This window comes from Hemiscyllium ocellatum, chromosome 1, assembly GCF_020745735.1.
Source record: "Hemiscyllium ocellatum isolate sHemOce1 chromosome 1, sHemOce1.pat.X.cur, whole genome shotgun sequence".
Taxonomy (NCBI): Eukaryota; Metazoa; Chordata; class Chondrichthyes; order Orectolobiformes; family Hemiscylliidae; genus Hemiscyllium; species Hemiscyllium ocellatum.
The window spans coordinates 105229892-105351787 of NC_083401.1; the positions used below are offsets into that span (position 1 = coordinate 105229892).

General features: G+C 40.2%; 1 protein-coding gene across 4 annotated transcripts; it reads right to left on the minus strand.

Annotated features, from left to right (window-relative positions):
• Positions 1-13322: 13322 nt before the first annotated feature.
• On the minus strand, positions 13323-110779 carry n4bp2 (NEDD4 binding protein 2). Of its 4 annotated transcripts, XM_060824677.1 has the most exons (16): positions 110489-110779; positions 104249-105755; positions 93271-93395; positions 89861-89949; positions 69383-69459; positions 60669-60821; positions 57477-59770; positions 47693-47778; positions 45504-45549; positions 42151-42416; positions 36087-36208; positions 27670-27796; positions 26497-26685; positions 17179-17347; positions 15631-15754; positions 13323-14004 (listed from the first exon to the last, which is right to left on the minus strand). In XM_060824677.1, exons 1-16 carry the CDS (start codon positions 110748-110750, stop codon positions 13959-13961), a joined length of 5682 nt encoding a protein of 1893 aa, XP_060680660.1. In that variant the 5' UTR covers positions 110751-110779; the 3' UTR covers positions 13323-13958. The 4 variants fall into 4 exon arrangements, 3 of the variants coding, with proteins under 3 accessions (XP_060680660.1, XP_060680670.1, XP_060680684.1); XM_060824687.1 differs by lacking the exon at positions 13323-14004 and having other exon boundaries at positions 15666-15754; positions 17179-17247; XM_060824701.1 differs by lacking the exons at positions 13323-14004; positions 15631-15754; positions 17179-17347 and having other exon boundaries at positions 26600-26685; positions 27670-27740.
• Positions 110780-121896: the final 11117 nt, after the last annotated feature.

The following is a 121896-nucleotide window of genomic DNA, read 5'->3' on the forward strand; positions in this document are numbered from 1 at the left end:
TTGAACTCCTTGCCACAGAGGGCTGTGGGAGCAGAGTCCTTGTATATATTTAAGGCTGAGATAGATAGATGCTTAATCGGTGAGGGAATCAAGGGTTATGGGTAAAGGACAGGAAAGTGGACTTGAGGAGTGTTGAATTAGCCATGATCCTAATGAGTGACAGATCAGCTTTGAGGGGCCAAATGGCCGCATTTGCTGACATCAATGCATGCGTACTATGCCGCAATTTGAATTGTGCATTGCTGGATTTCAGGAGGATGTGGCAGGAGTGGGGGAAGAGAGTTGAAATGGGAGGTGAAGAGAATTGGGGAGGGTGGGATAAAGTCAGTCGAGGGGAGGTAAAGGATCAAAACGCGTGGTGCTAGAAAAGCACAGTCAGTCAGGCAGCATCTGAGGAGCAGATAAGCTCTTCATCAGGAATGTGGGTGCGGGGACCCTAAGGGGGCTGAGAGATAAATGGGAACGGGGTGGGGCTGGGGAAAAGGTAACCAGGAATGCGATAGGTAGATGAAGGTGGGGGTTGGTGGTGATAAGTCGCAGTGGAGGGTGGAGCGGATAGGTGGGAAGGAAGATGGACAAGTAGGACAGTTCAATAGAGCAGTGCCAAGTTTGAGGGTTGGATCGGAGATAACATGGGGGTAGGGGAGATGAGGAAACTGATGAAATCAACATTGATCCTGTGTCGTTGGAGGGTCCCAAGGTGGAAGATGAGGTGTTCTTCCTCCAGTCGTCAGGTGGCTAGGATTTGGCGATGGGGGAGGACCAGGGCTTGCGGTGTGGGAGGGAGAGTTGAAGTGGTCAGCTACAGGGTGGTGGGGTTGCTTAGTATGTGTCCCCCAGAGATGTTCTCTGAAATGTTCCGCAAGTTGGTGTTCTGTCTTCCCAATGTAGAGGAGACCACATCGACAGCAACGTACACTGTAGGTGAAGTGTTTGGATGTGCCGGAAAATCTCTGCCGGATGTGGAAGGCTCCTTTGGGGCCTTGGATGGAGGTAAGGTATGGGGACAGGGTTTACACCTCTTGCAGTGGCAAGGGAAGGTGCCAGGAGTGGAGGGTGGGTTGGTGGGGGGGGGCGTGGACCTAACGAGGGAGTCGCAGAGGGAACGGTCTCTGCGGAATGCTGAAAGGGGCGGGGAGAGAAATATATCTCTGGTGATAGGGTGTGATTGTAGGTGGTGGAAATAGCAGAGGATGATGCACTGTATCCAGAGATTGGTAGGGTGGAAGGTGAGGACCAGGGGTGTTCTATCCATGTTGCAGTTAGAGGGGTGGAATTCAAAGGTGGAGGTACGGGAAGTGGAGGAGATGTGCTGGAGGACATTGTTGACCACATAAGAGGGGAAATTGCAATCCTTGAAGTAGGAGGCCATCTGGGATGTTCGGGAGTAGAATCAATTCTCCTGGGAGCAGATGCAATGGAGGCAGGGGGATTGGGAGAAAGGGATAGCTTTTTTATGGGAGGAGGGCTGGTGGGAGAAGGTATAGTCCAGGTAGCTGTGGGAGTTGGTGGGTTTGAAGTAGACGTCCGTGTTGAATCAGTCACTGAAAATGGAGATGGAGAGGTCCAGGAAGGGGAGGGAGGTGTCCGATATGGTCCAGGTGAACTTGAGGTCAGGGTGGAAGGTGTTTGTGAAGTTGATGAACTGTTCAACATCCATGTTGGAGTATGAAGTTGCGCCAATACAGTCATCAATGTAGTGGAGGAAAAGGTGGGGAATAGTGCCAGTATAACTGTGGAAGATGGACTGTTCCAATGAAGAGGCAGGCATAGCTGGGGTCCATGCGGGTGCCCATGCCTACCCCTTTGGTCTGAATGAAGTGGGATGATTCAAAGGAGATGTTGAGGGTGAAGATTAGTTCAGTCAATCAAATGAGTGAGTCAGTGGAAGGGTACTGGTTGGGTCGACAGGAGAGGAAGAAACAGAGGGCTTGAAGGCCTTCATCATAATGGATGGATGTGTACAGGGACTGGATGTCTATGGTGAAGGTGAGGCATTGGGAGCTGGGGAACCAAAAGTCACAGAGGAGGTGGAGGGCATGGAGTGTCCCAAATGTACGAGGGGAGATCCTGGACCAAGGAGAACAGGATGCTGTCATGGTATGCGGAGATAAGTTTGGTGGGGCAGGAGGTGATGGGTCGACTGGGGTAGCCAGGTTTGTGAAATTTGGGTAAGAAGTAGAACTGGGCAGTGCAGGGATCATGAACTATGAGATTGGAGGCAGTGTCCTCTACATTGGGGAGACTGGGTGCCAACTTGCAGAACGTTTCAGAGAACATCTCTGGGACATACACACTAAACAGCCCCTCTGCCCTGTGGCTGACCGCTTCAATGCACCCTCCCCCTCCATCAAGGACATGCGAATCCTGGGTGTCTCCCACCGTGAAATCCTAGCCACCTGACAACTGGAGGAAGAACACCTTATCTTCTGCCTTTGGACACTCCAACCAGATGGAATTAATGTCGATTTCACCAATTTCCTCACCTCCCCTACCCTGACGTTATCCAAGATCCAACCCTCCTACTCAGCACCACTCTCTTGAACTGTCCTACCTGTCCCTCTTCCTTCCCATCTATTCGCTCCACCCTCCGCTCTAATCTACAATCATCACCCCCACCTGCATCTACCCATCACATTCCTCGTCACCTTTCCCAGCTCTGCCCTCCTCCAATTTATCTCTCAGCTCCCTTGAGACCCACCCCTCCCCACAATCCTGATGAAGAGCTTATGCTCGAACTGTTGACTGTCCTGCTTCTCGGTTGCTGCCTGACCGGCTGTGCTTTTCCAGTGCCATGCTTTTTAACTCTGATCTTCAGCATTTGCAGCCATTACTTTCTCCAAGGCGAGGTATAGACAGTCACGGTGGGGGTGGAGCAGAGGCAGGGAGATCAGGAGGACCCTGGACGTGGGATGAATGGGGGGAGATCAGGAGCCAGGAGAGAACTAGAGGGGAGGTTTGGGGTTTGGGGAGAGAATGTGGTGTGGTGGGGGGTGCAGGACAAAGAGACCCAAGAAAAGAGAGCCCAGGAATGGGATAATGTAGAAGGTAAATGGAGGGGTAGAGGTCCTCCTGGCTCTTGGTGTCTCCTTGTCACCCCTTCAAAATTGTGCACACTTCCTTGCACATATGATGTAATGTGCAAATGGCATCAGTGTCTGGAACCGTGCATGCCCCAATTAGCACTCATGTGTAGATGCCAGCAAACACTGCCTGTCTCTTTTCCCAGGGTAACAACCCCATCTTCTCCATCTAGCCAGGTAAATGAGGTCCATCAACATTGGAACTATTCTTGTCAATCTGTTCTGCATCATCGCTAAATGCCTTAACATTCTTCCTAAAATGTGACACAATACTCAAATTGAAGCAGAACTAGAGTTTTGTAAAGGTTCCTGATTTGTAATCTGTGCACATATCTATAATGTTCAGTATTCTTTCCCACCAAAGTTAATGATGTGGCCATATATTGCCAGGACCATCTGCTTCTGCACACTTTTAGAATTGTATAATTTAGTTTACATTACCTTTCCTTGGAACTTCACACTTCTCTGCATTAAGTGCCATCTGCCATATATCCATCTATCCCTAGCTTATAAAGTCATTGAGTCATACAGCACGAGTTGGACCGAAAGGTATGCAGACCAGATATCCTAAACTGATCTAGTCCCATTTGCCAGAATTTAGCCTATATCCTTCTAAATCCTTCTTGTTCACATACCCAACTGGATGCCTTTAAATGTTGTAATTGTACCCACCTCCACCAGCAGTTCACTACTCTCTGTGTGGAAAAGTTGCCCCTCAGGTCTTTTTTAAATCTGTTCCTTCTCACCTTAAACCTGTGCCCTCTAGTTTTGGACTCCTCTACCCTGGGGGGAAAAAAAAACCTTGGCTATTCACCCTATCCATGACCGTCATTATTTTATAAACTTTTATAAGGTCACCGCTCAGCCTTTGACATTCTAGTGAAAACAGCCGCAGCCTATTCTGCATCTCCCTAAAGCTCTCCAATCCTGGCAACATCCTTGTAAATCTTTTCTGAACACTTTCATGTTTAACATCATCTTTCCAAGCAATGAGACCAGAATTGAATGCAGTATTCTAAAAATGACCTTGTTGGAAGTCTATCAATATTCTCCTCAGTTCACATTTGTCTCGTCTGAGAATTCTGAATTTCTACTCTTGATACTGAGTGCAGATCATCAGCACAGATCAAGATAAAAAGTGATACTCGTACTGATTTCTGGGAAGCCTATTATATCGCTTCCTCCAGTCCCACAAACAACGCATCATGATTCTTTCTGACTCAGCCAATTTCCTATCCATGATGCCATCATCCCCTTATTCTACTTGCTGTAGTTTTGCTGACAAATCTATTTACAGGACTCTTTATGAAAAAAAATGTTTGGAAGTCCATTAATATCACAGTAACTGCATTATCCTCATCAAACCTTTAAATCTTAGCAAAAATACCTCAACAAAATCAGTTAAATGTTCACCTTGCATGACATAAAGAAGCGACTGAATATTAGCTGAAGCTTAGAGGCTTGAGTAAATGGGACATCAGTGAGGACAGCATTCAGTAATTGTGAACATAAAGAAGGTAGAGACGAAGATTGCTGCAGCACACTCTGTCCAGGTGATAACAGCAAACAGTGGAAGGCATAGGATACTACAAAGCCTATGGACCTGGACAACAGTAATAGTACTGGAGAGTTATGCTCCAGAATTAGCCATGTACCTACCCTAGCCAAGCTATTACAATACAGAGACAACACTTGTATCTGTCTGACAGAGCCAAACTTTGTCTTGTGCACAAAAAAATGGGAGGATTTCAGGAAAAACAACAGGAGGGGGAGTGAGAGGAAAGAATCATTTGGCGTCCCCTTGAAGAGAACACTAGCTCAGCGAGGTAACTGAGTTTTCCCACTTTATTCCGAGACTTGACGAGGCAGAGGTACAAGCATTTGTTTATGTTTCACGCAGTTAGCACAGCAGTCAAAGTGACCAGTCCAACATACACCCTTATTATTGCAGAACAAGCTTTCAGGGAAAGCTCACAAAATTTACTCTGTTGTACCTCAAGAATGCACCACTAATTATGAGGTGGTAAAACAACTATCTGGGTGTAGTAGTTAAGTGTCAAAGCCATAACATCAGAAATTACATACCCTCAGGGAACAACCTGACCATAGGTAGACATAGCTAGAATTTGAAAGCCTTTAAATAGCTGGTTTCTGACCATTCCTACAAGCACTTCAAACAGGATCCACTTCAAAAATTAGTTGTGAAATAATTCTCAAGGTTTTTAGAAACACCATCTCCTTCCCAATAAGAATATCAGCAGAGAAACAGAGAGGGCCTAGGCCCAGGCTGGTTGCCACCTTGACTGATGATTATGAGCTGATTCACCAACCTATGTTCCAGAAGAAACCCTCCTCTGCTGAACCCCAACCAAATGGGGAGAGTGACAGGAAACTGGGTATCCAAGGGAGTCGTACAACAGGGCAGTGAATCCTTCTGCTAATTAAACCAACAACCGAGAAAAGCTCACCTCATAGTCTGTTAAAGTAGGAGTGACAGAGAACTCACAATTTCCACTATTTAAAGAAAAATAATAACAATTTATTTATTCCTTCAGTTTAAAAGTGAACATTAAACAGCTATTCACAACTGTAAGCCCTCCTTTCTCTTAACTGCTTGTTATCTGCCTCCAACTCTATAACAATATACTGTTCCAATAAAAGTTGTATTAAAATTACAACTTAATTTCAAAACCACACAACGGCTGTCATCTCAGGTGTACTCTTTCTTTCAACTGAAATCTCCCTCGGTTATCTTCTGTATTTTACTGCAAAGATGTTTCATAGGAAAAAGGTACCTTTGATGGAGAATCTTTTGAATAGCAGTCTCTCTTGATGGCAGTTGTTATCTGTCTAACTTTCTAAATGTCTGCTTTTTTATACCTCTACTGTCGGATAGTCTCATTGGTTTGAGGTGGACAAAAACAAATTCAAACTCAATTGGGTTTTAGTATCCTGGGGCATAATTTAAACTGATTTGACAACCATTCAAATTTAACCAAACTGCAACCAAGACTCAGGCATTTGTTTCAGAGCCAAATGTTACATATTTTCAATTTCCAGTACACTGAGACTGCTAGCTAATCATATGACAGGTGCTTGTAAGCTCTTAGTGCAAAACAGCCTCCACACTCTCTTAATGGTACAGTACACACCTTCAACTTAATAACAGGAGTGAAGGAAATGCTGGGGCCTTCCTTAAGCCAGAAAACATGGTGTTGAGACAAAATGTGAGGACAAAAAGCCCAGTGTGTTTCAACTATCAAAAGGTAGGGCACATCCAGGCTAAAAACTGGAGGCTACAAGAAAACCTGATGGCACAGAGAAGCCAGGCTATACCGCCCTTGCCTACATGATGGTGAATATGGGAAAGCCCCTCTCTTAAGGCAACATTCTGATCAGCCAGGCCCAGGTTCAGGAGATGATTATTTAAAGGCTGGAGCACCAACTCAGAGCCGAGCAGCAGTAACTAGAGCTCCCAGTTGTTGTATGCACAAGACAGACTGCTCTGCTTTGACTACAAAAGTTAATGTAGTGACCACAGGAAATTCCTACCCGATACCTGGCTGGAAGACTGCATAAATAAGTTAGGTAAAGCAGCCTTTATTACCAAGATAGATTTATTAAAAAGATGCTAGCAGGTTCCCATGACCGCCCACATAAAGGAAATCTCTGCCTTTGTAACTCCAAAATGGGTCTACTCATGTTGAATCATACAATCCAGACTCCAAAATGCCCTTGCCATCTTGCAAAGGCCAGTGAAAGAAATATATGAACTGTTTCGAGAGGCCATTCCAAATATATCACTGCAATTGTATTGCTGACAGACCTAGTATAGGATGAAAGCAAAATATTATGGACTGAGTAATGCCAATAGTGACATTTTTGAAAATTTGAAGGCTATTTTAATAAATGAACCTGCGACTGCAGTTCCAAACTTTAACCAAGTATTTTGAAAAGCCATAGTGTGCGACATCAGGTAGTCACTGTCCTCTTTCAGGGAGGTGAATTGGAATAAATACACCAATTGAGTGCTTCTTCATAAAAATACAAATAAGCATCAGATATGGTACTCCAAAGTAGGGAAGTAAACTCATGAGTTATTACTGGCTTTCAAACACTTCCAGATACCGATCAAAAATAGGTACAGAGTGACCATAGTCACCATCATGACCATGATGCATTAACGTTTATGGAAAAACTTAAGACCCAGATCATTAGGTTATTCTACTGGGTTCGCTCCTTCAACAATACTTCTCAAAAATATACCCAAGTTACCAGAAATTGAATATGAGTGTAGATCTCGCTGTCAGAACTGAGAGAGACCTGGATGGAACTGAAGTGATAGAACTGACCAAGGTTAGGGGAATGAATGGTGAATCTCTGTTGTTTTATTTATTATTTCCTTCCTTACGAGTAAATCACATTTCATTACTCATGCAAGTGTCATAATCATATGTCATAACTCTGGATCGCCTATGCACGTATTGAATATTAATTGCAATATTTCTTTTAAAAAGGTCATATAATCAAACAGAAAAAAAGATCTGCTGGAAATCAGCAATTGCTGGAAAAACTCAGGATGCCTGGCAGCATCCGTGGAGAGAAAGCAGAGTTAATGTTTTGGTTAATGTTTTGAAAGAGAATGAAAAAGGTAAAACTAAACCTGAAAACCAAAAGGTACCCCAAAAACTAAGATGCAGACTTAAAACAAATGTCAAGAATCATTCTTAGAAAAAGAAAATTACTTTATGTTCTTGTGGTGCTTCATGTCACCAGAATGAAATTCCACCTGTTGATTGTTCTCAAACTTAAAAGTTGGAATGGGTACAAATTGACTCGCAAATAAACAAGCATAAACATGAAATATAAACACCTTTATTCAAAATTTGTAAAATACATCATGTTCTGAGAAAAATAAATTCAAATATAACTCGTCTGATAGATTTAAAAGATTGTAAAACTTCAAACAATGAGTTAAATATTAAATAAATTAAAACTTTTACCAGCAGCTTTTTTAATGCATTGTTAAAAAATACATTGTGTAAATTCTGTAATATTTGGTCCTTATGGCTAGTGTGGAAGATTAATGTGATTACGTGATTTTTGTAATGAAATAATAAGATGAAGTTATAAAAGTCAAATGAACTAAGTTTTGTTGTCAGAAATAATCAGTAGTCTGGTAAAAGAAATTCACATGGTCTAAAATATCCAAATACATACTGAACATTAATTTCAGAGTACCCTGTCCAAGATTGACCTTGGATCAATAATGGGCATAATTTGCACGTTAGTCATGATTGTGGTTTGATCTCAACCCATAAATTCAGTGAAAAGCATTTACATATTGTTGTCACACCCCAAATGTCTGAAACCTGTCAGTAACCTTTAAGTTCACTATTAATGTTAAAAATAAGTCAAGACAATTTTTTTAACATGCAATTATATAAGCAATTTTTGACAGTATAATTTTGTCTTCAAACAAATTTGATAAAGTGAAATAGAAACAATAATCCAATAATTAATAGAATCTGGGGTGTATATGCTGATCTGCCACTTGAACATATTAATGCAAAATTAATGAGAATTCTTGCCGGACCATATCATTCTGGTTTGAGTTCACAGTATAAGGTCGCATTTTAAAAAGTGTTCGAGCAGTCTAGAGGACTATATAGGCTCTTAAATATAACTTTCAATATTTTTAATGTGAGGAAAAAGCATATGTTTTTTCTACATTAAAACTGATCTGACTGAGAAGGGAGCTCTCTTAATGAACCCAAGATTCTTATTCCTAATCTCTTATCTGCTTGAGAAGATTACCAAGCATAATGGCTATGCTTTACTAATATGTAAGAAATCCAGCTTTTTACATTCCTCTGGTTAAGTCATGGAAAATTAGCTGATACTAACTTTTGCAACTGAATGGAAAGTGCACAAAAACTTTAGCTTGGAGCAGTATTGTTATCAGAATAAAAAACATCGATTGCAAAGGGATCAAAGATAAATCGCATACACAGAAAAACAGAAACTGCTGGAGAAACTCAACAGGTCTGCCACCATCTGTGGGGAGAAGGCAGAGTTAACATTTGGGGTCCAACAACCCAATGGTTTTGGTTAATTATCTTTCAAAAAAGACCAGAGGAAAAAAACTTTCCATAATGATTTGGAATAGGTAAAATATTTAACTGGAGATTCATCAGCAACCATTCTTTATGTATGTACTGCGACATACAAAAGTGTTATTCTATCACATATTATATATTAGGCACACAAAATAAAAATGTCAAACAAAAAAGCAGATGCAAGAAATCCTAAATATAGAAAATGCTTGTTATAAATGATGATCTCCATAACTCTCTCCACAGATGCTGCTTCAGTGTTTCCGTCATTTTTTGCTTATATTAGTAAATATTTATTTTATTGAAGAACAACATGTAATTAAAGGAAAAAAAAACAAGGAAAAAACACAGAGTGGAGAATCTGCCAGAATTAAACATTCTCTTCAAAGGGCTACAGAGAAAGACTGGAAAACAAGTGTTTCACAATAAATACACTGAAGGGATTCTCCTAACTTGTGTGCTCAATGTCATTCTGTGAAAAATGCAAAGTTAGTTTACATTTTTCTAAATAACCCAGAAAGATTAACAAGAATAAACAGTTGAGGAACTGATCTTGTTGCCATTCCTCTTTATAATAACCACATTCTTATATCTGCATCTAGCTTTATTAAAATCCATCAAATAAACCTTAGTAATGGATAACCTGATTTTGTCAGAAACATACATAACACATACACAGATCCATCTTTTTGGTATACATAATTATTTAATATAAATTGACTGAGTACTAAGTGCCTTTATAACCTTGTAAATATGGTTGATCCTTATGTCTGTTAAACTTGTGAAGATAAAATAGCAACTACCTCCTTTCATTAAACTGTCCACTTTTTAAAAATTCCATTATTCTTTGACAAGATATGCACATCACCAACAAGGCCAGTACTTAATCCCCATCCCTAATTATCTTTGAACTGAATGGCTTGCTAGCCTATTTCAGAGGACAGCTAACAATCAATCATATTGTTATGTGCCTGGACTTGCATATAGACCAAACCAAGTAAAGGACATTCGTGAACCAGATGGGATTTTACAACAACTGACAATGATTTCATGGTCACCACTGAGACTAGCTTTATATTTGAAATATTTTAACAAATTAGTAATTGAATTTAAATTCCATCAGTTTCCATTAGTGGGATTTGAACTCATATACTTAGTATTTTAGCCTGGCCCTCTGTATTACTGATGAGAGAACGTTTCTGATATACTGTCTTGTTCAACAATTAAACATCTGCATAGTTAACATGATAGAAATTTAAAACCTTATTTAAGCATTTCGTCATTGTTGTGTACATACAGTTTGTACTACACTTCAAATAACATTTTGTCTAAAAACACTTTCACAAGTTTAGTTATGACCGAGGATACAGTATATTTTAGCTTGAATATAGAGTGCTAAAATATTGCTTTATGCTTAATTCCTTACAAAGTTATCAATCTTAGCCATAAAGCACATGGATCCATGGGGGAAGAAGAATAAGAGAGAGAATCTCTAAGATTCATATGGAGCATAAAACTCAAGTACAGGCTGAAACACAATGTATATCTTGGGAAGTAAGCTACAAAAGTACTAAAATTTCAATTGTCTGAGCTGGACATACATATTTAGGAATGGACAAGTGTGTACTGCTTTCAGTTTGCTGAACAATAAAGCAAACTACTTACCTGAAGAACAAGTTTATACATAAGCTCAAACCCACTGCTAATTTCAAGAATAACCTTTAAATTATTTCCAAAATATTCTCCCTCTGTTCATTATCAGCAATGCACAGGATTCCAACAAAAAAATGTTGCTTCATCAGTGTGGGAATCCCTGAAAAGCCTTTCTTCTATGTTTAAAGGTATATAATTTACATATTTAAAAGATCAACCTGAACTGCTAATATTTAAACATAATTGCATCATTGTAAATTATGTCAGAGAAAAGTCAGCGATTAAACAAAATGCACCATTTTAAAGTAATTACAAGTTTAATAAAACTGCAAAAAAACTATTTATTTCTAGCTAGCTTGTAGAATTATAAGATTAACAATGACGTCTTTGTTACATGTTCCATGGTGCGCACATCATTTCTATTTCAACAAAATGCAAGTCTATAGCATTGCTACAGCAGGAGACTACTGAAAACTTGCTGAATTAAAAAAACATTGAAGATAGGTTTTAAATAATCTTTAGTGATTAAAGTGTTTTAAAAAGTGATGGATCTCCATAAAAAAAATGTACAAATCCATCGAGAAGATTTAAAATAGTAATTCATAGGATTCCTGATGAAGGGTTTATGCCCGAAACGTCAAATTTCCTATTCCTTGGATGCTGCCTAACCTGCTGTGCATTAACCAGCAACACATTTTCAGCTAAAATAGCACTAAGCCAATGTATACAAGTATTTTCAATTAGAAAATACTTTCTGCATGGGAACTTTACATATTTTTATAACAAAATAGCAGTAAGGGAATTTTACTTACTGAAAAGAATTACAGAGCATAGCAGCATTACACCCAATGCAAATTCTCAACACCTTTTCCCACCTTTATTATACTAAACTTAAAAATGCGTGAATCTTTACTGCTTTAAAACAATAATAAATACCAGGTACAGTGAAGAACTTTATTAGTTAAAATTTATGTGTCACATTTGCAAACACAAATTTTGTGCAAAGGGCTACAAAATTACAAATTCAATTTTATTTCTTAAAAAGGACTTATTTTGTTGTGGTTCTGTTCACCGAGCTGGAAGTTTTTGTTGCAAACGTTTCGTCCCCTGGCTAGGCGACATCATCAGTGCTCTGGAGCCTCCTGCGAAGCGCTTCTTTGATGTTTCTTCCGGTATTTATAGTGGTCTGTCCTTGCCGCTTCCGGGTGTCAGTTTCAGCTGTCCGCTGTAGTGGTTGGTATATTGGGTCCAGGTCGATGTGTCTGTTGATGGAATTTGTGGATGAATGCCATGCCTCTAGGAATTCCCTGGCTGTTCTCTGTCTGGCTTGCCCTATGATAGTAGTGTTTTCCCAGTCGAATTCATGTTGCTTGTTGTCTGCGTGTGTGGCTACTAGGGATAGCTGGTCGTGTCGTTTCGTGGCTAGTTGATGTTCATGTATGAGGATTGTTAGCTGTCTTCCTGTTTGTCCTATATAGTGTTTTGTGCAGTCCTTGCATGGTATTTTGTAAACTACATTAGTTTTGCTCATGTTGGGTATCGGGTCCTTTGTTCTAGTGAGTTGTTGTCTGAGCGTGGCTGTTGGTTTGTGTGCCGTTATGAGTCCTAAGGGTCGCAGTAGTCTGGCTGTCAGTTCTGAAACGCTCCTGATGTATGGTAGTGTGGCTAGTCCTTTTGGTTGTGGCATGTCCTCGTTCCGTGGTCTGTCTCTTAGGCATCTGTTGATAAAGTTGCGTGGGTATCCGTTTTTGGCGAATACCTTGTATAGGTGTTCCTCTTCCTCTTTAGTTCAGTACACCAGAACTGCAAAAAGAGGAAGAGGAACACCTATACAAGGTATTCGCCAAAAACGGATACCTGCGCAACTTTATCAACAGATGCCTAAGAGACAGACCACGGAACGAGGACATGCCACAACCAAAAGGACTAGCCACACTACCATACATCAGGAGCGTTTCAGAACTGACAGCCAGACTACTGTGACCCTTAGGACTCATAACAGCACACAAACCAACAGCCACGCTCAGACAACAACTCACTAGAACAAAGGACCCGATACCCAACATGAGCAAAACTAATGTAGTTTACAAAATACCATGCAAGGACTGCACAAAACACTATATAGGACAAACAGGAAGACAGCTAACAATCCACATACATGAACATCAACTAGCCACGAAACGACACGACCAGCTATCCCTAGTAGCCACACACGCAGACAACAAGCAACATGAATTCGACTGGGAAAACACTACTATCGTAGGGCAAGCCAGACAGAGAACAGCCAGGGAATTCCTAGAGGCATGGCATTCATCCACAAACTCCATCAACAAACACATCGACCTGGACCCAATATACCAACCACTACAGCGGACAGCTGAAACCGACACCCAGAAGCGGCAAGGATAGACCACTATAAATACCGGAAGAAACATCAAAGAAGCGCTTCGCAGGGGGCTCCAGAGCACTGATGATGTCGCCTAGCCGGGGACGAAACGTTTGCAACAAAAACTTCCAGCTCGGTGAACAGAACCACAACAACGAGCACCCGAGCTACAAATCTTCGCACAAACCTTGAAGGACTTATTTTACTCCGTCTCACTAATAGTTCTAGTATCCCACAAATTTTACTTTATACCGACTAAAGATAATCTTTCTGAAATTCAAGGGATGGCAAGGAGAAATCCTTTCAACTGTAGCATGTAGGTGGAGTAATCAATGAAACAAATTTTAGCAGTCTTGATGTTTCAGAATGGACAGTTCCTAACCTGTACTGATATTTCAAAATACTACAAAGAGAAACTAAAGGATTAGGACAATTATTTAAAAGAAATTTTAAAAAGGTTCAATCTTATGATGAGTATACTTATCAGAACAACATTTCAGGTTAAAATATGCCTTACCCCAGTACAAGTCAAATAGACATACTTCAACATACCATAATAAAAGTTTCATTGTATTCAATGCTGCTGGAAATCCCTGAGTGTTGCCACTTAAAAAGAAAGCACCACATGCTTAAATGCTTGTTTTGATGCAGTAACAATAAAACCACGAGATAGTTGCATACTTTCAGAATTGGGAAGGATTTTTCTCGTCAAATCATTCTTTAATTCAACTTGATTTTCACAACACCTTGCTGTAGCTCGGTGAATCTAAAACAAAACAAGCACGGATTGAATCAATTCAGTTGCCATTTGTAGCATTTTTTGCCACAGTGTCAGAAGATTGCAGAGTTTAAATTCCACCCCAGAGACTTGAGTATAATGAACTTGGCTGATACTCCAGTGCAGTATAAAGGAAATATCGCACTGTCAGAGGGGTTATCTTTTAAATGTTAAAAACAAAGGCCTTGTCTGCTGTCTCAGGTGGATGTAAAAGCATGTGATGCAATTTTGATTGAGAGTTGTCCTCAGTAACACAGCCAATATTTATCCCTTAATCAACATTTTAAAAGACAACCTGATCATTACTGCAATGGTCTTTGTGCAAGTTTGCTAGACACAAATTCTCACCTACATTTTATGCTTTAACCTTACTTAATTCGTTATATGATGCTTTGGAATGTCCAAAGTTGTGAGGTGTCATTTAAATGTAAGACTTTTTTTTAAATAGTACTCCCATTAATTGTTGCATTTAATAGCTGAAAATGCTATACTTTAAATAATTAAGATCATATTCAAATTAATGCATTCGACTAAGCACTTGAATTGCATCATAACAACAGACATTAATCCAAAAATGCAAGACTACATTTCCAAACATTTTCGATTAACCATCTTTGCTGAAAGCTCAAGTGGTTTATTTTCTTATTAGTATGTTTGCAATAGATTCCACTACCCCTGCCACCAAGAATAGTCACAAACAAGACCATTTGGTCAACAGCCAAAAGTCACTCATTGTGGGGATGTGGGTACAAGATTGGAGAGTGTTATATAGCTGTGAAGGAATTTAAAGAGGATAAGCTTAAACTATCATGTGCATAGGGTAAACAAACAATGTAGGTTATTAAGTTCAAGGGTAGCAGGTAATTAGATTTAGAATAGTTCAGTAATTGGACTGCTGCATTTTGGAAAGTTAAAGTTTTTGGAGGAAGGAACATGAGAAGCCAGTGGGGAAAACACTGGAGATGACAAAGCATGATTAAGGATTTCAGTGACAAAGAAGCTGCGATTGAAAAAATGTTGTGATGGTTGAAAGAAGTTGTATTGTGATTTATAGGAAGTGGAGTAGTATTAAACACCAAGTTATTGCACGGTTTGGTTCAATGTTTGTGAATGACTTGGGAAGAAGAGGAGAAGAGAGTTCCTAGGAGAAGCTGAAAACAATGTCTTCTCCATAATCACTCCAAGGATAAAGTATTCCCACTATCAGAGTGTTATCCTGCAATCTTTGCTTCTCTTAACAAAAAGAACTGATTCAGCATTGTATTATTCTCTTCCGTGCTTTGCAACAATGCATTTTGAGAAATTGAGACCACACAAATTTTTAAATGAAAATATTAAATATAATTTATTTAAAATCAGCATGATTGTTCCTGCGTACCCTTTTTTCATAAATAGGAGTCTAATCCAAATAGATTTATGAGAAGTGGTGTTGGCACATTGAAGGACAGAAACAATAAGTTGCTGCTTCAAAGAAGGACTTTTTTATTCTTATTGTTTTGGCAGAAAATAGAAAATATGAAATTTAAAACAGTTGACAGTGAGTAGGTCAACTAAAACATTACTCTTATCTGTTTTAACTTTCATTCTCTAAGAAGCTATATAGCCTAAACATACCTGAAGTTGTGGGTTTTGAGGTAGTCAATAACAGCTGGTTTAATACGTGCTACTCCTCCTTGGCTATGGCTTCCCCTTCCGGTTATGACAGTCAGGTAAGATTTACCACCTTTTTGTTGGTATTCTGAAATAAACAATTGTAAAAGTTGAAGCAGGTCTTGTCACTTCATGAATTAAGAAATGCATAAACAATGGCCTTCAAGCATTCTAATGGTCTTTTCTTGTTAAGTGTTACACAAGCTAGGCTCTCAGACAGATGGGTTTACCTAAAATCCTATTAATCAACTCATTTGATTTAAGTTATTTCCAGAAACAACAATAAGATAAACATGAAGATATTCAATTTAATCTAATCAGCAGTCATGATAATGCTAAAATTTTACCATCTCAAATTTCTATGTCAACCTTAATTCAATATTAGCACTCTCACTTTTAAGTCAGAAAGGATTAAGCCTTATTCCAGAGTTGCGAACACATGACATAGATCAATACTTAAGTGCAGTACTGAGGAAGTGCTGTTTTGTTAGAGATGCCATCTGTTGCAGGAGATAGTAAACTAAAGTCACATCCGGTATCTTGAGTTAATATTGCATATCCTATGAACAAATAGAATCCTCAAATAATGCCACTAAAATAAATTACCTGACCAATTGTTTTTGCCTGTCTGAGAGATTTGATATGCACAATTAGCAGCATTTCCGTAAATTACACTAGCAACTAGAATGTGAAAAAACCTCACTGGCTGTGAAATGCTTTGGAACTTTAATGCTATACAAATGCAGGCTTTATTCTTTTATGTATTAGTAACTGCATCACTATTCTTTATTATGTACACAGCTGATTTTAAAAATCCATTCTATCATCATAACAGCCGAAAATCCATCAAAACTCTATATTTCTACAGCCATTTTTGGACATTGTAGTCATTGTAAATTGTGAGTTGCCTTTTATTTTTGTAACCGTTTGTATTATTTTGAATCCTGTTTCTTACATTAAGTATACTTTCACAAGTATTTGAACGTAATAAATCAGTGCATGAGTTAGTCAAATTGTTCTTCAAGCATGCTTCATCACTCAAGAATTTTTTTTACTGTAGAGAGGCTGCGCCATTAAGTATAATCAAGGTTGAGATGTACAGATTATTAATCAACAAAGAATCAAGAGGTTAAAGGAAAAGGCAGGAAATTGGAAGTGAGCATTATCAGATTAGCTACGATTTCATTGATTAGTAGAGCAGAGTCAATGGGCCGAATGCCTAACTTCTGCTCCAAATCCTTTTGGTCTTATGACTGCAGCTGATTTTTAGCTTAACGTTACAACCTTTAAATACCCAAATAACCTTTGATTCCTAATTGGAGCAATTAAACTAGAGGACACACGAGAGGCCAGGAGTAGATGAGCAACAGCCCATGTTATAACATCTTGCCACCATTTGAATTAGAGATGTGCCATATTATAGACATATAGTAAGCAAAGCAACTTTCTTTATCTTTCCAGGGGTTGATTCCTTTAATTTCTTTGATGATATACATTATATGAGTGACTTACCATCGATCTTCTCAAATAGCACTTTTTCCAGGTGGTACTGGGCTTCTTCTACATGAAGGCCATGCAGATCTAAAACATTTTGAGGAAGTAAAGACACATTCACTTGCTTCAAAATTTTTACAGCAGCTCTGTGGTTGGCTTGTTTCATCTTTTCGCCATGAAGGTGACCCTTTAAAAATAGTGGTTGCATTAAAGCACAAAGTATTACATTGCAAACAGTTAAACTAACAAATTTCTGGCCAAGTAAAATAGTGCTTTTTAGCATCAAAAGGTTAATGTAATTCTAGTAAATGTAGTATGGTTTTCAAGACATTCTCACTGCTCTGAACTATCTGGACGTGCTCTGTACACCAGTACAAACCTTATTCTGGTTATGAGCAACTTGCACATCATAATAATTTGTATTCAAAGCACACTGAACTGAAGTTTCACTTCAGGGACAGGAAGCATCTATTTGGACTGTTTCTGATTCCAAATGTGCCCGTTCCAATAATGTAGGATTATGTTTCCAATCATTTCAGTTTATCAGATTTTCTGAAAGTTCAAATGATTTCTTTTTATAATCAGTAAAATCATAAAAACATTATCCCTTACATTTTTCTTCCCAATAATGGCCAGTGCAAGACCAAGTTCTAAACTCATTCCTAAAGGGGTAAAAAAAGCCAGGATTTTAAATGGGACACCTCTCAATTAATACAGAGACAGGTTCCTTATACAGTTAAGAGTGGCAAATGGTGTTTTTTTAAAATTCATTCACAGGATGAGAGTTGTCCTGAGGCAATTAAAAGTCAACCATGTGCTGTGGGTCTAGAGTCACATGTAGGCCAGACCAGGTAAGGATGGCCGTTTCTTTCCCTAGAAAACATGAGTGAATCAACTGGGATGTTTCCCGACAATTGACAATGGATTCATAGCTATCATTAGATTCTTATTCCAGATTTTCATTGAATTCAAATTCTATCATCTGCTATGATGGTATTTGAACCCAGCTCCCCAGAATTAACAGTCCAGTGATAAATACCACCAGACCCCATTGCCTCACCAAGCTAGATTCTATCAGAGACATTCCAATTGCAGCAAGTTGCAGTAAAAAGGAGTAGTTAACGATGTTTAAATATGAAAGTACTACCTCATCAACTTTTTGAAAAATTCAAATTGAAACCAGAGAAAGCAGCCATACTAATGCTGTGGGGTTAGAGGGGGAGATTTCTTTACAGAGTGACCTTTGGCTATATTTGCACACAAGGAGGGAACTCCAATAAGCCTAGTTGGAGTGTTGATATCCCAGCCTAGAATTGACTGCATGCTCCAGGCATTAAACTAAATCCTCTCCCATCCCGTCATGTCAGGACACCAGAAGCCAGCTGGAAAATCCCAGTTAGCCTCCTTAAACTACTGTTACATAGGCTCTTAATGACTTTGCTTGACAGCCTATCTGAAGGAAACAGGCAGCCCTTCCAGGGCCTGAATCTGCCTTCAAAAGGCTGGTGCTGGAAAATCATGCAAAACACCGTGCAAGGACTGTAACAAACACTACATTGGACAAACAGGCAGAAAACTAGCTACCAGGATATACGAACATCAACTAGCCACGAAACGACATGACCCTCTCTCATTAGTATCCTTACATACAGATGAGGAAGGACAGTACTCGACTGGGACAACACATCCATCCTAGGACTAGCCAAACAGAGACACACGAGAATTCCTAGAAGCATGGCATTCCAACCGGAACTCTATCAACAAACACATTGACTTGGACCTGATTTACCACCCATTGAGAAAAAGAACAGGAAATTACATCATGATAGGAAATGACATCACCAACCCAAAGAAACCCAAACATATCAATAGAAAGCAGGAATCATCAGCAGTGCTTCGTCCAGAGGTCACTGAAGATGTTACTTAGTATGGTGACAAAACATCTGAAAATGAACCTTCCAGCTCTGCGAGCAAACCTATATCCAGAACCTCAATCTGAGGCACAAATCTTCTCAAAACTCGCAATTCACTTGATCTATCCTGCCTGTACCTGACATATGCTTTTTTTTAAAAACAAACCCTCAATTTCATTAGTCATCCAGCATTCCTTATACCTACCAAACTTTCCTTTCACCGTGGCAGGACTATACTTTCTCTGGACTCTCGTTATCATTTTTCTGAAGGCTTCCCATTTTCCTGCTGTCCCTTTACCTGCGAACATCTGCCCCCAGTTAACTTTTGAAAGTTCTTGCCTAATACTGTCATAATTGGCCTTTCTCCAATTTAGAACTTTTAGATCTGGTCTCTCCTTTTCTATCACTATTTTAAAACTAATAGAATTACGGTCACTGGCCCCAATCTGCTCCTGCCCTGCCCTGCCTTATTTCCCAAGAGTAGGCCAAGTTTTGCACCTTCCCTAGTAGGTACATCCACATATTGAATTAGAAAATTTTCTTGTATACACACTTAACAAATTCCTCTTTGTCTTAACCCTTAACAGTCTCAGTCTATGTTTGGAAAGTTAAAATCCCCTACCATAACCACTCTATTATTCTTACAGATAGCTGAGATCTCCTTACAAATTTGTTTCTCAATTTCCCTCTGACTATTAGGGGGGGGGGTCTACAATACAATTTTAATAAGGTGATCATCGTTTTCTTATCATTTTGTCTTGAATGATATTTCCAACTGTTATGTTAAATTTCAATTTAGCATTGTCGTGCATTATTGGCGTGATATGATGGGGCTTCAGTGACTTAAGGGCTGTCATAATGAATTGAGTGCCACCATGGACATTCATTTGCATGAGAGAACTATGAATCTTTTTCAAAAAATTCTGAAGCAAATTTGGTTAGCACTGCTGCTTCACAGCGCCAGAGACCTGGGTTCAATTCCCGACTCAGGCGACTGACTGTGTGGAGTTTGCACGTTCTCCCCGTGTCTGCGTGGGTTTCCTCCGGGTGCTCCGGTTTCCTCCCACAGTCCAAAGATGTGCAGGTCAGGTAAATTGGCCATGCTAAATTGCCCATAGTGTTAGGTAAAGGGGTAGGGGTCTGGGTGGGTTGCGCTTCGGCGGGTCGGTGTGGACTTGTTGGGCTGAAGGGTCTGTTTCCACACTAAGTAATCTAATCTAATCTTCAAGAATATTCAAATCAACAGGTCACTTTTTGGAGGGAAACAACAGCAACCAGGAGTGTACATTTTATGGTAGAAAAACCTCATTTCTGGACTGTCCAAACTTATTTGAACTTTGGAGTCCTAGCTTTACATTAAAATGGCTCTGTCTCACCTAAAGTCTGTTTGAGAGAGACACTTGTTACTGTAATGTACATTGTAAAATTGATTTCCTTGTGCCAGAGCTTGTTGGCATGAAAAATTCAAGCTGCACAGTACTGAGCCTTCAGGAGGCTGACTAATTTCCTAATTAATTTGGGAACTCCAAGTCTGCTCTCATTCATTTCTTCAGTGGGTGAGGGGGGGGGTCAGGCCATTTTAAAGCCAGTGAGAGTGCCTTGCATCAAGGCAGTAATCACTCAAAGCCAGTTTTAATGCAATACTTCAGTGAAATTCTTAAAGAAGAGGTTAACCAACTTATGGTGATTGTCGAAAATATGAGAATGCCATTCAGGTAGATTACAAACACAGAATTCAACAGGAAAATGCAGAAGTGAAATTAAAGCAGAGGAGCCTGTGCATAAATCTCCCAACTCAGCTCACTAAGCCTCCAAACAGCACCTAACCCATAGGTGGCAAAGTTTGCAGATTGCACATTGAGGTATCAGCCATCTCAGCGCTGAAAATGTGTTGCTGGAAAAGCGCAGCAGGTCAGGCAGCAGGAGAATCGACGTTTCGGGCATCAGCCATCTCAGAACCAATTAACTGGAGCTGAAACAAGGCATTGCCAAACTAGAAGGACTGGTTAAGAAAGAGACTACTGAGTAGAATACAGTGAGAACTAACCTTTTGGATGCAGAACTGGCTCAAAGATAGAAGAAAGAGGTGGTAGTGGAGGGTTGCTTTTCAGACTGGAGGCCTGTCACCAGTGGTGTGGCACAAGGATTGGTGCTGGGTCCACTGCTTTTCATCATTTATATAAATGATTTGAACATAGGAGGTAAATTTGCAGATGACACCAAAATTGGAGGTTAGTAGACAGTGAAGCTAGTTACCTCAGCGTACAACAGGATGGGCTAATGGGCTGAGGAGTAGCAGACGGACTTTAATTTAAATAAATGTGAGGTGCTGCATTTTGGAAAGGCAAATCAGGGCAGGACTTATACACTTAAATGGTAAGGTCCTGGGGAGTGTTGCTGAACAAAGAGATCTTGGAGTGCAGGTTTATAGTTCCGTGAAGATGGAGAGGATAGTGACAAAGGTCTTTGGTATACTTGCCTTTATTGATTTGTTGCATGGAGTATAGAAGTTCGGAGGTAATATTGCAGCTGTAGAGGACTACTGAATACTGGATGCATTTCTGGTCTCCCTGAAAGGGTTCAATAAAGGTTTACAAGGATGTTGCTAGGGCTGGTAGGTTTGAGCTATATGGAGAGGCTGAATTGGCTGGGGCCATTTTCTTTGGAGCATTGGAGGCTGATGGGTGACCGTAAAGAGGTTTATAACATCATGATGGACATGGATAGGGTAAATAGACAAGGTCTTTTCCGCAGGGTGGGACAGTCCAAAACTAGAAGACATAGGTTTCAGGGGAGGTGGGGGGGCAGGGAAATTAAAAAGGAACTTAAGGGGCAAACTTTTCATGCAGAGGGTGGTACGTGTATGGAATGAGCTGCCAGAGAAAATGATGGAGATTGATACAATCACAACATTAGGAATAGGAAGGGTTTAGCGGGATATGTCCCAAGTTGCAGAAAATGGGACTAGATTTATTTAGGATATCTGTTTGGCTGGACGAGTTGAATTGAAAGATCTGTTTCCGTACTCTGCGTTTCTATGACTCTATGAGTGTTATCCGAAACAAAAACAGAAATTGCTGGAGTAACTCAGCAAGTTGACACCGTGAATGGAGAAAAGGCAGAGGCAATGTTTCAGTTCCAGTGACTCTTTCAGAACAGTTTCAGGCCCAAAATATTGACGGATTTCAATCCACAGATACTGACAGATCTGTTGAGTTATTCCAGCAACTTCTGTTTTTCTGCACATTTCCAGCATCAGCAGTTCTTTTGTTGAGTATTATTGGATTTGGATTTAAACTATTTAATTTATATTTGATGACTATTTGTGCATTATTTCAACTAGAAATACAGAGTGGTGCACATGCACTACATCGTATTCCAACTTTTATATTATTTTTTTTCCAGATAAGAAATGTTCAAAGGAAGCAAAGTAACTCTTGTTTTGCCTCAATTCCCAAAGGAAATTGTGTGCTAAAAGTTCCTATTTTTGACAAAGTATTTTTATTAGGGAAATTCATGGTTGGTGGTTCTGATGAAGGGCTAATGCCCGAAATGTCGATTCTCTTGCTCCTTGGATGCTGCCTGACCTACTGTGCTTTTCCAGCACCACATACTTAACCCTGGTGGTCTATTTCAGCTTTTTCCATGTAATGGTCTGCTCTTCTGCTCATTCATTATACAACTGACCTCTGTGGCACCTTCTCATGCAATTGTGTGGAATGAACAGTTCCTCTGGAGCTTAAGTTCCAACTCCATAGCACTTTCCAAGCTGCAAGCCAGAAATTAGCCCTCACACTATGGCCCTACACCACTGAAATTCAGCAAATGATGCAGGGCACCCAGGACTCTATTTTGCAAACAGAGGGCTGGAGGTGCTAATCATCATGGTGGTTGAGAAAAAGGCCTATGCTGTTTCTTCCAGACTGCCAAAGGAAACCATGTCACCAGAAGCAGATGGCCTGAACCAAGATAGCAGCCCAGGTCAATACAGTGTCCCATGTTATAAGAAATGCCTAGCACCTGTTTTAAAAGAAATACTCAGCATGCTCAAAAGTTAGTGAGCTCCTGCATTCCACTAAGATAAGTGCCACCATCTTCTCTCTGCCTCTACTGCTCACTCTGTCACTCTACACATTTCTCAGCATGACCCATGAACTGTCACTTCTACTCCTATAAAAGCATGTCCCTGCTCTCTTGCTTCCTACTCATTCCTTGGGGAGACCTCACCAGCTCTCTTGATCTTCTTTCACTTTTAAATTCTCTCCCATCCACTTCCACTGTACTCAATCCCCCTCTTTAATCACTGTGGAAACAGTCTCTCACAGTCAGGCTGAGGGGGCTATGACTGGCAACAAAGTGATGGACATGAGGCTTCATACCCTGTATGAGGGAAAAATGCAGGAACTGACCAGAGAAAAAGGCGAATGTTCTTGTGAGGATACCGAAGCATCTAGAGGCAAACATCCATGTAGGCTTCATTGTGCTGTGCAGCCGTCCCCAGAACACAAGTGCAGTGATGAAACTCACTTTTATTCTGAATAGAATTTTAACACCTTTTCACAATTAATTTCCTCTCTTCTCTTACGCATACTAGTGGGATGCAGTGAACAGTAACAAAAAGAAGGCCAGCATCACCTACTCAGATCAGCTTCCAACTGTGAAGAGGAAGCCACTTAACTTTCACAGGATGCATCAGTTAGGCGTTGAAGCTGCACTCTCCAGCAGCTGTGACTGAATTCCCTACCTAGATTACATTCAGAAGCACAATCACCCTCATATAGAGCAGCATGGTGGCTCAGCAGTTAGCACTGCTGCCTCACAGCATCAGGGACCTGGGTTCGATTCAACCCTTGGACAACTGTGTGGAATTTGCACATGATAAATTGAGATAGGATAGGATAGATGTGTCTGGTTGGATGCTGTTTGGAGGGTGGGTGTGGACTCAATGAGCCGAGTGGCCTGCTTCCATACTGTAGGGATTCTATATCTATTATTGCAACTGTTCAAGGAAGAAAATCCTCAGATTGCACAGAGCTGGTAGCCTGTAAGATATGGCTGAAGAACATGTGCTAAAAAAACAATGCAAGCCCAAAAGTTGCGATCCTAAAAATTACCATAAAGAAATCAGCTAAGAACACTTGGAAGCATCATTTGTGTGTATCCATACATGTATGTTTAGAAGTGTGTGTAGAAGTATGCAAGTCGTAAGTGTTTGCAAGCTCTGAACTGAAATCCTAAAGTGAAAGTTTAGATTACTGTGCAGGTAGTTCTGAAAGCAGACATAATAAAAATGGTGGTTTGGCAATGCTGAATTGTGTTCACAAAGAGTGAAAGACGGCAGTGACTATGAAGCATGCAGGAAAAGTGTTGTGCATCTAGAAGAAGGTCCAGTGAAGTAAGCACAAGCTGTAGTGCCAGATAATCACCCTGACCTTCATGTGGTAAATTGATGCCAAACTCATTTGTCAATGGGAAGGGAGAGAGGGTGAGAGAAAGAATCAGAAGCTGTTTAGGCATAAGGCAAGATAAGTTACAAGTGGGAAGCAAATGCATAAAAATAAGGTATGCACCACTTGTTAGTAAGGTTCAGAACTCAATATATAAACAATAAGGGAAGAACCACAAGTCTTTTTCTTGAAGTTAGCAATCTGATTTTTTTTTCTTGTCATATTTTTCCAACTTTCTCACCATTGCCCATGCTATTCTAGACATGGGAAAATTCCATCCTATGATTCACTTAAAATTATGGTTTTTGGAACAAAACTACAACTAAAACTACAAACTACTACAAGTGAGGAATTGTTATAGTTGAACTTCAGTAAGAAGGAAATAAATTATGTTGTGAAGGTAACATCTTTCTTCACAGATGGATGTTAAAGTTCCCAGTGCAAGTTTCAAAAGCTTGGCAAACTCTTTTGATGCAAAGGCCATCTGATCCCTCAACCAACAAAACCAAAAGAAAACTGATTATTTGTCAGTGATGTTTAGAGAATCTCATATGGATTTCTACATGTTAACTAGTGATAATAATGCAGATGTATGTTACTGTTTGTAAAGTGTTTGAGATAACCTGAGGTCATGAATAGTGATATAAAAGTAGCATTTTCTTCTTCCTTTCAATACATGGAATGGATTTACTAATAGAGTACTGGCTGCAAAAGTCCTGGAACTCATAATTAGATTTAGCCAGGAATTTTAAACTCATTTTAGCTGAATGAAGATGGGCATAATTAATCTTGCATATTTATAATGTGGCTTTGTAACCTAACTGCTTCAGATGAATACTTACTGTAATTTACTTAGGTGTAGACATCAAATCAGAACTATATCTAGTTCACCTCTGAAAGCCACAAGTCAGCACAGGTAAGCTATTTGATTAATCAAAGAATACGAAAAACCTATACAACATATTTTTCTTCTCCAGAATTGAAAAAGAAAAATAAAAGTCTTCTTCATGCCCAACCTTTCTACCGTTTCTTACGGAAAACTTGATAGAGTCATAGATATATACAGCATGGAAACAGATTCGTTGGTCCAACTCGCCCATGCCGACCAGATATCCTTACCTAATCTAGTCCCATTTGCCAGCACTTGGTCTATATCCCTCTAAATCCTTCCTATTCACATACATTTAAAAGGCATCTGAACGCGTAACCTAACAACTTAAATTAGACTGAGATTTTAAAATGCTTTGACTACAATAATTCAATTATTTTCTTGAGAATGAATCTAACAGACTATCATGAATAAAATTATATTCAAATCAAATGTATGTATATTTAGTGTGCCATAATAACAATCAGTAATGCCAGGGGTGAAGATGATCATATTAATCATATATTCAATAAATGCAATTTATCAGTGATATCAAAAGAAGTATCTGGCACATTAATTTCACAGTTTGGTGTTGTTCAGCCAGCACTGCGGATGGACAATAAATACTGACCTAGCCAGTGATGCCCTCATCCTGAGAGTGAATAAAAAAGTTCTTTGCAACAGTGATGCATTTTTCAAATCTCACACATTGCAGCAAGGGAAGAATACAAATTTAGCAGATGGCATATCCACAATGAATGTGTATCAGTTTTCTTATTGATATATAATTTGTAAAACAGTATAAATAAGAAAAACCTGGAGGATTACATTCAAAACAATATAATGCAACACCTGTGCTTTTTTATCCATTACCACAGAAAGACAAATTTCCTGTGGCTTTCCATTTTCCCTCCAAAGATGTCTGTCATTGAGGTTTTCATTCACCCAACAAGTCTCCAATAAGATGGCATTTGTGTGCGCTGAATCCGTTCACTTGCAAAGATGTAGGTGTTATTGTCTGTTTGATTTGTAGTTGCACAAATGAGAAAATGTCAGAATCAGCTATTTACTCAGCAACTTGATCACTGCTACATTTTAGCGCCCTTACCTGCTGTGCATAAAATGTGGCTACTGGCTTCATGCCCCTTCGATAAGCTTCTGCTGCCTTACTGAAGCATTCCTGCTGCTTGCGACGATGCAAAACTGCTTCAGCTCGAAAGTCTTCATAATTTGGGAATTCTGCATCCTGGAATGTACGCTCATTGTCCATTTCCTTAAAATCCTTGTTCACCATGTCCTGAAACAGAAATAAATGGCATACAAAATTATATTAATAGTGATAATTGTGAAAGCAACATTAATTTCTCCAACTGGAAAGCAATCCTGCTGAACATTCTCAGCAAAATTTAGACAGAATGCAAGACATCCACACAGCCAAGATACTGAGTATTGTAAATTGAAATGTGCAGATGTTTATAGATTATTCCTCCAGCAGCTTGTTGAATTGTTCTCATCACCAGTCTCTATTGACTGGTAAATAACACAAACCACAAGCATCTGTTGTAACATGACTCTTTTAAAAAAAAGACACTTACAGCTAAAGTATAAAAGAATGCATTTCCAATATCTATCCCTACAATGATTTAGAAAAATGTTTAATTATCTGAATCCAATCCAGATCGCAAAAGCTCTTGTTTTTGTGACAATTTTACAGGATCCAATTCCAATGGTGAGAGAATACACATGTAATCCTTTGTAACTGAAAAAGCTCTGCACATCTTATATCTGTTCCAATTTAAAATAAGTTGCACTGTTAAACAACACTTGGTACAGTAAATCCTCTGTATCTGTGAAATCACAGTATCTGTGATTTTTAATCCATTTTAAAACAAGCTCCGCCCTCATGAATTTCATAATTCACAGGAATTTTCAGGAATGGAACTCTTGCAGATGTGGGGGAATAACTGTATTTAATAAAGGCCACAAAGCAAATATTGTGAAAACACTGGTAAAGAGGGAACAAGAAAAAAAATTACATAAGCATGAAACCTAAATATTGGAATTAAACATCAAGATTGAATACTGTCTTCATTTTGATCATAAATTCATTGTACTTCCCTCTCACAGACACACAGTGAGGAACAATGCAATAATGCCTACTGCTTTACAGATACAATATTCTGAATATTATTTATGTTGAAACAAAAGGGTGAATAATTTTCAATAATTGTATCCTCTGTAGCCTTTAAGTGTTTTAAAGAAGTTTCAGTACATGGTTTACCTTCTTGTTTCGACCCACAGTTGGTTCATTTTGATGGACGCTTTCAAGAACTGCAATGGTTTTTGTTGACTCTGCATTGCAATCAAATACTGACTTCAAAAAATGTTCTGTCTGCTCAAATGAATAGCTAAAATGAAAAAAAAATGTATGAGAATTATAGAAAAAACAATTATCATTTATTCTGCATCTTTAATGCAGAACCTTTCGAGGTTCTTCACAGATGTGTCATCAAACCTGAAAATGGTACAAGATCATCTAAGATGTGAGATACATGAGTAGGATAATACTGCTGGAGAGGATACATGCTCAAGTTTAGAAAGTTGAATGGATGGGATGCCAGTCAGGAGAGCATTCAAATTTTTTTTTAAAAAAGTGTAGGTGAAAATTAATGCAGCAGATCCATTCCACATGATATTAACAAACTGAAGGCACTGGATATTGTAAAGCTATAGCCCCAGATAACATTCAAGCAATAATACTAAAGCATTGTACCCTAGAATTTCCACATTTCTGTTACTGTACAACTGTATACTGGCATCTACCCAACCATGTGAAAAATTGCCTAACTCTGTCTTTGCACAAAAACATAAGGCAAATTCAACCAGGCCAAAAACCATCCATCAACCTACTTTCAATCACAGTAAAATGATAGGCAGGATCACTAAAAGTGCTACCAGGCAGCACTCACCTAGCAATAACCTGCTTAACGGTACTCAGTTTGGATTCTGTTAGAGCCATTCACCTCCTTACCTCATTATTGCCTTGGTTAAAACACGGACAGAACAGCAGATTCCAAAGGTGAAGAAAAAAATGACTGCTCTTGACATCATGGACACACTCAACTGAGTGTGGCACCAAAGGACCCTTGCAAAACCAGTATTAATGGGAATCAAAGGAAAAACTTAAACTGGTTGGAGTCATACCTAGCTGAAACAAAATCAATTGTGGTTGTTGGAGGTCTGCCATCTCATTTCCAGGGAATCTCTGCAGGAGTTCCTCAGGGTTGTATCCTAAAGATCAATCATCTTCAGCTGCTTGATGAATGATGTTCCCTCCATCATAAGGTCAAAATTGGGGATGTTCATTGAAGATTTCACGGTATTGAGCACCATTTGTCACTCCACAGATACAGAAGTAATCCATGTCCAGTAGCAGCAAGATCTGGACAATATTCAGATTTGGTTTGACAATTAGCAACATCCTCAGAGTTACCACTGACCAGAAACCGAACCATATAAATTCTGTGGCTACAAGAGCTGGTCAGAGGCTAGGAATCTTGCAGTGAGTACATTATAGCCGGACTCCTCCTAAACTGTCCATTAGATCATAACGCATAGAAACAGAAGTTGAACCATTCAGTCCAACGGGAATGTTCCACCGTTTAGTGAGATCATGGTTAATCTGACAATCGTCAACTCTACTTTCCCATCTTTACTCCTAATCCTCAATTTCCTTACTAATTAAAAATGTCTACCTCAGGCTTGAAAATACTTAAGGACCCAACCTCAACAGCCCTTGATAGTAACGAATTTCAAAGATTAATATCCTCCAAGAACAAATTCGTCATTATGCTTGTTTTACATGGGCGATCCCTTACCCTCAGATTATGCCCTCTGGTTGTAAACTCTCCCACAAGGGGAAACAACTTCTGTTTCTACCATGTTTCCTAAGAATCTTAATGTTTCAATAAGGTCACCACTCATTCTTCTGAACTCCAAAGAGTACAGGGGAAACATGCTCAACCTGTACTCTGGGATTCTGGGTAATTCAAGATGGAGAACAGGAAAACAGTTCTGGCTGTAACAGCTGCTCCTCTTTTGAGGTATTTTAAGTGTTGGAGGTGATTTCCTCAAATTCCAGGAGCAGCAATTACTGTTTTATATGCTGTTGCATTGGTTTTGAATTTTAGAGAAAAAAAAAGCCAAAACAACAGCACTTTTAAAAGGGAGAAGAACTGATAAAGGAAGCACATGGTGAGGCCAGTGCAGGAAAGAGAGAGAGAGAGAGAGAGCGCGAACAAGTGAGCGCACGAGAGAGAAAGAGAGCGCGAGAGGGGGAGAGAGCAAGAAAGAAACCCACATTGCTAACTGAGAGTTAGCAGTTAATGCCTTTGCATTGGATTGGATAGGTGGAAAGGAAGATAGGCAGGTAGGACAGATCACGAGGACAGTGCTGAGCTGGAAGATTGGAGCTGGGGTGAGGTGGGGAAAGGGGAAATGAGGAAACTGGTGAAGTCCACATTGATGCCCTAGGGTTGAAGTGTTCCGAGGCGGAAAATGAGGCGTTCTTCCTCCAGGTGTCGGGTGGTGAGGGAGCGGCAGTGGAGGAGGCCCAGGACCTGAATGTCCTCAGCAGAATGGGAGGGGGAGTTGACATGTTGGGCCACAGGGCGGTGGGATTGATTGGTGCTGGTGTCCCGTAGATGTTTCCTGAAGCACTCTGCGAGGAGGCGTCTAGTCTCTCCAATGTAGAGGAGACCACATCAGGAGCAACGGATACAATAAATGACATTAACGGATGTGCAGATGAAATTTTGATGGACGTGGAAGGCTCCTTTTGGGCCTTGAACGGTTGGGGGGGTGGGCGCAGGTTTTGCAATTCCTGCGGTGGCAGGGGAGGGTGCCAGGAAGGGAGGGTGGGTTGTTGGGGGGCGTGGACCTGACCAGGTAGTCACGGAGGGAATGGTCTTTGCGGAAAGTGGAAATGGGTGGGGAGGGAAATATATCCCTGATGGTGGGGTCCATTTGGAGATGGTGGAAATGTCATCAGATGATGTGGTTTATGAGAAGGTTGGTAGGGTGAAAGGGGAGCACCAAGGGGTTTCTGTCCTTGTTACAGTTGGAGGGGTGGGGTTTGAGGGCAGAGGGGCGGGAGGTGGACGAGATGCGTTGGAGGGCATCTTTAATCTTCTGTAGCTATCCCCATTTCAAACAAGTATGTCTTTTAGGAAAATGTAGGGGGTGATGGATTCTCAAGGGAACTTGGCATGGACAGCCAGGTTTCTTGTATTGAGACTGGATCTAATGCAATGATAGGTATGTCAGGTTCCAAGCGATCAATTGTCTTAGGGGACTCTCCAGTCCAAGGTACAGACAGACGTTTCTGTGGCCAGCAGCGAAAAATCAGAATGGTGTGTTGCTTCCTGGTGCCAGGATCAAGGATGTCTCAGAGAGTGCAGAGTTTTCTCAAGGGGGAGAGGGGCCAGCAGAAGGTCATTCTTCACATTGGAACCAACGACCTAGGAAGGGAAAAGGTTGAGATTCTGAAGGGAGATTACAGAGAGTTAGGCAGGAATTAAAAAAAAAGAGGTCCTTGAGAGTAGTAATATCTGGATTACTCCCGGTGCTAAGAGCTATTGAGGGCAGGAATAGGAGGATACAGCAGATGAATGCATGGCTGAGGAGCTGGTATATGGGAGAAGGATTCACATTTTTGGATCATTGGAAGTTGTTTTGGGGTAGGAGTGACCTGTATAAGAAGGACAGATTGCCCCTAAATTGGAAGGGGACTAATATACTGGCAGGGAGCTTTGCTAGAGCTGCTTGGGAGTAAGTTTGCAGATGACACCAAAATTGGAGGTGTAATGGACAGTGAAGAAAGTTATCTCAGATTACAAGGGGATCTTGATTAGACGGGCCAATGAGTTGAGAAGTGGCAGATGGAGTTTAATTTAGATAAATGTGAAGTGTTGCAATTTGGGAAAGCAAATCTTAGCAAGACTTATACACTTAATGATAAAGGTCCTAGGGAGTGTTGCTGAACAAAGAGACCTTGAAGTGCAGGTTCATAGGTCTTTGTAAGTGGAGTCGCAGGTAGATAGGATTGTGAAGAAGGCGTTTGGTATGCTTTTATTGGTCAAAATACTGAGTACAGGAGTTGGGAGGTCATGTTGCAGCTGTACAGGACATTGGTTAGGCCACTGTTGAAATATTGCGTGCGATTCTGGTCTCCTTCCTATCGGAAAGATGTTGTGAAACTTGAAAGGGTTCATAGGAGATTTATAAGGATGTTGCCAGGGTTGGAGGATTTGCGCTATCGGGACCAGTTGAATAGGCTGGGGCTGTTTTCCCTGGAGTGTCGGAGACTGAGAGGTGACCTTATAGAGGTTTACAGAATCATGAGGGGCATGGATAGGGTAAATAGACAAAGTCGTTTCTCTGGAGTGGGGGGAGTCCAGAAGTAGAGGACATAGGTTTAGGGTGAGAGGGGAAAGATATAAAAGAGACCTAAGGGGCAACTTCTTCCATGCAGGGGGTGGTACGTTTATGGAATGAGCTGCCAGAGGATGTAGTGGAGGCTGGTACAATTGCAACATTTAAAAGGCATCTGGACGGGCATATGAATAGGAAGAGTTTGGAGGGATATGGGCCAGGTGCTGGCAGGTGGGATTAGATTGGGTTGGAATATCTGGTCAGCATGGATGAGTTGGACTGAAGGGTCTGTTTCTGAGCAGTACATCTCTAGGACTCTATGACTTATAAGACAACCCCTCTGGAATCAACCTAGTGAACCTTCTATCAACAGCCTCCAATGCAAGCATATCTTTCTTTAGATCGGGGACTAAGCTTTAGCAAGATTTCCCTACTTTAATATTCCATTCCCTTTGAAATAAAGGCCAAAATTCCATTTGCCTTCCCTCTTATTTGCTAAACTTGTAAGCCCGAATCCCTCTGTGATATAACTTTCTGCACTCTTTTTCCATTTAAATAATACCAAAGTGCAGAACCTCACATTTATCATATTCTCTACACAAACTACAGGGCAAATTCAAATGTGATAGAATACTCCTCACTTGCCTGGAGGAGTGAGGCTTCAATAACTCTCAAGCAGCTTGACACCATACAGGATAAGCAGCCCACTTGTTGGCAGCATGCCCACAAACATTTACTTCCTTGCACCAATGATACACATTGGCAGTAGTGTTCCAGTAGCAATCCACAAGATGCACTACAGCAATTCACCAAAGTTCCTTACACAGCACCTTCCAAACTCATGACCATTATCATCTAGAAAAGTAAGCATACAGGAACACCATCACTTATAAGTTTCCCTCCAAGCTACTCATCATCCCTACTTGGAAATATATCTGTGTTCCTTCAGTGTTGGTGAGTGGAAATTCTGGAATGCCCAGTCTCCACTAAATAAACTGCAGCAGTTGAAAAAGGCAGCTCTGGGGCAACTAGAGATGGGTAAAAATAGTTGGCCAAGCCACCAGAGCCCTCACTCCAGTAATGAATAGCTAACAAAAATGGATTGAGATGAAACAGATAAATGGTGTTAATGGTAGATTTAGACTTTCTTTCTAAAAGAAATGTTAAGAGGTCTGAAGCCCAGCTCATCATCAAATATATGCTGTGGAAATCCAAAAATTGATTTGGAGGAAATGGATGTCAAACATGGGGACAATGAAGGGTAGAATGATTGAACTGGGTGTTTTGGTGTCCAGTTGGAAACAGACCTCCTATTTGCAGATCACGTTACCAAAATATAGCATGTAAATGAAGAGGAAGAGATCCCTGTTATCTACCAAGATCGTGAGGAGAGTCAAAAAGAAAAGCTATTTTTAGAACTGATGCATAAACAATGAACCAAGCAAACTTGAAACAAGGAAGAAGACAGTCATGGTAGCAGGTTGCTTTTCAGACTGGAGGCCTGTCGCCAATGGTGTTGGGTCCTCTTTTGTTTGTCATTTATATGTATGATTAGGATGAGAATATATAAGACATGGTTAATAAGTTTGCGAAGACACCAAAATTGGTGGCATAGTTGACATTGAAGAAGGTTTTCTAAGATTACAAAGGGAGCTTGATGAAATGGGTCAATGGGCTGAAAAATGGCAGATGGAGTTCAATCTAAATAAATGCAAGGTATTGCAAACAAGGATAGGGCTTATACAATTAATGGCATGGCCTTGAGTAGTGTTGTAGAACAGAGGGATCTAAGGGTGCAGGTAGGAGGATCTGAAACCTGAATATAGGATGAGGTAACCAGTCATTGTCAGGAACAACTGCTTAACAGATGTTCTTAATAACTTAGGTAGAAATAAAAATGTCTTATCAATGCAAAAATATAACAAAATGACTTCCAGGCTGCAAATTGAAAATTCTGCTAAAAGCTGCATAAAATGGCTTTTAATTCTGATATAACTGCATAATTGACTAACCACAGTCTGCTTCAATAGAGATTAGCAGACAATGCTCCCCTTACAGCATAGAAATAACTAGACCAGATAAGACATTACTGACCATCCTAACTGACCTTCAAATGCAGGTCCAAAGACTCGGTTAGTGAGATAATGAAGGCCTTAGTGTGGAAAATAAAATTGGTTCCTAGGAAATATCATTGGACCAAGTAACTGTCAAATAAAGCCATATTGTATATTGATTGGTAATTGTCTGAATGTACTATGTGATCAAGGCCTGTACCTTTCTTTAGGAAAAGTATAAAAATGGTGTTTGTTTTAAGCCATGTCTGCAGCTCCTCTGGGGAACATGGAAGTGTTTAACCTCTGTGTTTCTGGATGATCTGTGCCCGGCTATATGAATAAATAAAGAGTGAAATCTTAAAGAACCAGACCGATTGAGAGTAATTATTGACTGATCGTGGAACAAAGAGACCCCGCCAGGGTTCCAGATCTTCAGGTACATAATTCTTTGAAGTATGTGTTACATATGAACAAGGTGGTATAAAAGGCATTTGGCATGATTGCCTTCATTGCTTAGTCCTTCAAGTATAGGTGTTAGGACATTATGTTCAAGTTGTACAGGACACTGGTGAGGCCTCTTCTGGAATACTATGTCCAGTTCTGGTTGCCCAGTTATAGGAAGGGTATTATCAAGCTGGAGAAGGTTCAGAAAAGACTTACCAGGATGTTATCAGGTACGGAAGATTTGAGTTATAAAGAAAGGCTGGACCTTTTCTCATGGAGTGTGGGAGATTGAGAGGCAACCTGATTGTGATTTATAAAATAATGAGAGATATAGATTGAGTTAATAGTAGTTGTCTAAGATGGGGAATTTCAACCCTGGGGGGCACATTTTTAAGGTAAGAGGAGAGAGATTTAATAAAAGAAATGAGGCTTTTTTTTTTACACAGAGGGTAGTTCACATGTAGAACGAGCTTCCTAACAAAGTGGTGGATGTGGGTACAGTTACAATGTTTAAAAGACATTTGAATAGATACATGCAGAGGAAAGGTTTGGAGGAATATGGACCAGGTGCAGGCGGGTGGGACTAGTCTAGTTTGGGATTATGTTCAGCATGGACTGGTTAGACTGAAGGATTTGTTTCCATGCTGTATGACTCTATGACTTTAAATGTGTTAAAGTCAACAGGGAGGTCAAAGATGAGGAGATGGAATTACATATCAGTCACAAAGAATGTATTTTCTAACTTTGGAAAGGGCTGTTTCAATGTTGAGGCACGAGTAAAAACTCAAATTAGACACTCAGATAGACAGGTAAGAGGCATGTGCATGTATTTTGGAGAAACCATATTTAAAGGTTTTGGAGAAGAAAGCAGATTGAATATAGAAGAGGAGTTCAGACAGGACATGAGAAAAAGGAATTCATAGGCAATAGGGAAAAAGGAGTAGAGATGGAACCTGAAAACACTTGCCACACACAACATATATATCAATCTCATGCTATTTTAAAACGGCATTGGGGGAAACCCCAAATGCTAATCCTCCACCTTTTAGCACAAACACAAAAATGAAGCTTCCAGTCAGAAAATCCTTTATCAGTCAAATATTAATGGAACTTCTGAATTCAGAAGAAAGCTTTTCACTCTTTTTCAATGCAATCTAAATTAAAAATATTCTGGTCAAGGGTCAAAGTATGTCAACTATAGATTGGGTATCTTTAAGAGAAAATTGCAAAGTAAACATAAGACAATTTGCATATAATTTTAAAAATTACACAACACCAGGTTATAGTCCAACAGGTTTAATTGGAAGCACTAGCTTTCGGAGCACTGCTCCTTCATCAGGTGAAGGCTAGTGCTTCCAATTAAACCTGTTGGACTACAACCTGGTGTTGTGTGATTTTTAACTTTGTACACCACAGACCAACACTGGCATCTCCAAATCATGCATTTAATTTGCTTACATCGCAAAGCTAAAAACACTCAACTGTTAACTGTTCTAAGCTATCATAGAATATAATATGTGGTGCTAAGTATTAACACTAAGTTTGGTATTGCAATACCATACAGATTGTTACATTTTCAAAACTAGCTTTTCAAGCTTTGGGAGATAAAGAAAATGGGTTTGAAATAATGTAAAGCTCTAGTTAAAGAACGTTGAATGAATCAGAGATTTTGAATGTTTAAAATTTTCTAAAGATGTAATCTAACATAATAACATTTGAAAAATAACAATTATAGGAAATGCTGTATGAAATTTTGATTAAAACTCACTTGTTGTCTTTATACATATCCATGATGAAGTGTTTATCAATGCCCGGAAACATCTCTAGGAGGCGTTTTTCCTTTAACTTTGTTGCACAGTCTTTTGAGGATAAGTGGGATCTCATAATGGACTACAAGAAATAAAAAACAAATAAAGTTAGGATAGGTTTAACAACAATTAATTTTATGTTCATTTGATACACTTCACCAGTATTACAAGTTTGAATGAAGAGTAGAATCCTGCAGTAAATTAATTATCAAAAGTGTTGGTACGGATTGCCCTTCTATGTTGCACCATAAACAAGTGAATGCCACTCTGCTACTTTGGTTTCATTATTCATTCATGTTGAAGTGGACCAGCACTTATTACTCATCCCTAACTACCCTCAAGGAGGTGATGGTGACCTGATGACACTGAAACAACTGCAAAAAGACCAGCAGTGATGTTGGGAACCGCTTCAGGAGATCAAGATGGATCACCCACTCAGTGCAACTGTTTGAAGATTACTGCAAATGCTTATCTTTTACACTGATGTGCTGGGCTCCTTCATCACTGAGAGTGAAGATGTTTGTGAAGTCTTGCCTTGAACTGTTTCATTGTCCACCACCATTCATGATTGGATGTGGTAGGATTACAGAAATTAGATCTGTAGTTTGTGGAATCACTTAGCTCTGATGATCACTTGCAGTCTGCACTGTTGAGCATGCAAGTAGTGCTGTTTCATTGCTTCAACAAGCTGACACAGAAAATAAGAGCAGCAGTACACCATTCAGCTCTTCAAGCCCACTCTGCTACTTGTTATGATTATTGCTGATCATCCAATTCAAAGGTCTGGTCCCACTTTTACCCTCATATGCTTTGATCCCTTTAACCCCAAGTGTCATATCTAACTCCTTCTTGAAATCATACAATAGTTTGGCCTCAACTGCTTTCTGTGCTTTCACAGGCTCACCACTCTCTGGGTGATGACATTACTCCTCATTTCAATCCTAAATGAATTACCTTGTTTCCTTAAACTGTGACCCCTGCTTCTGGACTTCTCACTATTGGGAACAAGATTCCTAAATCCACCCAGTCTAGCCCTGTTCAAATTTTATAGGTTTCTATTGCTCCCTCATTCTTCTGAACTCCAGCAATAATCCAAACCAATTCAAACCCTCTTCATATGTCACTCCCACCATACCAGGAATCAGTCAGGTACTTCCATAGTAAGGATATTCTTCCTCAGAAAAGGAGACCAGAACTGCAGACCTCATTTTCAGTGTGCCCTCTTGCACTCTTCAGTGAAACCGAGTTGATGTATTATTGTGCATTGTGGCAATCAGCAGGTTGTTTCCTTTCCCTTGACCTACTACCCTAAGAATTCTTATGATCAGAATCAATGCTGAGGACTCCCAGGGCAATCATTATCCAATTATATAGCGCCAGCTCTGCTGGGTTTGTCCTGGCATTCCCTGAGACGTGTGTGATGTATGTTTCTCAGAGTATGAGACACCCTGTAGGCTAGTCCAGGGAAGGATAGCAATTTTTTTTAATCTTCCTGTCACCTGAACTGGAGAGAGTTTTAGTTATGAAGAGATTTCGGATAAATTGGGATAGTTTTCCTTGAAGCAGAGGAGAGCGAGGAGGGACAAATTGAGATGTGCTACAGAAATTCACTGAACCTCAAGACATATAGACAGAGTACATGGTGATAAACGTTTCCCCTTGATGAAAAAAATCAATGAATGGGGGCATAGATTTAAGGTAACGGGTAAGAGGTTTAAAGCAGATGTGAGGAATTTTTTTTCACCAAGAGGTTGGTGGGAATCTAGAACTCGCTGCCTGCAAGGGAGGTAGAGGCAGAAACCCTTATTACACTTAGGAAGAATTTAGATGTACACTTGCGATGCCAAAGGCATACAAGGCTATAGGTCAAATGCTGGAAAGTGAGATTAGAACAGTTAGGTAGTTGTTTTTGCCTGGCGATGACTCAATGGATCAAAGGACATTTTTCTGCATGTAGATCTCTACTACTAAAGATCATGAGTGAACTAGGTGGGTTGTTTTGACAATTACAAGTTTCATAGTCATCATTAGACTTATAATTACAGATTTTTGCAGAATTTCACCAACTGTCATGGTGAGATGCAAACCCAGGTCCCAGAACATTACTTGGGTGTCTGCATTACTAATCCAGTTACAATACACTAACACCATTGGCTCTCCTATATACATGATAAATTACTGAGAATAAAATATCTAATGACTCTTACATCATTCTTAATTTGTTTTTATTCAGTAGTAAAAAATATCAATTGCTCATATACAGTTTGGGTAGATCTGTACCTTTGCTCAAACTTGGATGGCAGCTACTATACAACAAATTTCTTGCACTGCTGTTCCTGACAAGGCAGAAGTTCTAATGTTTGAAGGGCACATGGTTACAGAAATGTGACAGGTACGGTGGCACTTTTCTACTTGAAGCATTTTGAGTCATAGAGATGTACAGCACAGAAACAGATCCTTCAGTCCAGCTCGTCCATGCCGACCAGATATCCCAACCTAATCTAGTCCCACTTGCCAGCACCCAGCCTATATCCCTCCAAACCCTTCCTATTCCCATACCCAGCCAGATGCCTTTTAAATGTTGCAATTGTACACCAGCCTCCACCACTTCTTCTGGCAGCTCATTCCATAGCCCCAGCCTATTCAATCTTTCCCCATAGCTCAAATCCTCCAACCTTGGCAACATCCTTGTAAATCTCTTCTTGGGGTGAAATTTGTAAGAGATCCCAGTGGTGACAGGAATTTTTTTGTATTTATCACATTTAAATCAAAAAGATCTCAGTAGATCATGAAAATATTTGGTAAGATGGAAATATATTAAGACTGCACCAAATAATTATTGCCCTTTATTATAAAAAGCTACATCATGAACAGGTACAGTCAGTATAACGCAGTAGTTCCCTTCTCGTGCAATCCCATGTTATAAGAAAATCGCGTAATATCAGCACGATTTAAAATAATGGGGCCAGAATCGTATTATAACCAATACATGCTTTAAAAGGTTGCACTTTAGAAACAGTGTCCCCAATTGGTCAATCATGTTACCGCAAATTCACATTAATGAAACGTCCATTATAGCACAATAACCTGTACTAACTAAGGAGACATGTTGCTCCCCCTCTCAAGATAATATGGAGAGATTTAAATCTAACAAATGAATCCTGTAGGAGGCACAATAAATGTGAACTTAATTTAAATACAGAGATTGTGTTGGCAGTGTCAGACATAGCAATTTTAGGCAATTGGCCATTTCAGAGGTGAGAGAGACAGAGACTAAAGTGGGTCTGGACCAATACCTGAAAGTGGAAAGCCGGAAAGACTAGGGAGAGTGTTTATACCATTCAATGCACAAAGTACCCAAATGCTGATAATGTGTTCATGTAGTCATGTCAACCTGAACACTGACGCTGTAAAGTGCCAGGCAAGTGTAAACAGCATATTGTGCAGCATGGAATTTAAATTTAAAAGTCTTTAATGCATGAAAATCTGAAAAATGAAAAGCAAAAGTAACTATGAGACCTAGCCAGTCTTCCACCGATCATAGCTATAGTGGAACAGCTTAAATGGATTAAGTGGTGAGCTTTGTTGTGCATATTTCTAGCACAACAGCTCAGGCATTGTCAACACCCATAGCTTTTCCCTGTACTCGGTGCACATAGCTACTTCTTAACATCGAGCGGAGTGAACTAAATTGGCTTGAAAATGATTCCTGGACTGGAAAGAGGAAACAGTACAACTGCTAACTCAGAAAACCAAAAGAACTGCGGATGCAATATAAATCAGAAACCAAAACAGAAATTGCTGGAAAAGCTCAGCAGACCAGCAACATCTGTGAAGAGAAATCATTGTGAGTTAACATTGCAGGTCTGGTGATTTCACAGATGCTGCCAGACCTGCTGAGCATTTCCAGCAATTTGTTTTGGTTTCTGCTAACTCAAAACCTTGCTTAAAAACATCTGGAAATATTTCAATTTGGTCTCTTACATTTTTGGTCAGGATAGTAATGCTTGGGAGAGTAAAGACCATGAAAGGCATAAGGTTACTTGTGTAACTATCCTGTGGCATTGCTTTCTTGAAAACATTTGAGTGTGAAAGTCCAAAGATGAAACACTGCCATTTAGGAAATAATGCAAAAATCAACAATATTCTTCTCAAGTAAGAAGTCACATGATGCCAGGTTATAGTCCAACAAGTTTTTTTTTGAAATCACAAGCTTTCACAGTGCTGCTCCTCCGTCAGGTGACTTCACCTAAATTATAACCTGGCGTTGTGTGATGTCTGACCCAGTCCAACACCAGCATCTCCACATCATAGTTTCTCAAGTACAATTGAGAAAGTATCTAAGGATGCAGTTATGTGGAATATTAAAAAATATGGCCCTCATTCTTACAATGAATGTGCATGTAAATGTTTTCACTGACATAGCAGCTTTACGTCTTAGGCCACTATGCTGGTTCCAGAATAATGTTGGCAGTTTTCCCTCTTGGAAAAACATTTTCGTTGGTTTTATGTTATATTTTGATTTGTTTTAAAAGTTGTCCAGCTTTAAAAGTGTCAAGTATCAAGCTTTGATGTGAAGCCTCTGGTACATTTGTTCATGAGTGCTTGTTCTAAAGTGACTTTGTACACTGGTTCTAAAAATTTAGTTCTTGCGAAAACCAAGAATCCCTAATGCACTGAGTACTAATGCCAAACTGCTATTGAAACCTGGTCACAGCACAGTCTTATTGCTAAGTCATACTGGTAAGTTCAATTACTGCCGTGAAGACTTTGATACTGATAGCTGCTTATACATCAGCTTTGCCAGTAAATGCTTGGTAACATTCAAAAGTGAGAACCCAGGTGAATATCGAGTATTAATATATGTTAGTTATATGCATTTTATGTACCAACGATGACCACACTGACAATCATATTTAGATGATTAAAGGTTTTAAACTAAAACTGATATCAATGTTCTTGCGTAAATGCAGTGAACCTGTAAATACAGTGCTAATCAAAACTCTGGCTTGTGCCCTATTTCTGAGAAAATTAGACAAGCACATTGGAAACACAATTGGTAATTAAACACAGATAAATCTACACGGAACATCGATTCTAATCTGCTTCCACAAAAACATGCTGAAAAATGCAAATTGAATACATTAACCTACAACACAAATATCAAAAATATGTTCATATTTTATCAAATATCAAATGGCACTGAGTCATTGTCCTGAATGGTTCAGTACAAATACAATATGACTTACAGCTGAAAAAAGATGAACGAGCAGAGATTCTTACAAAAACTGCTTGTCAACATTGCCCATCTGATACTTAAGCAACATCACTTGCCACCAACCTTGAACAAAGATGTCTTCAAATATCTATATCTCTGCATCTTGGACTTCCCCTTTCCCAAAATTACCATGCTACTATGTTCAAGGGGATCTGCTAGTGCCCAACAAGTGATGTCAATAAGCAGATGGAACAGTTAATCAGCTTTCTCAGTCTGTATTCTCAGTCAGCATATCAGAATGTGAACTGCATGATCCTTTTATAAAGAATAAAATAATACATGTGTATTTTCCAAACATTCATGGTAGAGTTGAAACATAAAACTAAACTCTCAAAGAAAATCTTACAAATATGCTTTGATCAAAATAAAGAAATGTGGCATTCCACAAAATATAAAATTAATTGATCAGGGCCAGAGATTCATCAGTAGCAATTATACATCCTACATGTTATTCAACAAGATATAACTTTTTCAAGTAGTTTTGCAGTGAGTGAGACGAGTAACATAAAACAGCAAGTTTTCATCTGTTCAGTATTTCTCATTGAAATCTGTGGAAATTTCAATAATACATCCTATGAAGAAGCATACAATCACTAACAACTCCTGAATTTCCACATTTAACTATATATCTCAAGGGAGTCCAGAAGTTGCCAGATTCCAAGGGGTAATGATATCAAATGGTGACAATTTCACCATGTTTACTCCCCCAAAATCCAGACTTTACAAGCATGCAGATTTATACACACCTGGTCATGTTTTGTCTGAAAGTCCATCTCCTCTGACATGATATCCCTCAATGACACGCTAGGAACCTGAGTATTCCAGTGGTCCATAAATGGAAAGCCTTCCATTAGATCCCTCTTGACAGTCAATGCAGTTGATACAGGGATTGTTTTCTTTCCATCCTTTCTCTTTGACCTTTTTGTATCACATTTCAAAGTAAAAGCACCCTCCTCTTCCTCTTTCACAGAATCTTCAAAGTCCCACTTGAAATTCTCAGGTAAGTTGCCATCTGAAAAAATGGAATGTTGTATTTTTGTAGCTTCTAATCCATATTAAAAATACAATAAAATGGAATTCCAAAATTCAATATAAAGGATGTGACCTGGGACTTCTGCTAATTAAATTCTGATATAAAACAAAAGACACACACCCGTGTCACTCCACAAATAAGTATCTGATCTTTGCTCTGCCGCTGCTATAATAACAGACACTTTCTCATAACTAGAGCATGTTATCAGAGTCATAGAGATGTACAGCACAGGATCTCTTAGGTCCAACACATCCATGCTGACCAGATATCCTAATTTAATCTAGTCTAATTTGCCAGCAGTTGGCTCATATCCCTCTAAACTCTTCCTATTCACATACCCATCCAGATGCTTCTTAAATGTTGTAATTGTACCAGCATCCACCTCTTCTGCTGGCAGCTCATTCTATACACACACCACCCTCTGCGTGAATAAGTTGCCCCTTAGGTCCCTTGTAAAATTTTTTCCCTCTCGCCTTAAACCTATGCCCTCTAATTTTGGACTTCCTTTCCATGGGAAAAAGATGTTGGCTCTTCACCCCATCTGGGCCCCACAATTTTACAAACCTCCATAGGTCACCCCTCAGTTTCTAATTTCCAAGAAAAACAGTCCTTGCCTTTTTCTGCCTCTCCCTCTAGCTGAAACCCTCCAACCATGGCACTATCCTTGTAAATCTTTTCTGAACCCTTTCAAGTTTCACAACATCCCTCCTATAGCAGAGAGACCAGAATTGAATGCAGTATTCCAAAACAGGCCTAAACTATGTTCTGTACAGCTGAAACATGGCCTCCGAACTCTTATACACTATGCACAGACCAATAAAGGCAAGTGTACCAGATGCCTTCCTCACTACCCTTTCTACCTATGACTCCACTTTCAAGGAACTATGAACTTGCACCCTAAGGTCTCTTTGTTCAGCAATACTCCCCAGGACCTTACCATTAAGTGTATAAGTCCTGACCTGATTTGCCTTATCAAAACGCAGAACCTCAGATGTATCTAATTGATCAGATGCCACTTCCATCCAATATCATCCAAACTTTTCTTTGTAATGAATTTCACTGCAGGAGCTGTGCTGTGGGACAAACTAAAGAAGCTATGACTGGAGTTGAACATTTTCAGATCAGCAGAAAACAACCTTGCTCCTGAGCTTTAGTTGAAGAACATTCCAAAAATTACTAACGATCATTGGGTGGTGACGGTTTCCTTGTAATGTCTGTAGGAATGTGATGATTGATCACAAACAAATATGACTAGACTAGTGTGATGTTAAGATGTGCAAATATATATTTTAAAGTATATTTATATATTATATATTTACATTTTATATTTAGGTATATTTATATATTAATATAATTTATTTTTGAATTTGGATTTTTCAATTTTAGCTAATGGCATATGGGTTTCCTGATGATGCCACCTTCCACAAAGAATGTGACCTGGGACTGTTGCTGGTGTAGAAAAAAAGCCCCAGAAATGTCCTCTGTATTCCTCAACCGAAAATTTCCCACCGCCATGGTTGACAAGGCTCTCAGACATGCCTCATCCATTCCCCACACTTCTGCACTCACCCCTTCTCTTCCCTCCCACAACACCAATAAGGCCCTTCTATCTTCACTTTCCAGCTCACCAGCATCCCCATCCAAAGGATTTTAAGCCAACATTTCTGCCACCACCAGTGGTATGCCACCTTCAGGTATATACCTTTCTTTCCCTTGACAACCTTCTGCAAGGACCATTCCCTCTGGAATATCCTCTTCCACTCCCACCACCTCCCCACAACCCCTTCCCATTCAATCACAGGTGTAACACCTGCCCATTTATTTCCTCCCTCTCACTATCCAAGGTTCCAGAAACATCTTCCAGGTAAAGTAGTGATTTATCTACACTTTACTCAATCCAGCCTACTGGATTCACTGCTAAAAATGTGGTCTCCTCTACAGTGGGCCGACCAAATGCAGACTGAGTGGCTGCTTTGCAGAATATCTATGTTGTGTCTGCAAATACTACCTCCAGATTCTGGTTGACTACCATTTCAACACACCACGAGTTACCTGGCCAACATCTCTGCCTCGGGTTTGCTGCAGTGGTCCAGCAAAGCTTAGCATAAGCTAGAAAAATAGCATCTCATTTTCCACTTGGGGACCCTGCAACCTTCAGAACTCAACACTATGGTCAATAATTTTAGGGCTTGACCACCTTCTCCCTGTCCTTCCCCCCACTTCCAGACACCAGATCTTGTCATCACACGGATTGTTTTCACTACAGCCAACCCATTTCACCTACTAAGGGTCCCCAATAGCAGCATTTCTTTCTCTCCGACTTAGCATTATCCATTCCTTTGTCTGCCCGACTACTCTTCTCCTCTCCGTGCGCCCATCCACCTGATACTTACTCTTTCCCCTACCCCGACACCGTCTTCAGCTATTTACTAATCTTTTCCTAGCTCCAGTCAGTTCTGAAGAAGCGTTACTGGACGTGAAATGTTGGCTCTGCTTTCTCTTCACAGATGCTCCATGACCTGCTGGGTTTTTCCAGTAATTTCTGTTTCGGATTTCCAGCGTCCACAGTTCTTTTCGTTTTGTTTAGTAACGAAAAGTACTTCAACAAAATCATTGCATGTGTGGTATCAGTTGCAAAACCTGCCTCACATGGTTGGTCTCTTCAGCGCCATATAAAGCTCCCCCACCCGCAATAGATTTGATTTGCTGCATGTCCACCTTCATTTGTGGATGGTAGGATGACAAGGAACAGCACATCCATTCAAGACCAAAAAGGGAGGAATGAGGGCTCCCGAAGTCATTACTGTGTTAGTTTCTGCATAAGTTATTAGCCATTTTTCTAATGCAGAAGTTAACCAGATCTATTGAATTCACTTTCACAACTTCCATATTTAAATTTGAAGTTACAAGCAGAGATGATAGCCCAAGTCTCAAAGCCAATACATCATCTTTTCTTATCAATTTTACTTATTGTATGCCCTTCATATTCAAAATTTTATAAGAATTATAATCACTTATCAACAAAGTGATTTGAGTTTTTAGTACAGGAATTAACAATATTATTACCTTCCAAAAGAAGCTGGTATGATAGAGATTCTTGTTTCTTTCTTTCCTGGAAAAAAGAATTGGTTACAGCCAAGCAAGGTAAACTGGTTGAACAATTATTTACAAAGATAACGTAATACTTTCAAAATCATATATTATACAACTACGCAATGTTATGGGTCGGCATGAAATGAGAATATAAGACAACATGAAATAGCAGCATGCATAGGCCATTTAGCCTCTCAAGTCTGCTTCATAATTTAATAAGATCAATGCTGACACTCTGCCCAACTTCACTTCCCACACAAACCCCATATCCCTTTACTTTCATCACATTTTACATCCTTTGCAGTAGGCAATGGCACTGAAATGGTAGTAATTTCATCAGACAATTTATCTTGAACGCTGAATATGAAACACACCAAAGGGATGAAATTTGAATTCAGTAAGAATATGGCATTAAAAGTTAGCCTACTGGCAATTGTTGCAAAAACCTGTCCAGCTCACTAATGTCCAAAAGAGAAGAGAATTTGCCATTACCTGGTCTGGCTTACACGCGGGCCCACAACAATGTGTCTGAATTCTAACTGGCTTCTGGACAATCGGGGTGGGCAATAAATTCTGACTTAGCCAGCAACACCCAAATTCCATGAATTAATTTTTAAAAATGCTTGGTCTTATCAATGCCTTCAATGGCTTTCACCTTATTTTTTCAGAAAAAGTGCTGAGATACTTCATCTAACCGTTTTAGTTGCAAAAACTTTAAGATTTAGTGTTGAAAACTATTTCTTTGAAGAAAAATCAACAAAAGAGCAAGAAACAGATTTCAGAATTTAATCACTTCTACACACCATTCCAAGTTGCGTGAAGTGGCAAATCATTGCAGCAAAATTGAATCTGCTCTACTGGTTCAGACTGGAGGCCAGCAGCCAGTGGTGTGCCACAACAATCAGTTTTGGGTCTGGTGCTTTTCGTCATTTACATGAGTGATTTGGATGTGAATATAGAAGGCATGATCAGTAAGTTTGCAGATGGCACCAAAATTGATGATGTAGTGGACACTGAAGAAGATTATCTCAGAGTAAAACAGGACCTTGATCAGATAGGCCAATATGCCAAGGAGTAATTGATGGGAGTTTGATTTAGATAAATGTGAGATGTTGCAGCTTGGTAAGGCAAACCATGGCAGGACATATACAGTTAATGGGAGATCCTTGGTGAATGGACAGAGTGGTGAATAACGTGCTTGCCCTTGTTGGTCAGAACATTGAATATAGGAGTTGGGATGTCATGTTGTACCTGTAAAGGACATTGGTGAGACCACTTTCAGAATACTGCGCACAATTCTGATCGCCCTTCTATAGGAAAGATTTTATTAAACTTGAGAGGGTGCAGAAAAGATTAAGAAGGAGGCTGAATAGGCTGGGGTTTTTCTTCCTGCAGCATCAGAAGCTGAAGGGTGACCTGATAGAGGTTTATAAAATTGTGAGGAATTGGATAGGGTGCACAGCCAAGGTTGTTTGGACGTGGGAGAGTCCAAAACTATAGGGAATTGGTTTAAAATGAGAGGGGAGAGATTTAAAAAGGACGTAAGGGGTAAGCTTTTTATGCAGAGTGTGCGGTGTGTATGGAACAAACTGCTAGAGGGAGTGGTGGAGGTGGGTACAATTACAACATTTAAAAGGCATTTGGATGGCTACATTAATAAGAAGAGTTTAGAGGAATACGGGCCAAATGCTGGGAAATGGGACTCGGTCTGATTGGCATGTCTGGTCAGTGCAGACGAGTTGATCCAAAGAGTCTGTTTCCGTGTTGCATGACTCTCCTCAGGGCATCGATTCACAAAATGGTAACCCCCATGCAGCTTTACAACTGTTGTTATCCTTTTCTTTAATTACAAAACACATCAAATTTTTTTTTAAAGACGGTTGGCATATAATCTTAATGTTAATGAAAATAGTTCTGCAATTTCTAAATGAAACTTATAAAAACTAAACCTTTAAGATATAAATCTACTTAACAAAGGAATTATGATTACCATAACAGGAACAAAAAGATGTTCTTATTAGACAATAACTCAGATCCACTATAGTAGCTTGCCACATATATGCCCAGAATATTCCACATGGAAAGACCAATCACAATAAAAAATAAATAACATGCATAAGACTCCAGATAAGGTTATGATAGACAAGAAAAACTGTACAAACCAATACAGTCTCCTTCCACTTCTGATGGATAACTTTTGCCAAATTCAGATCCAGCTGGACAACACAATCCTCTGGAGTCAAATAATCTGAGGAAACAATCATGGTCATTTTTCACTAAATGATAAGAAATAACTTCAGATGACCATTGCATATTTGGTTTCATTTTGGGAAGAATACAGAGCATTTTAAAAACAGGATTTTACGCCTCTATATCATTTTTGAAATTTAAATTTTCTCTCTGTCCCTTAAATGGCTTTCTGAAATTTAGGCAAACAATCAAGGAAACACATCGCAGATTACAAACAAATCTCTTCAGGGTGTTGCAATTAACCAGATTGTTCCATAGTTTGCTAAGACCTTCATATATTTTTGATATGCTTTTTAAGTGCAAAATTAATACAACTTCTGCATAAATATCTGACTTTGTACAATTATGGACTTGCCTTACAAGTGAAAGTGAGGGTATCTGATTGAGAAACTGATAAATAACTTTAAGGTAAGTGCAATTCAATCAAGTTCAGAGTTAATTATAATTAAAGTTAATAACGTCAGATGCTTTACAAGAGCTGGTCGTGGAAGAAACCTGAGCAATTAACAATCCATCTGTAATGGAGCCAGGGAGTCCGGCGACAGGGACTGACATTCATTCAAAATATAAATTATTCATATGGGCTAATAAATCAAAGAGTATGTTGAAGGTAAAATATCTGCTTTGTATTATAGTCAAATCACCCCAGACCATGCCGCTTTGTGACAGTGATTCAGTGTAGAGTTTTGGGTAGAAGTTGGTTTTATTTAATTTATTCTATGTCTCTTCAGTTTGGATTTTACCAAGGAAAAGCAGGCTGGGAGATTGCTCTGGTTTGTAACTAGGTGAAGCTAGCTACTCAACAGCCTTCTGGCACAGAGTCAGCTTGAAAACTTAACTTGGGAAAACTATAGGTGCTAATCTGCACTATGACTATGACGATGCATATCCAATACCCGGCCAAGGAGTTGAAGAGTCCATAGTTGTGAAATTTTTACAGAAAATTGGAGGATGGTTTCATCAAAAGGTAATGGAAGAATCCACATGAAATGTGTATCTTGAGGAAAAGTTGGAATATTAAGGAGAATACTATATTCAATCCAGGAAAATTAGTGAACTTGAAATGTTGTAAAATTCAGGAATATTTGAGTGAACTAAAGTGTAGAACTAATTTTACAGCATAAGTATTTATAGGCTATTGTATTAACAATGCTTACTTTACATAATCTTTTTCAATACACAGTAATTGTTATTGTTTAAAAATTTGAAATCTTGTGGTGTGGCTCCGACAGTTAATTGCTGAATGCTCAGAATTCTTCTTTAAACATCAGCAATCCCTAACAAGTTCATTAACACTTCCTATAATCATTAGGTTTGATACATTGAGGAATAAATTTCTCAGAATAAGTAGAAGTTTTCATAACGCAAACAAACATGATCAGATAATCTTTACAGCGATGTGGCTGAATTATGATAAGGACTGAGTCCTGAATATTCAGAGGGATGAGACATTCAAGAATAGGAGATTCCTGATGAAGAGCTTTTGCCCGAAACATCGATTTTCCTGCTCCTCACATGCAACCTGACCTGCTGTGCTTTTCCAGCACCACACTCTCGATTCAAGAACAGGAAGCAAGGTTAACTTGGAAAGATAGCATTGTTAATCATGGTGACAGGGTGCAATACATAGAAATGACCTTGGTTCAGGAAACTGGAATGTAACTTAGGTGGAGAAGAGTCATAGGAGAGCAAGTCATTAGCAGGAATGGTCTACAGGCACTGTAACAATAACCACAAAATTGGATAAACAATGAAAGAAGAAATATTTGTTGCTTGTGATAAAAGTCAGCAATAATCATACTATCTGGAAAAAAAAACAAATTGGTAATTATGGCCTGAATGAAGGGTTCATAAAATGTTTTTAAAATTGTTTCTGAGAACAGAAGGTCATGGAACAAACTAGAAAGCAGGTTATACTGGGCTTGGCATTGTATAATGTGACAGGATTAATGAATAGCCTCAAATCAAAGTCTGTATTAGAGGGCAACAACCACAAAATGATTGAATTTTATATATCGTTTAAAAGGGAGGAATGGGTCTAAGATTAATATTTTAAACTCAAGAGGCAAATATGTGGGCATGGCTGTTTGTTTGCTGTGTGACTCTATGACAACAGTGCTAAAGTGAACTGGATAAGAGGCTGGGGACAGATCAACAGAAAAGCAGTGTCAGATATTTAAGGGGATACTTCAGAAAGAAAAAAATTAAGCGGAGAACCCACCATTGATGAGTAACTAAAGAAGTTAAAGAAAGCATTAAACTGAAACCAAAAATAATTAACTGGGCAAAGTTGAGTTGCAGGTCAGTTGAAAGGTCAGAACACAAGGAACAACAGAGAATGATTAAAAGGCACCCATGAGAAGCTGACAAAAAGTTTGCATGATGCTGTCACGAGACAGTTTGCACATGAGGGTCTAAGTAACATGATAGGGAGGCAATAAGAAATTAGAGTACGAAAGAAAAAACAAGGAATATAATAAGAACAAATAGCAAGGTTTCGAAAGGTACCGAAAAAGGAAAAGAGTAAAGTGACTGCTGGCTCTCTGAAGTGTGAGAATGGTGAATTAATTGTAGACACAAAGTCAAACACAGATGAAGTGAATAGTTTTCTTGTTTTCACTACTGAGGATATAAAAGAAAAATGCTACTAATAGCTGTAAATCAGAATACTGAAAGTAGAGGAACTTGCATGAAATTACAATCACTAGAGAAGCAGTACTGAGTAAACTGGCAGAGCTATGGACTGACAAGACTCTGGGCTCTGATGGACCTCATCCTAGTGTCTTATAAAAGATGACTAATAAGGTAGATGGTGTGTTGGTGTTAATTTTTTAAAATTTACTAGATTCCAGAAAGGTTCCACTGGATTTGTAATTAACAAATAAAACTGCTTCATTCAAGAGGAGTGAGGGAAGAAACCTGGAAACTGTAAACCAGTTAGCTTTATTGCTGTCATGGGAAAGGTGTTAAAATAAATCATTAAGAAAGTTATAGCTGAATGTTTAGAAAAATGCACGGTAATTGGGAACAGTCAGCATGGTTTTGTCAAAGGAAAATTACATCTAACCAATTTATTGGAGTCCTTTGAAGGAGTAACATGAGTTGTGATTAAAGGGAAGCCTGTACAGATACAATACTTGGATTTCTAGAAGGCACTTAACAAGACACTACATAAAAGGTAAGTGCATAAAGTAGGAACTCATGGTGTAGAAGGGTAACGTATTAGCAAGAATAAAAGATTGTTTTCTATCAGTCACAGTATGCATAAATCGATCTTTTCCTAATTGGCATCATGTGATGAGTGGAGTCCCACAGCTTTTAACAATTTATGGCTACATTTGAGGCCGGGTTCACTGAAGATGGAGCATTCAGTGTCCACCAATACTCTTGATGCCTTTAGGGAGAGGTGGACACTGCATGTGGATGGAGTGCTTTATTTCCCCTTCCAATTTCATTTGATTTAGTCGCCTCCTTCTCTTCCTAAGCCCTTCCTTCACATTTTAATGACAGCATTGCCCATAAAAGGCTTTGCTTGTTAATGTTCAATTGGCCACATGTGTTTTCTCCTGGTTGCAGAGAAAAAAAATGTATAATAAAATGTACACATAATGGTGTCTCTTTACTGTGTCACTATTAAAATAAATTATACACCGCCACAGGTGATGTGGGGAAAAATATAAGCATTACTAGATGAGAGGAGCGAAGGGCCCTCTTGTACAGCAGTGATAGTATCCCTTTGCCGAGATCGGAAGGCCTGGGTTCAAGTCCACTCTAATCTACAGGTGTGTAATAACATCTTTGAACAGGTTGAATTTAAAAAGTAATTAAATGAGAGAAATGAAGCCACGGTGGCTAAGTTTGCAAATGACACAACTTAGGTAGGAGAGCATTTGAAAAAAAATGAATACAGAGAAACCTTGATTATCCGAATGCCAACTATCCGAAAATTGGATTATCCGCACGAGATCGCGAGGTCTCGACAGAAACATTACTTCAAAGACATGTGTCCAACATTTAATCACTGTAAACAAAAGATGCAACCAAAGTGGGGGCAGGCAGGGGGCAGTGTTGGACTCGATTGCGGGGGCGCGGCTAGACAGGCGGGGGAGTTGGACAGGATTAGGACGTGGGAGGGGGCCAGGGGATCACGCGCGCTGTGATGCTGCCTTACTTCCTGGACAGGGAGCTGATTTTACAGAAAACTCAGACCCCAGAGGAATGGCATTGAACCAATTAAGCGATCAATCAATTATCCGAACGAAATAGTGCCCGCCCATCTCGTTCGGATAATCGAGGTTCCTCTATATATGGACTTTGATACAGCTGAGCGAGTCACAAAAATCTGACAAATGGATTATAATGTGGGAAAATGTGAAATTAGTAACAAAGGCAGGAAGGATAAAAGAAATTGAGTATTTCTTACACAGAGAACAATTGCTGAGTTCCAAGGTTTCGAGGTGCTCTAATGCATGTGACAAAAAGTTAACATGCATGTATAGCAAGTAATTAATAAGGCTAAAGGAATGCTATATTTTCTTAGAAGAACTGAACATTAAAATAAGGATGTAATGACTCAATCATCATTTTAGGCAGAGGCACTAGGCTAGCAATCCAGAACCCCAAGCTAATGTTCTGGATACATGGATTTGAATCCCATCATAGTAGATAGCAAAATTTTATTTTTAAGAAAAGTAAAAATTTGGTCTAAAAAGCTAGTCAAATGGCAACTATGTATCCACTGCTTCTTGTTGCAAAATCAACTTGTTCAGAGACATTATTACACACTGGTGAGGCATGTGGAACTTGAATCCAGGTGTCCTGGCTCTGAAGTAGAGATGCTACCACTGCACCACAAAAACCCTTGTTCCACTCATCTAGGTATTTTCTCCTCAAGCTGTTCAGAGATGTTATTGCACACTTCTGAAACAAGTGGCACTTGAGAACCTTGGACTCTTGGCTCAAACTTAGAGATACTACTACTACTGCATCATAGGAGCCCTCAGTATTAGATTACATTAGATTTAGATTAGATTCCCTTCAGGTGTGGAAACAGGCTCTTCGGCCCAAAAAATCCACACTAACCCTCCGAAGAGTAACCCAACCAGACCCATTTCCCTCTGACTAATGCACCTAACACAATGGGCAATTTAGCATGCCAATTCACCTGACCTGCACATCTTTGAACTGTGGGAGAAAACTGGGGCACCTGGAGGAAACCCACGCAGACACAGGGAAAATGTGCAGGTCACACAGACAAACCTGGGACCCTGATGCTACGAGGCAGCAGTGCTAACCACTGAGCCACCATGCTGCCCCTAAGTATTGTTCCTCTTATGTAGATAATTTATAATCACTTACACCTTATAAGGAAGGAAATCTGCTGTCCTTTCCTAGCCTGGCTGACTTATGACTCTAGACCTATAGCAATGTAGTTGACTCTCAACTGTCCTCTGAAATGTCAAGCAAGTCACTCAGTTCAAGGACAATAAAGGATTTTAATAAATGCAACATCCCATGAATAAAAAGTTATACAGGGCATTAGTGACACAACATTTCAAACACTCATGACATTGTTGGTCACTATATTAAAGAAAGGATGTAAATGCATTGAGACAGTTCAGAGATGGTTTACAAGATTGATATCTTGAAAGAGTGGAACGTTTTATGAGGTAAAGTTAGGCAGACTGGACTGGTTTTCAGTTGAGTTTACAGGAGTGAGGGGTGGCTTGCTTAAAGTATAAAAGACCTTGAAAAATCTTGACATGGTTAGTGTGGAAAGGATGTGGCTCAGTCCAGAACTTGGAGGACATTGTTTTAAAATTAAGGTTTTTTTTCTTGGACTTTGCAGCTTTGGAACACTGCCGCGGAAGATGGTTTGGGCAGAATTACTGACTATTTGAGGTGAAGGTAGATTGATTTCCTGATCTAATAAAATCACAGGTTGTCAGGGTTAGATGGGAATGTGGAATTCAAAACACAATTTTAAGATAATTTTAAAATATTAAAACTTACCTCAGGAGTTCAGTGCGCTTCATTTTGTCGGTGGCAGTTGGAGTGGGAGGAGCAACGGCAGGGACCAGTGACCCGACGGTAAGGTAATTTTAAAATATAAAAACTTATCTCAGGAGTTTCAGGTATACATCTTGGCAGTGGCTAAATCCCGAGACACTACATGTATAGTGTCTCCCACCTGCCCTCCTCCTCTAACCAAAAAAAGAGGACTTTCGTGTATTGCTTAGGTAAGGCGTTTCAACTGATATTTCTTTAGCATCGTGTGATTGTTAAAAGTTTACTATTAGTTGGTTAATTGAATAAGATAACAGATAAGTACAAGAAATTATTTAACTCATAAATTTGCATAAATTAATTTAATAAGTAGAGATGGCTGGACAAGTGATGTGCTGTAGCTATATGATGTGGGAGCTGGCTGATCGCATTGTGAATGGCAGTGACCACATCTGTAGCAAGTGTTGGTTGCTGGAAAAACTCCAGATCAGAATTGATGATCTGGAATCTGAGCTTCAAACACTGTGGCACATGCAGGAGGGGCAGAGTTATCTGGATGCTTTGTTTCAGAAAGCAGTCACACCCGGTTAGATTAAGTAATTCAAATTCAGTTAGTGATCAGGAACAACAGAGTGTGACTCTAAGTGAGGCAGGTAGGGGGATTCTGAGTTCAGGAGTGGAGGAACCTCAGCCCTTGGCCTTGTCCAACAGTTATGAGATTTTTGCTCCCTGTATGGATGAGGAAAAGAGCTGTGGGTAGGATGAGCCAGATGACCACGGCACCATGGTGCAGAAGGCCATTCAAGAAGGAAGAGCAAAATGACAAGTAGCTGTTTTCGGGGATTCTTTGCGAGCTGGATCGGGAGTCCCGCATGGTGTGTTGCCTGCCTGGTACCAGGATGCGGGACATCTCTGACTGGCTTGAAAGGGTATAGGAGTGGAAGAGAGAAGATCCAGTTGTTGTGGTCTATGTTGACACAAACAACATAGGCAAGGCATGGAAGGAGGACCTGTTTGGGGAGTACCTAGGAAGGAAATTGAAGACCAGGTCCTCAAAGGTCATAATCTTTAGATTGCTGCCAGAGCCACTTTCTAATTGACAGACCAGGAATGAAGCAAAAAGGAAGGACAACTTAGGATATATTACTGGAGATGATGGAAATCATGAGGATGAGAAAATTAGCATTAAGGTGCTTTACCTGAATGCTCATAGTATTCGTAACAAAATACATGAATTAACAGCACAACTCATCGTGAATGATTATGATGTGGTAGGCATCACAGAGACGTGGCTGCAGGGGTTCAGGACTGGCAGTTAAACATCTAAGGATTTATAACTTATTGAAAAGACTGGGAGGTGGGCAGAGGGGGTGGAGTTGCCTTGTTAGTTAAGAATGAAATTAAATCTTTGGCACTAAATGACACAGGATTAAATGATTTCGAGTCTGTGTGAGTGGAGTTCAGGAACCACAAAGGCATAAAAACCATAATGGGAGTTATGTACAAACCTCCCAGTAGTGGTCAGGACCAGGGGCGCAAGATATACCAGGAAATAGATGGGGCATATCAGAAAGGCAAGATCACGGTGATTGTGGGGGACTTCAATATGCAAATAAACTGGGTGAATAACATTGCTGGTGCATCTAAAGAAAGAAAATTCATGGAATTCTGACAGGATGGTTTTTGGAACAGCTTGTGATGGAGCCCACAAAGGAGCAGGTCATTCTGGACTTAGTTCTATGTAATGAGCCAGACTTTATAAAAGATCTTAAAGTAAGAGAACACTTCAGACGCAGCGATCATAATATGGTAGAGTTCAGTCTGCAGTTTGAAAGAGAGAAGGCAAAATCGGATGTAATGGTGTTACAGTTAAATAAAGGTAATTACAGGGGTATGAGAGAGGAACTGACAAAAATCAACTGGAAGCAGAGCCTAGTGGAGAAGACATTAGAGCAACAATGGCAGGAGCTTTTGGTGTAATTAAGGACACAACTCGGAGGTACATCCCAAAGAAAAGAAAGATTATCACCTGAGAGGGGTGGGGAGATTAGATAGCCACGATTATAGCCAGTAATATTAGAAATGATAGTAAAATTTTCTTTCAATACATAAGAAACAAACAAAATGCAAAAGCAGAAATTGAGCGGCTCCAAATTGATGCAGGAAGGCTTGTGATAGAAGATAAGGAAATAGCTGAAGAATGTATTAAATACTTTGTGTCAGTCTTCACAGTGGAAGACAGGAGTAATATCTCAACAATAAAGGAGAGTCAAGGGTCAGAGTTAAGTATGGTAGCCATGACAAAAGAAGTGTGAGAAAAGCTAAAAGGTCCTCATAAATCTCCTGGCCCGGATGGGCTACATCCTAGAGTTCTGAGGGAGGTGGCTGAAGGAATAGTGGAGGCTTTGGTTGTAATCTTTCAAAAATCACTCGAGGCAGGGAAGGTCCCAAATGATTGGAAAAGTGCTGTTGTAACCCCCTTGTTCAAGAAAGATCAAGACAAAAGATGGAAAATAATAGGTCAATTAGCCTAACCTTGGTTATAGGTAAAATTCTAGAATTCATCGTTAAGGATGAGATTTCTAAATTCTTGGAAGTGCAGGGTCGGATTAGAACAAGTCAGCATGGATTTAGTAAGGGGAGGTCATGCCTGGCAAACCTGTTAGAATTCTTTGAAGAGGTAACAAGTAGGTTAGACCAGGGAAACCCAGTGGATGTTAACTACTTAGACTTCCAATGTGAGGTCTTGCACTTTGGAAAAAAGAATACAGGCATGGACTATTTTCTAAATGGTGAGAAAATTCATAAAGCCAAAGTACAAAGGGATCTGGGAGTGCTAGTCCAGGATTCTCTAAAGGTTGACTTGCAGGTTGAGTCCGTGATTAAGAAAGCAAATGTAATGTTGTCATTTATCTCAAGAGAGTTGGAATGTTAAAGTAGCGATGTGCTACTGAGACTTTATAAAGCTCTAGTTAGGCCCCATTTAGATTACTGTGTCCAATTCTGGACCCCACACCCCAGGAAGGACAAACTGGCACTGCAGCATGTCCAGCGGAGATTCATACAGATGATCCCTGGAATGGCAGGCCTAACATACAATGAATGGCAAAGGATGTTGGGATTGTATGCATTCGAGTTTAGAAGGTTGAGGGGAGATCTAATAGAAACTTAAAGGGTGGACACTGGGAATTTGTTTTCATTAGGCGGGGATACTAGGACCCATGGGCACAGTCTTAGAATTAGAGGTAGTCAATTTAGAATGGAAATGAGGAGACATTTCTTCAGCCAGAGCATGGTGGGCCTTTGGAATTCATTGCCATGGAGCGCAGTGGAGGCCGGGACGTTAAAAGTCCTCCAGGCAGAGATTGATAAATTCTTGATCTCACAAGGAATTAAGGGCTACGGGGAGAGAGCAGGTAAGAGGCGTTGAAATGCCCATCAGCCATGATTAAATGGCAGAGTGGACTCGATGGGCTGAATGCCCTTTCTTCCACTCCTATGTCTTATGATCTTACAATTGGGATAGCCATGATCATTTTGTATGTAGAGCAGCCTCGAGGCTGAATAGCCTATGTCTGGCTCCAAAGTTTCCAAGTTTGTATGATATTTGTCTCCTTCCTTTAATTCACTTATTTTTGTTTGGATTTTAGAATTCATCAGCAGTAAGGTCAACCTAAAACCCTTGCTTACCTGGATCAAGACCTACCGATCCAAACAGGTCAGTAAGTTGAATTGCCAGTTCCGGTGGCAAGTATAATTCCAAAGTCTGAATGTTCAATGCATCAGAAAACAATCCCAAATGATCCTGACTTGTACTTTCACCTTCCAGTGTCTCCTTAGTTTCCTTTTCTGTTGCAAGTTTCTCGGTGTTATAGCTTGACTGATTTTCATTTGAATTTTCGATAAAGGTATTAAGTTCTGGCTGTGATACTGTGGCAGTATCATTTACGTCTATACATTCAGATAAGTACATGCTTCTTTCATTTAATACCTTTATATTTGAAGTATGAGATATGTTACCTTCAATGCATGTTACATGATCATTTGGCAAATCCTTTCTAAGCTTTGAATCATCGCATTCTCCTCCTACACAATATTCCTTACATGGATTAGTAAACTGGTCATGATCAATGTCACGTGCTTCACTGATGATGTTTGTATTTTTCAACTCTTCAGCTATCACTATAGATTCTGTAGTAATGTCAGATGGAGGGCTTAAGTCTTCATATCCAAGGTAAGGCAACAGATGTTTCTTGTTTTGTTGTGTATAAATCACTGATGATTGATTATTTATGTCTGTTGTAGTTTCATTGGCATAAGACAACTGATTCATAACAGAATTAGATTTGCCACTTTGTGACTGATCATCAAAATCTATTTTCTCCATTTGTGGTTTCTGGGTCACTTGTACATTACTGCTAGTTACAAGTTTATCATCTGCAACCGACATCTGATTCACCGGATCTTCATTTGAAAGCTTCACACCAGAATCAAGCAATAAATTGGTTGCCCATTCTATATCTCCATCACATTTTTCATATAAATCAATCAAATCTTCAAAAGGAACAGATTTAAAGCAATTACTAAGTATCTGCAAATTCTCCTCTTCATTAACAAATGCATTTTCATCTACAAATGTGCTTTTGTCATGCACAAGTTTGTAGGGCACTGATTTCACAGGGTTTATAGATTCTTGTGTTGCATCAAAGTCTGTTACCTTAAGTTCATCTACAGCTGCTGTCAATATTTTAAACTCAGTAGAAACAACTTTTTGATTTTCAATCTTCCATAAAAGAGCAAAGTCTTCAGGAGCAGTTTGCGTTGAACTATTCTGTTCTGAATTATCTGAAATTAGAATAGAGTTCTCCATCTGGACAGTGTTCAAAAGGACAGGTTCCAAAGGCTTCTCAGTAATTGGGCTGTTACCTGGAAGTGTTAGTGCCAATTTGCAAGATTTACCTACTCCCCCATTCTGCAAAGATTTTCTATTTGTGGGTTTTTCAGACAATGCTTCAGCATTTTGCTGTTCAAAAGCTCCTAGAGTTTTATGCTCCTCATGGTTTACAGAATTTATTTCTGAAGTAGAATTTTTAACAGTTGACGATAACACATTAGGATTATCTGAACTATCAGCAGAGATTTCAGAGCTGTTTGTTCCTGGTGAGATTTCTATATTCCTCTGTTCAACCAAACTACTAGCAGCGTCTTTTAAGGAATCACTTGGAATGACAGAATCAAAGGTGTCAGATTTATTTCTAATCTTTAGTTCTGATTTTTTTCTGGTTTTCTTTTTCCTCTGATCTTGAGGTTTCAATTTCTCTGCTACTGGCCAATCGCCAACAAAATTTAAGAATTCTGGTTCAATAATCTGATGACGTTGTTCTACAGCTTGTGACTTTTCTGTCAAATTATTTTCTCCAGATGGATCGTCTTCAACTGGCAGTTTTGGTGTTCCTCCATTTTCCGAAGCACTACTTGTACTATTAGCACCTTGCCATTTCGTTCTCCTAATTCTCTGGCCAATAGATGTACTAAAAGCAGTTGGCAAATCATCGTACAGTGCTAAATTATCTTTGTGACTTTCTACGCGTTCAGTATTTTCTGTTCCTTCAAACTTGGATTCAAAAGTTTCCACCCTGATTGTCTTTCTTTTTTCATCTTCAGTTTCAGCATGAGATGCTAAATTATAATTACTACCATTTGATTCAAGAGTTTGATCTTTTTGTATGTTTTCTCCATGTGGTAATTTTGAAAACGTAGCATTATTGCTAGTCTCATGTTCAGTTCCATGTTTTCTGCTTTCACTGGGGAAATCTGAAGGCAGCCTTGTGCATTGCTCCAAGTTATCTGTGTTTATTTCAGTAGTTGACAAGTGTTCTGTACTCTTAAAAGGAGGCATCAAGGAATCAGGTAAAACCTGGCACACTGAAGAAGCTGATGGTCTTGTTGCCATAGTCATGTGATGTAGGTCTCCATTCATTGCTCTGCATAAATTCACAAGTAAATAGATATTTGTTCTTATGAGATTTTCTAGGGTTAAGCAAATCCCTAGCAGCACATTTCCCCATATCTACATGTATGGCATTTAAAATATTTTTACAGCTCATGGAACTTTCTATGTTTACACAATAGGACCTGAAGCAGAAGGGAATAAACAAAAGAGTGTTATCATGTTCCATTCAGAATTGTAACTCCCATCCATCTTAGCTCTATTTCTACTGCAATGGCAAAAACTACTAGAGATTAAAAAACAAGTGCGCAAAATGGCCAAATTCTGATCCTAACTATGCAAGTGAACAGGTGAGAACACAAATTGATAAGAGGTCTAATTCTTAAGCACAACATGGGGTGCAATTAGTTATGAAACAATGTCCAAAACCAGGTATTGTAACAGCAATAAAGAAGCTTTTGCAACATTCCTTCATTGCATCATACACATTTATTACATCAACCTTAGATGAATATAGATTCAAGTGCACCCTGCTGAGATTCAATTTTGAAACATAACACTAAGTCAACTGAACTATTCAACAAATTATTGGTAAGTTTTTTAAGGAAACTTGTACTGGAACGTTTCTTCACCTATTTAAATAGAAACCATTGACCTGGATGTTAACCAAGATACGGTGTGATCTCAACAGTCATGGCAGCCAAAACAGCCTAAATTTTAAACATGAAAAATTTCTTCTGATGTACAAGACATAGGCATTGAGCCATGTTTACCCCTACATTAATAAGAAAAAAATTCATTTAGTTATAGTTTAAACCCACTTATGATTTTTTTTGCAAGATAGCTTCAGACACAATATAGGAGGAGAAAGAATGCTCTCTAGAAAATAAAAACTCACATGATGGGGATATATTTTAGTACATTTTACTTACCCACTTGCTGCACTTGTAGGACACAGTTCTACAGCTTCTGTTTCGGGAATTTTAGGTTCGGATGACTTTATTATAGTGTTGACTGTAACATGGTGCTCATAGTGATCTATGATTGCTTTAATTTTCTCCTTCGACACCCCATGAATATTACGTCTAAGGATAAATAAGCATAATTTCAAAAGTGTACTCTGGATCACAAAACAAGCAAAGAAAAAGCTGGTTAAAATTTCAGGTGAAATTCTACCTGCGAAGCAGTGACCTTAGCTGTCTACTGTATACTTTGCCCAGATTTCTTTCCCACTGCTGCTAAGGTAATTTTAACCTACTTAGGATACAAACAGCTTTCCAGATGAGACAGGAGCATTACACAAATTTTGTTATCTACTGGAAATTAAAACAAATAAATAAGAATATTTGCAAATTTTAGCTTTAATACAGAACACTAAAAGCCTGAGTTACAAGGCAAGGACCATATCAAGATGTGCAAATGCTGACACAAATGGTCTGCATGCTCCATGGCTTCTGTAATTTTGTAGAAACTAGCTAATATCTTAACAAAATGAGAAATTAAACAAAATTACAAGATTAAACAAGGTTGAAAATACATCTGCATCTCAGCACTGGTTTCTTTCCCACTGTCTAATTATTCTGAAAACCTCTTGCAATATTTGTTAATGACTCTCACATACTTTTTATTGGAAGCTCATTCCTCGACTCACATTGTCTACATCTCTCAATCCTCTCAATATGAAAAACTGAGGGAGGAGTCAAGTATTTAAAATGAAATGACAGTAAGGAAAAAACATGGGCAATAGAGAATTGACAGTCACTACAGTGCACTGGGAGAATAGTCTAGCAAAAGGAAGCGACAGTCAGAGTAAAATCATCACACAATGGGAGCAGCACCAGAGGAGGATTCTTCAAATTCTGACAGATAGACATCAAATACTGGCACTACTTCAGACCCAGGGAAGAAGCACATTCTGAATTTTTAACCAGGTCAGAAACTTGTTGCCGGGTAGCTTTGCAAAGGTAAGGCTGGAACAGTGGAATTGACCCATCTACAGGTCAATATTTCAATGCTATCTTGTTGTGAATTACTGACCAAAAACACTATGATCCTTAAACAGAGATGAGTGGTCTTTCTTCATCTCTATGTTGATCAGAATACTTTAGCTCCACTATTCTTCAGTTGTAAGATGTTTTAACACGTATAAATTTTATCCTGACTAGAACAAGTGACGGGTTGCCGGGGGGGACTTTAAGAAGAGAACTTCAGGGATTATGAGGCTCTTATGAGGAAAGGCTGAGAGACTTGGGTCTGTTCTCTTGGAAAGAAGGCAGCTAAGCGGGTATTTAAGACCATAAGACAAAGGAGTGCAAGTAAGGCCATTCAGCCCATCGAGTCCACTCCGCCATTCAATCATGGCTGATGGGCATTTCAACTCCACTTACCAGCATTCTCCCCGTAGCTCTTAATTCCTCGTGACATCAAGAATCAATCAACCTCTGCCTTGAAGCCATTTAGCGTCCTGGCCTCCACTGCACTCCGCGGCAATGAATTCCACAGGCCCACCACTCTCTGGCTTAAGAAATGTCTCTGCATTTCTGTTCTGAATTTACCCCTTCTAATTCCAAGGCCGTGTCCACGGGTCCTAGTCTCCTCACCTAATGGAAACAATTTCCTAGCGTCCACCCTTTCCAAGCCATGTATTATCTTGTAAGTTTCTATTAAGTCTCCCCTCAATCTTCTAAACTCCAATGAATACAATCCCAGGATCCTCAGCCGTTCCTCGTATGTTAGACCAACCATTCCAGGGATCATCCGTGTGAATCTCCGCTGGACACATTTCAGTGCCAGTATGTCCTTCCTGAGGTGTGGGGACCAAAACTGGGCACAATACTCCAAATGGGGCCTAACCAGAGCTTTATAAAGTCTCAGTAGCACAACGGTGCTTTTATATTCCAACCCTCTTGAGATAAATTATGAGTGACATGATGAAGTGAAAACAACACTGTACTGTAATACAGTGTTGATTAGTTGATAAGTGGACTGTGCTTGGTAAAGGTGTTGCCATTAGGAATGCACCAGTTATTGAAGACTAGTAGTTAATTAACATTGCATTCGCTTTCTTAATCACGGACTCAACCTGCATGTTTACCTTTAGAGGATCCTCGACTAGCACTCCCAGATCCCTTTGTACTTTGGCTTTACGAATTTTCTCACTGTTTAGAAAGTAATCTATGCTTGTATTCTTTTTTCCAAAGTGCAAGACCTCGCATTTGCTCACGTTGAATTCCATCAGACATTTCCTGGACCACTCTCCCAAACTGTCTAGATCCTTCTGCAGCCTCCCCACTTCCTCAGTACCACATGCCTGTCCACCTAACTTCGTATCATTGGCAAACTTCGCTAGAATGCCCCCAGTCCCTTCATCCAGATCATTAATATATAATGTGAACAGCTGCGGCCCCAACATTGAACCCTGCGCGACACCGCTTGTCACCGGCTGCCATTACGAAAAAGAACCTTTTAACCCAACTCTTTGCCTTCTGTCAGACAGCCAATCCTCAATCCACACCAGTAGCTCACCTCAAACACCATGGGCCCTCACCTTGCTCAGAAAGCGAATGCAATGTTGTCATTTATCTCAAGAGGGTTGGAATATAAAAGCAGCGTTGTGCTACTGAGACTTTATAAAGCTCTGGTTAGGCCCCATTTGGAGTACTGTGGCACCCATGTGGCACCTTATCAAAGGCCTTTTGGAAGTCTAGATAGACCACATCCACTGGGTTTCCCTGGTCTAACCTATTTGTCACCTCTTCAAAGAATTCCAACAGGTTTGTCAGACATGACCTCCCCTTACTAAATCCATGTTGACTCGTTCTAATCAGACTCTGCTCTTCCAAGAATTTAGAAACCTCATATTTAATGATGGATCCTAGAATTTTACCAACAACCGAGGTTAGGCTAATTGGCCTATAATTTTCCATCTTTTGCCTTGATCCTTTTTTGAACAAGGGGGTTACAACAGCGATCTTCCAATCATCTGGGACTTTCCCTGACTCCAGTGACTTTTGAAAGATCTCAACCAATGCCTCCGCTATTTCCTCAGCTACCTCCCTCAGAACTCTAGGGTGTATCCCATCAGGGCCGGGAGATTTATCAATTTTAAGACCTTTTAGCTTTTCTAGCACTTTCTCTTTCGTAATGGCAATCATACACAACTCAGCCCCCTGATTCCCTGTAATTGTTGGGATATCACTCATGTCTTCCACTGTGAAGACTGACGCAAAGTACCTGTTAAGTTTTCCTGCTATTTCCTCATCTCCCATCACTAGGCTTCTAGCATCAGTTTGAAGTGGCCCAATGTCTACTTTTGCCTGTCGTTTGTTTCTTATATATTGAAAGAAACTTTTACTATCATTTCTAATATTACTGGCTAGCCTACCTTCATATTTGATCCTCTCCTTCCTTATTTCTCTCTTTGTTATCCTCTGTTTGTTTTTGTAGCCTTCCCAATCTTCTGATTTCCCACTGCTCTTGGCCACTTTATTGGATCTCTCTTTTTCTTTAATACATTTCCTGACTTCCTTTGTCAGCCATGGCTGTCTAATCCCTCCCTGGATAATCTTTCTTTTCTTGGAGATGAACCTCTGTACAGTGTCCTCAATTATACCCACAAAACTCCTGCCATTTTTGCTCTACTGTCTTCCCCGCTAGGCTCTGCTTCCAGTCTATTTTTGTCAGTTCCTCTCTCATGCCCTCATAATTACCTTTATTTAACTATTTTGCCTTCTCTCTTTCAAACTGCAGACTGAACTCTACCATATTATGATTGCTGCTTCCTAAGGGTTCCCTTACTTTAAGATCTTTTATAAAATCTGGTTCATTACAAAGCACCAGGTCCAGAATAGCCTGCTCCCTTGTGGGCTCCCTTTCTTTGGATCCACTGGCAACATTATTTACCCAGTCCAGCTGCAAAATGAAGTCTCCCATGATCACCGTGACCCTGCCTTTCTGACATGCCTTCTCTATTTCCCGGTACATGTTGCACCCCTGGTCCTGACCATTGTTAGGAGGTCTGTACATAACTCCCATTCTGGGCGGCACGGTGGCACAGTGGTTAGCACTGCTGCCTCACAGCGCCTGAGATCCGGGTTCAAATCCCGACTCGGGCGACTGACTGTGTGGAGTTTGCACATTCTCCCCGTGTTTGCGTGGGTTTCCTCCGGGTGCTCCGGTTTCCTCCCACAGTCCAAAGATGTGCGGGTCAGGTGAATTGGGCATACTAAATTGCCCGTAGTGTTAGGTAAGGGGTAAATGTAGGGGTATGGGTGGGTTGCGCTTCGGCGGGTCGGTGTGGACTTGTTGGGCCGAAGGGCCTGTTTCCACACTGTAAGTAATCTAATCTATGGGTTTTTTTGCCTTTGTGGTTCCTCAATTCCACCCACACAGACTCCACATCATCCGAAGCTATGTCATTCAGTGCCATAGATTTAATTTTGTTCTTAACTAACAAGGCAACCCCTAGCCCCTCTGCCCACCTCTCCGTCTTTTCGATAAGTTGAAAATCCTTGGAGGTTTAATTGCCAGTCCTGACCCCCCCCGCAACCACGTCTCTGTGATGCCTACCACATCATAATCATTCACTATGATCTGTGCCATCAGTTCATCTGCTTTGTTATGAATGCTACGAGCATTCAGGTAAAGTGCCTTAATGCTAACTTTATCATTAGAGATATTGGAAGTCATATGATGTCCTAAGTTATCCTTCCTTTTTGCTGCATACCCAGTCTGCCTCGAGTTTAAATCTGCCTGCACATATGTTATCCTGTTGCTTATCTTTCCATTTAACTCTATACTCCCTGTCGCTTTCACTTTCCCTTCAACCCAACTATTTAATAGTGACATACAAGATAGGGTAGACAGTGAAAATCTTTTTCCTTGGATGATGATGTCAGCTTGTATGAGGGGCATAACTACAAATTGAGGGGGGACAGATTTAAGATAGATGTCAGAGGCAGGTTCTTTACTCAGAGTGGTACGGGCATGGAATGCCCGACCTGCCAATATAGTTAACTCAGCCACATTAGGGAGATTTAAACAATCCTCGGGTAAGCACATGGATGATGATGGGATGGAGTAGGAGGATGAGCTTAGAATAGTTCACAGGTCAGCAAAACATTGAGGGCCGAAGGGCCTGTTCTGTGCTGTATTGTTCTATGTACTATTATAATTGTGACTATGTGATCCCATGACTGACAGCCAGGATTTGTGCACATACACACGTCCCTAGGTCTCCTTACGGTTTAGGAGTGTCATGATTGCAATAGGGGTCTTGAATTCACAGCTTGAGAATCCAAATCAAAAATTTAGCTAACTTTAAGTTATGGGTCATAGCCAATAATAGTGTTTAATGCTTAAGTTATGGTTTGGCTTCTTTTTTGATGGCGATACTGGACTGGTAACATCACTGGATTGATAATCTAGAGATCCAAATGGGTTTGAATTCCAGCATATCAGATGGCAGAATGTGAATTCAATTCATAAATCTGGAATTAAAAGTGAGTGATCATGAAATCATTGTTAATCACTGTAAAAACAGATCTGATTAAGAATGCCCTTTTGGCAAGGAAATCTGTCTTTTCTATTGTGCCTGGTCATTATGTAACATCAGACCCACAATGTGACCACTGGATTAATCAGTGGTCAGTGATTACAAACTTTGCTACCACTGACACACAATGGAAGGTTATCTCAGAGCAAAAACAAAAACTTGGTCTCCATCATGGTCACACCAACAAATATTATCATGGCACAGGTGCATGTGGAACAGGTAGATCAGTGAACGTAAGTAGATTTTCCCTCATGTTGATTCCCTTACCAGTTACACAGCTGATAGCTCGAATACAGATTCATCAAGGGGGTAAGGAAAGCTGGGGGTGGGAGAGGAGAGAAAGGCAGTAGGTGATAATCAACATGAGGTTCCCTTGCCCAGGTATGACTTAATGCCATGAGACTTCATGGGGTCCACGATCAATATTATGGACTTTCAAGGCAACCCTCTCCTAAATGTGAGCCAAAGTGTCACCACCCCTGGTGGGTCCGTCTGGCCTGTGATACAGGACTTATTTCCTTGGGTTGGATAAGGCTTTTAAGGTTGACGATGGTCTTATGGTCACAATTACTGTGGTTGGATTTTAATTATAAATTTATTCATTGAATTTAAATTCAATTTGAACCCATGTCCCCACAGCAATAGCTTGGACCTGTGGATTACTGGTCCACTGCCATTACCACTACCTCCCCCTTGCTGCAGACACAGGGAATGCCACAGATATGGAAAGCGGCGGTGTTTGTGAAGTTCAAAGAGGGCCATAAAAATCCACAGGATGAATGTATAAGAAGAAACTGCTCCAAAGATGGACAGATTCTAGGCAGTTGTGGGGCAAATCTATCCAGCCAATCTTATTAGATTTTGCAATTAATGCACAACCGTGAAATATGGCAGATGTATATTACAGGTCACATCCTGTAGCATTTCTCATGAACAGTCTGAAGCACAGCTGTGAAAATTATTCATGAACCAACTTACCTTTTTAAGACTACTTGTCAGGAACTCCCTAAGGGAATAAGTATAAATATATACATCACAAGGTCAAGTGCTAACACTCTTTGCACTGAAAGTTTCTTTAAAAATCTGCTCAGACACATTTTGGCGAGACTAGAGAACTGCAAGGTCAAAGATACAGGAAATTACTAGCTTCTTTCCCTTCAATGCATTTAAAGATATTTTAATTAGAATTTGGCATTACACACAAAAACTGGCACCTGAAAAGTGTTGGACGTAAACTTTTACTCATGATTGATGGATGCTTGTGGATTTACAAGAATATTGTACTACTTTTTTTCAATCTTTCTTAGCACAGAAAGCTAGGAATGTCTAACCATTATCAATGTAAAAGTTCAGAAAAGTTGGCAGATAAGATCTCTGAGTCAAGAGTCACCAAAGTATCCCTTTTCCCTCATCTATCTGATAACCCTTGGTTACATCTTTAGCAGACATGGGCTACATTCAATGCGTGGACTAGATGTGACACCCAAATTTGCCCCTCACCTCTCTGCTCAGAGACTGCTGATCCAACATTTAGTCTTTAATGTATCTCAACTTCTTAAAGCTCAAATTCAGAGACATTGGAGCAAACATTATTGGTTTTCACCATAAACCACACTCCACTGTTACTAATTCCATCCCTTCACTCAAGTTGAACCTTAGCATTAGGAAGATCAGCATTCTGCTCAACCCAGTACAAAGCTTCAAACCTTGGGTACTCTCTATTACTAAGACAGCTTATAACCAACTGCAATACTAAATGCTTCTCTCTCTCTCTCTCTGTGCTGCTGCCAAAATCCTCTTGTCAACTATCCCCTTTTACAATCCAAAACTCTTCTCGCCGGTGGCCCATCCTGCCTTCTAATAGTGCGGTTCTGCCATGCTCTGTTGTGGCTTTTGGAATGAAGTACTAGATGAGTGGCAGCCTCAGCACAATTAAGACCAGATTGATATTTCTACTGTCTTACCTTTAAAGTAAAAATTGGCCTTTAGTTTAAGATTGAGAATTTTTAAATACAAGGATGAAGTAAGGTAAGTGACATATTTAATATTATTTCTACCACAGGAAGAAAATAAGAAGATGTCATTGAAAATTAAACCATGAAAAGACAGCTTGCCCAGGTGGAATGTCCTTCCTGCAAAATGTGGGAAGTCAAGGACACTTCCAGGGTTCAGGGTCATCATTTGCACAGGGAGTGATTCCTGTTGCAGCTACTGGAATTCCACGTTTTTGATCTGGATCAGTGGATGAAGTCGCTGGAGTATCTGCAAGGGCACAATATTTCTGGACTGTACATACAGTGAGGTAGTCATATCTCGGGCTGAAAAGGAATGGGTGCTCACGAGACAGAGTAAAAAGCACACGGCAGGTAGTGCTGGAGTCCTCGGAGGCCATCTCAGACAGACATTCCATTTAGGATACTGCTAAGGGACATGGTTTCTCAGTGGAAGGCAGTGGGTGCCAAGAGTAGCTCACCTGCACAGGGAGGTGGTGGAGAAGAGAGTAGGAGAGCAATTACAGTAGGGAACTCTATTACAGAGGGAACATGTAGATGTTTCTGCAGCTGCAAACATGACACCAGGATGGTACCTCAATTATATCCTTTTTCAGACAAGAAGACATATCACCGTTGTGTTTGCTGACCCAGATTGGGTTCATGTTAAATGAGTCCCTGATTTTAAAATTTTCACCTTTCTTTTCAGAACACTCCCAAATGCATGCTCCTCCCTCTGTAAACTCTTCCAAAACAATAACTGTGCTTAACTAATTCTGGTCACTTGAGTGTCTCTGTAGTGACAATGCCTGATTTTCTCTAGGCCTCAAGCTCTGGAATTCCCTCCATATACCATGTAGCCTCTCCAACACACTTCTCCCTTTAAGGTCACTCCTTAAATCTCACTCTTGGACCAAGTTATGGTCTTATGGTCATACCTCATCCAAAATGTCCTTATGCGGCTCAGTATCACATTTTGTTTCAGAATGTTCAAAAGAAACATCCTGGGAATATAACTACAAGTTAATGTTTTTGGAATTATGCATCATGACAAACTAATTAGAGAGTTAGCTAACAAGACAGAAAAAAAAGCTAACTTCACCTTTCAAGCTCCCACGGTTTAAACTTCCACCAGGTATCTGGTTCACGAAATACAACATTATAGTTGTGCTTCACAGCCTATACAAAAACAAATAAAAAGCATCAAAATCTGAGATAAAGTAAATTAATTAAGGACAAGAAATTGTTTCAACATACACCTCACACCTTAAAATGCCTTACCACCTTGTTTAGTTCCAACAAAGGTGGATGTTAGTACATTCATGTAATATTTTTATATTGTTTATATCCTAATAGTTATAAATATTTATTGTTCTCCTAAAAAAAACTTCTTATGCTATTTGCAAAGCAAAACCTCCCATAACAACCTGGACTTCCTATGCCCTATAACACAGGACATGTTGTTTGGTAGTACAGTTATAATCTTAAAAGTAACCTAAATCCTTCAAAGATTTACTGAGCTTTTTTTTACAACATTACTAAATGTACACAATTAAATCAGTCTCTGAGCCCAGATCATTCCAAAGATCCCAGTGCAAATGAACTCTTCAAATCCAATCGAACTTGACAGTTTACCTCGATTCATGTCAGTGTCCTCCAAAACAAACCAATCAAAATAAATTTACTTATTTTCTATACATTTCAGAAAGTTTTTTGATAGTTTAATACATTTCTGGAAGATCAGATGCAGATGAACATTTGAAACACCATAGCAAACAAAGCTATGAGCCAAGTGCTATAATTGATGACAGACACAAAATACAATGAGCTAAGGGCCTCTTTTCAATCTGTGAAACCCTGATTTTGACTCTGAGAAATTGAGTATTGCTGACAAAAAGGAGATATTTTGTCAAAGCTTCTCATCTTGCAATCATATTGTCATTATGAGTGTCATGATGAAGTGAAAACAACACTGTGCTGTAATACAGTTGATAAGTGGACTGTGCTTGGTAAGGGTGTTGCCATTAGGAATGCACCAGTTATTGAAGACTTGTAGTTAATTGCAAAGCTTTTTTCAATTTTAAAACAGGCATGTCGATTCTAATTGAACAAGGCAAGAAATGAGCCAAAATGTTTGTGAGCAATTTTGTTGAGTTTAAACTCATAAGAGATGGGAGTAGAATTAGGCCATTTGGCCCATCAAGTCTGCTGTACCATTCGATCATAGGTGATATGCTCCTCACCCCCATTTTTCAGCCTTTCTTCCCTATCCCTTCACCTCATTACCAATTAAAAAGCTGTATAGCTCCTCCTTAAATTTATTCACTATCCCAGCATCCACCACACTTTGGGGTAGTTAATTCCACAGGTTCACAATCCTTTGGGAGAAGTAGTTTCTCAACTGTTTTAAACTTGCAACTCTTTATCCTAAAACTATGACCTCTCATCCAAAAATGCCCCACAAGAGGAAGCATTCGCTTCATGTCTTTTTTAAGATATTTTTATTAGAAATTTAACATTTTATCAAATTTACAAAAATAAACAAAACTCTCAAGTACAAACATTGATATAGAAATAAATCTTAAATATACAATAATCAAAATTTAACAGAAGAAAAATACCGAAAGAGAAAAAACAAAACTCAATTAACTACTAATCTAACCTACAATTAGCCAGAATGTATAATTGAGTCACTTACATCTTTCAAATAAGAGAAAATGAGAGAAAAAAAGAAGTGGGGGGGAAAAAAAACCCCAACGATTAACATAGAAGTTGGATATTAAAATACTTGCTCGGAATGTGTTAACATCATATATAACAAAACCCGTATTCGTATGGGATTCCTCTTCCAAGGGGCCCCGGACCAGCCATGTTTGTAATCTCAATTAAATAAGAGCCCTTGTTAGGATAGCCAAAATATCTACGTAAAAGGGCTGCCATATTTTATAAAAAATAATTCGGTCTTCCGGTGCACCATATTTATAAGGAAGTCAAGGGGAATACATTCCATGATTAATCTATGCCAATTTGAAAATCCAGGGGAACCTTCAACCACCCAGTTTACCAAAATATTTTTCCTTATATGGAAAGAGAGAACAGAAAATAATCTCTTCCTATTTGACATTCCAGGTGCACCACTTAACCGACTGATCAACCATAATCATCCGGGTAAATCCGAGACCCCCTGGGAGGGGAAACCCTATCTAAAACATCCCGAGCAAAGAGCATATAGAATTTACAAAAATAAAGGTTCTCTAATACACTCATAACAGTATGATAAAAAGGAAACTATTTCTAAATAATAAAAAAAATATAAAACATATTTGAATGGAGATTATCCCCCTTATTCTCAGGGGGTATCACTTCTTGTCCAACGGTCCATCATATCCTCTCCCAACCAGTGCCCCACCCTTGACCCAGGCGCTCCTTAATAGGATGAGGAGAATTCGGATATAATACCAAGCTAGAGTTAACAGTGAGCACCCTACCCGCACACCCCCCCCCCACCCACACCTGAGTATATTTGGTAGTATCAATACCATGTATAAACATATATAACTATAAAATTACAACTTCAACAAATTATAATTAAATATAATAATATAAAATAGCAAGGGAAAATAACCCTGCTCCTACAGGCAAAAATAAAATAGAATAAGGTAACCACCTCTCCCCACCAACATTAACTAAACCCCCCCGGTTTATATATATACACATACATGCATACGCACATATATGTATACACACACACACATACATACGTATAATAATAAAACTTTAAAAAACCCTAAGGGGGGGGAGAAAATCGTTAAATGGAGAGCAAGTAAATAATTCCCTCCCCCCCCCCAGATAATAATAAACAGTAAGATAGGAAAAAGAAAAAAAAAGGGGGGATATAAATCGGAGCGGGGAAAAGGCAAGCCAACATACATTGTCTCTTACGATTTATTTAAGAGAGTCCAAAAATTCCTTAGCCTTTTCTGGCGATCTAAAATTATACCCGGATCCTTCGTGGTTAAAACATAGCATCGCTGGGTAGCGTAAGGTGTATTGAATATTTGAGTCCCTTAAACATTTCTTCACCTCATCGAACGCCTTCCTCCTTCGGGCCAAGGCCGGGGAGAAGTCCTGAAATAACATGATCTTGGATCCTTTATAGATCATGGCTTTAGGATCTTTTCCAAGATTATCTGCCTCTCCCTATAGCTCTGCAGCCGGAACAGGACCGGGCGTGGGCGCTGGTTCGAGCCAGGCCCACGTATTGCGACCCGGTAGGCCCATTCTACCCACACCTGGCCTGATCCAGCCTCCAGATCCAAAAATTGTGGCAACCACTGCTCCAGGAATGCTGTGAGCTGGCCTTTCTGTTCCCGTTCGGGAAGGCCCAGCAAATGAATATTTTTTCGGCGACCTCGATTATCGAGGTCGTCGATGTAATTCTCTAAGGTCCGGACTCGCTGCTCGAGAGTCCGGACCTGATCCGCAGCTGATTGAGCTGCAGTCTCGGAGGTCGCGGCCTTTAACTCCGCCCCTCCGACTCGGCGCTCGACTTCCTGGATGTCTCGGCCGTGCTTCTGCAGCTCGGCCGAGAGTGATTCCCAGCAATGTCGGGACTCTTCGATAAACGCGTCGATCTTCGCATCCAGCTTGGTAATCATCTCCACAAGGCTCGTTATTGTCGGTAAGTCCCCCGGGGCGGCTATGGACGCCTCAGCTGCAGCTGGAGAGGGAGAGGGTGGGGGAGGGGCTCCTGCTTGCTGAGAGCTGTGAGCTCTCCTCCCTTTAGTCATTTTTCCTGAGAGATTAGATTATTTAAATTTAATACTAACACTACCAAACAACTAATTATATTAAATAAGAGCTATTTTAGATGATTTGGTGAGTGTGGTGGGGGTGGGAGATCCACTTTGCCCAAGTCTTAGAAGGAGCACTGTAGGCTCAGACTTGCTGAGTCGCCGCCATCTTGAATCTCCGCTTCACGTCTATTTTATCCACAACTTTTATCATCTTCAATCCCTCATTCTTCAAAATTCCAGACAGTACAGGCCTAAACTGTTCAATCACTCCTCATATGACAAACTCCTCATCTCTGAGATCCAGAGAACCTCTTCTGAACTGCCTCCAAAGCAACTACATCTTTCTTCAAATTTTCGGATCAAAACAGTTATTTCTGTCTGCAAAAAACAACTACCTGCATGTTATTGTATGTAACAAAATCCTGACAGACAATCCTAAATTGGTTTTCAGTATAATTGTTGGCTTACTTTGGATTACATAGAAACTGTTTTCACATAATTACATCGGATGTTGGACAGTTTTGAGAGTTTTATGAGCAGATGGTACTGAAAAGTGCCCAGTCTATCTCAGCTTAAGGGCAAGATTTTCAAATTTTCAAACAACAAATGATGCTAACTGTTTCACACTGCCAATGTGCATAAGCAACACATTTCCAAGGAATGAAGACATTTGTCCATCATACAAATGAGTATTGTGTTATAGCAATGTCAGTGTTCCTGTGATGTCATTTATATAGGCTATACATCACAAATGCAAGTGGATCTTATCAAAGATTATATATTTTTATCTTTCTGGAACAAACTAAGAACTAATTGCACCCAATAAACCAGCGATTGCAAAACTCATAACAGTATCCAACAATGCAAGGTGATTCTGTGAAGGGATAACACTTGCTGGATAAACCTGAATGTGCAAAGAATTATACTGACAACCAATTTAGGTTTAGTTGTTGGGATTGTAATGTCATGCATTTGCACAGACTGGAAATAACATGTATTAATACACAAGACCCTGTTCTTTGCAGACAGGAAGAACATTTATCTATATTGCACCTGATACAACTCAATAAAATTGGGAGCAGCTATTTGTCAATTCATTTCTAGAACTTGAAAACCCTGTTCTACATCTTTTGGCCATCCCCACACCCCAGGCTCTATCATGACACGGGCTTCTTTCAACACAGCCAACCCATTTTCAGAATTCTGGATAATCCAAGATGGAGGACAGGAAACATTTCTGGCTATAACAGTCTGCTCCTTTTTTGAGGTACTTTAGGTGTTGGAGGTGATTTCCTTGAATTCCAAGAGCAGCAGTTACTGTTTTATATGCTGTTGCATTGTTTTGGAACTTTGGAGAAGAAAAAAGTCAAAACAAACGGCACTTTTAAAAGGGAGAGAGAGAGAGAGAGAGAGAGAGAGACCCACACTGCAAACTGACACAGCAGTGAACCTGCACAGTCACTGCCTTTGATGTTGAATTCATATATCGTTGGACATGGGAGTGCATCTGGGAAAATTAACAAACAGTGAAATTCACAACTGATCTTGGAAGAACTTATTTGGGAGAGGTCACAGCACAGAGACAGATAAGTGAATAGTTTAAGTGTGGCCTTGGGGCCTTGCTGTAAGTCTGCAGTAGTGAATAGAGTGGGCTCTTTTTTGATTATATGGTTCATTGAGGCATCTCTTGATTAAACTTAACAATATAAGCGATAAATATTAAATTAGCCAGGAGCAGTATTTTGTAGAGGAATAAGACAGTGCTATTTTCTGGGTCTGCAGATTGGAAGGAGCAAAGCATATCAGTAGAGTGATATGTTCTTCTTGTCAGATGTAGGAGTTTAGGAAGAGTTTAACAAGTTACTGAGGATTATATCTGCAATAAATGCAGTTGGTTGCGACCCTTATCAAATCGAATGGAACGGTTTGAGTGCCAGTTAGATTCAGTGAGGAATTTACAAGAGCAAGGGGGTGTGATGAATGGCAGTTATAGGAAGGGAAAAAAGTTGCAGATACAGTCAAATAGATAGGTTAACTCTAGGAAAAATAAGAGAGGTAGACTGGCTTTAATGCAATGAGGGGTATGTCAGGTTCCAAGAGATCGATTGTGTTAGGGGACTCTCGAGTTCGAGGTCCAGACGGACATTTCTGTGGCCAACAGCGAAAAATCAGAATAGAGTGTTGCTTCCCTGATGCCAGGATCGAGGATGCCTCAAAAGATTAGATTAGATTAGATTAGATCCCCTACAGTGTGGAAACAGACCCTTCAGTCCAACCAGTCCACACCGATCCTCCGAAGAGTAACCCACCCAGACCCATTTCACTCTTACCAATGCATCTAACACAATGGGCAATTTAGCTTGGTCAATTCACCTGACCTGCACATCTTTGGACTGTGGGAGGAAACTGGAGCACCCGGAGGAAACCCACGCAGACACGGGGAGAATGTGCAAACTCCACACAGACAGTCACCCGAGGCCAGAATCGAACCTGGGACCCTGGTGCTGTGAAGCAGCAGTGCTAACAACTGAGTAACTGTGCTGCACAATGTTCTCAAGGAGGAGAAGGGCCAGCAGGAGGTCATTGTCCACATTGGAACCAACAACATAGGAAGGGAAGAGGTTGAGATTTTGAAGGGAGATTACAGAGGGTTAGGCAGGAATTTAAAAAAAGGTCTTCGAGAGTAGTAATATCTGGATTACTCCCGGTGCTAAGAGCTCGTGAGGGCAGGAATAGGAGAATAGAGCAGATGATTACATGGCTGAGGAGCTGGTGTATGGGAGAAGGATTCACATTTTTGGATCATTGAAATATCTTTTGTGTTAGAAGTGACCTGAACAAGAAAGACAGATTGCACCTAAATTAGAAGGGGACTAATATACTGGCAGGGAGATTTGCTAGAGCTGATGGGCGCGGGGGCCTTTAAGCTTGTAAGATGGGGGTGGGGGGACCCAGGGAGATAGTGAGGAAAGAGACTGGTACAGTTGAGAACAAAGACAAGTCAAACAGTCAGGGCAGGCAGGGACAAATCAGAGAACAAGCTAGGTCTGATACATTGAAATAAATGCAGTTTAATTTAAGAGGCATGTGAACTCATGGCATGTTTAGGAACATGGGACTGGGATATCATAGCAATTACAGAAACATGGCTCAGGGATGGAGAGGACTGGCAGCTTAATGTTCCAGGATACAAATGCTACAGGAATGGACAGAAAGGGAGGCGAGAGAGGAGGGGGAGTGACGTTTTTGTAAGGGATAGCATAACAGCTGTACTGAGGGAGGATATTCCCAGAAATACATCCAGGGAAGTTATTTGGGTGGAAATGAGAAATAAGAAAGGGATGATCACCTTATTGGGATTATTTTATAGACCCCCTAATAGTCAAAAGGAAATTGAGGAGCACATTTTCAGGAGATCTCAGTTATCTGTAAGAATAATATGGTGGTTATGGTAGGGGATTTTAACTTTCCAAACATAGTCTGGAACTGCCATTGTGTTAAGGGTTTAGATGGAGAGGAATTTGTTAAGTGTGTACAACGAAATTTTCTTATTCAGTATGTGGATGTACCTACTAGAGAAGGTGCAAAAGCTGACCTCCTCTTGGGAAATAAGGCAGGGCAGGTGACTGAGAGGTCAGTGGGGGAGCAACCATAATTCTATTAGTTTTAAAATAGTGATGGAAAAAGATAGACCAGATCTAAGAGTTGAAGTTCTAAGTGGGAGAAAGGCCAATTTTGACAGTATTAGGCAGGAACTTTCAAAAGTTGATTGGGGGCAGACATTCACAGGTAAAGGGACGGCTGGAAAATGGGAAGCCTTCAGAAATGAGATAATGAAAGTCCAGAGACAGTATAATCGTATTAGGATGGAAGGAAAGGCTGGTAGGTATAGAGAATGGTGGATCACCAAAGAAATTGAGAGTTTGGTTAAGATAAAGAAGGAAGCATATGTCAGATATAGACAGGATAGATCAAATGAATCCTCAGAAGAGTATAAAGGCAGTGGGAGTATACTCAAGAGAGAAATCGGGGGGCAAAAAGAGGACATGAGATAGCTTTGGCAAATAGAGTTAAGGAGAATCCAAAGGGTTTTTACAAATACATTAAGGACAAAAGGGTAACTAGGGATAGAATAGGGCACCTCAAAGATCAGCAAGGTGGCCTTTGTGTAGAGCCGCAGAAGATGGAGAGATACTACATGAGTATTTTGCATCAGTGTTTACCGTGGAAAAGGACATGGAAGATATAGAATGTAGGGAAATGGATGGTAACATCTTGAAAAATGTCCAGATTACAGAGGAGGAAGTGCTAGATGCCTTGAAACGCATAAAAGTGGATAAATCCCCAGGACCTGATCAGGTGTGCCCTAGAACTCTGTGGGAAGCTAGAGAAATGATTGCTGGGCATCTTGCTGAAATATTTGTATTATTGATAGTCACAGGTAAGAGCTGGAAATGTGCTGCTAGAAAAGCGCAGCAGGTCAGGCAGCATCCAAGGAACAGGAAATTTGACGTTTCGGGCATAAGTCCTTCATCAGGAAGCCCCTTTCCTGATGAAGGGCTTATGCCTGAAACGTTGAATTTCCTGTTCCTTGGATGCTGCCTGACCTGCTGCGCTTTTCCAGCAACACATTTTCAGCTCTGATACTCCAGCATCTGCAGACCTCACTTTCTCCCAGTCACAGGTAAGGTCTGAAAGACTGGAGGTTGGCTAATGTGGTGCCACTATTGAAGAAAGGTGGTAAGGACAAGCCAGGGAACTACAGACCAGTGAGCCTGACATCGGTGGTGGGCAAGTTGTTGAAGGGAATCCTGAGGACAGGATGTACATGTATTTGGAAAGGCAAGGACTGATTAGGGATAGTCAACATGGCTCTGTTCATGAGAAATAATGTCTCACAAACTTGATTGAGTTATTTGAGGAAATAACAAAGAGGATTGATGAGGGCAAAGTGATAGATGTGATTCAGTAAGGCGTTTGACAAGGTTCCCCATGGGAGACTGGTGAGCAAGGTTAGATCTCATGGAATACAGGGAGAACTAGCCATTTGGATACAGAACTGGCTCAAAGGTAGAAGGGCTTTGGTGGTGGAGGGTTGTTTTTCAGATTGGAGGCCTGTGACCAGTGGAGTGCCTCAAGATTGGTGCTGGGTCCACTACTTTTCATCATTTATATAAATGATTTGAATCTGATTTTAAGAGGTATAGTTAGTACGTTTGCAGATGACACCAAAATTGGAAGTGTAATGGACAGCAAAGAAAGTTACCTGGGAATATAAGAGGATCCTGATCAGATAAGCCAATAGGTTGGAGGAAATGAGTTACAGGGAGAGCTGAATAGGCTGGGGTTGTTTTCCCTGGAGCTTTGGAGGCTGAGGGGTGACCTTATAGAGGTCTATAAAAACATGAGGGTCATGGATAGGGTAAATAGACAAGGTCTTTTCCCTGGGGTGCAGGAGTCCAGAACTAGAGGACATAGATTTAGGGTAAGAGGGGAAATATGTAAAAGAGACCTAAGAGGCAACTTTTTCACGCAAAGGGTGGTACATATATGGAATGGGCTGCCCAAGGAAGTGGTGGAGGCTAGTACAATTGCACCATTTAAAAGACATCTGAATGGGTATATGACTAGGAAGGGTTTGGAGAGATCTGGGCCAGGTGCTAGCAGGTGGGACTAGATTGGGTTGAGATATCTGGTAGGCATGGATGAGTTGAAGGGAAGCATTGGTTTCCATGCTGTATATCTCCATGACTCTACTCGTGGTTTCAATTATCAGCTTTTCTTTCTCCCTGGTATACTATCATCCATTCTTTGATAAGCCTGTTGCTCTCTCTCTCTCTGTGGATCCGCTCATTCTTTCCCTTCCCATCCCATCTCATCCCACCCCACCATAACCCCACCCAAGATGCCCAATGATCAATTTCTGTTTATGTTTGAGTCATAGGGTCAGACAGCATGGAAACAAACCCTTCAGTTCAACCAGTTCATGACAACTGTAATCCCAAATTAACCTAGTTTCACCTGGCTGCACTTGGCCTATATCGCTCCAAAAATTCTTATTCATTTTCTTATCTAAATTTACTTTAAATGTTGTAACTGTATCTGCATCCACCACTTTCTCTGGAAGTTCATTCCACACATGAACCACACATTATTCAATTGGAGAGGGTTCAGAAAACATTTACCAAGATAGTTTGAGTTTTAACTGTAGGCTGGACAAATTAGGCCTTTTTTCACTGGAGTGTAGGAGGCTGAGGGGTGACCGTACAGAGGTTTACAAAATCATGGGAGACATAAATAAGGTGAATGGCAGGGTTTTTTTCCCTCGAATGGGAGAGTTCAAAATTAGGGGGCATATTTTTAATGTGAGAGGAGAAAGATTTAAAAAGGACATGGGGGGGGCAACCTTTTACACAGAGTATGGTTCGTGTATGGCTATAGGTACAATTACAACATTTAAAAGATATTTGAATGAATCAGAAAGGTTTGGAGGGATACAAGGAAATGCAGGCACGTGGGATCAGTTTAGTTTGGGAATATGGTTGGTGTGGACTAGTTAGACTAAACAGTTGTACACCATGGAAACAAACCATATGCCTCCATCCACATAAATAACCAACACTGATTATTTGCTCCTTCATCTATTTATTTTATGCTTGCTTAACTTTTTCATATATTTGTTTTTCATCTTTGCTTCTGAGAAGGTGGTAGTGAGCTGCCTTTTTGAACTGCTGGCATTCATCTCAATTTGGCGCACCGATAGTGCTTTGAGGAAAGGAAGGGACTTCCGGATTTTTGTTACTGCAAGACTGAAAGAATGTCATTATGGTTCTAGTTATGATGATGCGCAGCTTGGAGAGGAACCTGAGGTGATGGTGTTCCCACGCGCCTGCTGCCCTTTTCTTTAGTTGCAGAAGTTCCAAGTTTCAAAAATGGTTAGATTACTTAGTGTGGAAACAGGCCCTTCGGCCCATCAAGTCCACACCGACCCGCCGAAGCGCAACCCACCCATACCCCTACATTATCCCTTACCCCTTACCACTATGGGCAATTTAGAATGGCCAATTCACCTGACCCGCACATCTTTGGACTGTGGGAGGAAACCGGAGCACCCGGAGGAAACCCACGCAGACACGGGGAGAACGTGCAAACTCCACAGTCAGTCGCCTGAGTCGGGAATTGAACCCGGGTCTCCAGGCGCTGTGAGGCAGCAGTGCTAACCACTGTGCCACCGTGCCGCCCACTAAGGGGATTCTAAGGCTCCTTAATGCACTGCTGCAGGACATCTGTATATGATACCCACTGATGTCACTATAAGCCAGTGGTGGAGGTAGTGACGATGCTGTTGATTCATCAATCGGACTCAATGAACAGCCTTGCTTGCACTTGCTGTCAGAGAAGTCACAGTGTCACTGGAAACAAACATAGAATTAGCTCAAATGTCTGCTGAAATCTCCCTGAAGTCTGTGTGAACTGGTGCAAGGTGAACTGCAAAGGTTGTTCCTTTCCTGAAGTGAAAATCTAAACCATTTGACAGATGATGTTTTGCATTAAAAATTGATGGAACTTCATAGAGGTCCAGTGATAAATTCCAGAAAGCAACGTGGTAAAGTCTAAAACAGCAGCCAATCCTTAAGCAGTATTACTGTAAACCAGGATTTCAGTCTGCTCCTCTTTATATTGCAAGAATGAAATGAGAGCCAGTAGCTATACCAAAATTTTAAAACAGATTGAATCACAAACTTACATATTATGCACAAAGCATTACGTTGCAAGAGACCATTGCTCTAGGTTCCCTAACAATTTCTTGACAGGGCATTTATTTTTCTGAAACAATCAAACTGCTGATACACCCATTTGATTGTAGAGTTTTAAATTTTTTTCCAGAATGAGCTTCAAGCCTACAAAATGAAACCTTAAACTTTTCTCACACTTTAAGAGAATGTGCATTATTTTACAAAAAAAGCAATTATTTTGATGACATTCCCAGCTTCAGTACTTCAACTGTACAAAATCATACTTGAAATGTGTGACTTATACAAGCTTCACAACAGCCGTTATTTTGGCAACCCTTCATATTTTCTTAGCTCTCAATCTGAAAGGAGATTTCCCACTCTCATGTATCAGAAACATATGAAATCTGCTTCACCAGAAAGTTAGCATGTCAAGCATAACTAATGAGCTTAATATTCTTCCTGTCACTTAAGCTTAGGGACTAGAGGACACATTTATCTAGATGGTTTCCTTTTAGATACGGTATTTGTCCTTAAATTAAAAAAAAATCCGCATCTAATCTAGTCTGATTGCACAATCACTTTAATGAATATATGACTACCAAGCTTTGTAATTTTTGATTCTTTTGTTTATGTGATGCCGTGGCATGATTTAATAGAATGGAAATAATACTCTTTAAATGGAATTGTTGATTTTAGTTATGCTATATCTTATTTGCTTATTGAAAGAAATACATTTTGAATTCTGCAAGTTGACTCTCAATTGTAATTTCCACTCTTTTTAGTAAAACATTTGTCAATTCCTCAACACCACCCCATAAGAAAGCATAATTACAAGTGTTATCCTTTATACGACATTGCAACACATCTATTTTTATCCATAGTACATACTTCATTGAGAAATTCCACATTTGGAAAGCACCAGATTAAAGATGCATGTACTCAGATTCCACTGTTTTACTTCTGCCTCTGCTGCATCTTGGGCAGTTTCAGAAACACTTTGCTTTGAAAGGTGAAGTCCCACAGAATTGTGACTTCCTTGTTGATTGTCCTAAACTCCCATGAATATGTCTGTGGTCAAAAGAACTAAAATATTTGAGGTTACTTTTCCAGTTGTGGACTTTCCAATCCACACTAACTTTGCATCACTCAGTTGCTTTACTAGCAACTAACCTTGCTTTAAGTCTTCTAAGTCTAACCTATAAACAACTGTTTCGCACAAATCCACCAAAGTGACAAATTTGGTTGACACCTAGTGAGTACTTCAGAAATAACTCCAAATTTGTTCCAATGATCAAATTCTCTTTCCTTTGTTTGTTATATATCTCTCATTAGTGTATCTTAAAGCTTGTGGTTAGCCACCAAAACTTCATAATGAAAAGTTTGGTTTCTAGCTCTTTTACAAAACTACTCTTCGGTCCATATTCTTTTGTCCAAAATGGTGTGGACTTTGGCTTTTATGTCTGTTTAGATTACAGCTGCATGACCTGCCCTTTTGCAGTACTGGAGGCTCTTTCTCTAACATTCAAATGGTTTTGAAACGGAGCACTTCCAGCCTCAATTCCAGTATTTCCACTGTGCTTTCTTATTTTCGACACTTTCATCCTGTTCTGCCAGTCCATTGACCTCACTTCTTGCCATCACCCTGAACATTCAATCATTACTTCTAGGCGTTTCATCCCCTTCACTGGCAATCAGACCCCATCACCAGGGATTTTTTTGCCCTCTCTATCCCTATCAGCATTCCGCAGAGACCGTTCCCTCCACAACTCCCTCATTACATCCATGTCCCTCCCCACCAACCCTCTCTCCACTCCTGGTACCTTCCCTTGGCCCTGCAAAAGGTGTAAAATCTGTGCCCACGCCTCTCCCGTGACCGCTGGCTAAGGCCCCAAAGGATCCTTCTGCATCCAACAGAGATGTTCCTGCACAGCCATATACTCTACCTCCTGTGTTCATTGCTCTTGATGTGGTCTCATCTACACTGGGAACACATGGTGCCAACTCGCGAAATGTTTCAGGGAATATCTCTGGAATACACACACCAAACAACTCACTGCCCTGTGGCTGATCATTTCAACTCCACCTCCCACTCCATCAAGAACATGCAAATCCTGTGCCTCTTCCACTGCCAAATCCAAGCCACCCGATACCTGGAGGAAGAATGCCTCACCTTCCACCTTGGGATCTTGCAACCAGACAGCATCAATGTCGATTTCACCAGTTTCCTCATCTCCCCTCCCACCCCCACCCCCCCATCCCAAATCCAACCCTTCAACTTGGCACCACCCTCATGAAATGTCATTCCTTTCATCTCCCTTCCCACCTATCTCCTCCATCCTCTCCTCCAACCTACCATCATCAAGCCCCACCTCCATCTACCAATAGCTTTCCCAATTACCTTCCCCCAGCGCCACTCCTACCCTCTTATTTCTCTTTCAGCCTCTCTCCCCTCCACATTCCTGATGAAGGGCTTATGCCCTGAAACATTGATTCTTCTGCTTCATGGATGCTGCCTGACCTGCTGTGCTTTTCCAGTGCCACACTTTTTGACTCTGATTTCTAGCATCTGCAGTCCTCTTTTGCTTCTTCACGAGACCCCTATAGAATACAAAATCAATGTACCTACTATAGGCAGCTGGCTTCTGCATGTGATAGCAGTGTCATATGTGACACAATTACTCACATTACCATTACCCAGACCTTATCGGGGTTATTCTGCACCTCAGAACTTTCATCACAAAATATATGAACATTGGAGGTAGAGTGTGCCTTCGATGAGCTGATTGGACTCCAAGATTCTGTAATTAAGCCCAAATTGGAGGACTCTTGGGCTGCAATTCTAGTTTTCCTTCTTCAGAGTCAGGAGGCCCAGTTTCAAGTCCCACCTGCTGCAAAAGTTTATAATAACACGTCTGAACAGGTTGATTAAAGGAAATAATTACTCCTATCGATTGCATGCTTCTTGGCTTGCAAAACATCCCATGAATGCTTCACCAACTAAATATGCAGCCATGAAAATTTTTAATTTTGACCAGTAGGGTATGCAAAATGCCTGTGAACCTATGTCAATTTGCTTTATTCCTCTGATTCTTATCACCTGATGCCATGAAAATTTGTCCAATGCAATGATGAGAAATAACAGGTTTTATTAAGGGAATGCAATAGTGATTACATTCAGTAGACATTTTTAATCAATGATCAGACATATTGCGATACATCTCTGTAGCAGGTAGTACTTGATCCTTGATCTTCTAACCCAGACATAAGGACACTACCACTGGTCCACAAACAATTCTCCTTATCCAGTCTGGACTATGATTAAGATTATCTAATCTGTTTAGACATGTTATGATACTTCTGAAGCAAGTAGGACTTGTGCCTGGACTGTCTAGCCCAAAGGACTACCTCTGCATCATAACAGCCCTAAAAGTGGAAAGGGGGAAATAGTTGGTCTCAAACTATCAACCTTTCCATAAATAGTCAAAAGCATTGATCAACTGTATCACAGACCTTAACTGACTTTCCAACACTAATTATCTTAATATACTGCACGCCAAGTTTAATTTGTGCCATTCCTTAAAGCTAGTAACACTTATGTAGCCCCTCAGTGAATTGAGATAATATTTCAAACAAACAATCTGTCTCACATTCTAATGAACCACTAATTGAGGTAGGTTGCGAATTCCTGTGTAAGCTGCACATATTCCTGCTTTCTCCTCAATCCCTGGCCACCAAAAATAACTTCTGGCTATCTCCTCCATTCGGAGGATGTCACATTCATTTTGTATAGTTGATTTAATGCACATTTTCTCAGCTGTGCTGGAAAGATGACCCTCATTTCCCATAGGAGAAATCCTGTTTTGTATGGATAGTCCTAGCTTCCATTTAACATATGGCTTCAGTTCTGCAATTATTCCTGAGATCTTGCCACAAAGAACCATGTCCATCACTTTTGATAGTAGTGGATCATTTGTAGGGTAAATCTCAACTTGTCCTGCCCTTACAGAAATAACCTCTACTGATGCAACATAAGGACTGATCACAGCTGACTCATTTGGCAAAGGTAATCTATTGAGCCCATCAACATTCCCACACAAGTTGGATGGCCTATACTTGATTATATAAGTGAGCTCATAGCAATTATGACTACCACTCATTGTTAGAGAAGTTATCGCTGTATGAAACCTAAATATTGTGGTCAATTGTCTGTGGCCTGTCAATAAGGTAAATTTCCTGATCACAGAGGTATTGGTGGAATCATCTAATGCCAATGATTCCTAGAGCTCCTGATTGTTCACGTCTGCTTTAATAATCTTGATGCTAAAGCTATTGGCATTTCTTCACCATGTGAGAAACAACTGCTCCCACTCCATACAGTAATGCATCAGAGTTGCAACACCAAAATCATAGAATCCCTACAGCACTGAAGCAGGCCTTTCATCCCATTGAGTCCATACTGACTCTCCAAAAAGATTTCCACCCACATCCAAGTGTGTCTCTGATAACAACATTTCAGTTGTCTCTGAATTCAGAGAATTCTGCTCATTTGTATTGCTACTAACAGTGAAGATCAATTTTTTTAAAGAGTCATACAGTACTGAAACAGACCCTTCAGTCCAACTTGTCCATGCTCACCAGTTTTCACCAACACGCTTGTTACATTTGTTGAATCTGAACCTTTCAGCCATCAATAGTTTTGGTGAAATATGGTTCTGTAGAATTCCTCTTATTTCTTCATACGTTTTCGAAACAGACTTCTCTGGCTGTACTAGACACCGGAGGTTAAAGGATCCCATTTCCCCCCTCCCCTGCACATATTACTCAGGAACGCTATAATTGTTTCAATTTTCTTATCTTGAACAAAATAATGGAAACTCTCTGTGTTGGAGTTCCAGCTCTCTGCATTTTCATAGCTCTCTACAGTGCCGAACTTTCCTGCTTCTTTTTCTTTAATAGGAAGGGCCTGCATTGCATGATATATTACAATACATCCAGCATTCCTTACTTATTTTCCTTTTTTGTCCTTTTTAAAAGAAGGCATTCCTGAAGCTTCCCCACCTCCCCCCACCCCACCCACCCACCCACCCACTGACCGAGTCTACATCGTGAGATCAAAACGCTTCCCTCCATGTATGATACTCATTACTCAGTGTTCCTTCAGGGCTAACCACATAGTGAGCTTGTTCTGCACTGTTCACCTCTTCTCTGGGATTTTCTTTGCTGACTCTATCTGCTTCAATGCAGTGATGGCATCCTTTGATTTCTTCACCTTTTTTTTTCCCCCACAAATCCCTCCAAGATCTGCAATGAGGATTACAATTCTATCTTTTTTTTTGGACAAGTCACTGGATTGACCAGTGCAACGCAAAGCAGTTTTCTCATCCTCATTGACAGTTTTCTTCTTATGTTACATTCCAAGAAGAACCAGGAAACTGAAGTGCTAACCAGCAGGAACTTTATTACAGACATGTTTACTCTACAGACAACAAAGTTAAATTAAGCTGTTTACTGGCCAAAATGGCTGATTGATTGTCACATGATCGGACTGAAAGTGAGTTTACTGTACTTGCACAAATACACATTTCTATTTTGCCTGTCACTGCAATTTTGTCCATGAAGTGTGAAGAAAATGACTCCCAAGAATACTTTAAGGCAATAAGCAGCTAATTTCCTTCTGTAATAACAGAATGGCAGTAAGAAATAGTAACTTGTCCATTTGAAAGATCTTACGACACCCAGAAATTTAAACACCAGTATCAATTCAGAGATTTGGTCAACTTAATAATCACAATTGAAAAAAGTTTTTAAGAAAAAGAAATAAGAAATCTTAATTCTTTACTGAAAGAATTATGTCACGAGTTCGTGGATCAACGCAAAAGAATCGTTACTATGCAAGTGTCAAATAATGCAAACATTACATACTATCTTGGGTAATAACTTACACTCTAAAACCAGAACCAGTTAAACTAAACATGAATTAACAAGCAAGTTGCTCAGTGGTTACAAACTGTTAAGTACAAAGAAAATAGCAGATAGTACGAAAGCAATTCTTACAAAATGGCATGACAATTGATTCAACATGTATATCATCAATCATAGTCAAAGTTCTTCAAAACTCGGTCTTCCTCAGAAAACAAAATTGGCTCATCTTTTACTCAGATTGAGTCTGACCTTCAGTCAATGGTAGCACACAAACTGATGAGAGTTCCACTGACATGCCCTTCACCAAAAGTGGCATAAACCTGCAGAATCTCCTCAACTTTGCATTCTATGGTCTAGATAGTATAGATTCACTAAAGTTCTCTTCAAGTAATTGAAAGAGCTGCTGCAGCTATATAAATGGTTCACAGGATTCCAATCTCTTTCAGATTTCCTTTCTCAGTTTCCCTTTTCAACTAAGGTACCTCAAAAAATACAGGCCTCAAAACAATAGATTTCATCACATCGTATATAATCAATTAGAATTATTACAAATATATCAAATTCCGGCCACGTCTCTTAAGCGTTTTATCTTCGATCATATTTTAAATTTCACCCTAAAGCTACACCTTGTTTTCTTTTTCTTAGAGATATTTTCCATTCCCACACATTCACTTCATTCTTCCACTGGTTCATAAATTAGAATTAAGGAACATTAAAGGGTAATTATACTCTAACTATTTAGACTTCTTTTTGTCCTTTTCCACAATCAACATTAGTTGTTCCTTGCACATTTTTCTCCCCTTAGTTTCTATTCTTTACCTTAAAGAGCTATTTTTGACTATAATGTTCTATACCAGAAGGCCAACCAGTAAAGAATAACTGAAGTCAATCCTTACACATTTTAAGAATCTGATATTTTTGAGATGCATATTTCAAACATGCACCTCCTAACCTAGCCAGAAAGTTTTAATCTGTTTTTGTTTACAGCATTGTGAGGGTGCCCAAAGCAAAAGACAAAAGCAGTGATGGTGTCCAAGGAGTGAAAGATATGTGGCAGCTCAGTGGTTAGTACTGTGGCATCAGTGCCAGGTTCACAGGTTTGAATCGATCCTTGGATGACTGTATGTGAAATCTGCACATTCACCCCATGTCTACGTGGGCTTCCTTTGAGTGCTCCGATTTCCTCTCAAGGTCCAAAGATGTGCACGTTAGGTGGACTGGCCATGGGATATGCAGGATTACAAGAATAGGGTTGGGGGATGGGTCTGGGTAGGATGCTCTTCAGAGGGTCAGTGTGGTCAGTATGGGCTGAATGGCTTGCTTTCACACTGATTCTACGATATGTAAAATCAGTATAAATTTTAGCTTGAGAAAAAGAGAAAATCATTCTTCTCTGCAACATTAAAGAAAAATTTCCAACTTCTTTGAGTTCTGAAGAATCACACATCAAAATGTTAAACCTCGTTTTCTCTCCAAACATACTGCCTGCATATTTGTTTTTTTTTCAGATTTCCAGCATTCACAGCATTTTGCTTTTTTATTGTGGTTGAGTCTAATTTTTATCTTGTAGTTTTTCTCGCTTGAACTGTATACAATTACCAGTAAGAAAGATTGTTTTAAAAAATTGATATACATTTTATAAATGGTATTAAAAAAGGACAAACAGTGCAATATATAATTTGCAGAAAAAGTCACATTTACTTAACATCCCAAGCAGCATTTATGGAAAGTAAAAGGTAAGAATAACAAAGTATATTCAGGGTGAAGCAGCAATTCACCTGCACTGCATTCAATCCAATCTATTTCATTTGCTGCTTACATATGGCTTCTTCTACATTCTACAGCCTGTCCAGTGGCAGGCTGGGTGACTGCTTTGTGGAATTCCTCTACTTTTTCCACAAAAATGAGCCTGGGCTTCTGGTTGTCTGCCACTTGATCATACTATCATGACCCCTGACCAACATTTCTGTCTCTGGCCTACTACAGTAATCAAGCGACATTCAACACACGCTGAAATAACAGCATCTCATATTCTGCTTGAGCCTTCATGACTCAATAATTGACTTAATTTCTCTCTTTATGCTGCATTTCTATTTATCTGCTCACTCTTCTTTCTTTTTCTCCTTTCTCCTCCCCCTCCCAACACCATCTTTAGCATATACACCACATTTTCCTAGTTACTATCAATTCTGAATAAGGGTCATTGGACTCAAAATATGAACTCTGCTTTTTCCCCACAGATGCTACCAGAGCTGTTAAGTTTCTCCAGCAATTTAGGCTTTTGTTTCATGATTTCCTGGATGGGTATATGGATAGGAATGGTTTAAGAGGGATATGTAGCAAATGTTGGCAAATGGGACTAGGTCAGATTGGGATGTCTGGTCAGAACGGATCAGTTGGACCAAAGGGTCTGTTTCTGTGCTGTAGGACTCTAGGACTCTATGAAAGTGTTCTTATGAAAACATTTGATCTTGTGTAAGATCCTTCTGTCCACAGTTTAATGACTTTCAGGAGACAAGGAAGCTATTAATAAAAGTTAGAGTGGAATATTTAAGCTTAATCTGACAACATGTACATAAGAAATTTCTATTTAAAGAACAGAAATAATTGAAAGGATGGATAAGTATGCTGCATAAGCAAGATCAATAAACAAAAGCTTAAAATTAATCACATGATTTTGTTAGAAAGCTTCAGTATTTTTGTTGCAAAATAATGCAGCCAGCTTTGCCAAACCACTCGGCTTGTTTGCTTATCTTGCTCATCGGCCAGAACTCAATGAATGAGCATGCAGCACATTGCAATTCCTCACAGCACCCACTGTGGTTGCAGATGCAATAAGAAAATAAGTGAAACCTAACTATGCACTTTTCGGATTACAGGAGTTTTGCCAGAAATTCATCTAACAATCTTCCAAGTACTGTACATTGAACAGCATCTGACAATCAAACTCAATTGTTCCAAAGACAACTCAACTTCCCATTGTTGAACAATTTCCATATCATCTAGAACTTACAAAAATAAGAAAAGAATATAGAACAACATTTTGTATTCCAAAGAAATTGGCATACTTGACAAGATTTTGCATGGAAACAGACTATAAGACATTTCTAAACAACTTTAACTAACCATAGTGATGTAAGATTTCATCTCCCACGCTTGTGTATTTGTATTATCTATTATTACAGGAGAGTAACCTTTTTCCATGGCTTCTTTGGCTGAAACAAAATATGATCAGAATTAAATTTTATTCAAAGAAATTTATGCCACTAGCAACAACAGTGCATATGACGAGAATCAAGTTGCATGGCAGGATTAAATAAAATTTGCTAACCTGTTTACAATTACTTTTCAATATTCATAACATTTTCATTAAACATTTGAAAGTATTTCAAAATTCAAATTAAAAATCCACAAATCTTAGTATAACTTAACCGTTTCAGTAAAAAAATTTCTTTAGAAATTATCTCTTTGCATTCTTGATTTTCCAATGATGTAAAATGATATTCATATGCAGCAAATTAAGTATCCCAGATGGAAACAGAAATCTGCTTGGCACAAACTCCTTTACAGCTGGTTATGCGTTATAATACTTATTTGTCCATTGATGTGGAAATATATATTTTTCTAGTTTTCACATTCACTGTCTTATTAATACCCTCTGAGATTATGACCAGATTACAATGATCTTTAGATTAGAGTGGTGCTGGAAAAGCACAGCAAGTCAGGCAGCATCTGAGAAGCAAGAAAATCGACATTTTGGGCAAAAGCCCTTCATTAGAGGCAGGGTGCTTGCAGAGTGGATCTACATTGATCTTTACCCTAACATTACTAAATCCAAATCACTGAAGAATAATATCAGTGCCAATGTCTCTTTTACTGCTCCATCTGGCATAAACTTTGCTCAATATCTCTTTTATTATCTTTGGAAGTAATATACTCCTCACTTAAATATAACTCCAAAACTCCTACATCATCCAGGTGACTAAATTCTCACATATGATTCTGGACAGGCATTGAAGGTTGGCAGTTAAACCGGTAAACTCAAACAAAGAACCCTATGCAAAGCTGCAGCATAGAGTATCAGGAGGGATGTGACTGCACTAGAGAGGGTACAGAGGAGACTTACCAGGCTGGAGAGTTTTAGTTATGAAAAAAGATTGGATAGAGTCTGAAGGGGGACATGACTGAGATATAAAATTATGAGGGGCATAGACAGGAAGAAATTTTTCCCTTGGAAAAGCAATCAATGACCAGGCAGCATACCTTTGAGGCAAGAGTTTAAAAGGAGATGTGATGGAAGGTTTTGTTTTCAACTGAGGTTGGTGGAAATCTGGAACTCACTGTGCAAGAGTGTAGAAACCCTCATAACATTTTAGTAGTATTTAGATGTATGCTTGTGATGTCAAGACATATAAAGCTATAGGCCAACTGATGGAAAATAGGATTAGAATAGTTAGGTGGTTGTTTTTGACCAGTGCAGACTCAATGGGCTGAAGGGCTTTTTTCTGTGCTATAGACCTCTATAATTTTATGAATGAGTTGCTATGGTTCATTTCAGGACTAACAACTTAGGAATTTGACAAGAGGTCTTATTTGAAGAATACTGGGGGCTAGGGACTAAAGGCTAGGACCGAATCGCACAAACCACAGAGGATTAAACATATTAGGGAGGTTAATACAGAAAAGGAATTTGAACAAGTACCTGTCAGTGGAGGGCTTAGGTATAAAAGATCATGTTGATTATAGTTTTGGGTCAAACAAAAGGAAAGAGAGTCGAGCAACAGTCAGAAATTTTATTTTCGGCACTGCAAATAAAGAGAAAGCTAAAAACAGAAATTAAACTAGCAGACCGAAATAAGGTGCATATAAAACAAAGAAAGAGAACAGGTTAGACAAAGGTACTAAATATATCAGAAGTAAACTGAACAAATTACTGCTACAAATTCAACTTGGAGAGTGTGACATGGCAGCCTTTGTGGAGAAATGGTTCAAAATGAATCGAACTGGAGTAATGCTACACCAGATAACCAAGTCTGCAGGAAAGATAGTAAAAGTGGTACAGTGGAAGAGTAACCTCAATACTAAGGATGAGAGCATTTCAATGATAAGCAATGATATAACAAGCAGTAAGGAGGCAGTGGAGACTGGGTGGAATTAAGAAATGATCAAGGATTAAGATTGCAGTACAGCAGTTCCCAAAATGTGAGTTTCAAATTAAACTGCGGTTACAGAGGCAATGGGTCCAAAAAGGTTTCAAAATTCTGAGATGGCTCCCCATGCTGGAACCCAGGAAATTTCCAGACCTGCATGCCTCAGGATTACTTTTCAATTGGCTGGACAGTTGGGTTGTGAGGCAGAGTGATGTTAACATCCTGCGTTCAATTCCCACAATAGCTGAAGTTACTATGAAGATCCTTCCTTCTTAATCTCTCCCCTCACCTGAGGTGCAGTGACCCTCAGGTTAAACCAACACTAGTCATTTCTCTCTCTCTCTCTCTCTAATGAGACAGCAGCCCTCTAAGAGGATAGTGACTTTACTTACTACACGACAATGGATGATTGGGCATTTACAAAATTCTTGTGTTTAGGTGACCTTTACATTGGAAATCGAGAATATTTACTCTTCCTATTAATGTAAATGAGGGAAATAATTTAGCCTAACATCTGTTGTCAAGAAATTGCTCAAGTCAATAAGTGAGGATAGGAGTGATCGATCAACTTGAAATTTTTCAGCTGGTTAAGTCAAGCTTGCATGCATTTGCAAAATGCCTGAAGAAAATGACTGTTTCAACACATGATCAAAGTAATGGATAGAGAATGACAATGAATGTTATTGAAATTGACTTCCGGAAAACGACTCGTGTCGTCCATCACAGGAAACCACTAGCTAAAGTTGAGAATCAGGAAATTTACACATATTATTGACCTGGTTACAAATGTGACTCGTGGTGTCCCCCAACAATCTGTGTTAGGTCTAAAACAATTCATTGTACAGATTAATGACTATGGAGCAAGAACCAAAAACCACAATATCCAAACACTGACACCAGGACAACAATATGGATGAAACCATAAAATTAAGGAAAAATTAATAGATTTAGCAAATGGGAGAAAATGTGGCAAATTAATTAAATCTCAGGAAATTATTTTATAAAGTGATAGTTAATTTGTGCAAAGCCTTGGTTAGACCACACCGATGTCATGTTCAGTATTGCGCATCACCTTGGGAAGGATATAACTGTCTTCAAGAGAATGCAGCATAGATTTACTGGACAGATAATCAGATTGAGGAGAGATTAAACAAAAAAGGGCTTTATCCCCAAATGTCCAAAAAATTCAAAGATTATGGTGGGTTTTATAAAAAGACATTCCCAAAAGTAACCTTTTTGAATAAGAATTGTACAACAAGCATAAAATTCAAGAAGTTTTGAAATTATAATAAGTTAAAATAGTTCTCTTGTGGAGAAAGCAATGTAATAAATTCACTTTTGTAATACTGTCTACAGTAATCAAGAACACATTTTTAAATTTCTCACCTCGCTTTTGATTCCATTCATGAGCCTTTCCAATCAAACCAGGATCAAACTGATAGCGTCCATTTCGACAAAAATAATCATCTGTGCTGAAAATCATCCCATTAGGCCCCTGTTGAACAAGCATTCTGTCCAATTGCAATGAAAACTCATTAATTATGCAAAATCTCAAATTCTCAAACTATTCAGTAAGTTTGTCTAAGAAAAAATGCTCAGTCTCAATTTGGAAAATTGTTTTGCTTGGCACATGTGGGCAAATAATTTTGATCAAGTGTTAAACAAGAAGACATCCAATGAGATCTCACTTGGTGATCGCTCAGCTCTCAAGGTGAGATTGTTTATTATCATAACAACACAGGACTGCTTAACATTGAGACTGGTGAGTTTGGGGTGACAGGGATTCTGCAAAGTGGTTCTTTAAGAAGGGCTCAGCAATCATCAAGAGGGATTTTAACCTACATATTGACTGGAAAATCAGATGGCGGAAAACATCACCAAATGAGATATTAATTCAATGTTTTTGGAATAATTTCTTAGATTAGCATGTTATGACATCAACCAGGGGGCAGGCTACAGTAGATCTGATTTTGATGAACAACATAGGATTAGTTACTGACATAATTGAAAGTGCCCCTGGGTAGCATAATTGAATTTCATCTTCAGGATAATTTAAAATTGTGTGGGTCCAAGACTATTATTTTGAATTTAAACAAGGGCATTTGTGAGGCTGTGAAAGCATAGCAAGTGAAAGAGAACTAGCAATTTAGGTTAAGGGATAGGTCAATTGAGAGGAAGTGTCAAACACTTAAGGGGATATTCCAGAAAGCACAGAATAGAGACAGTCTAACAAATTAGAAAAATTCTAAGGGACGGCCTTGCCATCTGTAGTTCACTAAAAAAGTCAAGTTAACATCAAGCTCAAAGAAAAGGCATCATTTTGCAAAGATAAGTGGCAGATCAAAAGATTGGACACAATATAAAAAGTAGGAAAGAATTACTAAAATGCATGGGGGGGGGAGGTAGAGTACAAGGGAAAGTTAGTCAAAAGGATAAAAACAGATAGGAAATGTTTCTTCACTTATTTAAAACAAAAGAGTTAAAGATTGTGTTGGCTCTAAAGAAGTTGAGTTTGGTGAATTAGCAAGAGAGGATAAAGAGATGACAGACAAATTGAGCAAATATTTTTCTTCGTCCTCATTACAGAGGATACAAGTTGCATCCTGGTAATAGCTGTCAATTTGGAATTTAAAGTGAGGATGAATTAAAGAAAACTACAAATACAGAGGAACCTCATTTATCCGAATACCAATTATCCAAAAATCTGAAGGCGACCTCGAGGTCCTGACAGAATCATTACATCAAAGATGTGTGTCCAGCGCTGATCATGTCTTTTGTTTACAGTGATTAAAACTGCTGCCAAGAATAGTGCTGGATGGTAGGAGCCCGGGCAACGTCTCTAAATGACTAAACTCCCACATCCTCTCTCTCTCTTTCCACACTTTCCCTGGAGTTCTACACAGGGATATACCCTAAACCCCCCCCTTTCCCAAATAATCTCTCCAACATTGTCCTGTACAGGGCAGAGATGGAACCTGTCAAAATGTTGCAGTAAAAAGTTGTGTGTGTTTGCGCACTATTTGGAGACTCACCCCCCCCAAAAGGTAGTAGTAGCAGCAGCAGTCTTGTTGTTGGTGTCCAGTCCGGCTGCCCCAGAGAGGGAGAGAGGGTGGGGCCGGCAGGGGGTGAGGATGAGGGTGGGGGCAGGGTTGGAGACGGGCGGATGGTGGGTGGTGTCAGACTGGTGGACGGAAGGGGCGGTGTTGGACAGGGTTGGGGGGGGGGGGGGGGGGGGGGTTGGGCGGGAGGCAGCTCACGCGCTGGTGCTGCTGTTAGTCTCCTGAACAGGAAACAGACTTAATAGGAAACTCTGAGCCCCAGAGAAAAGGCATTGAATCGATTAACCGAATAATCAAGTATCCGAACAAAATAGTGCCCCCCCATCTCATTCAGATAATCGAGGTTCCTCTGTACCAGGGAGTTAGTCCGAAGTAAATTGTTGGTGTTGCAAATTGACGAGTCCTCAAGTCCTAATGGCTTTCATCCTAGGGTCTTAAAAGAAGTAGTAAAAAGTGAGGTCTGCAGATGCTGGAGATCAGAGCTGAAAATGTGTTGCTGGTTAAAGCACAGCAGGTTAGGCAGCATCCAAGGAACAGGAAATTCGACGTTTCGGGCCAGAGCCCTTCATCAGGAATGAGGAGAGTGCACCAAGCAGGCTAAGATAAAAGGTAGGGAGGAGGGACTTGGGGCAGGTGCGATGGAGATGTGATAGGTGGAAGGAGGTCAAGGTGAGGGTGATAGGCCGGAGTGGGGTGGGGGCGGAGAGGTCAGGAAGAGGATTGCAGGTTAGGAGGGCGGTGCTGAGTTCTAGGGAATCGACTGAGACAAGGTGGGGAGAGGGGAAATGAGGAAACTGGAGAAATCCGAGTACATCCCTTGTGGCTGGAGGGTTCCCAGGCGGAAGATGAGGCGCTCTTCCTCCAACGGTCGTGTTGTTATGTTCTGGCGATGGAGGAGTCCAAGGACCTGCATGTCTTCGGTGGAGAGGGAGGGAGAGTTAAAGTGTTGAGCCACAGGGTGGTTGGGTTGGTTGGTTCGGGCGTCCCAGAGGTGTTCCCTGAAGCATTATTAACCTGAAACGACATTAACCGACTCGACCTGTCCACCCCTCTCACCCACTCCAACCTCTCACCCTCAGAACGTGCAGCCCTCCACTCCCTCCGCTCCAACCCCAACCTCACCATCAAACCAGCAGACAAGGGAGGCGCGGTAGTAGTTTGGCGCACCGACCTTTATACCGCTGAGGCCAAATGCCAGCTCGCGGACGCCTCCTCCTATTGCCCCCTTGACCATGACCCCACCTCCCACCACCAAACCATCATCTCCCAGACCATCCATAACCTCATCACCTCAGGGGATCTCCCATCCACCGCCTCCAACCACAACCCCGCACCGCCCGTTTCTACCTCCTGCCCAAAATCCACAAACCTGACTGCCCCGGCCGACCCATTGTCTCAGCCTGCTCCTGCCCCACCGAACTCATCTCCGCGTACCTCGACACGGTTCTGTCCCCTTTAGTCCAAGAACTCCCCACCTACGTTCGGGACACCACCCACGCCCTCCATCTCCTCCATGATTTTCGCTTCCCTGGTCCCCAACGCCTTATCTTCACTATGGACATCCAGTCCCTGTACACCTCCATCCCCCAACACGAAGGACTCAAAGCCCTCCGCTTCTTCCTTTCCCACCGCACCAACCAGTACCCTTCCACTGACACCCTCCTTCGACTGACTGAACTGGTCCTCACCCTGAATAACTTCTCTTTCCAATCCTCCCACTTTCTCCAAACTAAAGGAGTTGCCCTGGGCACCCGCATGGGCCCCAGCTATGCCTGTCTCTTTGTAGGATATGTGGAACAGTCCATCTTCCGCAACTACACTGGCACCAACCCCACCTTTTCCTCCGCTACATCGATGACTGTATCGGCGCTGCCTCGTGCTCCCACGAGGAGGTTGAACAGTTCATCAACTTTACCAACACCTTCCATCCCGACCTCAAATTAACCTGGACTGTCTCAGACTCCTTCCTCCCCTTCCTAGACCTTTCTATTTCTATCTCGGGCGACCGACTCAACACAGACATTTACTATAAACCGACTGACTCCCACAGCTACCTGGACTACACCTCCTCCCACCCTGCCCCCTGTAAAAACTCCATCCCATATTCCCAATTCCTTCGTCTCCGCCGCATCTGGTCCCAGGAGGACCAGTTCCAATACCGTACAGCCCAGATGGCCTCCTTCTTCAAGGACTGCAGATTCCCCCCAGACGTGATCGATGATGCCCTCCACCGCATCTCCTCCGCTTCCCGCTCCTCTGCCCTTGAGCCTCGCTCCTCCAACTGCTACCAAGACAGAACCCCACTGGTTCTCACCTACTACCCCACCAACCTCCATATACAGCTTATCATCCGCTGTCATTTCCGCCAACTCCAAACGGACCCCACCACTAGGGATATATTTCCCTCCCCTCCCCTATCAGCGTTCCGCAAAGACCACTCCCTTCGTGACTCCCTCGTCAGGTCCATACCCCCACCAACCCAACCTCCACTCCCGGCACCTTCCCCTGCAACCGCAGGAAATGCAAAACTTGCGCCCACACCTCCTCCCTTATTTCTCTCCAAGGCCCCAAGGGATCCTTCCATATCCACCACAAATTCACCTGCACCTCCACACACATCATCTATTGCATCCGCTGCACCCGATGTGGCCTGCTCTATATTGGGGAGACAGGCCGCCTACTTGCAGAACGCTTCAGGGAACACCTCTGGGACGCCCGAACCAACCAACCCAACCACCCCGTGGCTCAACACTTTAACTCTCCCTCCCACTCCACCGAAGACATGCAGGTCCTTGGACTCCTCCATCGCCAGAACATAACAACACGATGGTTGGAGAAAGAGCGCCTCATCTTCTGCCTGGGAACCCTCCAGCCACAAGGGATGAACTCTGATTTCTCCAGTTTCCTCATTTCCCCTCCCCCCACCTTGTCTCAGTCGATTCCCTAGAACTCAGCACCGCCCTCCTAACCTGCAATCCTCTTCCTGACCTCTCCGCCCCCACCCCACTCCGGCCTATCACCCTCACCTTGACCTCCTTCCACCTATCACATCTCCATCGCACCTGCCCCAAGTCCCTCCTCCCTACCTTTTATCTTAGCCTGCCTGGCACCCTCTCCTCATTCCTGATGAAGGGCTCTGGCCCGAAACGTCGAATTTCCTGTTCCTTGGATGCTGCCTAACCTGCTGTGCTTTAACCAGCAACACATTTTCAGCTCTTAAAAGAAGTAGCTGGTGAGATAGATAATGCATTGGCTTCCATTTTCCAAAACCTATTAGATTTGAGGAAGCTTGCTTTAGATTGGAGAATAACTAACATTACTTCTTTATTCAATAAAAGGAGGCAGAAAGCAGGAATCTACAGGCCAGGTACCTTAACAATGGTCATAAAGAAAATGTTAGAAGCTATTAATAAAGATGTAATAATAGGGTACTTAGATAAGTGCAAGATAATCAGCTGGAAACATGGTTTTGTTCAAGGGAAATTATGTTTAATTAATTTATTAGAATTCTTTGAGGACGCAGCTTGTGTTATAGATCCAGGTGAATCAGTGGATGTGTTGTATTCAGGATTTCCAGAAGGCATTTGATAAGGTGCCACATCAAAGGTGACTGGAGCAAATAACAGCTCATGGTGCTGGGGGTAACATATTGGCCTGGATAGAAGAGTGACTGGCTAACAGGAAGCAGAGACTAGGAACAAGGGACTTTTTCAGGTTGGCAGAATGTTACAAGTTATGCACCACAGGGTCATTGCTGAGGCCTGAACACTTTATAGTTTTCACAAATGATTTGGATGAACAGACAGAATATACAGCAGCTAAATTTGTTGATGACAAGATGATAGGTGGGAAAATGAATTGTGAAGAAGACCCAATGAGCCTACAAAGGGATAGATCGGTTGAGTGGACATTGTAAGGATTGTGAAAGGGAGATGAGGTGGTTAGGTAAGTAATTCTCCATCTCTTAATAATATTCTTTATGAACATCTTTTTTTCTTGCCATTCTTCTTTGGATAAAGGTCATCACAGTCCATAAAAGCTATCGGTACCCTTACAATGTACTCTGGGCAGAATTGTATGCCTAATTTCCTCTCTTACCTTATTCAGGCACTCATAATATCAACACAGCCTCTGTTAGCTAAAGGTCAGCTCCTCCTGCATCTGAGGAACAAGACACTGACCCTTCAGAGGATGCACCGGCCAGGCTGCTTCCTGTGTCCTCCAGGATGTTGCCAGGAATTGAGGGTTTTAGTTATAAAAACAGATTGGGACTTTTTCAGTGGAGTGTAGATGGTGGAGGGGTGACCTTATAGTGGTTTATAAAATCAAGAGGGGCATAGATAAGGTGAATAGCAAAGGTCTTTCCCCTAAGGTGGCTAAGTTCAAATTAGGGCGCTTTTTTTTTAAGGTGAGAGGAGAAAGATTTAAAATGGAATGAGGGGCAACCTTTCTTTTAAACAACAAAGTGGTTTGTGTGTGAAATGAACTGACATAGGAAGTGGTGAATGCAGGTACAATTACAATGTTTAAAAGACATTTAGATATATACATGAATATGGATATGGTCCAAATGCAGGCAGGTGAGACTAGTTTAATTTGGGAAAATAGTTCGCATGGACTAGTTGGACAAAAGGGTCTATTTCCATGTTGTATGAGTGAGCAAAGAGCTGGCAAAGTACAATACGGCCAAGTGTGTAAGTCTCTAAATGATGAGAGGTTGCAAAGCTTGGGATGCGAAGAAATCTGGGTGTCCTAGTATATGAATCACAGAAGGTTAGTGAACAGTAATCAGGTAAGCTAATAGAATGGTCATTTTTGCAAGGGAATTTAATACAAGAATAGGGAGTTATGCTTAAGTTACACAGATCTCATCTGAACTCGTGTATACAAAGCTGGTCACCCCACATGTGAAAGGATGTTACTGTGATGGAACGAGTTCAGAGAAGATTTGCTAGAATACCTGGAATGAGCAAATTGCATTGAGGAAAATTAGACAGGCTAGGCTTTTATCTTTTGAAGTTAAGATGAGTCACAGGTGACTAAATTGAAGGAACCTGACTAAGTGGATGTCAAAAAAGGGTTTTCCTCTTGTAGGAGAATCTAGATCTAGGGAATCATAGACTAAAAATAAAGGGGTTTCTCCCTCAAGACAGAAATTAGGCAATATTTATTTTCTCTCAGAGGGTTGAATCTCTTTGAATACACTTCCTTAAAATGCAGTGGGATGCAGAACCTTTAAGTCGAATGCAGATATATTCTTGATTTCCAAGTGAATGAAAGATTATCAGGAAATGTAGGAATGCAGAGCTGAGGTTAAAAATCAGATCAATCATGATCTTAGTGAATGGTGAATCAAACTGATGGCCTATTCCTTGTTTGTATGTTCAATTCTCTCAAGTAATTCAATCTGTCAATCGTTTGTTTTGACCGAATATTAAATTACATTCCCTACAGTGTGGAAACAGGCCCTTCAGCCTAACCAGGCCACACCAACCCTCCAAAGAGTAACCCACCCAGACCCATTTCCCTCTGTCTAATGCACCTAACACTATGGGCAATGTAGCATGGCCAATTCACTTAACCTGCACATTTTTGGACTGTGGGAGGAAACCAAAGCACCCGAAGGAAACCCATGCAGACACAGGGAGAATGTGCAAACTCCACACAGACAGTTGCTAGAGGCTGGAATCGAACTTGGGACACTGGTGCAGTGAGGCAACAGTGCGAACCACTGAGCCACCAGGCTGCCCCAAAGTGGGAGGAATATGATAGGGGACTGATGTGAACATTACGGTCTCGCTAGAGATCATGCAGCAAACTAACTAAACTCAGCAAATGAGGTAGCTATCGCTCGGCTCCGGGAATATACATTTGTTAAACAAATAAAAACAAAAGATGTGTTTTTCTGTCCTTAGAAAATCTTCCTCATTAAGTTGTTCTTGATCAATTTCCCTCATCTTCATTTTTCACTTTGAAAGAATATAGTCCTAGCTTGTTTGCCTAGTATAAAGAAAACTAAGTAAGAGATCTATCTCAATAGATTAACGTTGTACTAGCTCTACAATTAGTTGGGTGCCTGAAGATGCACAATCATCATCTTTTAGAATTCTTAGTTTCTTCATTTTTGAAATTTAGTTCCTCTTGAGACAATTTAAAAAAGGCAAGTGGGTAAGTATGTGGAAAGGAAACTTTGGAAAAGGAGGGAAAGAAGTTTTCAGACAGCACCATAAGGCTATTGTCTTTTTCTGTTTTCTTAAATTTTACAGTTCAATATGATCAGCTCTGTTATCCAAAACTATATCAGTATTGCATCATATTATGTTGCATTACCAAGTCCAAAAAAAGACCCAAATAGATTCTACAAATTCTACCTCATTTAAATAATGAGTAATATTAATTGCAAAGAAAAGTACTATTCAATCTGCCATATCCGTGCAAGCTATCCACAACAGCAAGTCAGCTGCTCTCACTCTCCTACCCTTCTCCTGTAGACCTGCAAACTTTCTTCCATTCAGATACCATCCAATTCCCTTCAAATATTTGAATCTGCTTTCACCACACTCTGACATGAAATAAAATGTTTTAATGTTAATTTTGGGTTTTTTTTTGCCAATCACTTTAAATGGGGACCTTCTGACTAAACCCTTGCACCGACAGGTACAACTCTCTGTCTACTCTGCCCAATCACCTTACTATTTTGAAAACAATTAAATTAACCTTCTTCTTCTTCAAAACAGTCCAGCTTTTGAAATCTTTCAACGCTGAAACTATTCTCAAAGTCTTTCTGTGCCATTCTCAACAAAACAGCTGACAGCCACTTACTTGTTCATTTTTCAGGTCAATACCCACCAGAATCCACCTGTCTGTTTAAAATTTAAACAAAGTCTGGTAGTTAACTGTCAATCATCATTAATTGGTGTATTCTCCATCTCAACACCTCCAGCAAAATCCACTTTATAACCAATCTGCATTCTCCACTAATGCAGTAAAGCTTTCCTCTTGAATTGGTCTCCCTATAAATTGTCCTGATGAGTGCAATACTAAAAGCTTTGATAAAGTATGTATTTTCTCAGCAGTACATCTCTAAAGTAATAACATCCTTCCAAATGTATATAGAATTGGAGTTGAAGCTGAACCATGGCTTTAGAAAGATTTATCAAACTGTCTTGCACGGTGGCTAAGCGGTTAGCACTACTGCCTCACAGTGCCAGGGACCTGAGTTCAATTCCCGCCTCAGGCGGCTGTCTGTGTGGAGCTTGCACGTTCTCCCGGTGTCTGCATTGGTTTCCTACGGGTGCTCCGGTTTCCTCCAACAATCCAAAGATGTGCAGGTCAGGTGAATTGGGCTTGCTAAATTGCCTATAGTGTTAGGCACATTAGTCAGTGGTATATATAGGGTGGGGGAATGGGTTACTCTTCGGAGGATCAGTGTGGACTTGTTGGGCTGAAGGGCCTGTTTCAATACTGTAGGTAATCTAATCATTTATACTCTATGCCACTATTTAAAAAATAAAGAATGCTTAATGGCTTTTTGATCACTTTCTCAATCTACCCCGCCACCCTCAACAATACGTGTATGATATTCATAGATTTTGTTTCTGCATCCATTTTTTAATTGTACTTTTCATTTTATGTTGCCTTATCCCGATAAAAATGTATCACTTCACACTTCTCTGCACTAATTTTCAATTTCTTTGTGTTTGCCTATTCCACTTATCTATTCATGTCTTTCCTAAAATCTATTATTATACTTCTCACGGTTCACAAACTTCCATGTTTGATGTAATTTGCACATTTTGAAAAGATTTCCCGTACACCCAAGTTATTAACATGCAATAAGAAAATCAGTGGTCATACTGCTGGCTACTGGGGAACACTTGTCCATACTTTCCTTTGGTCTGAAACATAAATATTCACTATGACTGTTTCCTATTATTCAGACAACTTTGTATCCATATTGTCTCAACTCACTCTGCCAGACTCTTCACCATTTTGAACATCTGTATCATTATAGAATCACAGAATCCCTACAGTGTGGAAGCTGGCCAGTGAGTCCACACCAACTCTCTGAAGGGCTTCCCAACCCTACCTATCTCTGTAACGCTACATTTCCTATGGCTAATTCACCTAGCCTGCACATCCCTGGACCCTATGGGAAATTTAGTATGGCCAATCCACCTAACCTGCACATCTTTGAACCATGGAAAGAAACCGGCACATCCAGAGGGTTGACTATGCAGACACACTGAGAATGACAGTGTGGAATTTGTACAATCAGTCGCTCAAGGGTAGAATCGAACTGGATGCCTGGCACCGTGAGGTAGCAATGCTAGCCACTGAGCCAACATGCCACCCAAAATTTTTTGTATTTCCTCTCAATTGTCTATCTTGAGAGGGTCAGTTAGCTGGATAACTGTTTTGGAATTCAGCATGATGCCAACAGCACAGGTTCAATTTTTGTACTGGCTGAGGTCACCGTGAAGGACTCTACTTCTCAACCTTACCCCTCAACTGAGGCATGGTGACCTTCTGGTTAAACTACCATGAGTCATCTCCCTCTTGAGAGAGTAGTCCTATGATCTGGTAGAACTCTCGCAACTTGACTTTTAAAGAGAAACTAACCATAAAATAATAAGATGCTTGAGGCAATCAGTATAAACTTAAACTAAAATGAGAAATGAGATAAGAAAATTCAAGTAAATATAGATAACACTCGTTAAACTATAACTTTTTTTCCCACTCGAAAAGAGTCGATCTCTTCTAAACAAATTATACACAGTGCCTTTCAAAGTGATTCACAATGAATCCGATAGGTCTCTCGATGCTATAGTAATGTAAAGAAACAGGAATGAATGTGCCAACAGCAGGATCCCACAAACAACAGATAAATATACTTTTGATATGTTTTAGGGAGGTCATTTATGGATCAAAAGGTTAGCCAGGACAAAAGAGACCAGTCCAGCAATTGTAACTATTTCCATGAAATCCACCTAAAAGGAGTAGTGATCTCAGTTTAACATCTTATCTGAAAGCTGGCACTTGTAACAATGCATCATCCCCTTAATGCTGCACTGAAGTGTCAGATTAACTTATGAGTGATTCTCTAAAATGGAGACTGAAGCAAAAACCTTCTGGCTGAGAATTTCGTGATTGCACTAAGACTAGCACTTAATGTAAATCTTTGGTTGTAAAGTGCTCCAAGGACATGAAACAGCACTTACAAAAAGGCAAATTTGCTCTTCCTTCAAATGTGCTTCCTAAATACACAAAAAAAATGGAAAAATGTATTGATGGTTATGTCATACCTGGCTAGGGTACTTTTCCCAGATCCAGGTGGTCCCCTCATCAAAATAAGCATTTTAGTTGTTCCTAATATCTTCCTATTGATATGCTGTGGAAATGGATACGCGCAAGTCTGCGGCTGCTGGATGCCATACTGATTTAACCGTGATTTTGAATGTGAGTTGATGGTACCCGATCTCATTGGCTGATGAGGTGAACCAGGACCAGTTCCTGCTGGTCTCCATGGTGAAACAACATGAGACTTTGGTTTTGCTGGACCCATTGCCACAGGGGTGACAAACATCTTTGGCAAGCTCATAGGCTTGAATTCAGGAGCCCATGGGTTCCATGAGATTGGAGACATATTTGGAACATGTGGAAACAGCACACTACTGGAATACTGATAACTGTTTGCTTCCCCATTGTTCAGTAAGTTAGGTGGGTTGTCACCACTTTTATTTTCCCCTAACCAATCAGGTAAACAAGCTGTGTTTTGTTGTATATTGTTCAAATTACTCCCTGTATTTGCTAATGGTTTTAATGAGAGGATGTTGTTTTTTGGTTTTAATTGGTTTGTTCCTTTACATGCTTGTGTCTCTTCAAATAATTTGTAGTTTTCTGCAGATGATGGATGTGTATTTGGTATGAACCATGGTATTTCATTGTTACTTGTACCAGAACAATTCCCTCCTCCTTCAGCAGAAACGCTACTATTTAGTGATAATCCAATCTGCTGATCTGTAGAATTTGAATGCATGTCATACTTTTGACCAGAAAGCACTGAATCACCATACTTGTTTGGGACAATGTTCATAGAAATGCCTGCTGACAAGTTGTTGCTTTCAGTTTCATTTGTCCAAATATCTGCACTACTTGTGTTTGTGCTGTTTGAAAATGCAACGCCAAGGTCACTAGAGAATTTCTTGCTGCTGGAGCTTTCGACATCTTCTGACAGCAACTGGTTATAATCTAAGTGAACTTCTGGTCTTTTCTCAAGGACATTTTTTTCATAACCAAAACATTGGCCTAAAGTTTCTTCACATTCTTTTGAATTCAAGGCAAATGGTGAGTGCCTGAGACACAGCGCGTCATCTGTCATTTGCTGTTGATTTAGCATACAATTGAAAGTAGAGTTCAAATTTGATTGAGTTGCCTCAGCTAACTCATTGCTCACATAGAGTCTGGAAAACTGACTGATGGGAGAATTATATTGATTCATAAATGGCTGATACTGTTGATAAGTTGTGTTTTCTTCTGAAACAGTTTCATCATTGGTTTCTGTCTGAGAATTTTTCAGTTTATTGTCAGGTGAAGAGTTGAATTGCTCAGACAAATTCAATCCAGGTTCTCTAGTACTTGTAGAAGCAACAAGCGAATTACTTCCGTGGTCATTCATGACTACTTTGATCTTACTATTGACTTGATCATCACTCAGGGTAGCTGCCACACGATCAAATCCAGTGAAGCTGGAAGATGCTACACCTTCAGCTGCATCAGACAGTACCAACAAAGAGTCCATTGCATCGTCAGCTAAACAAAATTTAAAAAAAGGAATTACCACGTAAGTATGCAAATCAATAAGAATGTTTTCTGATCAAGCTAAATCATTATTTCAGATTTTATGCATGCATGTAATGTTCATGTATGTCTGTTGGCTGAATTGTAAATTCACGATGTAGCTAAATCTTACAAGCAGCATGGACGGCTTGGACCGAGGGTCTGTTTCTGTGCTGTACATCTCTATGAAGTTGGAATTGTTAAACAATCCTTCCTCTATTAAATATGTGAAAGGGAGAGAGGAAATAAATCAGGATTGTTCTAAGAGATCAGTTATGCAATTTAACAGCAGCTTACAGTATACATTATAGTATAGTAATGTACAGTATACATTATTAATACATATAATATTCATTCACCTTTGTGGTGCCAGTGTTATTAAAGTTGGCATGTAGTCTGAATAAGGCAACAGAACTGAACTGAGCACTGTGAACACAATTTAGTGATTGCATCAGAGCAAACACAATGGGCAGCACTACCACTCCCCACTACCTAAAGTCTCTCCCAGGTGCACTCTCTTCCATAAAAACGTCCAGAATATCAAGACATGGACAAGTGCAAGCAAACAACTCAAACCTTGCAATGCAGGAAAATGAGCCTTGAAAATTTAGTTACTCTGTAAACTTCAATGCACTGAATGTGATCATTAATGCAATGAATCAAAGAAAAAAATGTATGATCACATAACGCAAATCCCAGTCCCATGGATCAGAGTAAACATTTTGAACCATCGCTCATCTTGTCTCCCATATACCTGTAATATGTGAATCTAAACATTCATAACCAATACATTGCAAAGACCAGCAGTAAAGATAAGCAATAAAAAATTGACATGAGTGGAGATAATTCTATATTCCAGGATCTCAACATGTCTTAAATGTAGACTTAATATCAACCTAAAAATCCACAAGTAGCAAAGCAAAAGCTATGAACCCACTTGTAAAAAGTTATTCATTGCTTGTTGAGTGAATATTTTGTGACTGACTGGAAATTAGCACATTCTGATTGAGTATCCAAGGAGTTACATTTCTTCTGTTTTGTCTGCGTCTCCTGATCAGTACCGTCGTACCCATAATTTTTTGCATTATCAGTGTTAAGTAGCCAAAGTTTTGAGAGACTCAAGTTAGCCTCCAGAACAGAGGTCATGCATACACTATAACATCAATTAGCAGACCTTCTCATAAACTACAAAATTCACTCACTAAGTAGACATTGAGCAATATTGCCCTAGTCTCAGTGGAAACTCCTTCTCCCCATCAAGATGAGGCAAGAGTATAAGACTCCATTACATTCACCCAACGAAACTTGATGAAACTTCCACTCTGGGGACAAAAAACATGTCTCATTCCCAAGCCAAAAAAGCCCAGCCATGATAAGATGCTTTGAAACACCAAAAAAGGTTTCAGGACCGAGTTCCACCCAAACGATAACAGCATTTGGAAACATAGTAAATAGGAGCAAGCAGAGGCCAGTTGGTCCTTCAAGCCTGATCCCCCATTCATCATAATCATTCAACTCAGTATTCTGTTTCCACTTCTGCCCCATCTCTTTCATCCCTTTAGCCCTAAGAAATATATCTAATTTGTATTTGAAACCAGTCAATTTTTTGGCTTCAAGTGCTTTCTCTGGCAGAGAATTCCACTGGTTCAGCACTCTTTGGATAAAGAAATATCTCCTCATCCCAGGGTGGCATGGTGACTCAGTGGTTAGCACTGCTGCCTCATAGCACCGGGGACTTGGGGGGATTGGATTCCAGCCTCAAGCGACTGTCTGCATGGAGTTTGCATGTTCTCCCTATGTTTGCATGAGTTGTCTCTGATTTCCTTCCACAGACCAAAGATGTGCAGGTGAGGCGGATTGGCCATGGGAAACTCAGGGTTAAAGGGATAGGGTAAGTGGGTCACTCTTCAGTGGGTCAATATGGACACGACGAGCTGAATGTCCTGCTTCCACACAGTAGGGACTCTATGATGACTTAAATGACTGACCCCACATTCTTAGTGTGTGATCCTTGGTTCTGGACTCTGGTCACCAGCAACATCTTCCCTACATTTATTTTCTCTAGCCCTGTTAGAATTTTATAGGTTTCTGTGAGGTACATTCTCATTCTTCTAAACTTCAGTGAATACATTTCCAACTGATCTCAGTCTCCCTTCATACGTCAGTCCTGCCATTCCAGGAATCAGTCTGGTAAACCTTGTTTGCACTCAGTCCACAGCCAGAACATCCTTCTTCAGATGAGACCAAAACTGCACACAATACTACAGATGGTCTCATCAAACCCTATACAATTTCAGTATGATATCTCTACTCCTGTACCCAACATACCATTTGACTTTTTCACGGTCATCTCATGCTTACTTTCAGCACCTAGTTCATTGAGTTGTGCAAAAAAACAGTGGCAGATATACCTCCAATGAGGTCTCAACCTGGTAAAACTACAACACAAGATGATATGTATGCCAAACAGAGCGGAAGCATATTGATAAACATATGTCATAAGAACTGGGTCAGTGTTACCCTGTCATTTGCAGTTGTGAAACATATGGATAATTTAATAACAAATGGGGGAGACTGCATGAATTCTGCATTGACAGCAACTATAAGCTACTTTCTGGTGCTCAGGAGCTCCTTAATTAATCTGACAGCTTCCTTTATTGCTTGAAGCAGGCATATAGTAACCTTCTGTAGATAAATACAGGTGGTACAAATTTACCAAAGAAAGAGAACAGAAACATTGCTATATGTTTTAAACTTGGAATCTGTTATTTTTCTTCACTTAAATAAACCTCTTGCACTGTTTCCACATTGAAGCCCCACAATCCCAAAACAAATTGGACATGATTATTGCAACCATAGTTTTAGCTTGTTAATCACTTTCCATGTATAATAATCAGATAATTCAGGGAAACCTGAAGAAGACCACTCAGTTCAAGGAAATGCTCCTTCAACAAAAGCATGCTAAGTTCTCTTGAATATTGCACACAGAGCAATGGAACAGTAATATTTGGAACAAAATGATATCACCCAACATTTGTGTTAAAATTAAAAATGTAATAGAAAATCTAAAAAATCTGCTAAATAACATTATAGTCGAAATTGAGATATTGGCATTTCTCATTGTTGAATGGACACACGAAACGGCAAACTCTAAACTGTCTCGTGTTCAAGAATTCTTACACAATTGAAAGAATCTGGCAATGAAAATCAGTCCAGAGAAAAATGCTCACTGATTTAGTGACATCATCTCACATGTAATACTCATCACAATGTGCATTAAGGCAACATCAAGTTAGCTAGACATCTCCGCGTTCAACTCGAAGTATAAAAACACAGAATTCAGGGTATCTAATGACATCATTTAAAAAATTATCAGTTCAAAAGCTAGAAAATTATCAGGAAGAATACTAAATTATAACATCATCAACTGCTGGAAGGGTCAGATAAGAGTCTAACTGTTATTGGACTGCTGAATGGACTCTCTAACTTCAAATAATGTTGATCTTGCTGATGTTGATCTTGCTTTGCGCATGTCCTGTGCAGCTGTAAGCCTCGCTCTAAGGACCCTGTGATCTATACATCCTTGTTTGCAAGGATCTGCCTGTACTGCTCACAAAACAAAGTTTTTCACTGCATGTAGATACATGTGACTGCAATAAATAAAATCAATGCATTGAACATTTTTAAGTTTTGTTACACGTCTTGGGCATTGGCATGCATTGACAATTTCAGTGACATGAAGCAATTACAGCTGTATAACACAACATATACACATAACTTGACTGATGATTCTGTCATTTAGAATCAGAGTTATACAACTTGGGAAACTGACTCTTTGATCGGACTCGTCTGCACTGAGTCAACATCCTAAACTGAGCTGGTCCCATTTGCCAACATTTGGCCTATATTGCCCACGCAATGTGCATCAACCAAGTCAGGCACTTCCATAAGATAGCTCCTCATATCTTATGCTAAGTAGATATAATTTGGTTGCAAGCCTGAAAATCGTGGGGCTGTTGGAAAGCTTTCAAAAACTTAACAGGAACAATTCTAAATATTTGGTTATAACCAACATTTCTACTGCTTCTAACCTAACCTTATTTACCTGGCATTCAATGTCCATCTCCTTTGATCTTAGACAAGTAGAAAATGCACACACAGCCCTGTAATTTAGGTCTGCTAAATGAAAATTACAAATCCCTATAGGAGAACATCTTCACATAGGATTCAGTGACAACTAGCTCAATAAAGTGATCAATACTAAATCGATTAGATCTATTTTCAAAATGAGGACTTCAGCTTCCTTGTCCATACAGCATAAACACACATCAACAAATGGCACTGGATCCTGACTGATTTGAACCACTCAAGTTACTGAAACAATTTAAAATTCTGTGTTGAAAAAAAAACTTCTGAACTGATGCGCGTAGGGATTTGCACCATGAGATGGTAGAGTGCAGACACAAAAAATATTTACCTTCAACCTCATGTTAAGTTTACTTAAAAACGAACGGTTTTGTTTTACGAATGGATTTCCCCAAAAAAAAACAGAACATAAGGAGTGGGGAAAAGAGGGGACTAACCACAATTACAATCAAGATGAAAATATAGCATCGATACTTAAAAGTGCATCAGCCGGCAGCAGATGTTCCAGATAAGAGTCAAAATCTGGTGGGTCAGGGCGATATTCTAGTAGCAGACGTTACCTTTGAAGTCACACTCGGACAGCACCACATATACCACGCTCGGGTCCAGGTGAGAGAACATCTCTGTCATCCTGTTCAGCAATTCTTCCTTGTTTACCTCATTGCCAACTGAACTGGAGCCCAAGGCCCGGCCACGAATCAGAGCCTGGGACCGATCCGCCGCGGCAGGAGCCGATGTCGCGGAGCCAGTCCTGGGAGGAGGCCCCAGTTCAGGCGGTCGGGCCGGACTAGATGCGGCGGCATTCCTCCTCTTCCTCGGCATTTTACAAACACCGCCCCCCACGCCCCACGCCCCCCCCCCTCCTAACTGTAGCTGGAGCCCGGGCCTGGGGAACGGTTACGGCTGTAAGGGGCGGGGCTATGGTTGACGTACCTTGCGTCATTGCGTCATGGGGTCCAGGCAAATGTCACCAAGAGTAAGAGAAAGGCCTGTCTGGCGTTTGGACCAATCAGGTTGCAGCTAGGCTGGCATTCTTCATTCTGCACTGCAGTGTCAAATTCCCATATCTATACCTCGTTTCTGCAAATGTGCTGAGGTTTGTGACGGATCTGCGAATTTAAATTAAACCTGTTGGACTATAACCTGGTGTTGTGTGATTTTTAACTTTGTACACCCCAGTCCAACACCGGCGTCTCCAAATCATGAATGACCCATTTCACTTCTGATCAGTAATGGTAAGAAACAAACTGGACTGTAAAGCCAAGACCCAATGAACCATTTCATACTGCAGAATATAAGTGAATGGTTAGGAACATTCAGAATCGTACAAACATGGCAACAAAATTTGTCGAGTACTTACAACACGATGAAAGATTCCATGGTGCATCACGGGAGCATTATTAAACATAAAGGTCTTCCAAATTCCCTCTTTCATTGGGCAGAAGATACAAACGTTTGAAAACAGGTACCAACAGACTTAAGAACACCTTCTTCTCCACCTTTATAAGACTTACGAACAGACTTCTGATATATAACATTTGATATTTCTCTGCACCTTCTCTATAGGTGTAACACTATATGCTGCATTCTGTCCTATTACTCTGATATGCTTATGTAAGGTATGATTTGTCTGGTTAGCATGCAAAAAACTACTTTTCACTGTATCTCGTTGCATGTGACAATAATGAATCAAATCAATCAAGCAAAAATATGTCACCAAAGCATGTAACAAGATTTTTAAGTCAGATGACAAAAGCTTTGGTAATCAAAGAAGCAGTTTTTAAAGGATGGAAATGGAAAAGTGAGGGAATTCCAGTGTCCTAGGCAACCAATGGCATGGCCCACAATGGTTGGGTAAAGGCCACCAGGATTAGACAATCACAAATACATCAGAGGCAATGGGATCAGAGATTACAGAGATGTGAGGAGTAAGACTATGGAAGGAAGAATGTAATTTCAATCATCATGTCTGTGCCAGTCATTGAGGATCTACTGAACCTGTTATAATCCTGCAATAAACCATCAACTTTATATTCTAGAACCATAGAAATGATACAGTACAAAAGGGGGTGACTATCTTCTCCATGCTGGCCCAAAGACACCCAGATGCCCTTTCTAGTCCCCTCTTCCTGCGTGTGGCCCATAGCCTGCAGCATAGAGCACTTAAGGTGCAGATCCAGGTACTTTTTTACGAGGTTAGGATCCACCAACCCAGGCAGCAAATTCCAGATACCCAACACTCTCTGGTAAAAGGTTTTTCCTCACATCCCCTGTAATCTTTCTGCTCCTTAGCTTCAAGCTCCTTAGCTTGACTCCTGGATTTTGAACTCTCTGTCAAGAGAAACAAGTTCCTCCTGTCTACTCTATCTCTACTCACAATTTTGTATATCTCAATCATGTCACTCCTCAGACTTCTCTGTTTCAAGGAAAATAACCCTAACCTCTCCAATCTCTCAGTGTAGCTAAAATTCTCCAGTTTTGGCAACATTCTAGTTAATCTCTGCAGTCTCTCCAGAGCAATTATGTTCTTCTTGTAATGCAACCAGAACTGCACACAGTATTCTAGTGTGACCTCAACAGTGTCTTATATAGATAAATCATTATATATCTCAGTTTGTATTCTGTACCTCTGCCAACAAGGACAGCATCCCATCTGCCTTCTTTATAACATTATCTATCTGTATTGTTACCTTTAGGGACCTGTGCACTTCCACCCGAAGATCTCTCACATCATCTAACTCTTTCAGTGTATTCTGTTTATTATACTATTTTCTAGCTCGGGGCCAATAAAGCTTGAAAAAAAAACACATTCCACGTTCTTACTAAAAGAACAAAACTACAAGATTCACCATAGTTTTATACAAACAACAATAAATTTTACTGACATAAAGTGAAGATAATAATGTAATTTAAAATATGTATACAACTTTTTTTCTAACATCCAATTAGAATTAACCTGCAATAAATATGGGTAACATACACAGTGGTTGAATAGCCCACACAGCACATGAAATAGCAAATTCAATAAAGACAGATCCCACAGATTTCTCAACAATTCACTCCTAAACACTAGTGACACAGTGAGCATGACATCTCATTCAAATTTTACAGGGGATTCAAATTTCTAGTCTTTCAAAGATCCAGTTTTCCAACTCCCACAAATGCATATCCATCATGGACCACCTCAACGAAGGTTCACTCTCCCAACTAAATGAATTTTTTTGCTTTGGTTTTCATGAAGGAAAGGGACCTTGTTGTGAATGAGAAATTTGAGGAGCTAGAATACAGGCTTGACCAGATCAAGATTGATGAAGTTGATGTGCTGGAAAATTTGGAAAACACTAAGATTGATAAGTCCCCAGGGCCAGACCAGATTTATCCTAGGCTGCTCTGCGAAGTGAGAAAGGAGATTGCTAAGCCGCTAGTGAAGATCTTTGTCTCCTCACCGTCCATGGGAGTCATACTGGAGGTTTGGAAGGAGGCGAATGTTGTTCCTTTTATCAAGAAGGATAATAGGGAAATCCCTGGCAATTACAGACCAGCCAGTCTTACGTCTGTGGTCAGCAAAGTTTTGGAAAAAAATTCTGAGGGATAGGATTTATGACTATTTGGCAAAGCATTGTGTGATTAAAGGCAGTCAGCATGGCTTTGTGAGGGGCAGGTCATGCCTCACAAATCTTATTGAGTTCTTTGAGGAGGTGACAAGACAGGTCGACGAAGGTCGAGCAGTGGATGTGGTGTATATGGACTTCAGCAAGGCATTTGATAAGGTTCCCCATGGTAGGCTCATTCATAAGTCAGGAAGTATGGGATACAGGGAGATTTGGCTATCTGGATTCAGAATTGGTTAGCTGACAGAAGGCAGAGAGTGGTTGTAGATGGAAAGTATTCTGCCTGGAGGTCAGTGTTGAGTGGGGTCTTGCAGGGCTCTGTTCTTGGGCCTCTGCTCTTTGTAGTTTTTATAAATGACTTGGTTGAGGAGGTTATGGGGTGGGTTAGTAAATTTGCAGATGACACAAAGATTGGAAGTGTGGTCGATAATATCGAGGGCTATTGCAGGCTGCAGCACGACATAGACAGAATGCAGAGTGGGCTGAGAAATGACAGATGGAGTTCAACCTGGATAAATGCGAAGTGATGCATTTTGGAAGGTCGAACACAAATGCTGAATGTAGGATTATTGGCAGTGTAAAGGAACAAAGGGATCTGGATGTGCAAGTATATAGATCCCTCAAAGTTGCCACCCAATTGGATAGGGTTGTTAAGAAAGCATATGGTGTTTTGGCTACAGTTTTGCTACAGTTCTACAAGTCCCTGGTGAGACCACACTTGGAATATTGTGTCCAATTCAGGTTGCCCGACTATAGGAAAGATACAGAGGCTTTGGAGCGGGTGCAAAGAAGGTTTTTCGGGATACTGTCTGGATGGGAGGGCTTGCCTTATGAAGAAAGGTTGAATAAGCTCGCACTTTTCTGTCTGGAGAAAAGGAGGAAGAGAGGAGACCTGATCGAGGTATACAAGATAACGAGAGGAATAGATAGAGTCAATAGCCAGAGACTTTTCCCCAGGGCAGGATTGACTGGTACGAAAGGTCATTGTTTTAAAATATTAGGAGAAAGGTATAGAGGAGATGTCAGAGGTAGGTTCTTTATGCAGAGAGTTGTGAACACATGGGATGTGTTGCCAGTGGTGGTGGTGGAAGCAAGTCATTAGGGACATTTAAGCGACTGCTGGACATGCACATAAATAGCAGTGAGTTGAAGGGTGCGTAGGTTAAGTTATTATATTTTACATTAGGATTAAACCTCGGAATAACATCGTGGGCCAAAGGGCCTGTTCTGTGCTGTACTTTTCAATGTTCTATGTTCAAACTAGAATTGAGCTTCCATGAATTCTAGAAACTGCACTCCAGCACCTACTCACAGGCACAATTTCAGCTTGTCTGCAGATAGCTAGCTTCACCATGATCAATATTTATTTCCCTGAGTTCCCTAGCCTCCACGTCTTTCCTCACAGTAAATACAGATGTGAAATGTTCATTTAGTTTCTTTCATGTCTTCATATAGACAAAGGGGCCCTATTCTCTCCTTAGTTGATCTTTTGCTCTTAATGTACTTGTAGAATCTCTTTGGATTACCCTTAACCTTATCAGCTCAGGCTATGTCATGTCTGTTATTTGCCCTCTTGATTTCCTTCTTAAGATTGCCCTTACGCCCCATAAACTCTTTAAGAGATTCAAGAACCCAGTTTTTATACTAACATATTCGTCCTTCTTATTCTTGACCAGAGTCTCAACATATTTATTCATCCATTGTTCCCTACTCCTACAGTCTTACCCTGTCATTTTCCATAATTATTTTAAAACAAATAGATTTTGATCACTGGTCCCAAAGTGGTCTCCCACTAATACTTCAGTCACTTGCCCTCCCTTATTTCCCAAGAAGTCAAGTTTTGCTCCTGCTCTAGTCAGTACATTTACATATTGAGAAAGAAAAATTTCTTGAACACATTTAACAAATTCCTCATCATCCAAACCCTTAACACTACGACAATTCCAGTTGATATTTGGAAAGTTAAAATTCCCTACTATTATAATCCTGTTGTTCTTACATATACCTGAGATGTCTCTACATATTTACTTCTCAGTTTCCTGCTGACTATTGGGGGGTGGGGGGGGCACATAGTGCATTCTCATCAAAGTCATGAAAGTAGAGTCACAAGTAGATAGGAAATGGAAGAATGCGTTTGATATGCTTTCCTTTATTGGTCAGGGTATTGAGTACAGGAGTTGGGAGGTCATCCCCTTTCTACGAATTCACTGGGTGATCCCTCAGGAATATTCTCTGTTAGTACAGCAGTAGTGTTTTCCCTAATCAGAAACTCCACTCCCCCTTCTCTCTTGCCTCCTTTTCTACCCTTCCTATTGCACTTAAACCCCAGACCATTGAGCTGCCAATCCTGTCCTTCCCTCAGCCATATTTCTGTATTTGCTATGATATCCTATTCCCATGTTCCCATACATGCTCTGAGTTGATCCTGTCAGACAACTTGCATTGAAATAAATGTAGTTTAATTCTTCAGAGTTACCTTGTTCTCTGAATTATTCTCGGCTGCCTTTTCTACTTAACCTAGAGTCATAGAGTCATTGAGATGTACAGCACGGAAACAGACCCTTTGGTCCAACTCGTCCATGCCAACCAGATATCCTAACCCAATCTAGTTCCACCTGCCAGCACCTGGCCCATATCTCTCCAAACCCTTCCCATTCATATACCCATCCAAATGCCTTTTAATTGTTGCAATTGTACCAGCCTCCACCACTTCCTCTGTTAGCCGATTCCACACGTGCACCACCCGCTGGGTGAAAATGTTGCCCTTACGTCTCTTTTATATCGTGCCCCTCTTACCCGAAAACCAAGCCCTCTAGTTCTGGACGCCCCCACCCCAGGGAAATGAACTTGTCTATTTACCCTATCCATGTCCCTCATGATTTTATAAACCTCTATAAGATCACCCCTTAGCCTCCGACGCTCGAGGGAAAACAGCCCTAGCCTATTCGACCTCTCCCTATAGCTCAAATCCTCCAACCCTGGCAACATCCTTGTAAATCCTTTTAAGTTTCACAACATCCTTCTGATAAGAAGGAGACAGGATTTGCACTCAATATTTCAAAAGTGACCTAACCAATGTCCTGTACATCGCAACATGACCTCCCAACCCCTGTATTCAATACTCTGACCAATAAAGGAAAGCATACTAAACACATTCTTCCCTGTCCTATCTACCTGCGACTCTACTTTCAAGGAGCTATGAACCTGCACTCCAAGGTCTCTTTGTTTAGCAACACTCCCTAGGACATTACCATTAAGTGCATACGTCCTGCTAAGATTTGCTCTCTCAAAATGCAGCACCTCACATTTATCTGAATTAAACTCCATCTCCCACTTCTCAGCTCATTGGCCCATCTGATCAAGCTCTCATTGTAATCTGAGATAACCTTCTTTGCTGTCCATTACACCTCCAATTTTGATGTCATCTGCAAACTGAATAACTATACTTGTTATGCTCATATCCAAATCACTTATATAAATGACAAAATATAGTGGACCCAGCACCGATTGTTGTGGCACTCCACTGGTCACAGGCCTCCAATCTGAAAAACAACCCACCATCACCATCCTCTGTTTTCTACCTTTGAGCCAGTTCTGTAGCCAAATGGCTAGTTCTCCCTATATTCCATGAGATCTAACCTTGCTCACCAGTCTCCCATGGGGAACCTTGTCAAATGCCTTGCTGAAGTCCATATAGATCACGTTTACTGCTCCGCCCTCATCAATTCTCTTTGTTACTTTTTCAAAAAACTCAATCAAGTTTGTGAGACATGATTTCCCATGCATAAAGCCATGTTAACGATCCCTAATCAGTCCTTGCCTTTCCAAACACATGTACATTCTGTCCCTCAGGATTCCCTCCAACAACTTGCATCACTGACGTCAGGCTCACTGGTCTATAGTTCCCTGGCTTGTCCTTACCACCTTTCTTAAATAGTGACACTACGTTAACCAACCTCCAGTCTTCCAGCACCTTACCTGCAACTATTGATTATACAAATACCTCAGCAAAAGGCCTGGCAATCATTTCTCTAGCTTCTCACAGAGTTCGAGGTTACACCTGATCAGGTCCTGGGGATTTATCAAGACATCTAGCATTCCTCCTATGTAATATGGACATTCTATATCTTCCATGTCCTTTTCCACAGTAAACACAGATGCATAATACTCGTTTAGTATCTCCCCCATCTCCTGTGGCTCCACACAAAGGCTGCCTTGCTGATCTTTGAGGGGGCCCTCTTCTCTCCCTAGTTATCTTTTTGTCCTTAATGTATTTGTAAAAACCGTTTGGATTCTACTTAACTCTACTTGCCAAAGCTATCTCATGTCCCACCTGATTTCCCTCTTAAGTATACTCCTACTGTCTTTATACTCTTCTAATATTCTGTCTTTACCTGACATATACTTCCTTCTTTTTCTCAAACAAACCTTCAATTCTTTCATCATCCAGCATTTTCTGTATCTACCAGTCTTCCCTTTCACTCTGACAGGAATATACTGTCTCTGCATTCTCATTATCTTATTTCTGAAGGCTTCCCATTTTCCAGCCATCCCTTTACCTGCGAACATCTGCCCCCAGTCAGTTTTTGAAAATTCTTGTCTAATACTGTGAAAATTGGCCTTTCTCCAAATTAGAACTTCAACTTTTAGATCTGGTCTATCCTTTTCCATCACTATTTTAAAACTAATAGAATTATGGTTGCTGGCCCCAAAGTGTTCCCCCGTTGACACCTCAGTCACCTGCCCTGCCTTATTTCCCTAGAGAAGATCAAGTTTTGTACCTTCTCTAGTAGGGACATCCATATACTGAAGCAGAAAATTTTCTTATACATGCTTAACAAATTCTTCTCCATCTAAATCCTGAATGCTAGTCAGTCCCAGTCTAGGCTTAGAAAGTTAAAATCCCCTACCATTACCACCCTGTTATTCTTACAGATGAATGAGATCTCCTTACAAATTTGTTTCTCAATTTCCCTCTGACTATTAGGGGGTCTATAATACAATTCATATGAGGTGATCATCCCTTTCTATTTTCTCAGTTCCACCCACATAACTTCCCTGGATGTATTTCCAGGAATATTTCTGCTCTCTTTAACTTCAGAACCACCTTTCTATCTTTCTACTTAGATCTACTACTTAGGATCCCCCATTAACAAATCTCTCCGCCAGGATATTGGTCCTCCTACACTTCAGGTGAAACACGTCCCTTTTGAACATGTCTATTCTGTCCCAGAAGAGATTCCAATGATACAAAAATCTGAATCCTTTCCCACTGCACCAACTTCTCAGCCACTGATTTATCTGCCCGATCTTCTTATCTCCTACTCTCACTAGCACATGGTACGGGGAATAATCCAGAGATTACTATGTTTGAGGTTCCACTTTTTAACCTCCTACCTTGCTTCCTATATTCATTCTGCAAAGTCTCAACCCTTTCTCTAAATATATTGTTTCTACCAATGTGTATAACAACGTTTGGTTTCTCACTCTCCCCTTTGACAACATACTGCAATAGCTTTGAGATGTCCTTGATCCTGGCACCAAAGAGGCAACATACTGACCATTCCTGTCAAAGCCAGAATTTGTTGTATAAGCTAACTGCTTTTGATCTAGTGTTTGCCAAATCTTTTTTTTTATATATAGATATTTTTATTGAAAAGTTAACATATTTTTATAAGTTTACAAAATATAAAAAAACCCAAGTATCAACATTGATTTACAATTAAATCTTAAATAAATAATAACCAAAATTTAACAAAAGAAAAATACCAAAAAAAACTTAACTAACTACTAATCTAACCTACAACTAACCAGAGTATATAATTAAGTCTCTTACATTATTCAAATAAGATTTTTAAAAAACCGACAGATAACACAGAAATTGGGTAGTAAGATACATGCTCAGAATGTATTATCATCAAATTGTAACAAAACCCAGATTCCTCACCCAAGGGGCCCCGGACCAGCCAGGTTTGCCATCTCAATTAAATAAAAGGCCTTGTTAGGATAAATATCTGTATTTATATAATTCAAGAAGGGCTGCCATATTTTATGAAATAATGCGGTCTTTCGGTGCACCATATTTGTAAGGAAGTCAAGGGGAATACATTCCATAATTAATCTGAGCCAATTGGAAAGTCCAGGGGGGCCCTCAGCCACCCAGTTTACCAAAATATTTTTCCTTGCACAGAAAGGGAGAATAGAAAATAATGTCTTCCCGTGCATATCCAGGGAGGGTAAGTTCGAAAAGCCCAAAAGGAGAGATACAGGATCCACTTTAATTTCCGTTCCTAAGATTTCTGTCAGAGCACTTGCAACTTTAGTCCAATATCTACAGATCTTATGACAGGTCCCAAAGCAATGTACAAGAGTGCCCACCTCTATTTTACATTTGGGACACATTGGAGATGCTCCTGCCTTAAACTTTGCCAATCGGTCCGGTGCTATATGGGCCCTATGAAGTATCTTCAGCTGAGTGGCCTGAGTTCTGTTGCAGATGGTGATTTTTCTGGCGTTTTCCCAAATGTCATTCCACGTTTCTATAGAGATTTCTAGTCCCAAATCCTGATCCCATGTTTTAAGCAGATTGTCCATATCTCCCGATACTTCATCATGTAGTAAATGATAAATAGTGCTGACGGAAGAAACCTCCATTGACCATAGCACTCTACATTCTCTATTCTTTATAAAGATTATCTAATAATGTAGTCTTCTTCTGTATGTAATCTTGAATTTGGAAGTATCGAAAGAGGTCTCCATTAGGTAATCCAAATTTCTGACACAGCTGTTCAAAAGACATCAGGACCCCTAAACATGAGATAGCCCTGGATCTCCAGAGTTTGAAAGTGGCGTCTGAAATCTCTATGCTCCCACTATCGGAGCTTAATGAGGGGCTGTTTATGATTCCAGATAAAGGAACCCAACCAGCCATATAATTTATGTAGTGCCAGCCTCAGCAGCATCACCGGAAGCATTCTCATAGACTATAGGAGACGGGGCAGGTCATTCATTTTAATTAGTGCTATTTTACCTAGCCAAGAAATTGGAAGGTCTCCCCATTGCTGGAGGTCCTGCCTCATCCTTTCCAGTAAATGCACAAAGTTAGCTTTGTATAACTGACCAAATACTGGGGTAATAAAAATGCCTAAATATAAAAAACCCTCCAGGGACCACCGAAAGGGAAAGTGGGATCCGTCCAATAAGTGGGATATATTAGCAAGGCCACCCATTGGTGTAGCTTCCGATTTTATAGCCAGAAAATACACTAAATGTATTCATAACTTGGATTAAGCGAGGCACAGACATCAAAGGATTACTGAGGAATAGAAGAACATCATCAGCATAAAGGGTAATTTTATGTTTACCTGTACCAATCCTCGGGGCCATTATATTAGGGTCAGCCTGTATAGCTTCTGTTAGTGGCTCAATTATTAGCGTAAATAGCAAGGCGAAAGAGGACATCCCTGATGGCAGCCCCTATCCACACTGAAGCTATCCGAGCCTAATCCATTGGTAATCACAACTGCCTTGGGATCACTATACAGTGTTGAGACCCATTTGGTAAACACCTTTCCAATACCAAACCTTTCCAAAGTGTAAAACAAATATGCCCATTCAACCCTGTCGAATGCCTTTACCGCGTCTAATGAGACTACTACTCCTGGTATGTTTCCCTGATGGGAGGCTTGAATCACATTCACAACCCTTCTAACATTATTGGATGATCTACGGCCTTTAATAAACCCTGTCTGATCCTCCTTTATAATATGTGGCAATACCCTTTCTAGCCTCAATGCTAACATTTTAGAGAGGATTTTAAAATCTACATTTAACAAGGATATTGGTTTATATGACACACAATCTTCTGGGTCCTTTCCTTTTTTAAGGATAAGAAAGATATTTGCCTCTTTCAGCAAAGGCGGGAGACAGCCGTGACTGTATGAATAGTTAAACATATCCATAAGTGGACCAGCCAATATTCCTGTAAATTCTTTATAGAATTCAGCTGGGCCAGGTGCCTTACTGCTCTGAAGTTGCCTGATTGCGTCAAGTATTTCTTGGACTGTTAGGAGAACATTCAAGACCGATACCTGTTCCGGAGTTAGGTCTGGAAAGGTCAGGATTTTAAAAAATGACTGCATCCTCCTAGTCCTGTCTTCGCAATCCTGCGATTTATATAAACCAGAATAAAATTTTCTAAAGATTGCGTTAATCCTTATATGATCGTGAGTCAAAATACCCGTACTTTCCTTGATAGACGGGATAGTTTGAGGGGCCTTCTTTTTCTTTGCAAGAAATGCTAAGTATCTACCGGGTTTATCACCAAATTCATATAACCTTTGTTTTGCAAATAATAT

What these genes read in the sequence shown, in the direction of transcription:
- n4bp2 (XM_060824677.1), bottom strand. Translation starts at nt 110,750, where the DNA reads ATGCCGAGGAAGAGGAGGAATGCCGCCGCATCTAGTCCGGCCCGACCG. An exon ending in GGGAAAAGTACCCTAGCCAG is followed by an intron (nt 93,396 to 104,248) that starts GTATGACATAAC and finishes GCAATTGGACAG; the next exon opens with AATGCTTGTTCAACAGGGGC. An exon ending in AAACCGTGGGAGCTTGAAAG is followed by an intron (nt 60,822 to 69,382) that starts GTGAAGTTAGCT and finishes ATTTATCCTTAG; the next exon opens with ACGTAATATTCATGGGGTGT.